Here is a 144,179-nt window from a genome sequence, read left to right as displayed (position 1 = left end):
TGGATGCTATGTGTCCAACCTATGAACGACTTACAGATGTAGATATAGTTCATAATGTTGCCCTTCAACCACCTAATGCCTCAGAAAATGTGTCTAACCCTGAGGATAGTGACGAAGAACCCTCGGAGCCACCGACCAAAGCTGCTGATGAGGTTCTAGGGTTAGAGATTGGTCTTAAGTGGCTAGAAAGCCAGGATGTGGATAGACTGCAAATACTACAGTTAAAATCCATAATTGACCTGGCAAAGAAGACGACTCACAGTAGCATGAAGCAACAAAATATAACAAGTTTTTTTTTTTTTTAATTAAAAAAAAATTTTTAAATGGTGCATCTTAAATAAGAGAGCATCTTGTACACCAAAAAAAGGTATTTACCATTTTATCAATGTCTTTAAAATGTGATTACTTTACCTTTTTTAGCTTCATTTTAACCTTTTTCTATAAGTAAAAACTCCCATCTCCAAAATGTTTTCAAACTATTTAATAGTTAACAGTTCATATTAATTAGCCAACTATGTTATACGTAGATTGTTAAGTGACAGCGGCCCATGCTCCTATTTACTAAAATACCAAAATCCTTTTTTACAATTTATAAGGATGTGTAGTTAAAAGTGTTTTCTGATATTTTATGTGAATTTTGCATTTTCCTAAGCATTACACGCAGACCAAACAATTGATGTATGATGAAACCTAACGCACATGGTTGTATTTAGTATTGTTTAGTACCTGTGTTGTTAATACACTGTATCTTTTAAGTAAGTTTATAAAATAATTGTTGTAATTAAAGAAAGGAGCTACAATTTAACCATTGTAGAACAGATTTATTTACTGCATGCACCATGTTAGTTCTAACAAAAATGATTTGCTGACTGTTAACGGAAATGCTCAAGGCCAAAGCAAGTTCAATGTAACGCAGTATGATTTCACCTATGACGCGGTAAGATTTTTTTGCTCCCAAGGACTGCGTTGTATCGGGGTAGAGGTGTATATATAAACAAGACACATTCTTTTCTGAAAGATTGGCCTTTTTAAGTCTCCTGCAATGCAGTTCTGATTATTGTACATTACGGATCAAGAAATAGAGAAAAAGAAAAAGCCAGCCATTATTAACACAGTATTTTCAGTTTTATAAAATGAAACATTTTCAATGTTAAGAATAAGTGGTCTGATTAAAGACTGTTCCAAGACATTATTTGACTTCCACATAAAAAACAGCTCTCATAATGTTCCTTCATTTTCTCCTACCATCACCAAAAGAACCAGTTAAAGCACTGAGAAATAGTGCTTTAACTGGATTTAGTTAATTTAATAGATATATTGTGCCTTCAGTCTGTGTGCAGATCTTCTAATGATGTCTATTGGACTTCTGTGTATAGGGTGAGGGCATAATTTATGTATAAAACTGCACTGATCAGAAAACTAATAATAATGGGCCAAAATGAATCACAGGAAATAGATGATAAAGGTTTTGAACAAATACTAATAGTGCCTCAGGAGATACTCAGACTAACTTTTTACTTTAGTACCTAGTATACTGCTATTTAATCACAAAAGCCTAAAATGTGTTTCTGCCTTAATGTAACAATAACTGGTCATCTAATTTATTAATCTAAAGTACAAGAATAATTTTTATAAAATGTGTTCTTTTCATTTCTTAGATGTCACCCTACCATCCAATTTGGCTCCAAACACAGAAACTTGTAGTGATCATGATATCAGTAGTTGTCTGGTTAGGAAGACTGCAAGCAAGCCTGAAACTCAAGTATTGAGTGGTCGAAGATTAATACCTTCTCACATCAACCAGATTTATGATGAGCTATATGTCATACATCAGAAACTGCAGGTAGGAACTGGAAATGACTTTAGAGTATTACTAGATAATTTTCCTCAGAAACTCAAGATTAGTGAATATTCAAAAACTTCTAACATATTAACGTATTAAGTCTGTCACACTCCACTTCCCGTCCTAACTTTCTTCCCCCAACAATTACATATTGGGTTTTTTTTTAAAGCTGCTCTCCGTATCATTCTACAGTATAATGTAAGCCACTGCATTGCAAGAGGCTGTAACAATTTGTCCGATGAGGCAGTGTTGTCTTGTGGATAGAGGAGGGGGTTTGAAATTATCAGATAAAAGACAGAGTATTACAATTACTAGTATTAACCAAAAATTTCAGATCTAGATGCCTAAAGTCAAGCTTCTAAACCCTGGTTATCTAAGTTGAAGTGGCCTGATTTTCAGAGGCCGAACAATCTGTCCCCGATGGGAGTCAGTTGGATCACTATGTTGAGGTGCTGAAAGTCTGCTTTCAGCATTGTGTCCCAGTACACTAAAGCGGTGCTTATACTCAGTGAACCATACATGCAATCTGTTATATACGTTTCCATAAAACTGAAAGTATCCCTGACAAAATGACTGTATTTCAATACAAGTTATAATAATTTCATTTTTTATAATTTTTTAAAATTGTCCATTTTTTCTGACACAGCAAGAAAATTCAGTACAGCAGGAGTATGCTCTGCAACTTCAGAAACGAGAACATTTTTTAGCTGAAAGAGAAGCATTGCTTTTCAGACATGAAGCTGCTTTGACTAAGATAAGAGGTGTTGAAGAGGAAGTTCATGCAAAATTTCAGATTATAAAGGAGGTACAATAACTTGTATTAGAATTATTTTCTTGGGCAAATATCGTTATCTGGGGCAAGCCATTTCACTGATTTCTTCAGGCCCTCAGTTTCATCACCTGTAAAATGGAGATAATCCTCAGTTTTGTAAAGAGCTTTGAGGTCCTCAGATGAAAGCTTGATATATAAGGGAAAGTAATATTGCTATGTATTTTGGTTATTAATAGTTGCTTTCTCAGAAAGATGAGTTTAACGGTCTGGTTCAGGGGTTGCCTTTGGTTGTGTACCAGTATTAAATTGTTTGTGGTGAAAAAAATTTCCCTGGAATCTAACCCCCTCATTTACATTAAGTCTTATGGGGAAATTGGATTCGCTTATCATCGTTTCACTTAAAGTCGCATTTTTCAGGAACGTAACTACAACATTAAGTGAGGAGTTCCTGTATTAGAGTTCTTTGAAGGGGTCAACAAACATGTGGACAAGGGGGATCCAGTGGATACAGTGTACTTAGATTTCCAGAAAGCCTTTGACAAGGTCCCTCACCAAAGGCTCTTACGTAAATTAAGTTGTCGCGGGATAAGAGGGAAGATCCTTTCATGGATTGAGAACTGGTTAAAAGACTGGGAACAAAGAGTAGGAATAAATGGTAAATTTTCAGAATGGAGAGGGGGTAACTAGTGGTGTTCCCCAAGGGTGAGTCCTAGGACCAATCCTGTTGAACTTATTCATAAATGATCTAGAGAAAGGGGTAAACAGTGAGGTGTCAAAGTTTGCAGATGACACTAAACTGCTCAAGATAGTTAAGACCAAAGCAGATTTTGAAGAACTTCAAAAAAATCTAAGTGATTGGGCAACAAAATGGCAAATGAAATTTAATGTGGATAAATGTAAAGTAATGCGCATTGGAAAAAATAACCCCAACTATACATACAATATGATGGGGCTAATTTAGCTGCAACTAATCAGGAGAAAGATCTTGGTGTCATCGTGGATAGTTCTCTGAAGAAGTCCACACAGTGTGCAGCGGCAGTCAAAAAAGCAAACAGGATGTTAGGAATCATTAAAAAGGGGATAGAGAATAAGACTGAGAATATCTTATTGCCCTTCTATAAATCCATGGTACACCCACATCTTGAATACTGCGTACAGATGTGGTCCCCTCATCTCAAAAAAGATATACTGGCATTAGAAAAGATACAGAAAAGGGCAACTAAAATGATTCGTGGTTTGGAACTGGTCCCATATGAGGAGAGATTAAAGAACCTAGGACCTTTCAGCTTGGAAAAGAGGAGACTAAGCGGGGATATGTTAGAGGTATATAAAACCATGAGTGGTGAGGAGAAAGTGAATAAGGTTATTTACTTGTTCCCATAATATAAGAACTAGGGGCCAGCAAATGAAATTAATGGGCAGCAGGTTTAAAACAAATAAAAGGAAGTTCTTCACAAAGCGCACAGTCAACCTGTCGAACTCCTTGCTTGAGGAGGTTGTGAAGGCTAGGACTATAGCAGGATTTAAAAGAGAACTGGATAAATTCATTGAGGTTAAGTCCTTTAATGGCTATTAGCCAGGATGGGTAAGGAATGGTATCCCTAGCCTCTGTTTGTAAGAGTGTGGAGCTGGATGGCAGGAGAAAGATCACTTGATCATTACCTGTTCTGTTGGCATTGGCCACTGTCGGTAGACAGGATACTGGATGGACCTTTGGTCTGATCCAGTATGGCCATTCTTATGTTCTTAAGTTCATGACTTTGAATTACATTTTTTGAGACTAGCTCTGTGCCATTTGATCGGTTGGAATTCTTTTTTTTTATACTGTCTCCAGGATGGAACTTCTGACGGTACATGCCAGAGCATTCCAGCTAAAGGCTTTTGGTGCTTGTGTTTGTTTTCTGTGCCTGTATGTCACATTCAGAGATTTCAGCTTTTTAGATGCTGTATAAGACATGTTTTTCAGCTTGGCTTTATTGGAGCATGAAAACAGGGCTAGAAAAATTTAGCAGACGCTTACTGAAATTTTACCAAACTCTTGACTGTTAGCTGAAGACTAGTACAAAAGATGGTAATTCTCAGATTAAGGCAAATTCTCTCTTCTTTCTCCTACCCATATTTGTCACAGCTGATGGGAAAGGAGAGACTTTTGGCATTTTTACCAGTGTTGTCTCTGTCCACTTTGGCACGTCATTTTAAGTATCAAACTTGGCTAGTAGGTATGTGAGAAATTTGAAGCCTCCCGAGGTCCTCTGGCTGCTGGGAAAAAAGGAGCATTCTCTCTCTGCTTCACTTTCATGCTCTACAGCCCCTTGGTTGTTGCAATGAGGTGTCTCTGCTACTCTACTCCTCAGCCTCCATTTTTGAGTTCTCTGCTTCAATGCATGTCTCTGCTGCTGCTCATAACTGTCAATCAGTAGTAGAGGGAAAATGACATGACCTCTCAGTTTCACTGCTACCCACTTTTCTAATTTATATCAAAATAGTAAAAGTATTGCATAAATTTGTAGCAATTCCAGTTCAGCTTCCCAAGTACAAGAAAAACTTCATTGCAGGCTGCTGAGATGCTTTATACCATTAGGAATATTTGCTGCACTGGAGGGGAAGATTTTGTTATCTTTGTGACTAAGGTCCATAGTATTTCCTTACAAATAATTAGTGTAAAAATCAGTTTCTCCTTTTTTTTCCCCCCTCCCATATTAACCTGTTTTTTCCACACATTTTATTTATGGAATTGATTCTTTGGACACATATGTAAATGAGATGATATGATACATACATTTTATAGTGAATTTAAAAAGGGATATGACCTCCTCAAAAACAGCCAGCAGGCCTGCTATTGCTCACAACCACATTGTAATGATTATTCTTTTTGGTGTACAGGATACTCTTGATTTTCAAAAGATCATGGGCACAAAGTACAGGCACACTTAGGCATGCAAAATTGCACACCTGACCCTTTAAAAATTAGACCCAGTGTTTTAACATAGTGATTGCAGAAGTTGTTTCTAGTTGGTATATCATTAATCATATTTTTCTATAGCAACACGAGGCAGAAGTTAAACAGCTGTCAGAAACCTTGAAAGAGAAGACTAAAGAAAGCAAGAGGCTCAAATCATCATTTGACACCTTGAAGGAAATGAATGACTCTTTAAAAAAGCAGGCAAGATCCATTTTCATACCTATTCAAGAAAAATTGTAAATATTAGAATCAATTTAAATTATTTTTGGAAAGTTGACTGATTGTATTTGCAGTCTTATTAAACAAGATTCATATAATTGAGCAGAAATGACTCTTGTTCCTTTCCTACAACTTGGTTTTTCTTTTAACTGGTTGGTGTCTTTTTTTTTTTTTTTTTTTTTATAATCTCAAATACGGTAAAGTTTGAATTACTTCTAAATAGCCAGCAATAAGTCACTCATAAGAAAAGAAACATTTCAATATCCTGCCAAGGAAATTGAGACTCTAGGGTAGATAGCCTTCTAAAATTCAGAATGCAGCCCTGATCTGGTTAATAGCATGGGCAAACCTTCGTGTATTCCATAATGTTATTGAATCTATCCTAGCAAGTGATTTGTGCTCCATGCTGCAGAGGAAGACTAAAACCCCCAAGCTCCCTGCCAGTCTGGCATGAGGGGACAATGCCTTCCAGACTCTACATATGGTGATCAGTTCAACTCTGAGCATGTGAGCAAGAACCAACCAGTCAAGCATCTGAAAGAGAATTCTCAGTTCCATTTCAGAGCACCAGTGTGAGTTTGTGTGTTGTGTATAGTTCTGTAGTTCTACATAATTGCTGCAGTCTGACTTTATTCTACCATGTAGATGCTTGTCCAGAGAGAGACAGCTCTACAAAAGTTAGTTATGTGGATAGTGCTTTCAAGCTGTAAAGATACCTATAATTGTCATTGTGAACTCATTAATATAATGCATAGAGCTATGCAGACAGGTAATTTCAAATTAATTGTATATGTCCTCTTCAGAAAAATCTCATTCTTGAAGGTATGGTTTCTGTATTTGGGTGAGCCCAGTGTTTGGCTAGCAAGTTGAATTCTCAATTCACAGGACATAGCTTATTATACATTACACTGAACAGTTAGCAAAGCTCTGACTACTGGCTCATTTTATAAAGAGGTAAATGATCTTCTTAGCTGTTGCTTTGCTCACATTAAGAGCAGATAAACTTGCACTTTAATAAATCTAGATGCCTATAACTAATGATTTTTGAACAACCTTTATATGAAGTAAAGAATGAGTTTAAACTTTTTTTGAGTCCACAAATATTTTAAACATATTTTCTGATTCTTTTAGTTAAGTGATGTAAGTGAGCAGAACAAGAAGATGGAAGTTCAAGCAAGAAAAGTACAAGCACGTTTAGAGAATTTACAAGTAAGACTAACAGTTTTTCCTTATTACTTCTTCCCTTGTAAGAAACAAGTCAAATGTAATTTATTTAATATATCCTGTTGCAGAGGAAGCATGAATTTTTAACAATACAGAAATCTAAAGATGTTTCTCAAGCAATGCAAGAAATTAAATCTGTGAAGCAGGAAAAAATGGCAACAACATCAAAAATTTGTAAGGTAAGGCATAAACAAGGAGGAAAGGAAACTTCTATTTTAATTAAAGGATATTAGATGTTGGAATATCTTTCTAGAACACCCACTTTTGCTATGTCTTCAGGAAACTAGTGACATCATTTACTCATGTCATGTATTTATGATATGAGTGAACTACTCAGTTATGCTGAGGAAAGGGGTTAAAGTGTTCAGGGCATAAGAATAGTGCAATTGGATTGCATTGGGGAAAATTTAGTGTGTTTAACTGGAAAAATAATTACATTTAAATTGTCACTAAAAAGAAGTGCACTTATTGTCATCCTGATCACCTTTCTTTTATGTTATATCTAATCCCCCCTCTTTTAATCTGTCCATCTTTTTAAATTGTATGTCTGTTTCTTCCACTATGTTTGGAAAGTTCTTAACACATTTTGATTACTGTCACAGTGTAAATAATATCTCTCTATGTACAGCTTTCTGTAATTAACTGAAAGGAAAAACGGGTAAATGATGTCAGATATAGGAAGATTAACTTGTAAGCCATAGGTAATTATGCTCTTAGTGCTTATAGTAGAAAAAGCCTCTAGTGAAGGAAAAAGTGAGTAAGTGCGGACATGTTTCATACATGATTGCAATATGATCACCTTCCTTCCTTCTGTCTTGAAACATTCTCTTTTTGTTTTTGTGAAATAATATTTCTTATCTCAGTGTTGTCCTATTTAATAGTGTGCCTTCTGTCTGTATTCTACCATTATATCCCTTCTGGTAATTATGAAATCTAGCAATAAAATTACTTGGAATATTGCTTGAAATATTATACACAACTTTCTCTTTCATTTAAGGGAACTAGATTTTTCTCTCTGAGGGCTGACCCTAGAAACTTCCTGAATGCATCTGCTTTTTTTCCTGACAAGCCTAAAATAATTTGTTCCACTTTGGGATTCTTAGTTAATGTATTGGAGAAGGCAAATTGGGGAATTGGGGGGTCCATTCTTCTGAAGTCTTGGTTTTAATTCTTTGAACTTATTCATTATTGGAATGAAAATTATTAAGTTGTAGTTAATGTGGTAAATTTTAATGGCAGTGGGCTACATACAAGAAAGTGACATGAATTGTTTAGTGCATCTAACATTTCCCACATAAAAATTACCACATGTTGACAATACCTGTGAATTATGCAGTTGTCTTTCACATTCTCCTCACATTCTTATGGCCAAAGTTGTAAAACGGACCCATTCTGTGCATGAAGATGTTTTTCTAGGACTTTATATAAATTTTGTACCTGTGTGTTTTCTGCCAACCAATAATCACCACAAATAACGGCCTAAACTCCTAATTTTTCTCAGGCATGGCACCATCCTACTCCAAATACATATAATAAAATGCTAAAACTGTTTTCATATTCTGACACATCTATCTGTTTTCTTTGAGAGGCTCTAATAATATACCATATGTTTTGGAAAAGCTTTATAATCTTATTTAATGTTATGGTTGTTACAGGTACCACTTAATTCACATGTTTATGAGCTTTTAAGTGTTCTTATGGACTGGATCTCAGATCAGTTCCTCAAAGTGAAAATAGAGGAAAAAGAAGGAGACAATCACAAACTAATGTACACCCACAAAAATTACACACAAGAAAAGTGTGCAAAGGTAAAGGGGTTTGGATTGTTTTTTTTAAACCTTGTGGCCAATGTATGCTAGTTTTATTTATATATATTTTGAACGCTATTCTCAAAACAAAAATAATTGTGAATAGTTAACAGTTGAGTATTCATTCAGACGATATTTAGTGGGTATTTTGACACATATAGCTCCAAAAATACAGGCAATTTAAAGAAAATTAGGGTACTAAGTTCCTGTCCCATTGTAAGCCATCTCTTACTCCTGATTACTTCTTTCAATGATACGATTTTCAGATTTCTCTCTTCATTCTTCCCTGCAATGTTGAACATAAGAATGAGCACACTGGGTCAGAGCAGTGGTCCATCTAGCCCAGTACCCTGTCTTCCGACAGTGTCCAATCCAGATGCGTCAGAGGGAATGCACAGAACAGGGCAATTGAGTAATTCCTCCCCTGTTGTCCACTCCCAGCTTTAGGGCAGCGGAGAGGCTTAGGACACCCAAAGCGTGGGGTTGCATCTCTGATCATCTTGGCTAATATCCATTGATGGACCTATTCTCCATGAACTTAATTAATTGTTTTTAAAACTCAGTTATAGTTTTGGTCTTCACAACATCCCCTGGCAATGAGTTCCACTGGGTGTTGTGTGAAGAAGTACTTTTCCTATTAACTTCATCGGGTGACCCCTGGTTGTTGGGTTACGTAAAGAGGTAAATAAAGCTTCCTTATTCATTTTATCCACACCATTCATGATTTTATAGACCTCCATCAAATGCCCCTTTAATAGTCTCTTTTCCAAGCTGGAAAAGTCCCGGGCTAGGTCTACACTACAGACTTATGTCAGTATAACAGCATCACTCAGGGGTGTGAAAAATCCACACCCCGGAGCAATGTAGTTATACTGACCTAACCACCCACGTAGACAGCGCTATGTCAATGGGAGACTTTCTCCCATCGACATAGCTACTACCTCTTGGGAGGTGGATTAACTACACCGACTGGAGATGCTACTATGCCAAAGGAAGAGCATCTTCACTACTGCAGTGCTGTATGTGAAGACAAGCCTCCAGTTTTTTTAATCTCTCCTCATATGTAAGCCATTCCATAGCCTAATCATTTTTGTTGTCCTTCTCTGCACCCTGTCCAAGTTCATTCCCTCATCCTTTTTTCTAAGCAGATTTGCATGCCTAATTTAAAATAATGTATTAATAAACAGGCAGTGGTGCTATAAGGAGAGTTTTGGAATGTATAGCTTTGAGATGTATGGCCACTGGGAAGCATTCATGGACAGAGGACTGTTCTCTCAGGATGGACTTCACCTAGGTAGGGAGGAAAATAGACTTCTAGGATGGAGGCTGGCACAACTGATTAAGAGAGCTTTTAACTAGGAATTTGGGGGAGATTGTTGGGAGATGTCTCGATAATCTCCATGCCGGATTTTAACATTGAGAGGGAATAAAACAAAGTAAGAAAGGATAGAGCCATCGGTAGGAGAATGGACATAAGGAGGAAGGGTAGTGTAGATACCAGTCTAATAGGTGATACTGGCGGTAGAATGTCTATGCCTAATCAGGTAAAGAATGTGAGCGAAGCCAAACAGGAAAAATTAAGATGTTTGTACATTAATGCGAGGAGCCTAGATAACAAAATGGAGGAACTAGAGCTATTGGTGCAGGAAGTGAAACCAGCTGTTATAGGGATAACAGAAACATGGTGGAATAGTAGTCATGACTGGAGTACAGGTATTGAAGGGTATGTGCTGTTTAGGAAAGACAGAAATAAAGGCAAAGGTGGTGGAGTAGCATTGTATATCAATGATGAGGTAGACTGTAAAGAAATAAGAACTGATGGAATGGATAAGACAGAGACTGTCTGAGCAAAAATCACATTGGGGGAAGAAAGCTACTAGAGCCTCTCCTGGGATAGTCATTGGGGTGTGCTATAGACCACCCGGATCTGATTTGGATATCTCTTTAATGCTTTTAATGAAGTAAATACTAATGGGAATTGTGTGATCATGGGGGACTTTAACTTCCCAGATATAGACTGGAGGACAAGTGCTAGTAGTAATAACAGGGCTCAGATTTTCCTGGATGCGATAGCTGATGTATTCCTTCACCAAGTAGTTGCTGAACCGACACGAGGGGATGCCATTTTAGATTTGGTTTTGGTGAAGTGAGGACCTCATAGAAATGATTGTAGGGGACAACCTTGGTTCGAGCGATCATGGGCTAATTCAGTTCAAACTAAATGGAAGGATAAAAGTAGATCTGTGACTAGGGTTTTTGATTTCAAAAGGGCTAACTTCAAAAAATTAAGGAAATTAGCTAGGGAAGTGGATCGGACTGAAGAATTTGTGGATCTAAAGGCGGAAGAGGCCTGGAATTACTTCAAGTCAAAGTTGCAGAAACCATCAGAAGTCTTCATCCCAAGAAAGGGGAAAAAACTCATAGGCAGGAGTTGTAGACCAACCTGGATGAGCAAGCATCTCAGAGAAGTGATTAAGAAAAAGCAGAAAGCCTATAAGGAGTGGAAGATGAAAGGGATCAGCAAGGAAAGCTACCTTATTGAGGTCAGAACATGTAGGGATAAAGTGAGAGAGGCCAAAAGCCATGTAGAGTTGGACCTTGCAAAGGGAATTCAAAACCATTAGTAAAAGGTTCTATAGCCATATAAATAAGAAGAAAACAAAGAAAGAAGTGGGACCGCTAAACACTGAGGATGGAGTGGAGGTTAAGGATAATTTAGGCATGGCCCAATATGGTAACAGTGTCTGCGCTGGTCGCCTTGCAGTGCCGTTGGTGCCACGTGTAGCGCGCGCATGACCTTAGCCCTCCAGTTCCTTCTCAACCGTTCTCAGCTGAAGATGGAGCAAAGGGGCAGTGTTAGTACTTCTCCCTAAAACCGTTAAGAAATAGCTTTTAGGTAAGTACTTAAATAAGTTGTTATAGAGATTGTTAGTGTAAAAAAATAAAAATAAAAAAAAAATTATTGTTAATTCATTAGACAGCCGCCTTAAGGGACAGTTACTAGTTAAAATGCTGGGGTCTCCAGGCCTCCAACGTGTGATGCCATGCCTGTTTCAGACAGACATTCTTTATGTGTATGCTGCCTGGGTGAGGGGCATATTCCCCAGAAATACTCCAATTGCAGCAACCTGAAACCCAGAGCCTGATGGGACAGGGACCTTTGGCTTAAAATGATCTTGATGGAGAAGACCCTTCAGCCTGAGGAGGACAAGCAAACAGCCTCTCCGGGAACTCCTCAAGATGGAAAAGGAGATCTACCCTCTGAAAAAACAAAAAAGAGGGCGCAAACATCTTCGCAGAGAGGTCCGCAAAAACAGAGGCGGTCTCCTGCAAGGTCACTACCCCCGATGCCATCTTACTCTCAGGTGAGCACCTATAATGCTCCAGGCACTTCCGGCACAGCCGAGGTCAGAGAGAGAGAAATGGAGTCGGCACTGACACAAACATGCCTCCTCCACGGCACCGAGTGTCTCAAGCACCATTCCTCCACTGACACTCAGTCGGCACCGGTAGACCCCACCAAGTTGGCACCAGCCAAACAACAACACCCCAGTCGGCACTGACTCCATCAACAAAAGGGAAAGCACCCACGGCACTAACTACTCAGAAATCAGCACCAACACAGTTTCTGCTGCACTAGAGAGACTTAGAAATCTCATTGGCACCACATTCACCAATACTCGGTGCCAAGGGCTCCCCCACAGGCTTCAGAGGAAATCACAGCCCACAAGACATGGCCTGGTACTCCAGTGATGAGGTGGAGGAGATGCAGGGACAATACCTCCTATCTCCACGTCACTCGTCACCTAAGGCCCACCAACCAATGTGGAGCCACATGGGTCCAACACACCATATGAACCAATCATGGTGCGGGCCCCCAAGGATGTACCCTTCTATGGCTTTCCCAATGCAATGGGCACATTGGGAACCCTGGAGCGCATATAGGGGTCAGCATTCTACACTGTCCACAGCGCATAGATGTGAACTGCGCTCTAACCCAGTGTCTCTCACACCACAACCCTCAGAGACACAGGAATGGGGAGAGGACACAGAGCCGGGCACAGACCATGACACATCTCCTGTGCACAATTCATCTTCCTCCTCAGATGAGGCGATTATGCCCCCACCGCCAACCTCAGTGGATGACTTTAAACAATTTCAAGAGCTGTTCAAGAGGTTGTGCAAAGCCAAGACATCCTGCTAAAGGAGGTAAAGACAAACAGCACAAGCTGGTACAAATACTGCAACCTGCATCTACCTCCAAGATTGCTCTTCCCATCAACGAGGTCCTCTTGGATCCTGCGGAGACAGTCTGGCAGACACCTGCTTCTATTCCGCCCACCTGCAAAAGAGCGGATAGACAATATTACGTACCATCCAAGGGGGAAGACTTTCTATTCGCGCACCTGCCTCCCAACTCCCTAGTTGTCAAGGCAGTAAATCACCATTACAGCCAGCCACAATTAAAGGTTACACCCCATGACAAAGAACACAAAAGACTTGACTTGTTCAGAGGCAAAGTATATTCCTCCAGCACCCTTTTGTTCCAAGTGGCCAATTATTCAGTGCTACTGGCCAGTTATGACTAGGACAACTATAGGAAACTTGCCCCGTTTACATCTGAGCTCCCAGAGGACAAACAGACACAATTTCAGGCTATTGTCACTGCGGGCCAGCTCATATCCAAAACAGTCCTTCAGGCAGCACTGGACACAGCAGACAGAACAACGGCCACAGTCGTAGTAATGTGCCAGGCCTCATGGTTTCAGGCCTCGGGGATACCTATAGAACTCCAGACAAAAGTAGAGGACTTACTTTTGACCAGGTACAACTCTTCTCTCAGAAGACAGACGAGGTGCTTCATTCAGTGAAGGACTCTCGGGCCAGGCTCTGCACTTTGGGGATTTACACCTCTCCCCCATCCACCAAATGCCCACAAAGAGAAGGAGATACTAACCATATCAGAGGCCTAGAGACTCCTCAAACAACAGACAACAACAACAGCAGCCACACGATAGCCAGCGTCAACTATCACGATGCTGGCAAACACCTCAATCTCAGGCACCGACTTCTCAGTCAGCACCTCCAAAACTGCAATTTTGAAAAGTTGGTGGAGGGTTTGAACAACCTCCCTCACGAAATAGCATTCATGCCCGACCCATCTCCAACTTTTGGCCATCGACTCCGGCCCTTTTACCACATCTGGGCCACCATAACATCAGACCAGTGCGTGTTAGTGTATCCCGAATTGATAACTTCTATCGCCTTTACCTCCTGCCCACCCACTTTCCCCATTCCTCTTCAGGGACCCTTCTCACAAGCATCTACTATGGACAAGAAGTCAATCATCTTCTACAACTGGGTGCTGTGGAACAAGCACCACTACAATTCAGAGGGAAGGGATTCTACTCTGATTACTTCCTGACCCAGAGGAAGAGTAGAGGATGGAGACCCTTCTGGATCTGCGGAAGCTCGACAAGTTCGTCAGATCCCAGAAGCTCAAGATGGTCACATTGGGTATGATACTCCCAGCGCTGCAACAGGGGGAGTAGTTTTCAGTCCTCGACCTCCACAATGCTTATTTGCAAATCACCCTTCATCCTGCTCACAGGAAATGTCTACGATTCACGGTAGGACGAGAACACTTCCAATACAGAGTACTTCCATTCAGCCTATCCGCAGCAGCAAGAGTCTTCTCCAAAACTCTAGCAGTGGAAGCGGCACATCTACGCAAATAGGGAATAATGATTTCCACTGAACTGGAGAATTTGTTTATCAAAGGCCCAACTCTACTAGACACAATTGATGCAGTCCAGTCCACTATCACGCTATTCCAGGAGCTGGGTCTACAAATAAACTAATGGAAATCAACCACAAATCCAGTCCAACAACTAGACGTTATCGGGGCACATCTCAGCGCCATAGAAGCCAAGGTGTCATTACCCCTTACCAGATTCACAAACCTCACAAACTTTATCTCAGAGATACAAGTCAGTCCTCAAGTTTGGGCTCGCACTGTCCTACAATTACTAGGACACATGGCAGCCACGACATTCGTGATACGATATGTAAGACTACATATGCAATGCCTACAAGGTTGGCTAAGTACGATATATATACCAAGCAAACACAACCTACACAAACAGATCACGGTTCCACCAAATGTCCTGAACTCATTACAATGGTGGACAAGGCCACAAAATGTCTATATGAGTATCCCTTTCCAATAGGAATCCCCAACAACAGTGATCACCACAGATGCCTCACTGATAGGTTGGGGTGCTCACGTGTGTTAACACACGATATAGGGCAAAGGGTCTCCAAGAGAGACTCAATTTCACATCAATTTGCTAGAGCTGCAGACATTTCCTACCTCATATATGGAAGAAATCCATTCGAATTATGACCAACCGTATCGCCTGCATGTTCTGCATCAACAGGCAAGGAGGAGCTCGCTCACATTCTTTATGCAGAGAAGCCATGAGACTTTGAAATTGGTGCATACAACACAACATACACATCACAGTGTGTTACCTGCCAGGCTGTCAGAATGCAACAACAGACACATTCAGCAGGTACTTCTCCCAGGATCACGAAAGGGAGATGAATGGAGAGGTCCTGAGTTCAATTTTCAAAGGATGGGGCATTCCCACTATCGATCTGTTTGCGTCCCTGATGAATCGCAAATGCATGATGTTCTGCCACACCCTAAATTCTTACCGAAAGTAACCTCAGCATTTAACGTGAACCAATCTCTTCACCCACCGACATTGTACCCTAAGCCTCATGGTACTCCAACAGAAGCCGCCCTACACACTCTAGACTTTAGAAGGGCGCTAGTGTTCTACCTTGAAAGAACCAAACCTTTTAGGAAATCTAGACTTTTCATCTCTACTACCGAGCTCTCGAAAGGAGATCCTGTATCCATTCAGAGATTATCCAAATGGTTTTCCACATGTACTCAAACATGCTACCATATCCGGAATATAGAACCACCGGAGCACATTAGAGCACATTCTGCTAGGTCGATTTCAACCTCAGTAGCATTTCACAATAACATTCCAATACTAGAGATCTGTAAGGCGGCCACTTGGGCCTCCATCCACACATTCACAAAGCACTATGCAGTCACACAGGACTCCAGGGCTGACGCCATAGTGCCTCACAGTATTTACCTCAATGACTCAAACGAACCCAAAGTCCCCTCAGAGGGACACTGCTCTACAGTCACCTAAAGTGGAGCACCAAGAGAGACACTACTCGAAGAAAAAGGAAAGGTTATTCACCTTGTGCAGCAACTGGAGTTCTTCGAGGTATGTGTCCCTGTGGGTGCTCCACTGCCCACCTTCCTCCCCTCTACTTTGGAGTTCGCAGTGAGGACTCTGCAGTAGAGAAGGAACTGGAGGGCTCGGGTAGTGCGCAGCACCAACAGCACCATGAGACACCTACTGCGCATGTGTGACCTGTGTGGACACTGCTACTATAAATCTCTGCTCGACGGCGCCAGGACACACCACCTACTAAAGTGGAGCACCCACAGGGGGACACATCTTGAAGAACTCCAGTTACTACACAACCTTTCCTTTTCTCGCATCTGATGTCAGTGAGGTTTCTTAAAGGACTCACTTGTGTATACTTTCGTATCTGAGTCAGATCTAACGAGTCCTCCCTTTGTGCCCAGGACATCTTGCTCATTATTCCACCTTTCTATGAAAGCCATATTTGTGGTGGCAGTCACATCTGCCACGAGAGTTTCTGATATAATAGGTGTTATTGGCGTAATATCCATTTTCACTAGTAATTCAATAGTAATTCACTATTTTAAACAAAGGTAAAATTGCTTTAGAAACACATTCAAAATTCATCTGAAAGTGATTACAGACATTTATCTGCACCAAACTATTCGTTTACCAGTATTTTTTCCAAAGCCTCAAGCCAACAGATGGGAGAGACTGCACTACCTTGATGTGCATAGGGCCATACGTTGCTACGTCCATAAAACCAAGTCATTTAGGATCTTAGCTAGACTCTTTGAGGCCTATGCAGAAAGAGTAAAAGGTCAAGCAGTCTTGACTCAGCCAGTGTCATATTGGATATCTTCATGCATAGGATCCTGTTATGATTTGGCAAATGTAACTGCTGAGTCTATAAGGGACTTTCAACAACCTTTCTAAACATATTGACTGTGGACCTCTGTAAGGTGGCTACATCTTTACATACTTTCACCAGACACTATGTCATCACTTCTCCAGACTCTGCCATCACTCATGTGTGATGTGGACTTTGAAAAATCTGTACGTCATTCTCTGTTTGCATAGTTCTGAAGTCTCACCATCTTCAGGGAAACTGCTTGTAAATCACCTACAGTGGAATGTATATGTGAACTATCACTTGAAGGAGAAAAAACGATTACTTTGTCTTCTGTAACTGTTCTTTGAAATGTGTTGTGCAGATATGCATTCCACGAGCTTTCCTTCTTTCCTTGTAATTTGGAAGTGTCATTGTTTTTCTGCTGCAAAGGAACTGAGAGGGAATCAGGGTGACTCTGCCTTTTATACACTCAGCTGCAGGTACAAAGACATCCAAGTACTGCTGGCAAAAGTCTTCGATTCAAGTGCATTGGGAGCACATGAACACCTACAGTGGAATGTATATGTGCACAGCGTATCTTAACAACATTTGCCATAGAGATCAGTAACCATTTTTTTCCTTTGGAGACACAGTTAAAGTGTCAGTGCATTTTACAAAGAGAAATCAAACAAACTACACAGAGAATTCATGGGGCATAAATCCTAACCCTGTGTGAAATTTCACATGGATTGGGCAGATACTTTTTGAGAAAAACAGGAATTTATGCCCCATTTTGAGTCCATTTTAGAAGTCAGCCCTTTTAAAAAATAATAATCTGTGTTACAAGCTAATTCCTATAATTATGTAATTTTTATGTACTTGCGGTGAGTGCTAAACGTATTCAATGCACTGAAGTATTTGCATATGCAATCCATTATCATCATGTTTTTTGTTTACTCAGTGACAGATGATGTATAAAACTATACCACTGTATATTTTTCCAGCTTTTACCTATCGTTGCTGAACAACTCCAGTGGATGCCATTTGTGAACCCTAAACTACATATGCCTGTAATTAAATTTATTTACTGGGCTATAAGGCAGCTGGACTGTGGGACACAGGTAAAACATATATTCTACTTTCAGATTAATTCTTTAATATTTCATGTTCAGAATGCTCATTCTCAGAAGATTCTCAGGTACTATGATGTAAGATAAATGGATGCTTTTCGATGTAGTAAGTATAGTTTTAAAAAAACCATCAGCCTTCACAACATTCAAATTCAAATAATTTGCTGCAGATACAGGGCAAAGGGAAAAAATTAAGATAGTAATTTAAAACTGTTCAGTTTTATATTATAGATCCATGCTTTATCTGTCGGGGGACTTACGTAGCCCCCTTTGTAATAATATCTGAGAACCTCTCAAACCTTGAATTTATCTTTACAACAATCTTCTCAGCTAGAGAAGGAAATCCCCATTTTATAAATGTTAAACAAAAGATGCTCCTAAGTGAAACCTTGTATTGTTTAATCCTGAAGTAAATATTTCCATCCAGTACGTAATGGAAGTTCTTACAGAACCATATTGTAGCAGCATAACTGGGGTCATATCTTAGGGTCCGATCCTGCAAAAATTTATGCACGGTCCTAACTTGTATACTCTGAGTAGTCCCTTTGATTGCAAAGCTAGGCACATGTCTAAATCTTCGCAGGACAGGGGCCTTAGATTCTAATAAATGATGCGGAAGTTATAAAGCAGATTGTTTTTACATGAGCATCTATATTTTTTTAAATTTGGATCACATTAAAGATGCATTACGCTAACAGTATGAAGAATATATTCTGCCCCAGAGTTTTGCCTTTCCAATTCAGTGACATGAATTCCAGTAATAAAATACTTTTTCCTTTGCTGGTGGACGCTTCTATAATATGTCAGTGTATTATGCATAAATTCTCCTTCTTTAATTTTACATAATTGTAATTACTTAATATATGTTTCTGTATTAAAGAAAATCAATATAGTGGGTCAGACCTAGAAAAAAAATGAATATGAACAGTTGTAAAGGCTACTGGGGTTTTAAGAGTGTCCTCTAGCAAAAGAGTAACATAGCATTATATATATGAGTGATCATTTCCTTAAAGTTTGGAGGCATTTTATTGCAACACTATACCATAGCTAAGTGGTTTAGTGTTTCCAATATCCATCCCACTTTTGGTTGGGATTTTCAAAGGCTTTTAAAAGAATTAGGTGTCCTACTGCTATTGAGTTTCAATGGGACTCGAGCATCTAATTGCCTTAGACAACTTTGAAAATCCCTTCCTTTAAGCTTAGCTTTAATTTTGAACATTTTCCATATAGGAATATATTTGATAGATGTGGATGAAAACAGAATTCGCTTGTCACTTTTAAATGTCATTGTGCTGAAACATTGGGTATAGAATGTCATCCCACAGCCAATTTTTTTCTTAAAATTTGTTTTCATTTATAATTTTACTTTTCACCAATAATGATCTTAAACTACATCACTCCTTTTGCATTCATTACCTAATTTACTTCAATCTCTCACGGACTGGTTCGTTACAGAAAATTGACATGTGAATGTCTGAATCTTGAAACTGAGGTCACTGACAATGTTCATAAAGAAATTAATCTCATATTCAGTGCTTCCTTCTCTAGTAATTTTATGTTGTCACTCAATGTGGGAGACTAAGTGCAGGTTGGTAGTTTAGTAATTTAATTTTTTTTAAAATTTAAATTGTATCCTTAAATTCTTTATGGGTACATTGCAAATATTGTATTCTATTAGATTTAACAGAACAGTAACTGCTTTTAGGTTGCTATCCCATAGTATCTAGGCAAAACAGGATAATGTAAAGGCTGATTCTGTTATAGTCTGGGTTTACTAGATTTATTTGTGTCTCAATGTTATTTTACCACTGGCTAAGTTTAATTGTAATATTTTTAATTTACTACCACCAGTTTATATAACATGCCTCAGTAGAATGTACAGTTCTATAAATATAGTACTTTAAAATGGACTTTGATTTTAGTTGTGTGATTACATTTACTACTCTTATAAAATGGATACAATGTTTACAACAGCATTCAACTATGACATCAACTATGAGGAGGCTCGGTGAAGACATATTCAAAGGCATAGTAACTAAGGGAAACCAACATGGCTCTTCTGAGCAGTCTGCTGAAAGTAAACCAAAGACAGCAGCTTTCTTTAAGAGTTCCATTTTACCTTTGAGATTTGTATCAACTTTAATTGTACTCAAAACAGTAACACAAGGTAAGTTCTTAAATGTTTTTATTGCATTTAGTAAACAGCCATTGTCTGGGCAAAAATCAAATACACAAAGTCCATCAAATGGATTGTATTATATCTGTGTCTGAAGTACTTTGTAGTTGTAAAGTGAGGAATATGTTCTTGAAGTTTTACTTCATTAAGAAACAAAGTATGCTGCAGCAAACAGAAAGCTTTCTAAAGTTATAATTTGTATTATATTAAGATGTTCAATGTAGATTATGATATAATTTGACATTGTCAAGGTGGATCCACAGCAAAAAGGGAAGGGGAAAATATACATGTTGGTGATTGTATATTTCACATGTTTAGCTATCCGAAAGGATAAAAATGATACAGGAATAAATGAAGTTTTATTCAAAGTCCAACAGTTGAATTTTGTTTTTTGAGTGATGTTATGGTTGCCTAGGTGTTTCAGATAGCTGGGGGTTTTTAGCTGAAATAAATAAGCAGCAGTTTTTCCACTGCTTTTTAAGAAGACCGCATGTTTCATGTTCAGGCTAGCAGTGTTGAAGCATCCTGTGGTAGTCATTTGCATGTCCTCTGAGTGCATGGTGAGCTGCATTGTCCTTGTTGCTGACCCATCTGTTAAGTAGGCATGGTAGTAATTTCGTAGGTTACTTCCCTAACTAGAGGACAAATGATAGTGAGATAGAATTGGGGCAGAAGATATGTTCTAAATTGGTGGGTCATTTTTAGCTGGGCTGAAATTGGGGCTGGTACACACCCGTACACAATGCAGCCCTTATCTTAGCTGTCTCCTATCTTGCTCTACCCCCATCCTCTGTCCACTGCTGCCAAAGGCCAGTCAGAACCATGCTGCCTGAGGCTGGGGCAGGTAAGCATCAGTTCTTCATGTGATCATCCACATATTCCACACTAAGTGACCTTGCATCACAACCCCGATCTGAGGGCATAAAGAGTATAGTGAATCCTTTCCAGTTTCTTGTCTCCCTGGTTGCAAGATGGAACCCTTGGCAATGTCTTCTTCTCTTGCACACTGTGAGAGTTAGCTTAGCTTAGTTTAGATTTTTTTAGTATTAGTGTTAGTGTCATTGTTTTCTTTTGTCTGTTGGCCTATTTAAAACAAGAATATATTGTATTTAGCATAGTCAGTCAGTTAGTTTCTGATAACCTAGCCATACACCGACATACAGGAGTACTAGGATCATGGCAGAAGTTAAATCACCAGGGTTTAAGACCAGTCTTTAATGTGACACTGCGATACCCATCAACGATGGTCACGCTCAATGCTCGATATGTCTTGGGAAAGGACACGTTCTGGAATATAGTTCCTTGTGTTGCTCTTTCTCCAAGCACACCCAGAGAGAGCAAGGGAGGTGACCCTGAAATTATTCCTGCTGGAGAAGTCGATGGAGGTCTCCTCAGTCTCAAGGAGATCTTCAGAGAATCCTCAATGTCAGTGTCAGTCCATCTCTGAGTTCAATGAGCTGTCTCTCGATTTTGATCTCCTGGGTGGCTTCCTTGTAGAGGCCTCCTTCATCTGCTGGTACATTAGCGTTGACATCTTTCATGTGCAGTAAGGAGCACCTCTGCAAAGATGAGCCTAGGTCAACTTTTCTGGCGCTTACCAAGAGGCATAAAAGTCACTATGACTTAAAATGGCCTGTGTCAGTGAAGGGTCATAAGAGCAAGAAGGCCCATTCCAATACCAAGTTCTAAGGCAGGTCACATGATACCATCTAAATCTAAGGGCAGAGCTGCCTATGGTATCTAATATGGTACAGAGCACCTTGATATCCAGTGCCTCTGCACTAACTACATCCTCAGAAGTAGCAGTTTTCCACTTCTTTGTATTGACTAACTCTACGGTACCTGATGCATTGGGCCCAGCTACCTTAGCACCAAAACAACACATAGTACTAAGCATGGTACTCAGTGGGCCCAGTATCCAAGTCAACTCTCCTGGAGAAACTAAGGAAGGTCAGTACATAGCTCCCTGATGTACAGTCACCATGCTTGGCCAGAGAGGTATCTCCTATACCAACATAATCTATATAGAGTTTATACCTGATAGGACTGCCTTTCTCCTAGAAGAGGCAAACCATTTTTTTCTCTTCTACTGCTGAGCACAGTAGAGAATCATCATCCGCTTACCTTTTATCTGCCCCCAGGATAGCTCAGTGAGATCCTGAGACAGATTCCAGGGAAGAATTTCAAGGGAGCTAGGAAGAGGTCAGGATCTCACAGGGGTTACCCACTTAGGTATCCCCCTCTGCACTAATCCATATTAATCCTGACCATACTGGATCACCCCCTTCAGATGTTCAACACTATTTCAGGAAACCTGCCTCCTCCACTGTGTCCACGGCTAGGTCTCCCTTTTGCAACTCTGTTGCTCCAACCACAGCTGCTGAAGAGACCAGAGGAGGAGAATGTAAAAACAAAAAAAAACATTCTCTAGAGGAACAGCATCAAGTTTGGGCTGAAATTTCCTCCTCTTCCCCCCATGAGACGATGATCCCACCTACACTGGCCTCTGTAGATGTATTCAGGGTTCTCCAAGATTTAGTAAAATGCATGACGATATTCCCCTTAAGGTTATGCTAGAGAAACAATACAAGTTGTTGGACATATTACGTTCTGCAACACCAGGGAGGTTAGCCATGGCAGTAATTGGTGTCCTGCTGGAGCCTGTCATTTCCATCTGTCGTTTGCCTGCTTCTGTCTTAGCCTGGTTCTGAGAAGAGACAGAAGACTTCAAGTCCCTGCAAAAGGACAGGAATTTTTTTACTCACATCCTGCACCTGGCTCTCTACTTGTGCAAGCTGTATACGGGAGAGGACAAAGCAGCAAAGTCCTCTGAAATCTGTCCTCACTGAAAAGGAACAAAAACATTTAATCTTTTTGGCTGGAAGGCCTACTCATTCACAAGTGCACATGAGGATAGCATATTACCGTGCACTGCTCTCAAGGTATCAGAGTAACAGCCGAGTTAGTCTGTATTCGCAAAAAGAAAAGGAGTACTTGTGGCACCTTAGAGACTAACCAATTTATTTGAGCATAAGCTTTTGTGAGCTACAGCTCACTTCATCAGATGCATACTGTGGAAAGTGTAGAAGATCTTCTTATACACACAAAGCATGAAAAAATACCTCCTCCCACCCCATTCTCCTGCTGGTAATAGCTTATCTAAAGTGATCACTCTCCTTACAATGTGTATGATAATCAAGGTGGGCCATTTCCAGCACAAATCCAGGGTTTAACAAGAACGTCTGAGGAGGGAGAGGAGGGGGTTGGAAAAAACAAGGGGAAATAGGTTACCTTGCATAATGACTTAGCCACTCCCAGTCTCTATTCAAGCCTAAGTTAATTGTATCCAATTTGCAAATGAATTCCAATTCAGCAGTCTCTCGCTGGAGTCTGGATTTGAAGTTTTTTTGTTGTAATATCGCAACTTTCATATATGTAATCGCGTGACCAGAGAGATTGAAGTGTTCTCCGACTGGTTTATGAATGTTATAATTCTTGACATCTGATTTGTGTCCATTTATTCTTTTACGTAGAGACTGTCCAGTTTGACCAATGTACATGGCACGGGGCATTGCTGGCACATGATTGCATATATCACATTGGTGGATGTGCAGGTGAACAAGCCTCTGATAGTGTGGCTAATGTTATTAGGCCCTGTGATGGTGTCCCCTGAATAGATATGTGGGCACAGTTGGCAACGGGCTTTGTTGCAAGGATAGGTTCCTGGGTTAGTGGTTCTGTTGTGTGGTATGTGGTTGCTGGTGAGTATTTGCTTCAGGTTGGGGGGCTGTCTATAGGCAAGGACTAGCCTGTCTCCCAAGATTTGTGAGAGTGTTGGGTCATCCTTCAGGATAGGTTGTAGATCCTTAATAATGTGTTGGAGGGGTTTTAGTTGGGGGCTGAAGGTGACGGCTAGTGGCGTTCTGTTATTTTCTTTGTTAGGCCTGTCCTGTAGTAGGTGACTTCTGGGTACTCTTCTGGCTCTATCAGTCTGTTTCTTCACTTCCGCAGGTGGGTATTGTAGTTGTAAGAATGCTTGATAGAGATCTTGTAGGTGTTTGTCTCTGTCTGAGGGGTTGGAGCAAATGCGGTTGTATCGCAGAGCATGGCTGTAGACAATGGATCATGTGGTGTGGTCAGGGTGAAAGCTGGAGGCATGTAGGTAGGAATAGCGGTCCGTAGGTTTCCAGTACAGGGTGGTGTTTATGTGACCATCGTTTATTAGCACTGTAGTGTCCAGGAAGTGGATCTCTTGTGTGGACTGGACCAGGCTGAGGTTGATGGTGGGATGGAAATCGTTGAAATCATGGTGGAATTCCTTAAGGGCTTCTTTTCCATGGGTCCAGATGATGAAGATGTCATCAATATAGCACAAGTAGAGTAGGGGCGTTAGGGGACGAGAGCTGAGGAAGCGTTGTTCTAAGTCAGCCATAAAAATGTTGGCATACTGTGGGGCCATGCGGGTACCCATAGCAGTGCCGCTGATTTGAAGGTATACATTGTCCCCAAATGTAAAATAGTTATGGGTAAGGACAAAGTCACAAAGTTCAGCCACCAGGTTAGCCGTGACATTATAGGGGATAGTGTTCTTGACGGCTTGTAGTCCATCTTTGTGTGGAATGTTGGTGTAGAGGGCTTCTACATCCATAGTGGCCAGGATGGTGTTATCAGGAAGATCACCGATGGATTGTAGTTTCCTCAGGAAGTCAGTGGTGTCTCGAAGGTAGCTGGGAGTGCTGGTAGCGTAGGGCCTGAGGAGGGAGTCTACATAGCCAGACAGTCCTGCTGTCAGGGTGCCAATGCCTGAGATGATAGGGCACCCAGGATTTCCAGGTTTATGGATCTTGGGTAGTAGATAGAATATCCCAGGTTGGGGTTCCAGGGGTGTGTCTGTGCAGATTTGATCTTGTGCTTTTTCAGGGAGTTTCCTGAGCAAATGCTGTAGTTTCTTTGGGTAACTCTCAGTGGGATCAGAGGGTAATGGCTTGTAGAAAGTGGTGTTGGAGAGCTGCCGAGCAGCCTCTTGTTCATATTCCGACCTCTTCATGATGACAACAGCACCTCCTTTGTCAGCCTTTTTGATTATGATGTCAGAGTTGTTTCTGAGGCTGTGGATGGCATTGTGTTCTGCACGGCTGAGGTTATGGGGCAAGTGATGCTGCTTTTCCACAATTTCAGCCCATGCACGTCGGTGGAAGCACTCTATGTAGAAGTCCAGTCTGCTTCTCGACCTTCAGGAGGAGTCCACCTAGAATCCTTCTTTTTGTAGTGTTGGTAGGGAGATCTCTGTGGATTAGTATGTTGTTCAGAGGTATGTTGGAAATATTCCTTGAGTCGGAGACGTCGAAAATAGGATTCTAGGTCACCACAGAACTGTATCATGTTCGTGGGGGTCGAGGGGCAGAAGGAGAGGCCCCGAGATAGGACAGCTGCTTCTGCTGGGCTAAGAGTATAGTTGGATAGGTTAACAATATTGCTGGGTGCGTTGAGGGAACCATTGCTGTGGCCCCTTGTGGCATGTAGTAGTTTAGAAAGTTTAGTGTCCTTTTTCTTTTGTAGAGAAGCAAAGCGTAGGAGAGTGGGGTGGGGGGAGGTATTTTTTCATGCTTTGTGTGTATAAAATATCTTCTACACTTTCCACAGTATGCATCCAATGAAGTGAGCTGTAGCTCACGAAAGCTTATGCTCAAATAAATTGGTTAGTCTCTAAGGTGCCACAAGTACTCCTTTTCTTTTTGCTCTCAAGGTAGGATTTCTTAAAATAGGACAAATCTAATTTTGTTGATAGGAGCACCAAGCAGAGCTTAAATCTTGTGTCAGAGGGCCAACTGACATCTTGGACAGCACTACAGACTGTTGAACATGTCTGATTGGTGCAAACAGTGGCCTCTGCACTACCCATGAGAATGTTGCCATGGCTTCCCAGTCATTCAGTATCTCTAGGAAGACAAGGTGACAATTTAGGACTCCCATTTTCAGGGAATCAACTTCTTCAGTAGGCAGACTGATGAAGCCATCCATACTTTAAAAGATTCCAGAACTATCCTGTGCTGCTTGGGATTTTGTGTCCCAACTCATAAAGGGAAGCAGCCATGATACCAAACCTGTTTCAGGCAGCACTACTTGACACAAGCCTATGGTCATCCAGCAAGATCTTCTGAGCCACTGAAGAAGAGTCAGAAACTTCACCAGAGGTGACCCTCTTTTGACCTTGGCTGCCTATAGTAAGGGGTTTCAAATGGGCAGCAGGTTTGACACCTTTGTCAGTAGTCCGCTTTGACTTCTACAGGATCTTTTCTGCTCTAGTCTTTCCCCCGCTGCCCCCAAACACCTTTGACATTACCTCAATCAGGAGGGTTCTTGAGATTGTGACCAATGCGTATCCCATTCACTTTCAGTCCCTATCAGGCGCTAGTTCCAGGCAGTCAAGACTGGCGGTTAAGACAGATGGTCGAAGTTGGATGCCAGGTCAAGGGCAATGGTAAAACCGGGGTCTAGGGACAGGCCATGGATCAGAGTCCATAGACAAGCCAAATCATTATTGTAGTTGGAGTCCAGATGCAGCCCAAGGATTGAAGTCTGGTTGTGAGTCCAGGGGTCATGAGGTGGATGCGGGGCTGGAGCAGGTTAGTAACAGAGCTGGAGTAAAGCCAGAGTAGGGCATGGACAAGGCTATGGCAAGGTTGGGACAGAAACTGGATCAAGGGCAGGCTGGAAGCTTAGGGAGTCTGCTATGCTGTGAGGCAGCAGGAGGTTTTGTGGTCAGGTCTGTGCAATAATACTACTAACTTGCAGCTCTGGTGGGGTCAGTGAAATACCTGTGCCTGGGGGGTCATCTGACCCAAGCCCTGCTCAGGGATAGGCTACTGCAGCATGCTTGAGGACTGAGTCACTGCAGGCTCTGTTGGAGGAATGAGTCATTGCAGCTGAGTTGCTGCAGCATGCCTGGTTTGGCATCAGGTTTGCCTTTCAGTCCTCTCTCCCATTTCCAATCCCTTTTCAGAGACCCTTCTCATGAGAGACAGCTGAAGCAGGAGGTGGAGTCCCTCTTACAACTTCTATTGCTCCTACATGTGTCCTTGGAGTTCAGGCACCAGGGCTTTTGCTCCCACTTCTTAATCCCAAAGAAGAAAGGGGGCTGGAGACCCCTCCTTGATGTTTGATGTCTCAACACTTCCATCCATTGTTTTAAGTTCAGAATGATAACCCTAGGTTCTTTAATCCCTTCATTAGATCCTGTGGACTGGTTTATGGCTGTTGACCCACAAGATGTCTATTTTCACATCTCCACTGGAAATACCTGAGATACCTGGTAGGAACGTCACACTACTGGTGCAGAGTCTCAGCTCTTTGGCTTTTGTACAGCTCCAGAGGTTTTCACCCAAGTAACTGTTGGTGGTGGAAACTCACCTAAAAACAAAAGGAATCCATGTATATTGTTACCTTTGATGTATGGCTAATGTGAGGAAGATCACCACAACAGGTGACCAACCCAGTACAGACAATCCTGAAACTCTTCATCTCGCTAGGTCTCAAGGTCAACAGAGACAAAATCCACACTGATTTCGAAGCAGAAAATAGAGTTATTAGGAATAGTGTTCAGACTCCAAAACAGCTCGAGCTTTCCGCAGAGAAAGTTTCAGGTAATATTGGACCTCCTCAGTCAACTTCAGGCCCACCCAAGAACGTGTCTCAGACTTCTAGGACACGTTGTCATGTGTGTTTATCGCACAATATGAGAGACTTCACCTTTGATCCATGCAAGGATGATGGAGATCAGTGTATCGACCCAGCAGACAGTGCATGTATCTGGCTTAGTGGATGAGGGAAGCAGTGGACCTGATTTTAGTAAGACTTTTGACACAATTCCACATGACATTCTTATAAGCAAACTAGAGAAATGTGGTCTAGCTGTAATTACTGTAAGGTTGGTGCACAACTGATTGAAAGACTATTCAGAGCAGCTATCAATGGTTTGCTATCAAACTGGGAGGACATATCAGTGGAGTTCTGCAGGGATCTCTCCTGGGTCCGGCACTAGTCAGAATTTCCATTAATAACTGGGATAATGAAGTGGAGCGTATAAAATATGTGAATAACACCATGCTGGAAGAGGTGGTAAGCACTTTGAAGCACAGGATTAGAAATTTAAAATTACCTTTAGAAATTGGAGTATTGGTCTGAAATCAACAGTAAAGTCAAGTATAAGGAAAAATCAAATGCACAAATACAAAATGGGCATGTTTAGTCTTGTGAAAAGAAGACTGAGTGGGACCTGATAAGTCTGCAGATATGTTAAGGACTGTTATAAAGAAGATGGTAATCAGTTGGTCTCCATGTCCACTGAAAGTAGGGCAAGAAATAATGCACTTAATCTGCAGCAAGGGAGATTTAGGTTGGATACTAGTAAAAGCTTTCTAACTATAGGGATAGTTAAGTACTGGACTAAGTTACCAGGGAAATTTGTGGAATCCTCATCACTGGAGGTGTTTAAGATCAGGTTAGACAAACACCTGTCAAGAATGGTCTAGGTCATGACTCAGCATAGGGGGTTAGACTAGATGACCTCTCCAGCACTACATTTCTATGAATCCATGATGATAGCAGACCTGCAAAAAGTCCTCTCCTTGTTAAACTTGTGTACAGACCACTTTAGGTGTGCAGCAGAGTTAGAGTTCCCTTTTCCATACCCCTGCCTGTAAAGATTGTGATAACAGATGCCCCTACTCGGGTAAAGAGCTCTTCTGAATCATTTGACTCTTTGGGTATGATGGTCCACGCGCGCGCGCACACACGTTTTAGAGCTCAGAGCCATCCACCTGGCATGTAAGCTTTCTGTCTACTCTTTGGGAACACTAGTTCAGGTGCTGACAAACTACACCACGGCAATGCACTATATCAATAGGCAAGGGGAGAAGTAAGGTCATCACTACTGTGTCAGAAGGCCATACATCTATAGGAGTGGTGCATTCTACATTGTCACACCAATAGTCCGACACCTTCCTGGTCTTCAGAACATCCTGAGAAATCATTTCAGGAGAGCCTTTTAAAAACTACAAGTGGTGTCTCAAACATACATTCGTATAGAACATTTTCTTCAAATGGGGGTTCCCAAATTTAGACCTGCTCACAGCAAACTACTACTAGTATCGGACTTTCTGCTCCAGGAGGTTCACAAGCTCAGCTCTCTAATAGATATCTTCCTCATCCTTTGGACAGTGTGTTTGATGTACATGTTTCTATTGTTCCTTATAGCGTCCTGAGGAAACTGAAGCAAAATGTCGGGCGCATGAGCATGGTAGCCCCAGCATGGGCATGGCAGTTCTGGTATTCAGATCTTGTAAACCTACCAGCATAGCTATCTTACCCATTCTGCCTGATACAGTCTCTCAAAACAGTGGTCAGCTCCTCTGTCTGATCCAAAATCTTTACACTTGACAGCGTGTATGTGGGTGGATGACCTCCACAGAGGTTCAGAATGTTCTACTCTGGAGAAGGGAACCTTCAATCAGACTGACTTATAGAGCTAAATGGAAGAGCTTTTATATCTCAGCACCCAATTTCTCCCTGATAGTACCAATTTAATCAGTACTGGGCTTTTTGCTAGCCCTGAAGCAATCTGGTTTTTCCATCAACATAAGAGTCTATCTGGCAGCAATATGTGAATTAAACTCCTATTCCCACCGAACAGTAATAAATTTCCTGAAGGGTCTCATTTTTTCTTCCAGTTCAGAAGCCCTCCTCCCTCTTGGAACCTAAGTATAGTATAAGCAGTGTTGATAGGTCCCCCTTTTAAGACCTTAACAGCTTGTTCCCTTTGCCACCTGTCCATGAAAATTCCTTTTCTGGTGGCCCATTTTGTCAGCTAGGAGAGTAGAAGAGATTCATGGCCCTCATGTCTGGTACCCTATATAAGCGTTTCAGAAGTACGGGGTTACCCTTAGACTTTCCCCTAAATTCCTGCCTAAGGTGGTGTCAGAATTCAGTTTATTTAGATAGAACAAAATCATCCAGGAGCATACCTAGGCTATTCATGACTTTTGTTTACAAGGTCAGGAGCCAACCTGTATCCACTCAGAGGTTATCCAAGTGGGTTTCTGACTGCACAAGAATTTGAGTTAGCTAGAAGAGATCTACCTAGCCACAGGAGAGCTTATTCCACTAGAGCTCTGGCAACTTAGGGCACAGCTCCAACGAACACTCGTAGCCAGCAAGAATCCAATCTCGTGGTCATGAGTTGCATGAGTGCCAAGAGTGGAATCTCTGTGGACCACATAGTTTGAAGAACCAATTCCTATAGTTAAGTAACTGTTCTTTCAAACGGCTGCCTCGTTAGCAGGGGGAGCAGCACCTCGCTTGAAAGAGAGCAGGAGGAGGAGCCATTGCCAAAGTCCTTTTCCTCTAACTGGGACGGGGGAAACCAGAGGAGTTGTCAGGCATGTATCATTAGGAGGAAGTATTAAGAGTGGTTGCTACCTTCCTGTAGCTGCTCTGGAGCACCACAATGCCCGCTATGACCAGGAAGAAGAAGCTGCTGCTCATGGAAGGGAGACTCCAGTCCGGGATCAACATAGTCCTCGCAACAGCCAAGGAAAGGATAATCTACCCCTGGCCAGAATACACACCCCAGGTTGTGATAACTGGGCCTACAAATTTACCCTGTTCAACCCACCTTAGTATGGTCCTTAAAGAAAGACTTCAGGAGAAAAATAGGCTATCAGAGGGAGCTTCACCATCATGGCTGCCACCCACACCATTTCCTGGGACCCCAGACCTTCTTTGTCCTAATCCTGAGAGATGTCCTGACCAGACTGGGCCAGAGAGCAGGACCCAGATGACATCACCACTTCTACTGGCTCTAGCTGAATCCCAAACACCATGGGATGTGAGACTTTGTGACCTCCCCATTCCCCATGCATCCTTTTCCTTCCCTACCTTATTTCTTATCTTTCTTATCCGTCTGCTTTTTCGTTCTCTCTACTAAGAGTCTGGTTTAGCCAGCCAAGGCTGTATTCATTACTACAGCTCTGTAAGCCTTTGACCAGAAAGATGTAGCTAAAAGCAATGCCCTAAACACCCCAATGTTGGTTTAAGTTGGTCTCGGAGTGGCTAATAAGACTGTGTGCTGTGCCTGTGTTTTTGCAACAGTGAGGTTGCAAGTGAGAGTCAACATCAGAGACAGAAGCTGAATTTCAATCTCTGCTGTTCTTTTCTCCCCACATTTTGCATGTGGCTTCTTTTGTTGTCTTTCGCTATGACAGCAACAACAACCGCTCTAGCCCATCTCAACTAACATACTTTCTTTTCCACAAAAAAGACAGTTATTACCATCTTTGATACCATCTAAGAGATTGTCAAATGAGGATTTTTCCTCCTAAAAATTCTCTTCAGCTAAAGGGAACAAGAGATGTTATAAAGAAAACCTTATTTAATATTTTACATTTAAAATGCTTTAATTGTTTTTCCTTCCTTTTCTGTATCTTTAATAAAATGTTAAAAGGATTTTTAATGATGTGTTTGCCATGGTACTAAGCAAGTTGAGATCTCTGTACACCAAGCCCCAAAGCTTGTTTAACACTGTTTGTTTAGTGTTGGACAATAACTGGGTTATGTTAACACTTTTGGCCCATATATTCCCTCTACATTAATACACCTTCCTTCCTCCTGCCCTCCCACACGAGGAGACCTGAGCCTCCCAGTGTATCCAGTATTGGGGCCAGAGAGAGAGACAGAGCACTTGAATCTGAGATGCCCAAGTCAGTGGATTTGAACTCCCCTAGGGGGGCATTTATCCCTAGATGGAGGGTATACCATGTTTCTGCTTTTGCCATCCCTTGCAGGTTTTCACCATTGGGCTAAATTAATTTACTGTTAAATTGCTAATTGATTAATTTTATCCTTGTTCTATTCCATCTGTGTGTTGAGGTGGTGTTCATCATTATCTGAGCATCTTGAGAAGATGATTAGTCGATAGAGCTTTAGAGAGTACTACCACCTAATCTTTGACTCCTGATTTTAAATGTGATTTTTTAAAAATAAAACCCATTCTTTGTTTTGTAGAATGTTTTCAAATTTTAGAACATCTTCTGTGGAGAATAGAGGGACAGGGGACTATGTATTTTGGAGAACTGGTAATGCACTATAGAGAATTGCACCTTTTGGCTGCCAGTGTAAATCAATCCCCAATGTCAACTTTTGTTCACCATCTACCCTCTGAGATCTATTGGGTGGCTATTCAGAGGCTTCCATGAAATATGTGAGTGATTTCAGGCCAGTTCCCAGTGGGCAGATAGATGTCCACATCACAAGACTACTACCGCTTTTATCATTGGCAGCCTAACCAGGGAGGCTAAGGATTAAATAACTCTGGAGACTGAACTGTGCTTTCGTACTTACAGATGTGGCCTCTCCAGACTAGGTAGGAAGCACATTAATGTGACATTATGTGGAAGTTTACGCTGTCACTGCTTGTGCTATATTTGTCTTATTAAAACTAAAATTCCTGATAAAAGTGTGTCTTAGGTTGGGTTTTTGAAGTTTTTAAAACAGATACAGGTTCTAATAATTGGGAGAATGTTATTCTAACCAATAGGCTAATGTAAAATATATTCTTAAAATGAGAATCACATTAGTTAGAAGTCCTTCCTGATAGTAATAAACAAACAACCCCCAAAATGAAAAATAGCCATGACCAATACTCATTAACCAAGTTAAACAGCTAAAACCCAATACTTACAATGGTAACACTTTTAACTTCTCATCATTGCTTTTTACTGTTACTTTATATGCCATGGTTAAGTATGATCTTCAATAATAAAAAGCACATTCATCAAATTACTGCATAAGAATTTTGATCATCCACTGAAAGTAAAGCACTGATTTTCTTCTATTCATAACGCAAGAGCTTCAGTAAGATTACTTTTTTCTTCTAAAGCAGTGTTTTTCAAAGTTTAGGTGGTGACCCAGTACTGGGTTGCAGCATGTAAGGCACTGGGTTGCTCTGGTCAGGACCGCCGACTGGGATGTTAAAAGTCCGGCAGTGCTGCCCAGCTAAGGTAAGCTAGTGCCTACCTGTTCCGACACCGCGTTGTGCCCTGGAAGCGGCCAGCAGCGGGTCCAGCTTCTAGGCGGGGGGCCACGGGACTCCGCGCATTGTCCCCGCACCGAGCATCAGCTCTGCACTCCGAGCTAGGGTGCCTGTAGGCGAGAGCCGCATAGAGCTGCTTGCGCTCCTCCGCCTAGGAGCCGGACCCGCTGCTGGCCACTGTTCTAAAGTGTTGTAAATCCAGGAGGTGGCACTATAACTAAACTTTTCGTATGATAGAATGGCTCCATTATATTTAATTATTTCATCCTGTAACTGAGTAGTGTGTTTTTAATTCCTAAATCAGAATTTGAAATAGGGAGATCTGAAATAAAGAAACTGTGGTTATTTAAGGTACTTGGATGAGTTTATTATTTAACCCTGAGTCTCAAGTCTCTGTATATTTTAATATACTGTAGAGTGGTAATCAGCATATAAACTACAAGATTAAACTTCTCCAAACAAATCCTTGTGAAAGTAAATGGGAATGGAGTAGTTGCAGTCTTTGTCTTTATCCAGTATTCTTCTCCTTCATCTCTAAGCACATTAGTAGATGTCTCCCAAATGTAGAGGAACACATAGTCTCAAGTTGGCAGGGTCTGTGATTTATTGATTATACCACGCTTCAAAGGAAAAAACCCTATAATGTATCTACAACCTTAATTTAGTGAGATACATAAACATGTGACTGACTTTAAGCAATTTGAAGTCGATGGACTACTTTATGTGTATTAAGTTACATATGCATAAGTACTATCCTGAATAAGGGCGCTAATAAGTATGAGAGAAGTTCAGGTTGTCCATTTAATTACTGCTGGAATAGAATACAATGTAAGCCAAAAAAAAATCACAATTGTCATTTCCGGACTATTTTTATCTTCAGCGTTCGTGTGTATTTTTAGGAAATTTGTGTAGTATGTCTTATATATTTTATATATCATACATGTAAAATCTGAAGAAAAGTAAATAGATTTGTACATAAGCAGGCTTTAAAGTTATCATAGCCTTGTCCTTCCCTTTCATAGTTTAATTTGTATAAAAAATTTAAGTTGGATCACGAAACTAATTACAATTTGTATTTATTGGCATTTATGTAGCACTTGCTGAGAAACTTTTGTCGGAGGAGAGGAAACAAAGCTGGGGAGATAGACTAACTCAAAATTCAAAACCAGTGCAACATGCTTCTGTGTTTTAAAGCCATAACGCAAACAGTGTTACACTGTTATATTGGAAATAATATGATATTGAGAATAAAATTGAATTTCTGCATTCATCATTCATGCAGTATAGAAATAGGCATTTCTTGTAATTGTAACCTGGATTATAAAGCTTTGAGTGCAGAAGAGGGTTCACTTCATCTCTTGAGAAAAATACTTTAATCTTTGAGTCATACTTTTTAAAAATGTGGGCTGCCCCCAACTTCCCTGTTCTCTACTTTAAACCAAGGCACAGTAAATCGTCAATTAGAAATACAGGAAATATTAAAATAAAGGTCTAAAAATTTAAATCTTAATATCTTGATCCATTTAATCTCTAATTTTATAGCTGTATAAGTAGTAGTTTCAAAGTAGCTATTTATACTGAGCTTTATAGATCAGTCATTAGAACTGTGATTATAAAGTTATTGTTTGCATTTTTATGTCTCTTTCAGCTGATTATCTGGCTCAGGCATTTGATTCCCTTTGCGTGGACTTGAAGACAGATGAAGGGAAGGCCTTGTTTTTGGAGTACCAATCTGTGCCTGTTATATTAAGTCACTTAAGAATATCCAGTAGAGGTCTGCTTTCCAATGCCATTGATGGTTTACTTCAAATGACAATGGAATCTGGTAAATTTGCTTAGTTTTAAACAATAAAAATATAGTATTATAAAATGAAAAACAAATGCAAATTAAACTTAATTCCCAAGTGAAAAAACAATACATACTTTCTTTCCGATGTAATATGTAGTAGCAAGTAGTACTTGTCTTTTTGTCGTATAAATACAGTAGTTATGCAGCTAGGGAACAGCTTCACGAGTTTGCTGTTTATCTCATTCTTTATGTATAAGTCGATACTTTTGGGCTGTCTTTTATTTCTTAAATATATGCAGCATATTGTCAGATCTGTTTTCTGATATCCCTGTTACATTTTGCAGCTCATTCTAAGGTTTTTCCATTGCTTCTGTAGGTGACGGGCACATTTCTAGTTTTTCTGAAGTCAGTCTATGGTAGAACAGACATTGGATGTAAGTCCTTCTGCCATCAGGTGGAGAGATGAAAATAGCCAGGCTCTTGTATGAACTCTCTATAATTTGAGTGAATAGCTGATGCTGCTCAGTTTTTCCATTTCTAATAAGTAAAAGTGACTTTTCTAGATGACCAGGTGACATTTTTTTGTTTTGTTTACTGTTACTGGATGACCTGGTGCTTTAAGGGGGGTGGGGCTCATCCTTACCTGTGCCACTTTTAAACTGCCTCCCCAAGTGATTGATGTTGAGGCTAGGGATCAGGTGATCTCCTGATGCTCAAATAAGAAGCACTGCTTCTCAGGGGATGGAGGCTACTCAGAGGATGAGAAACCTGCAGGAAGACTTCTGCGGGAGACCGAGGGTTAGAGAGGACCTGGGGAAGAGGCCTTCTGTGTCAGGCACATGTGGGACAAGGGCAGAACCTTTAAGTGAAAGAGGCTTTAGGAAGCACCAGACAGCAGGACCTGGGTTTTGGAAAAGAACTATTGAACAAGTGGCTAAGGCAATGTAGAGTTGGAGAAAGGCTGGTTTTAATTTAAGTTGACATTGAGCTGTGATATTATTTTAATAAAACAGACCCCAAGAAAGGGTGTTACTCAACAAACGAGAGCTTATGTGCAGTTATTGGTTGGTTCAGTAAGGGGAAACTGAGGCAGAGGATGGGTCAGATGCTGTATTGGGGGATCCCTGGTACATAAACCTGTTTGGTTTTTAAAAATTTCTGGGTTTTTGGACCAAGAGGGGAATGCCGCTGTGTTAGAAATATTGAAGATAGTCAGCTGGGCATTCTTACATACTTAACTATTTTGGTTCCTCCAAGAACTTAAATTTCAAACCAAACTCCCCATTGTATCTTTGTGCTGGTGGAAAAGGGACTGTTCGCTCTGCGTTAAAAAAGATACTCTTATAAATATTACTGGTGGAAGGCTGAAGAGCATCAAATAGCCTAATGAGATGAATGTCACATGTTTGCCTGATTTTAACTCTGCCCCTCTCTCTTCAACCCACCCACCCTTCTTCACGCACCCCTATGCTGCTAGTGTTGCAGTGTTATTTCTGAAGCTACGGTGTTTGCTGCACCAGTATAGCTTGCAACTAACGTTGATTCAGCAGACCTCGACATTGCTCGTAAAGAAAGACCACAAGCTCCACTCAGCGACAAAGGCTTGGCCAGGTTTATTGTCATCAAAGCACGGTACTAGTGCCCCTCATACCAAGCTACAGATTCACTAACATATGTATGTCTGTGACAAGGTATCGGCTCAATCAACATAATATTGTCTGCTAGGCCAATACAAAACTGCCCCTCCTATGACTTTTTTCCTTTTATACATTGGTACAAACAAGTTATTATTACACTCCACATGTTGTTAGCTACCATCCTTGTGCCTTGTACCTGATAGTTTGAAATCCTCATCCATTATCCTGTCATTCTCTCCTTATCTCACGAGGGATCTGTGTCTTCCTGTACCATCCTCTTAGGAATGTACTTACTTGATTAGCTGATACCTAGCCTTGCTATTCTGACAAGGCCTACTTTGGCTCACAGCCTTGGTCCATACTTTTAACCATGCCTAGGGCTCCAGCAAGGCCTACACCCTTTACTAAATTATTTTCCCCAACACTAATAGTTGTAGATGTTCGTTGAAGTAGTTGTTGTTATGTCGGGAGAGGATAGTTGGTTAAGGAGTTGTATTCAGAAAAGTGGTTAAAGATTATGACAGCTGGTAGTGTTTGTGGGAGAAGAGTTAAGGTTCTTCTCTGAGTGATTGCACATGACCATTCCAGTTCAGGTGTGTATATGCTCTGTGCACCAGAGCCGGAGATTTTCCCCTTAATGATACCTGTCATGGCAGTACGGGCACCCTCTGCTGTCTCGTGCTGTTGCATGATGGTATAAAGGACGGAGCCATCCTCAGCCTCCCTCAATTGCTTCTTACTGCTCGTGCCCGGTAGTCCGAGCATGTTGCTTTGTTCTGCAGGTGTTTCCCTTTCAGAAAATTCGTGTTTTCTTGTATGTAGTTAGTGTACTTGTCTATAGTTAGAATTTTGGAGTAAGTTTCATTTGTTATTTTACTTAATTTTTATTTAGAGTGTTGGTTTCTACCTGTTCTGAGAAAAGGATCTAGAGGTTATAGTGGATCACAAATTGAATCAGAGTCAACAATGTGATGCAGTTGGAAAAAAGGACAATATCAATCTGGGGTATATTAACACAAATGTAAGATGCAGGAGGTAACTGTCTCACTCTACTCAGCACTGGTGAGGCCTGAGTTGGAGTGCTGTGCCCAATTCTGGTCACCACCCTTTAGGACAGATATGAACAAATTGGAGAGTCCAGAGGAGAGCAACAAAAGTGGTAAAAGGTTTAGAAAACTGACCAATGAGGAAAGGTTAAAAAAACTGGGCATGTTTAGTCTTGAGAAAAGAAAACTGGGGGGAACTGATAAGTCTTCATATATGTATATATATATAAGGGCTGTTATAAAGAGGAGAGAGATTAATTGTTTTCCATGTCCACTGAAGGTAGGACAAGTAGTAACAGGGGCTTAATCTGCAGCAAGGGAGATTCAGGGTAGATATGAGGAAAAACTTTCTAACTATAAGGGTAGTTAAGCTCTGGAATGGGCTTCAAAGGGAGTGCCCGTCATTGGAGATTTTTAAGAACAGGTTAGACAAAACTCCTGTCAGCGATGTTCTAGGTTTACTTGGTCCTGCCTCAGAGCGGACGGCTGTATTTGAGGACTTCATGAGGTCCCTTCCAGTCCTATAGTTGTATGATTCTGTCCTATCTGGGGCTTGAAGTCCCTGCAGAATTGACAGTGTCCCCAACGTGATTCTCCTTGAGGACCTACCATGCTATATGTAAGACACATCCTGTACTAATTGAGCTTCAGACTTCATCTGGCTTACCTACCAGTAAGGTCCAATCCTTGGTGCCTTGCCTGGTGCTATCCAGATGCAAACTCAGTATGTTGTCCCTGGTATCAGTGTCTCCAGAGGCATGGCACCTTTCCATGATACCACACCTCCCTGGCCATCTGGCTCTTCTTTGGTGCCTGATGTAGGTTCCTATGGCCCTCGTTCCCAGAATAGAAGGCATCATTCACCTTCATCTTGAAGATTCCACTCCTGGTATCCAAAAGAGCTCCTGCGGTGGTCCAGGGACACACATCCTTGGGCTGATAGAGAGTGGGGTCCTACCAATGGCCGTATTGAAACAGCTGGGGTTCCTCCCCAACACCAGATCCTTCCCAGTTCCTCTATCCTCCAGATCCCCAAGCAGATGTCAGGATAGTTCACATGGGGAATTTCAAGGTTACCCGTGGTACCAATGCCAGTAGCAAGCAGGAACATTACATACCACAATCTCTATCTGGGGAGGTACAGAAAGCTCCTGTTCAACCTTCTTTGCACACCTCCTCCTCATTACCTGATTGATGAGGTTAGGGTGTCTCGGGAGTTGTCCTCTCTTCAGGATGACTACCAGGCCTACCAAGAGCTCCTTCTCAGGGCTGTGAACATTTCTACACTCATCCCTTGCCAGGTTCTCTGGTTGACTCGACAGTAAATGAAAGAGCATGTCAGGGATGGCCATCGTCTACCCTGAAGGATAAAGACGCAAAAAGACTCAACCTTTTGGTAAGATATATTCTATCGCTAGCCTGCAATTTCACATATCTGATCAACAAGCCTTGCTGGCCAGATATGATTTCTCTCTGTAGGGCAGTGTTCTCAAGTTCGTCGACAAGTTACCAGAGGATGCCAGGAAAGCATTCAGGGCCATCTTGGAAGAGGGCAAACTCGTGGGTAGGACCTCTCTCTCTCTCTCTTCCCCCCCACCCCAACCCCCCAAGATGCATTAGATGAGGAAGATTCAGCAACCAGAGCTGCAGTAATGTGCAGATGTTCATGGGTCAAGACTCGGGTCTTCCATGGGAGGTCCAGCAGACTATTCAGGATTTCCCCTGGGAAGGTTCAACCCTCTTCTCTCAGCAGACTGATGAAAACTTTCACAGTCTCAAAAGACTTGAAGGCTAGATTGAAAACATTGGGATTTTACACTCTATTCCCTAAACAGAAACAATTCTGCCCTCAGTTGTACCAATGATACTTGCATTTCATGCTTAGGCAGTCTGACCACTCTAGAAAAAAAGGGGGGAAACCGCTAACAAAGTTTGCTGGGTCCACCCTTTAAACTGGTGGCTACCTGCTCTCAACTCCATCGATTCAAGAAAGTAGCATTTTTGGTAGCCATTACCTCTGCAAGAAAGAGAAGCAGAATTATGAGCGTTGGTAGCTCATGCTCCCTACACAATCTTTTATAAGGACAAAGTACTTGCATCCGCTTCAAATTTTTTTGACTAAAGTAGTGTTGGAATTCCACCTCAATCAAGTGATATACTTAACTTTTTTCCTAAGCCCCATTCTCATAAGGAAAAAGAGAGACTTCATACTGTGGATGTTAGAAGAGCAGTAACTTTTTATTTGAACAGAACTAGATTGTTTAGGTCATCCTCCCAGCTTTTCATGGCAATTGCAGACAGGGTATAAAGCCTTCTTGTCTTGACTCAGAGAATCTGATCCTGGATTTCCTCCTAAATGTATCTGTGCTATGAAATTGCTAATGTAACCCCTATGGGTAAAGTAGTAGGGCACGCTACAAGGTCTTGAACAGCTTCCTTAAGCTTCTGCCTTAAGTACCTATAACAGGTATTTGTAGAGCAGCAATTTGGTTTTCGGTACATACTTTTACAACTTATGCTATACCTCAGCATTCCAGAGATGATGCCAAGTTCAGATGAGTAGTCCTTCAGTCACTCTTCAGGTAGATTAGAAAATCCACCTTGTCATAAATATAAAGGGAAGGGTAAACCCCTTTAAAATCCCTCCTGGCCAGAGGAAAAATCCTCTCACCTGTAAAGGGTTAAGAAGCTAAAGGTAACCTCGCTGGCACCTGACCAAAATGACCAATGAGGAGACAAGATACTTTCAAAAGCTGGGAGGAGGGAGAGAAACAAAGGGTCTGTGTGTCTGTTGGTATGCTGCTTTTGCCGGGGATAGAACAGGAATGGAGTCTTAGAACTTTTAGTAAGTAATCTAGCTATGTATGCATTAGATTATGATTTCTTTAAATGGCTGAGAAAAGAATTGTCCTGAATAGAATGACTATTTCTGTCTGTGTGTCTTTTTTGTAACTTAAGGTTTTGCCTAGAGGGATTCTCTATACTTTGAATCTAATTACCCTGTAAGGTATCTACCATCCTGATTTTACAGGGGTGATTCCTTTACCTCTATTTACTTCTATTTCTATTAAAAGTCTTCTTGTAAGAAAACTGAATGCTTTTTCATTGTTCTCAGATCCAAGGGTTTGGGTCTGTGGTCACCTATGCAAATTGGTGAGGATTTTTACCAAACCTTTCCCAGGAAGTGGGGTGCAAGGGTTGGGAGGATTTTTGGGGGAAAGACGTGTCCAAACTACGTTTCCCAGTAAACCCAGTTAGAGTTTGGTGGTGGCAGTGGATATTGCAAGGACAAAAGATAAAATTAATTTGTACCTTGGGGAAGTTTTAGCCTAAGCTGGTAAAAATAAGCTTAGGAGGTTTTCATGCAGGTCCCCACATCTGTACCCTAGAGTTCAGAGTGCGGGAGGAACCTTGACACACCTCCAGACTGCTTGTGAGTCACTTGAAGTGGAATGGACATGTGCAATCACTCAGAGAAGAAAAAACAGTTACTGACCTTCGAGATGTTGCAGTTGTCCATTTCACGACCCGCTCTCCTTCCCCTTTATAGAAGAATGATCCTGGTATTTTCTCATGGAGGCTGCCCTAATTCTTCAAAAGGGGCCTCATCAAAGACTTCTTCCAGAAGTACTTCCCCTGCTTTACCCCCATTGATGGATGCAGGAGTGCATTGTTGCCAGAGCCGCCTTTTGGGAGGCTAAGGGCTTCTGAGCTTTCTCGGCTTCAAAAGCATAAGAAGTCAGTATCAGGTTCGTGAGAGTCTCAAAAAAGACATTCTTCCTCAGAAAGCTCCTCCGTTACCAATAGTAAAGTGTGCTCTTCAGCTTACTGTTCTCAGATACTAGCTCATGCTGTGTCTCTTGACCTTGAGCTGCTGACTGGTGTCCTTTCAGGGGCCATCGAGACCAGCTCTTGCTCCAGCAGAGACATTGGGTCAGTCTTCTCTGATCTTGGTGGAACAACCATGTTTCTCTTTACTGACACACTAGAAGCTTATGCTGCAGCAGAGACCTTTTGTATCTCCCAATAACACGATTTGTCGCCTCTTGTTCAGGGCAAGGACTCTCATTTGGTACCACTGTGGGTACTACGTGTCTTAGCTGTGGTTCATTTCACAGTGGCTCCACCACTGTCCAACCCTATACCGCAGTTGACCTCTGCACCAGTGCTGTTGCTAATTTGTTGTACGGTACTAGCAGTCAGGAAGTCATCCATGCTTCCTTTGATACTTCGAACCCAGAACTGATCCAGATCCCAGTCTCCAAAGACAACCCCCAGTACCACACTGCTGTGGGCTTCAGACTACTCCAGGTCTTTCTTGGAGTCTAAAGATGGCTTGCTGATTACATGTTACAGACACAATGGGGCACGCTCTAGATCATGCTTTCAGTTCCACAAGTGATCTCAGACGGGGCAGAGCACAGAACTGGGAGACTTGGACCTGGCATTTGTGGGGTCCAGTACCATTCTGACCCCCTCAGTGGTCATATTTGATGCCATGAGGGACACGTCTAGCTTCCAGGTCACCTTCTCCGCCCCCTTGTAAAGCCACAAAAGCCAGGAGGGAAGTCTCTCCGACTGATACCAAGAGTCAGGTGATTGGGGTGGGGGTGGTACTGACCGACCTTGGAGATCGGCATCACTAAGGCTACCCCAGCAGTTGGTGGAACAGCACCCTGTCTCAGTACTGCAGGAACAGCCTTGGAAAGTCTCTCCAGTGCCCCCTCTTAATGCTTTGTCCTCATCCCTGGATGAGGCCCTGCTACTGGAGATGTCATCCCTGGTACTGGATGATTTCAAGGTATACCAAAAGCTCCTTAGATGGATGGCAGCTTCTCTTGAAAAGCAAGTTAAGCTTGTGGAAGAGAGCAGCCATAAGGTTATTGACATTCTCCACCTAGCTACAATAGGAAAGATAGCTTTGTTGATGGACATGGGTATCATGCAGCCTATTAAGACTCCATGGCAGACCCTCTCATCCATTCCACCAGTGGCCAAACTCATTGAATAGAAATACCAAGTTCTGTCTGGGGGAGGGTTGAACATTTTTATACATGTCCCATGATATGGTCAGAGGTAGGGGCTCTGTGAAAGAGAGAGGTCTCCAGGGACAGTCTAAAGCCACATCCAAAGGAAAACACGTAAAGAAACTGTATCTGTTTGGGGGGAAGAGTTTTTTCACACCAGGGTTACAACTTCACATAGCTAACTATCAGGTCTTACTGTCTAGATACAACTGTGTCAACTGGTGGTCAATCTCTTAGTGTACGGACAAACTTCTGGGGAGCTCTAGAGAGCAGTTCTGAGCCTTGGTTATAGACCACTAGTTGGTTGCTTGTTCAGCGCTGCAGACATCACTGGATGTGGCAGATTTGGCATGTCCTATGTTTTTGTCAAAGATGGTTTCTGATTTTGTTTATATATGACTTTTCTTGAATCCTGAGATTTTGATATTTTTCAAGAATATAAGGCTTGAAGAATTTAAGTATAAACATACCTGGTCTCTGTAAACAGATAAATATAAAGTTAAATTTTTTAGCATATAAACTTTGATAGTTTTTGAACATTTTTTCTACTTTAGGTCTCAATTCTGCAAATAATTGCATATATGCTTCACTTCACCTGTGTGAGTAGCCTCATTAGAGTCAATGAAATGTCTCGTGTAACTATTTGCAGGATGGGAACATAAAAGTTCAAATGGAGATATTCAGTCTGAAAGAATAAACTGTCAAGTTTGTAAATACCGTTAGAAACAATCACCAGTGTGTGGTGGTTTTTTAAGTTTATTTTTATTCTCATATTAGGCAGAACTTTTAAGATAAATAATTAGCAGAATTTTTAGAATTATTCTCCTTCATACCTTATAACACAATAAAAGAATGTCATGCAATTCTGCAATTGAACAAATCATACTCTAAAAGGAGGCCAATATATTTGCTGTGATTATTTTACTGAAAGCCATTCTGGATCGTTTATATGGTTTTGAATGGCATCTATGCATTCTTATAATTACATTTAGAGATACATTTGCAATGTGATGTGGCAGCATAAAACACCAGTTGAGTTTTGGGTTGAATATGTAAAGACATTTTGTCATAGAACTTGGGGAGGTTATAGGTCCTTTCTGTATGATTGTGGTTTGATTGCATTTGAAATACTGTGTTCCATTCTGGGCAGCTTATTACCTGTAAGGTATTGACACATTTGGAGGGAGTGAAGAAAAGAGCAACAAAAATGGATGGAGATTATAAAGATGGATTTACATCGAAGAATTAAAAAAGATAAACATATATACTTTGCGTATGCAGTGTTGTTGTTGCTGTGTCAGTCCCAGGATATTAGAGAGACTAGTTGGGTGATATAATATCTTTTATTGGACCAACTTCTTTTGGTCAGAAAGACTAGCTTTTGAGCTACATTGAGAAAGAGCTCTGTGTAGCTTGAAAGCTTGTTTGTCTCGTCAACAGAAGTTGGTCCAATAAAAAAAATTACCTCACCCACCTTGTCTGTCTAATATACCTTGCTTAGACGTCTATTTAGGGCATAACAGTCTACAAACATTGCAAATAAACACGCAGAAACATTTATTATGCTCATTATATTCTGACATAATTACAAGCAATAGGATGAAAATTAGAAAAGAGAAAAATTTAAGCCTTACCTGCTCTGTGGTGGTAGATGTACTGCACTATCTGCACTAGAGGTTTACACAAATAGTTTAGACTCTTACGTTGGCGTTGACCATCTTGCTGAAAATTAAAATCATGTTAGACACTGAGTGTGAGAACCCTTATGCAAGAGGTTGTAAACAAGTCTCCAACTGACCTTATTATAGAAAACTTTTTAAAAAATGCAAATAAAGAGAAGTAAGTATAAATACTGTGCTTTGTTTAAATATTATGCTTTGACATTTTAAAATAGCTTAAACTATAATTTCTAGGTGATTTTTTTTTTTCACATCATAGTGGTTGCTTACAATGGCAACTTCAGAAAAGGAAATTCTAAGTAGCTTGTCCAGATATTTCACTCAAAACATCCTCTTGCTTTATGAGTTTTCAAATGGCTGAACTTAACTAAATGGGTTTAGTTTTCCTTTAAGCGATAAACATGACAAGCAAATCTTTTCTTGTTATACCTTGTGATGAATTGGGTGTCAGATTTTGTGATGGCCATAAGAACATTGAAATTGCAGCTGGGGATTGAATGATGGAAGGATGATGCAGGAAAGAGAATTTAGTGTGTAACTTAAAATAAATAGATATAACCTAAAGAAATTTGTAGCTACCAAGATGTGTGTCTCTCATTGCCCTGATCATTTTGTTTCTTTCCCATTCTTCTACCTTTCATCTGTCTTTGGCTTTTTTGATTGTTTGCTCTATCATGCAGGAACTACCTTTCTCAGGTTTAGAAACCACCTAGCAAAGTTTGGGCACTAGAACAATAAAAATAATAATTAAGCAATACTACATCAGATACATTTTAAATACTGGTCCCAAACAACTGTTGTCATTCATCAATAAGATACAGGCACTTAACTTATCAAGTCGTTCCACTCTCTTTTATATATAAATATACTGCAGGTGACTGTATGCAAAAGGGAAACAATTTCATTTCCTCCTAAGTTCTTGCTGTTCCATAATCATAGTGAGGGACTTCTCCAAACAGTCAGTCATGTTGTTAGTCTGTCACTCACTCGTATTGCTGCCATCTCTTCTCCCTCCCGCTGGTGTGTATGTACATTAGCCACTGATGCTAGTAAAAGTTACATCTCCACGTGAAGTGGAGGCAAAACCCCCTACTGTTTAATTATTCAGCATGAGACTCTCACAAATATGCTTTCTGTCTTCTTTTTTGAAAATGACATATGCCTAAGTTTAGAAGGGAGATTTTTTTTTTTTTAAAGACAATAACAGCCTGTGAGGTTTTATGACTGGTGACTGATCACTTTCAGGGGAATCTGATGTAATAAGTCAACAATAATTAATTGCTTATTGTCCATTGCAGTGTACTTCTGAAACTGAACTACTAATGCAAGTTGGTACAGATTTCTAAGGATACCTGTGCAGGCTTGTACAGGATATTATAACTTGTACAAAATTCCTGATATGACAGATATAGATTTCGTAATCACCAAAAATTTACAAGAAAAATTAAATCTAATTACTACAACCACAGACCACCAAAATAGAATTTTTTCAAATATGTTTTAGAAGCACTTGTTCACTTCCGCAATTATTTTTCAGATAAATGTGCATTTAAATGTATTCCATTAACATGGGCTTTCTAACAATTTACAGTCGTATCCTTCCAGAAGTTACTAAGGGATTTTGTAAAATTAGTTTATTAAAAAAAAATCCTCTTAAAATACATAAACTATTTTTGATTGCTCTACTTCTAGCTAATTATATTCTGTGAAATTGAGCAGTTCTTTTCACTTCGATGGTTCTTACACTTTATTAAAGTAGCCAATCTTTTCTATAGTTTTTTTAACTTATGCCTTATATTCTGTGTTATAAACTTTATCAAAATATTAACTCTTTTTTTCTTTAAAATTAAATTTTATTTCCAAGGAATAACATAGGGAGGTCGTAAGAAGATGATTTCCCTGGCTTTATATCCTGTGAGCACAGAGCCAGTTAAGTAGGATACTTACGTGTGTCTGCAGAGGTGTGCTTCCTTGGTGTTTCAAATTGGGGATCAATTGCTTTTTGTTTGTAAGCAATTTGGGGCAAGGAATGTCTTTTTGCACAGCGCCTAGCACACTAGGGCCCTGATCCATAACTAGGGCTTTCTGGTGCTACAGCAATACTACTGCTACTAATAATAATAATAAAGTACTTAGAGGTGACTGCCCTTCTCCGCCCAGAATCCGATTATCTTCAAGTCAGTGAGGAGAGCTTGCCACCGTCATCTGCACAAAATGCCTTCAATCTGAATCCCTGAAGGCATACGTCATCTCATGAATGTCTTCATACTCACTTTATTTTCTGTTGTCTGAAGATATATATTTTTTTAACCAGACTTTGTCTATAAATTAGTTTGCGGATGCTAGTGGTCTTATTCATCTATATTTGATAATACTTACTGTGTTTTCACTAGCTTTCCTGTTGCACCTTCCTGTTACCTGTTCTTAGGAGTAACTCCCTTGGTAAACAAGGTATTCTTCAGCTTCCCGTTATTATAAAATGATTCACACCACTTCTTCATTGGTGTAACGTAGACTGGGAGGGCTGCTGTCCTTAATATAACTTGGAAATGTGTACTCATTTCTTGCGTCCCTGGGACACCATAAGAATTTCAATTGGTCGTTTCAATTGCTGCCTAATAACTAACACAATCTGTTACGCATTTTTGCTCAAGAGAAAATTTAGTACCTTTCTAGGTCAAAATTCCTAGAAGTGGCTTATGTGACAAGAGTAGTGGAACTGAAATTCTCTGGGAGATTAGTTCTTTCAGTATGCTAAGTGAGTTTCCCTTTCCTTTGCTCACTTTAAGCTCCTTGCAAATGTGTTAGTAGTGTACATCGATTGCACACATCTGTCTGAGAATTAGGCTACATCTCTAGTGTTGGGGCCCATCTTTATGAATTTAACAAGCTAGACTCACCTTAGCCAAGATCTTTACAGTGTTACTGGGATTTCTAGGATAGATGATCTTTCTTCCGAGATTTAATATTTTACCATATCTCTCTAACAACTGCAATGTCTCAACTAAATATTTTCTTGGCTAGATTAAGGACCTGTGGTGTAATTCTATATGTCAGGCCCATATTATATAGAGTGTTGTAGCTGTGTCGGTCCCACAGAGCTCCTTGCGTATCTTGAAAGCTTGTCGTTCTCAACAACAGAAGTTGGTGCAATATAAAATATTACTTAACCCACCTTGTCCCTCTAATCCCATATTACTAATTTTAAGAGTAGCACACACATGCATGAGCAGTCCTCAGGAATAGAGCTGGTTATGAATTTTTTGACAAAATATTTTTGTTGAAAAGTGCCCGTTAGTTACAATCAAAGTTTTTCATGGGAATGTAGCAGTTTCAACTGAACTTTCAACAGGAAGGGTTTATCAGATCCAGGATGACATTTCTGGTGAAAGAGAGACATGCTCTTCCCCCCTACCCCAGAATAGCTAATAGCTTGGTGTTTAGGGACTTGAACCTGGCTCTTCCATATCCCAGGTGAGTGCCATAACCAACAGGCTGTAGAGTCAATTTATCTGGCCAAACGAGTATTTAATTATTTATTCAAAGTGGAACACTTCTAACAGGAGAAACTGAGACCCCCAGAATAGCCAACCTTCTGGTGCTCAGGGTACTCACCTAGGATGTGGGAGATTCAGAGCTGGGATTTAGGTCTCCCACTTGAGATGAGAACGCTAACCACTAGGCTATTGTTTGTTCTGGGGTGCTCTTTCTCTGTTTTTTGCTGAAAATTCACATTTTTTGGTTTTGTCTCAGTGCTCAACAGGAAAAGTGTTTAAAATTGTGAACACCTTAGCAGGATGGAAAAAGAATTTCCTGCCTAGATCTACTCAGGGTCTTCTGTCTGCCTCAAATTACATGGCCCTGAGATCTTGATTTCAAATTTTTTTCACAATGATCCCTATTATCTCAAAAGTAAAGTACCTGTAGAAAGACTAGAGGTACACCTTGGGTATATGGTCGACATAGACAGTCACACTAAGGACAGAATCAGATGGATAGTGACACTGCTCAATACCTGACAGAAATGGTCTATAGCTATTCCTTTCTGGACACAGTTACCTTAGAAAATGAAAATTGTTTTCACATTGGAACCTAAGTTCCCTTTGTCAGATTGTATTGGGTGTTGAATTGTGTGCTGGAATGATACTTCCTTTCCTGAACTACTGTATATATTTTCCTCCAGGAGGGTTTCTTGTAGATCTTTATGAAACTGGCTTTCTGCTGTCTTGTTATGATGTCCGGTATAGTAAAGTCTTCAGACACTTCATAAGTGTATGTTCCAGAGCCCAAATTTCCTTTTTTTTAAAATTTGCCTTGTATTACAAACCATATTATCTCCAGAAAGTGGAATATACATTCTTGCCTCTGTTCATCTCCTGTTCAAAATTCCCCTCTAGTCCTCCCATCTCCTGTTGTGGATGGGAATTTTGGATGACTCCATGATTCTCCTGGGATGTGAACCTGCCTCATACAGTATTTTTTTTTCCCCCATGTCATTGGAGAATCTGAGAGTTTGTCTACTCTTTAGTAGAAATCCAGCCCTATTCTTCTGCTCCACATTTGCCTATTTTATTCTTCTGTTATGTCTAGTCACAAACCTAGATTGTGAGCTCTTTGAAGCAGGGGAACTTTGTACAATGTCTCAATCACTAGGGTCCTGATTCTTGACTGGGGACCCTAAGCACTACCATAACATAATAATGGTAACTTTTTAGAGAGAGAGATAATTACCCGCCTGTCATTTTGCTTCTCTGAAGATACCTTTGATTTCTACTCACTTTTTCACTGTCCTTTCAATTGTTGATTTTTTCTGATGATCTCATCCTATCATAAATATTCTTCGTAAATATATTACTCTTGCAATTTAGGAACTTCTCTGTGTCATGCTCATCACGGGAATTAAAAATAATGTCTGACCTAAAGGGGTGTCTTAAAGAGCCAAAATTCATTGACAGCTAAAGGACGTCAGCCTCTTTCACTGTAGGGAGACCCAAAGGTAGGAATCCAGTAAAATGATACTTTCAAAGCAGAAATACAAGAATTAATGCTTTCATCTACCTCTTTATGGGTCCTGTAAATGAGGAGGGTTTCTGTTAGCCTATGTTTTGTCAGTCTTCTATCATGAGTAACTCCATGGTCTGCCTTTGCTATTCCTGAGCATTCCCATCCAACAGCATGAAACTGACAGTCCTTGTTAGTATCACTACTGTCCACAGAGTAGCAGCATGAAACTGACAAATTGTTAAAACTGGCAAATAGTTAATTTCACTGGTTGCTGTTAAGTAAAGCTATAAGACGCAGGAAAAGGCACTGGAGTCATCTGTTTGCATACTCAGGAAGGCAACATTGCATTGCTTTGCATACAGGTTACGTTAGGAAGGGTATCTTCACAATCATATGGGCTAGAAACTATATATAAATGAAAGCTTAAACTCTGCAGAAATTGATGAGTTAGACCTTCATGCTGACAAGGGAAAGAGTCCCACTTGTCACTGCCAAGTAGCTTTTTTTCAGCCACTGTTCCAAATGGTGTTAGGTTGCTTGAGTTGTGCTTTCTGGGATTACAGTTTATACTGGGTTCAGTAAAGATCCTGAAATAAATTACAACCTTTTATTCACTCCCAGGCTATCTATTATGACTAATAAAAATATATATGTCCTTGGTGTTTTTAAACAAAAATGCATCCATCTTCACTAAATTGATAGCAGCTTGACATTTCATTTATAAAGTACTTTACTCAACACACATGCAAAGGAACTTTCAAAAGAAATATTCTTTCTTCTTTGAGTGCTTGCTCACATTGATTCCGTTCTAGGTTTGTGCAGCCCCACATGCACAGTTGTTGGAGACTTTTGCCTTGGCGGTATCCATAGAGTTGGGCGTGGCGCCCCCTTGAGTGCCACGCTCATACGTTGGTATATCAGGCACCGCTGGCCCTATGCCCTCTCAGTTCCTTCTTACCGCCCGGTGGTGGTTGGTTGGAGTGCCTCTTCCCCTTGCTTCTCGGTGGTCAGCGGTTTTCTCCTGCTCCCAAACCTTGTGTTCCAGCTGTAAATAATTTTGTTTGTAATAGATGAGTAAGTAGCTGTTAAGTCCTGTAGTTAGTCAGTTAGGGTCCTGGCGTGGACTTTCCCCTTAGCGGGGCATGCCCTGGTCTCCAGATTTAAAATCCTGCTATGACTGAAACAGGCCTATGCCTGTTAGTGACCCGCATGGTAGCTATTTGAAATGCCTTGGGGAATCCCACGATAAAGAGAAGTGTCGTATCTGTAAGAATTTTCGTCCCAGGACACAGAAAGAACGTGACATTCGCTTGAGGGCCCTCCTCATGGAGGCTGCTCTTCGTCCAGCCTCAGAGCCAGCCCAGCCCGATACAATGCCTAGCACTTCAGCCTCTGCGCAGCGCACCCCCAGCACCAGGCTCATCCTGGCACCGGTCCCCTTCTCCGGTGCCTAATAAGAAAGAGGGACCCAGCACTAAGCAAGCCGGATCAAGGGGCATTGGGCAAAGGACCCTGCTTGGGCCACCCGCCCACTCCGGAGCCGCAAGGAGGCTCACGTCCCCCCACCCTCCAAGTGATCTGCCGCCGACTCTGAGAAGTAGTAGGGGACCTAGGCTGATGGCACAGTCAACGCCCTCTCAGCTCCTGTCACCCAGAGAGCCAATGGACTCTCCCGCCGCAGTTGGCACCGCATGTGGCGATAGACCCGGCTAAGGCTCCCTAAAAGGGCAAGTCATCGGTCAAGGCCTCCCAGAAGGCAACTGAGGGCCACCGGTTTCCAGAACCAAGGCAGAGCCCTGTGTCACCGTGCCCTTGGTCTCCACGTCAGCCCAGGTCACCTGTTTGCCACTACAGGTCACTGGCACCACGTTCCCAGTCTCCGCCCTCATGCTGGGCTTCACCTAAAGGGAGGCACTAGTCATCTTACAGTCAGCACTGGTCATCTTCGTGCTGACAGTCACTGTCACCGAGACCTCGGGGATGCTCCCCAGCTCGGCACTGCTCCCCCTACTCCCGGCACCGGTCAGACCACTCCAGGTACCTGTCACTCACGGCGATGGTTAGCTGCCAGACCCAGGCCTTGACGGTCCTCCGGCACTGAGAGGGAGTTCAGCTCCTTGCCGAGACAGCATCATCGTGACTGGGCTCCGGAGGGTGCCTCTGCCATGGTGATGCCGACCTGGAAGCAGGGCCAGTGGCCAGCACAATGGCCTTATTGGAACACCCATGATGCCAGTGCCCCAGTCTCACCAGTCCTCAGTTGCAGCATCAGACAAGCCCCAGTCGTCACTGGGCTTGGTGCAGGATGTGTTGGCAGGCACTGTGGGGAAGGAGCAAGTGCCCACCCCAAGACACCCTTCCCCTGTGGGTGAAAATGCCCCAGGCCCTCCCTCCGGTGTTTCAGTCATCCTCCTCCTCTCCAGACAAGGCAGTGGCAGGGCCCTCCTGGGCTAGTCCACTGGATGACTTCAGGGAGCATCAAGCGCTGGGCCTCGAGGCAGAGGAAATGGTGGTACAATCGGACACATGGTTCTATGTGCTCTTCACGTCCACCTCAGCATGTGTCGCAGTCCCAGTGCATGAGGGGGTCCTAAACATTTCCAAAGCCATCTGGCAAACTCCATCCTCCATTCGCCCACTTCCAAGATTGCTGAAAAGAAGTATTTTGTCCCTGCCAAGGGGCTCGACTACTTATACACCTAGCCGCCCCCAGGTTCATTGGTCATGTAGGTGGCCAACAAAAAGAACAAACGGGCCCGCCAGTTCCACCTCCAAGAATAAGGAGGCCAAGAGACTGGACCTTTTAGGAAGGAAAATTTATTCCACGGCCATCTCCAATTCAGGATGGTGAACCACTAGGTTCTTTTGGGGCATTATAACTTTAACCTCTGGGACTCCCTCCTTAAGTTTAAGGACTCCATGCCCCAGGAGACAGCCCAAGAGTTTGGGGCTATGGTGGAGGAAGGAACCACGATGGCTCCCTCTTGATGGCCTGGGATGCAGCTGATTCGGCGGCCAGGGTGGTTACCTCCCTGAGTGGCCATGAGGCGCAGCTCCTGGCTTCAGACCGCCGGCCTATCCGAGGAGATGCAGTCCTCCATACAGGATCTCTCATTCGGTGGAGTCGGGCTGTTCTCTGAGCAGATGGATGCAAGGCTACATGGTCTAAAAGACATCTAGCCACCCTCCCTGGAGATGCATATGCCTCAGTCTGCGAGGAAGCCATTCTGGCAGGGACCTGCGAGGAGAAGGGACACTGGCTTTAGTTGCCACCACCCTTCATCCTCCCACTTGCCTGCGCAACCTGGCCCAGTGAAACCACAGAGGCCAGAAGTGCTCGTTTTGAGGGTGCACTCGAGCGACACACCAGACACCTCCCCGGATCTGCCCCACTTTTTCCTCAGCTGTCTCCATCCCTACCTTTCAGCCTGGTTGAGAGTCACCTCAGACCATTGGGTGCTAGAAATTGTGTCATTGGGCTACACCCTCCAGTTTCCGGACACCTCTTGCTCCCACCCACCCCTTCCCAGTCCCTCTTCAGGGACCCTTCTCACAAGCAACTCCTCGTTCAGGAGGTAAACAACTTCTTACAATGGGGGAGTGGAGGAGGTTCCTCAGGAAATGAGGGGGAAAGTTTTCTACTCCCGCTATTTCCTGATTCTGAAGGCAAAAGGGGGCCTACATCCCATTCTAGACCTGTGATGACTCAACAAGTACCTCAAAAAGTTGAAGTTTTGCATGATATCCCTGGCCTCCATCATTCCCTCCCTGGATCCAGGAGAGTGGTACGCCGCTCTCGACTTGAAAGACGCTTATTTCCATATCTCTATTTTCCAAGGACACAGCCTGTTCCTCTGTTTCATGGTGGGCCAGCACCATTTCCAGTTGATGGCGCTCCCCTTTGGCCTCTCCTCAGCCTCGCAGGTCTTTACAAAATGCATGGCCCCAGTAGCCGCTTACCTGAGACATCAGGGGGTCCAAGTCTATCCTTATCTCAAAGATTGGCTCATCAAGGGCAGATCGTGGGATCACATGCAGAGCAGCCTCGATTTGGTGTGGTCCACATGCTGTGACCTGAGCCTGTTAGTGAATGAGCAGAAGTCAACCCTCATACCAGTGCAACAGATGGAGTTTATTGGGGCAGTTCTAAATTGCACACATTCCTTCCAGAGTCCTATTTCCGAGCCATGTCGGATGTAATCTCCCATGTGAGGGGTCATCCACTCACCACCACTCACACTTGCCTAAGGCTGCTAGGCCACATGACTGCTTGTACTTATGTGGTCTGTCATGCCCGGCTCCATGTCCAGCCTCTGCAGGTGTGGTTGGCATCAGTCTACATCCCCAACAGGCATGATCCAGATCTGGTAGTCAAAGTGCCAGACCACATCCAGGCGTCACTGGCATGGTGGCTGGACCCTGCGTCGGTGTTGCGGGGAGTCCAGCCCTGGCCCTGATGCTGACTCTGGTGTCCGATGCCTCGGACCTAGGCTGGGGTGCCCACGTGGGCAAGCTCAGTGCATAAGCCGCTGCTTGGGGGTGGGGGGGTCAACCACTCCCTCCACATAAATGTCAGGGAGCTCAGGGCGGTCCACTTGGCCTACCAGGTTTTTCAGCCCCAGTTGCAAGGCAAAGTGGTTCAAGTCCTGACAGACCATGCTGCCACAATGTTTTATATCAACAAGCAGGGCAGAGCCAGTTGTCAGCCCTTTGCCGGGAAGCTCTCAGTCTGTGGGACTTCTCCATGCAGCATGCCATTCATCTCGTGGCAGCACACCTCCCTGGAACCAGAAATTTATTGGTGGATCACCTCAGCAGAACCTTCTCGTCTCGCCACGAGTGGTGATGTGGTCGATCAGATCTTCCGAAGGTGGGGGTTTCCCCAGGCGGACTTGTTTGCGACTCACCAGAACAGGAAGTGCCACCGGTTCTGCTCATTTCAGGAGGTCAACAGGGGCTCCCAGTCAGGCGCCTTTCTGCTTCTTTGGTTGGGGGCTCTGATGTACGCTTTCCTGCCAGTGCCATTGCTTCATAGAGTTCTCATGAAGATCAGGCAGGACAAGGCCAAGGTTATCCTGATAGCCCTGGCTTTGCCACGCCAGCTCTGGTTCAGCACGCTTATGGATCTATCGGTGGCAACCCCGATGCCACTGCCTCTCTGGCCAGATCTCGTATCGCAGAACCACGGCCGGCTGTGCACCCAAATCTAGCGGCACTGCACCTCACAGCTTGGTTGCTCCGTGGTTAACTGCCGAGGAATGGGAATGTTTGGCCCGAGTTCAACAGGTCCTACTCGGAAGTAGGAAGCCCTACTCAAGAGCAATCTATGTGGCCAAATGGAAATATTTTACATGCTGAGCCTCGACTCATGAGGTTAGGCCTCAGCAGGCGTTGCTGCAGCTGATCCTGGACTACCCTCTGCATCTCAAGCTCCAAGGTTTGTGCCTTTTCTCAATTAAGGTCCATCTGGCCTCTATATCGGCCTTTCACTCTCCATTCCAGGGCAGGTCCGTCTTCACGCATAGCATGACGGTCCGATTCTTGGCCTGGAGTGGCTCTACCCTCAAGTAAGAGGCCCTGTGCCCCCGTGGGACTTGAATTTGTTACTTTCCCGACTCATGAGGGCCCCCTTCAAGCCCTTGGTATCCTGTTCCCTTCTTCTGCATTCTTGGTAGCAATAACTTCTACCCGAAGGGTCTCTGAAATTAGGCCGCTTACATCGGAGCCACCCTATATGGTGTTCTTCAAGGACACGGTCCAATTGCGAGCACGTCCAGCTTTTGTGCCCAAGGTGGTTTCACTATTTATTTTACACAAGCCAGGACATATTTCTGCCAGTCTTTTGCCCAAAGCGTCATAAGTCAGAAGAGGAGCGTGGGCTGCACTCTCTGGATGTCAGGAGGGCGCAAGCCTTTTACATGGAGTGGACCAAGCCGTTTCGCAAGTCAATGCAGTTGTTCATTGTGGTGGCAGGTAGGATGAAAGTTCATCCGGTGTCTGCCCAGAGAATTTCTTCCTGAATCACAGCCTGCATCTGTTTCTGCTATGATCAGGCGAAGGTGCCTCCACTGGCGGTTGCAATCGCCTACTTGAGTAGAGCTCAAAGCCTCGGCAGCAGCCTTCCTGGCCCATGTGCTGATTTCTGACCTCTGCAGGGCTGCCATCTGGTCGTCTGTGCATATGTTCATGTCTCACTATGCGCTTACACAGCAAGCCCGAGATGACGCTGGCTTTGGTAGAGCGGTGTTGCAAGCCACACGTCTGTGAACTCTAAGCCCACCTCCAGGGATTCTGCTTGTGAGTCACCTAGAATGGAATCAACATGAGCAAGCACTCAAAGAAGGAAAAATGGTTACCTACCTTTTGTAACTTGTTCTTTGAGATGAGTTGCTCATGTCCATTCCATTACCCACCCTCCTGCCCCTCTGTCGGAGTTGCTGGCAAGAAGGAACTGAGAGGGCGTAGGGCCGGCGGTGCCTGATATACCAACTCAAGAGTTCAGCACTCAAGGAGTCGACCCTACAGATACCGCTAAGGCAAAAGTCTCCGACACCTGTGCGCACTTAGAATGGAATGGACATGAGCACCACATTTCAAAGAAGAACAGTTACAAAAGGTAGGTAACCATTTTTTCTTTACTTCATTGCCTTATGCTGTAGTTTGCATATCCTGCTAAGTTGCCTTATTAAGTAGGACTTACAAATGAGTTTAAAGAAATGAAAAAAAAAAAACTATGAAGCCTCTTTCTTCCCAAATCCGTGTCCTTTTGCTACATATGACTAACCCATGCTATCAGTTAGAAACTATAGTGTATAGGTAAGAAAGTCAAACATCATTTTATTAGCTTTCTGTATCCTTTCTATGAATCGTATTGAAATATCAGATTGCTTTGAAACAGTGAATAATTGTTGTCCTTTATTTCTTGAATTAAAAACTAAGGTTTCAGTATGTTTGTCTCATTAGATAAGCAGGATTTGTAGAAGCAGTTCTAGAATGTGAAATTTTCTTGATATTTTCTAATTGTTGCTGTTGCCTAACAGGGTGGATTGATTTAAATCACTTATTTTAATCATGGTTTAAATAATCAAGTAGGAAACCTTGATTTAAATAATTGGTTTTAGTCTGGTTTTGCATTTGTACTTTTTGGTTATTGTCCTAAAGAAAAGTTCTTTCTCATTGGCTGTTATAAACATTGGAACATGTTGGTTTGCAACCAAATATAGCCTTTACGCTCAATTTGGTACTTCATTTTGCTAACTGGAAGAATATACTGTATATGTACATATGTATTTAAACAATTATGTAGATTAACCTACATTTATTTGAATTTTTAGTTTTTACATTTTTTTATGTTAGAAATGGTGAATGGTAAACATTTGATATTTTTTTACCCAGGATTTGTGCCAAGCTGTGTTTGGATGGAAATTGGAATTAAAAGTGCACAAAAGCAACATTTTACATTTGTTTTTTAGTAGTTGCATAAAGTTACCTTTTATATGCAAGAATCATACGAAAGAAAACAAGTTTATCAGAGCATATTTTGCATTTCAAATTTATTAAGCAAAGGAATTATTACCTGGAGTTAGTGAATTGACAGATATTTGAAAATATTTAGGTGCTTAAGGGCTTGTGTTGTACAGTGGGTGGGTGGGGTGATTTCTAAAACACACTAACATGTTGCACATTAATTGATCCAGGTAGACCCTGCTGGTGCACTTTAACGTAGTGCTGTTAGAAACAGTACTATGTTAAAGCTCACTAGGGAACCTTTAGTGTGCATCAGCAGGGTCTACATTGACCAATCAATGCACAACACGTTAGTAGTGCACGTTAGAAGTCACACCTCTGCAGAGCACCTTACCCCAACATATAAACAAAGCCCTAAAAATGCAGAACAGAAACTGTAGTACTTACATTTGGAAAAATATAAATACCAATATTTGCTCCCTTGTAAAGACTGAAAAAAGAATATCTACTTAATCCTAGTACACAACATTGTGATATATTTATAAAGCTTGAGTTGACCTAAAAAGTTATTTACCCCAGTTATATAATTTAAAAAGAGGCACCCTTTATCTCATTGTAATTTGAGGAGGGCTTATTGATGCTGCTGTATTTTTATTATTTAAATTATTTTAATGGACTAAAGTAGGTTTTGGCCTTAATGTAAATTGACAAAATTTCAAATATAATTTGAAATCAGTTTATTTTAAAAAAGAAAAATATATTTAATTTAAATAAAAATTGATTTAAATAAAAACTAATCTGAGTTTTTTTTAATTTTTAAAAAACCATCTACCTTTGTGTGGGACAAATGCACATTCATGTTTATTTCACATGGGGGGGGCACTTAGCAATATGATGCATGTATTTGTATTTGCATTCTCTTTGCCCTGTCAGGCCAGAAAAATGAATTGTTCACCGTTGGTGTCCTTATTAGTTTTTTGAACTCTTAAACACAGAATTTGATGGTTTGTAATTATAAACTAATTTGTTAGGTTCGAAAATGTGGTGATAAAATGTGGACAGATTTCATTGTATGTATATATGAGCAGTAAAATTGTGGAGAAGAGAACAAAGGTGAATAGAAATGCATCATGAGTTGACGAAAAGCTTTAGGTATGCAGCATTAAGGGAGTTATATTAATATTTATATGGATCTTTTTTTTTTGCCCCCAGTTTTTATTGCACCTGTCTCGAAGCTGAGTACTACTAAACTAACATTTTGATAATGAAAGATTACCTAGTTTCACATTAGCTTCTATAAGTATTTCACTATCATCTGCTGACATGTACTTTTGCAGCTTCTTAAAGCAATACTCCTTGGTGAACCACCTTTGGCACTGCTTAGTGCTTCTGCCTGCTGATCACTTGATGTGCACAGCTGATACGTGAGTTTCAGATAGGTGTGTCAAAGATGCAGAATTATCACTTTAGTTAAAAGTAGCCCACCCTCCCTCCCTCCTGCCATTTTTTATTGTTGAGAAAAGCAAAATGCTTTTACTGTGTTTACTACCTTGTTTTATATCCAAGCGTTTATTGGTGATGTCAGCACAGCATCGTAGCTCAGGTTCTGTAGTTTCTGATTCTGCTAGTGTTTTATGTCAAAAGTGCAGTAGAAGCCAAAAAGTTATGTGGTTTGTCTTGTTACGTTGCAAGTATAAAGTGCACTTCATCTTTTATTAACTATAGTATTGGATTTTTTTGTCCAAATTAATTGATGAGAACATTACATTATTATTTTACAGGTTTTTTGCAGCCTTTCCTAGAAGCCTGTAGCAATGTGTCCTTTTTCCGTACTTGTTCTGTGTTGCTTCGAAATCCTAAACTCGATCTACTGATACTGGAAAAACTCAGCATTATACTGCAAAAGCTCTCCAGAATCAAGTAAATATTTTTTATTTTGTAGTCTTAGTTATCAAAAATTGCTTTTTTATATTTCTCCTCTTTCCAAAGTGGGTCTGCAGTTCTAGCAATATTGCAGATATTAGATCTAGCATGGGCAATGCTAGAATTTCTCTGCCATCAGTTCCATTAAAAGAACAGCTTTCACCATCTTATAAAATGGATCTTTCAAGTTTTCTTCTAAATCCAGGTTTTGTGCAGTTCAGCTTACATAAAATGTAAATCCTTATTGGGCCAGTATTTATGTTTATTTTATATTTGAATTATCTTGTATGCTTATCATCTCTGACTTCATTTTTTCTACTTGACCCCAAGTTTTGCTGAGTTACTTTGTAACATTGTTTTTCTGGGGTGAAATTTTCAAAAGGACCTATGTGACATAGGAATTTAGATCCTATATTCAAAAGTGATTTAGGCACTTAGAAGCTGTAAGAGTTAAGAGTTAAGCTTCTAAGTGCCCAGAAGTAATTTTTGAAAAGAGAATTTAGACTGTTAAATTTGACCCTTTCTAAGGATCTTTCTCTGTGCTTGTTGCTGTACAAATTTATTGCAACAGAAATTCTCACCTGCCTAATGATATCACATCTTGTACTGAATTATGCCAATGCATTACTTGATCTGATTACTTCTTTTCTAAAACAACAGAGTCCTAAATTAAAGTCTTTTATTCATATTAGGTACTGAACACTTTTTTTTCCAGAAAATTAGGGATATATAGATTAATTTTGATCTTCTTGAGGATAAAAAAAAAACCCTATAACTCTAGGTGGGGAAAACAAGATAAGTTTCTAAGTTGAAAGAAAAACAACAACAATATTTTTCATTGGAGATAAGTTAGAATTTAATGAATTGTGATTTTTCAAACAAAATTGCTTAAAATTTTGTAGATTAAAAAAAAAATTTCACATCCCTATCAGCTGTTGGATCTTCCAGTGTTGGATCAGTCTACAGTATTTTTAAATATAGTTTCTTTCTGTCTATATTTTCAGGGCTGTGTCTCTCCCCTTGCACTCCCCCCACCATTTGGTCTACTACCCAGTCCTTCTTTCACAGCTGTGAAAACTTGCTTCATCTATTCCTTAAAGTTTCCTCGGACTACATTTAAAAGCCATTTATCTGTGGGAAAGGATACTTCTGCATGGGATCATGTTTATTTTTATCACAACGCAGCAAAACCATAGCAGCTTAGAGAGACAGCCATTATTACTGACAATGTAAAGAATCACATTCATGGAATATAAAATACAACACACATTTTGGTTCCATAAAAAATGTCAGTCTCTCCAGAACAGTGATTTTGAAATTCTCTTCCCGTACTTGAAAGTAATCCAATGAATTTTTGTCACTGACTAATTTTATATGAACATCTTTTGCAGAAGTAATAAGAAGATGTTTGAATTGTTTACTATTCATCTAATGATTCAAGATCTGCAGAGGACAACACATCCAAATCATGCTTTTCTCTGTATTAACCTCAATTCAATTCTCTTTAATTTGGGTTTAGCAAAGAGCAACTCTCTTATCTCCAGTCTAAGCACAAGTCACTAATGAACTGTATTTTATTATGGTTTATGTTCTGTATAATTTGTACAAACAAGATTATATTTATTTATAAAAACTAGCAAAAGATAGTGCAAACTAGCTAACAAGAACATCAATAGCTCATTTACTACTACTTGGGTTAGAATTTGTCATATTACCCTCCCTTATAATCAGTGTATTCATTGAAAGAGAAGGTGGGAAATTGCACAATCTTCAAGAGGCCGCCTTCGTTTTTAAATTTTTAATTTAGCTGAAATACACTTCAGGGTTAGTGCTGTGCTGTTCTAGAAAACTGACCTGTTCAACACAACTGGCACCTGCTTGCTAGGCACACCACTAGTACCTGCTTTCCTCACAAAGTTGTGAAATATGAGTTAACCTTAAAAATTAAAAATCTTCAGTGTTTTACCAACATTTATTATTGTTTTTTTGTTTGTACAGGTGGCACATAACATGGAAACATTAGTCTTTTTGCAAATGTATTTCAGGAAAATGATTGTTTTAATTTACTGAAGTCAAATTTTGATGAAATTGAACTTGGTGTATATTAGGTGTATGTTGAATGAGAAACCTTCTCTGGTCTGCAATATCCAGTATTTGCAGGAATCGCTGTTCACTGTTTTCTCTTTTCTTATATGTATTTGCTGTACATTGCTGTGCTTTATTAACTCATGAAACTGGTTTTGTATTTTTTTATGGATTTTGATTGTAATATAATCTCTGAAAATATAAAGTATTTCTTAAAATTTTTGGAATAATACTACTTCAATTAAAAGCCATAATCTTTTAATAAAACGAATCCATTTCCTATTTTATTAATTTCCAAAAGGGCCTTAGTCCAGTCTCCTGCTTATGCACGCACTTTTCCATGCATACTTTTCAAACACTAACAGCCAATTAATTTTGTCATTTATATGCATAGGTATTGGTACTCAAAGTACATATGTACACAAAATGAGTCACTTGGCCCAACAAGTCTTTCATTTCTAATGTTTGTGTTTGATTATGCCATTCTGTGGAACTACATGATATATTCTTTGCAACTTCTTGTAATTATATAATTGAAGCTGTGATTATAATTTAAGAACCTGCTTTATAATAAGTCTGTGTTTGAATAACTCTGTGGCCAGTCCATGTGAAACTTCATACAAGATTAGTTTTAATGCCCTTTGAGTTTTCTGTGCAGTTTTTGTTTGGTTTCTTACTACAAAGTCTCTGAATTAGGGCTCTGACAGAAATATTTCTGTTGCAGTCTGACCTTTTGTTGACAATGTTTTTAAAGACATCATTCTACACGAAATATGGTAGACAGGAAATCATGAGTGTATCTATTGCAACATATAGTTTAAAAAAAGAGGGGGGGGGGACTTCAGATAACTTTTAGCTATTATTCATCATAGCTGAAAGTTTGTGCCAATGATTGCTGATGGATTAAATCTTTGAATAAAAACTTCTCCAGCAGCAGCTATACTTTTGTCAGATTTTATTTCACAACAGAGAAGGTTTTACGTGCTAGTGGCTAACAAATCTTCTCTGTTAGCAGCTGCATTTCTGCTCCTTATGGTCTGTTCCACCCTGCCCAACATAATCTACCCCTGCTTAAGCATTAAAAAATTAATAAAAGAAATTAATGTACAAAAAATTGATTTGTGAAGCTGTTACAGTTGCGCTACACACCTCATTATTACTTCTGCTCCGGTAGGGCTGTCGGCCTTCCATCACTCCATTTACTAAACTACTACTCCCTCCCAATACAAACAAGTACTGCACTAAACATCCAGAACTAATAGTATTGGTAGGGAATAGTTTCATAAAGAGGTGTGTGCAGAAGGGGGGAATGAGGGGGACTGAACTAAGGTTGCCATGCCTGGTCTATGGTTACAGTAATGTTAAGCAGATGTGCCTGTGGGTGGAGAAGAGGGCATATGCTACTAAGGGTATGTATACGTGCAGCTGCGAGTGTGCTTCCCATCATGGGTAGACGGTCGTGCTAGCTCTGCTAGAGGTAGTGCTCTGAAAATGGCAGTATAGCTGGGAGTAGCATGGGCCATGGCTCAGGCAAGGAGCAAGCTCGGGCTAGCTGCCTGAGCACATAGTCAGCTAGCTCCAAGAAGACTAAGGCTATATCTACACTTTGAGCTAGGGTAGTGATTTCTAGCTCAAGGAGACGTACCTGTGCTAACTCTGAATATTAAATCTATAGCCAGATCCTTAAGGGTCTTCCAGCTGATGAGCTCTACCGTATCTTTGTTTAGGTACCCTCCATGTTAATCTTTGTCCGGTTTTTATCAAAGGAAGAATTATCAACATTAGATGTGTTCTCAGCAACAAAGGAGGGAACTGTTTAAGTCTTATACTATCAGCTACATCTTCCTTTGGGATTCAGCCTCAACGTCAAGAACTAAACTAGTCCTATCCAATACCTTTCCTACCCCATTTGGAGACTGCCTGTCACAATTTGACCAACAATGGCAGTCTATAACATCAGACAGATGGATTCTAGAGATTATTCTCAGTGGCTCAGCTATCCAGTTCTAAGCCCTTCCTCCTTTGAAGCCTCCTACTCCTCCCCAGTCCTCTTCAGGGACCTATCTCATGAGGCCCTGTTGTGAACAGAGCTAAAGTATACAAAAGGTACCATAAGAGTACAGGGAAAAGGGTTTTTATTCAAGATGCTTCCTTTATCCAAAAATGAGTGAGGGCCTTCAACCCATTTTAGATCTCAGGAAGCTTAATGCATTTGACAGGAGGTATCAGTTCTTCATAATCCATCTTTTTATACACAACTGGTTCACAGCTCTCGATCATAAGAACAGGTCACACAAACGCCTTTCAGAGATGGTCTAGTTTACTTGGTCCTACTTAAGCACAGTGGACTAGACTAGATGAACTCTTGAGGTCCCTTCCAGCCCTACATTTGTATGAGTCTTGCTCTTGTCTAAAGACATTTCAGTCTGACCATCCCATCAGGAATATCAATGTTTTATAGTAGGAAGGGACCACTGCTAGTGCAAGGTATTCCCTTTGGCCTTTCCATTGCCCCAAGGGTTGTTACAAAGTGCCATTCCATAGTGGCTCTGTATATCAGGAAGCAAGGGATTCTTCTCTATCTTTACCTAGATAATTGGGTTGTCAAAGTATCTTAGAAAGAAGTTGGATGTAATGCAGATTTGTTTCCTTTTTGCCAATCTGAAATTGGGAGTAAATTGAGCGAAGTCACTTATAGGCCTGCTCAGAAGATCCCTTTCTTAGGAACTGCACTGGACACTGTTGTTGGCAGAGCTCTTTTCCCAGAAGAAGGTAATGCAAAGATAAAGTGAGATATAGCCCTGCTTCTACATTCTCTGGAGCAGAAAATTTCTTCTTCAAACGAATGGGGTCTCATAACGTCAACCATGTTTGTGACCCCTTATGCATGTCTTCGAATGAGAAGCTTACAATGTTGGTTGGCAAGCAGTTACAAACCACGCATGCATCAAAAGTTGATGGTCCCCTAGAATGTATCACTAATGTGGGCACAGGATTTGAGTGTCATGAAGGGGATTCCCTTCAGTTCTCGGACACTGTCAATATTAGTTACTTCGGACTCTTCTATTCTAGGCTGGGGGACTCATTTGAACACCATAGTGACACTAAAGTGATTGGTCCCCAGCAGAAAGGAAAATGCACATCACTATACTGGAATTGAGAACCATCCGATGGGTTTTTAAATCATTATTTTCTTAAATCAGTCCAGTCACAAGGTTGTTCAGGTAGCAACTGACAATACAATAGCAATGTACTATCTGAACAAACAAGAAGAGTGCATATTCCCCATAATTGTGCAGGGAAGCAATCCATCTTTAGGGATAATGTATAGAACAAGAAGTTTTACCCAGTGACCATTCATGTAGCTGGGGAAAGCAACAATATTGTGGATTACTTATGCAAAAAAAAAAAAAAATCACAGATACATACTGGGTAAGTGGTCCTTGAAGGATCCTGTGGCAAATTAAATCTTCAAATTGTGGGATTGTCCAACAATAGTCCTCTTTGCATTCAAATACAACATGAAGTATCGAAAAGCTTTATGCAAGTGCAGGAGGAGACGAGGAATCTATTTTGGATGCATTTCTAGTGGACTGGGGACAGGATCTCCTGTATGCATTTCCACCCATGCCTCTCATTCAGAGCATGTTAAAACAGAACAAAGCCAAAATGATTTTGATAATACCAGCTTGATCCAGGCAGCTGTGGTATCTGGACCTGATTCGTCTGTCCAAGGGGATATATGTCGACTTGACTTGTCACCACAGTAAGGGAAAGCATATCACCCAGATCCTCAGTTGCTTCATCTAACGGCACGGACAATAGGACTTTGAGACTCTTAGGCAGTCTTGTTCTTCAGAGGTACAAAATGTCTTGATTAATGCAGGGAACTGATCCACCTGTAGGTTTTGTGCATATGAATAGAAAGGGTTTTTATAATGGATAATCAGTGATAGAGATCCTTAATATCTAGTCTGTTTATTTAGAGTATTTGCTACATCGTAAAATTTCAGGTCTTGTTGTTATCTGGTAGGGTCCATCTCTCAGCGGTTTCAGCATACCATGGTCCTGGTAATAAATCTGTCAGTTCATTACATGGTTAAAAGATTTTTAAAATGGGATTAATTGATATTCACCAGTTGAGAATTTTGTACCATTTTGGGATTGAAATATAGTATTTACTCATGTGATGCAACTCCCTTTGAAACCTGTGGGGCACTACTAGTTAAGGTTCACCATCTACGCTGCACCACTCAGAGCATTCCAGAGGGTGAATATGCAGAGTCCATCCAGAAGAGCCCTAGTTATAGGTAAGTAACCTTTGTATTTAAAAAATAATACATATGGGGCTCTTTTTGTTTGCCTTCTAAGTTTTGAGTCCTTATGGTTCACATGTTCAAGCTTTTATTTGAAGTTGAGGACTAGCATCTTCCAAAAAATTTTTTTTTCCTTCTTCAGCTTTCAGAAGAGCACCAAGATTCACAAACTTGAGCTAAAATCATGAGACTTAGCAAAATTAGATCTATACTATGGACCAAATTTGTAGGTGATGTGCATGGTATTTTAAACTCTCACTTTGACCTAACTACTCTTCTCCCAATGTATTAAGGAATCTAAATTTGTGTAATGTACACAGAGAGGAGCCAGAAAAAAGTGTAAATTAAAGTAGGATAGATACGGCTTTAACTTGTTCATTCTCTTGGCTCCTCTTTTTATAAACAAACACCCATTTAGATTCCTTTACACATTGTTATAGTAGATGTAAGGCAAAAATTAATCTATTAATTTCAGAGGGCCTAACTTACACTACCTTACTCATCATCCATTTGGTCCACTGAATCAAGAACTAAAATGAAATTGGACATTGTCTAATTGGACTTGATGTAGTTCAGAGTCATAATGAGGTTCTTCCTTATTCTAATGAATCTCCATTAGCTTAATGCTAACCTGCTGAAGCCAATGTATTACAGGAAACAAACCTGTAGGTTCCTGTTACTGCTAAGTAAAATAAAATACTAAGCTAGCTCTATTGGCAACAAGTGGTTATGTCTTTCCCTCCTTTTTCATGTAGTTGTCCTACATTTTTAAAATAAAGTGCTGGTCCTTATGTGTATTCCACATGTGGTTATACGTATGTGCCATGAACCTGCGGCTGGAAATTCTAACAAGCAGCGTCCATTGGCCTGCATGTGCACAGTAGGTCTTGTGCTCCCTACCAAGGGCGCAAGCGTCAATGTGGGCTAATGTCTCTTCAGTTCCTTCTTACTGCTGCCTGGCTTGAGTCAGAATCCCTGGGTTCAGATTTCTCCAGCTTTTTTCTCTGGATAGAACTGTAAATAGATGTGTAAATAGTTTTTATATTTCATATGAGTATAGTTAGTATGGCTTGTTTCCCCCCCCACCCCCTATACTGGGGATTATGCCCAGAGTCCAACAATTGTGTGTTCTGCCCTTACTCCTTCTCCGTGAGCGACAATCACCAATGCTGCCTCCACTGCTTGGATCAGTCACATATGTCTGCGAAGTGCAGTGTTTCACTCATTTCCACTAAGAACTCATGAAGCTTGTGCACTTCAGCTAAGGAAGCACCTTACGTAGAAGGCTGAGGCCCCACTCTAATCTGGGACCGAGAGACCACCCTGTACATCAGCCTCAACATACAAGTGGTGCCTCTCCAAGCACAAACTTCGTAGCTGAGTTTGCAGCTCCTGAGCCCAAGGATTCTTCCTCAGAGCTTTGCATGCAAGTAGGGTGAGGTCTCATGCTTAAAGAGACAGATTCCAGTCCAGGACTGTTCACAAGAGATGAAATCTCTCCTCGAGACCATTGAGGTTGGGTGAATTTTTGCATGCAGATCCTAAAGGACAACAGCACCACTGAAACCCCCCAGACTGGAGGATAAAGTGTGCAAAAGGAAAGATCAGCCAGGTCTGTTGGTGACTCCAACTCTAAAACACAAGGACCGTCATCTACTGATTCCATCTAAGAGTGCAGATCCAGACTCGTCATCTGTACAACCTTGCTCGTCTACCTCCTGAGATGTGTCGGAACACTCTGGGCACAAGGATGTACGGTGACATATACCATACCGGTGACTATTTTCCTTCCTTATCCATAGCCTCCCATCCTCTCTGGTCTGGCCCGCCTAAGGGACATTACTACTCTGGAGAATGAAACTACTTCAGTGTCTCATCTCTGACCATCAGATAGAAGTGTCCCAGAACCAATGGTCCCACCATTGGAAAGGGAGCAGTTTTCAGACTTGGATGAGTCATAGTCTGACCTCTCTGCCACCTCCTCAGAGAGAGCTGAGCACTAACCAGTAGTAGGTCAAGGAGACCTAGATGTTACCCCCCCCCAATAGGACTTCAGGGTCTGCTGGTACCTGATGCCATGGGGTCACCCACAAACAGCTGACCCTTTTTTGGCCTTATTGGGGCCCAGGGGATCCCTATGGCAGATGACAAAGGCCTGTCCAGAAATTTAAACACATCTTCTTGGCACCAACCAGATCCATTGGAGTATGAGGAGGTGGATGTTGACTCAGATACCGATGGGAAAATCTCATCCTTGTCTTGGGACAAAGCAGTCACTCCTTCCTTTCTCTCCCCACTGGACAATCAGAGGCAGTACCAGGAGCGATTGTACATGATTGCTAGTAACCTCCAGGTAACACTGGAGGACATCCAGGACCCCCACCACTAGCTCTTAGATATTTTGCAACCTGTAGGCCCAAGTAAGGTAGTGCTTCCAGTTAATGAGGCCATCATGGAGCAGGCTAGCTTGGTCTAGCATACTCCAGTATCCTGTGTTCCCACACCTAAAAGAGTCAAGAGGTGCTATTATGTCTCCATCAAGGAAGCTGAATTTCTTTTCTCCCATCCTGCCCTGCAACACTCTGGTTGTACAGCAGCTACAGAAAGGGGTAGGTTGCAACATCAAAGGACTACCCAACTGACAAGGGCTCAAAGAGATTGGGGGGAAAGGTCATTTCATCTACAGGCCTGCAATTCCATATTGCTAACTATCAGGCTTTGTTCGTAAAAGATGATCTGAACAACTATTGTAAGGACAAGCTTCCCCTGAGGCCAATTTCAGTACTTCATAGAGGGAAAGTTAGTGGCAAGAACATGCCTTCAGATGAAAGTGGATGCAGCAAAAATGGCAACCAGAGGCCTGGCTACTGGTATGGTCATGAGGAGGGATTCCCGACTACAGTCTTGGGTTTCCCCAGGGAGGTCCAGAATACTGTACAGGACCTTCCCTTCAAAAAGTTGAATCTCTTCAATGAGAAAACAGATATTCCTAGACTCATTAAATTACTTGAGATTGACCCTATGCCTCCTGGGGATTTACACTCTGTCCCCAAGTAGAAAACACCAAAGACAAACCTATAGGCCAAGGCCACCCCCTCCTCAAGTGTTCTACTACCAGCGTCCAGCCAAACCTCCTCAGAAATGTCAGAGGGTACAGAGGCCTTGCCTTCTTTGCATCCTCTACCACCATGACCTCTACCCGTTCCCAGCCTCCTGCAAAGGGCTACTTTTGACATCTCAGTTGAGACACACCTATCACCATTAATGCCACCCACATCTTCTCCCATTATACTGGGGGGCCATCTCACACTTGTCACCCACAATTGGACTTGATCATGATAGACAGTTGGGTCTTGGAAATTGTCCATCAAAGGTATTCCAATGAGTTTCTTTCCCTTTTCCTTCACAAACCCTCTTCTCAGTCCCCCTTCAGGGTCAGCTCTTATGAGGGGATTCTTCATCAAGAAGTGGACTCCCTCCTACAACGAGGGGTGATAGAGCGCACGTTTCACCTCAGTATCAAGGAAGAGGGTTCTATTCCCCCTATTTCCTAGTCCCCAAAAAAGAGATCATGGAGATCCATTCTGGACATTTGGCAACTAAGCATCTTTATTTGAAAGTCGAAATTCAGCATGGTTACGTTAGTATCATTAATTCCCTCCCTAGAGGTGGGAATGTGGTTTGCAGCTTTTGACATGAAGAATGCGTACTTTCATGTAGACAATCATCCCTCCCACAGAAGATTCCCGCGGTTTGATGGGCCAAGAACATTTCCAGTTCAGTCTTTCACTTAGGGCTAGAAACAGCACCCAGAGTTTTTACAAAAAGTTGTCTCTGTGGTGGCAGCACAAGTGATGTGTCAGGGTTCGCGTTATCCATATCTGGATGAATGGGTAGGTTGCTCCTGCCAAGAGGTCAAATCAACAATGGAGCCTCTGTTCTGTCTTCTGCCAGCCATAGGTGTCTGCATAAACAAAGAAAAATCCAATTTATCACCCAAACAGAAGATAAACTTCATTAGAGCAACACTGGACTGTTGCACAACAGCTTTCCTTCCCAAGAAAGATTTCATTTCACAAGCAGCATGATAGTACAGATTACTTGCAGACCAAGAACTATGATCAGAATATGCCTCTCACTTTCAGACCATATAGCGTTTGGCAGGCTTCATCTATCATGTCCACAGGTCTGGCTCTGATCAATCTACTCAGCAGACAAAGATCACGTCAATTCAAGAGTGACTGTTCCTGCCAGTGTCATTGCCTCCCTCGCTTGGTGGTCAAGCCCAGAGAATATGAGTGGGCATTCCCTTCAAACACTCCCACCCCTAGTGCCACCATCATAACAGATGCTTCTTTTCTGGGGTGGGGTGCTCACCTGAACCACCACACTGCACAAGGTACCGGGACCCCCTGGGAGGCCATACTGCAAATCAGTATACTAGAACTGAGAGCAGTCTGCCTGGCTTGAAGAGTCTTTCTTGCATATATATTCACTCCCTAACCAAGTGATGTCAGACAACATCACCATGGTCTTTTATATAAACTGGGCCGAGCAAGATCTCTTCCCCTTTTCCTGGAAGCAGTCAGGCTTTGGAACTGGTGCATCAAAAACTGCATCGCTTTTTAAACCACATACCTCTCAGGTGCTCAGAGCTCGTTAGCAGACAATCTGAGCAGACACTTTTCTGCAGACCCACGAGTAGGAAATTCACAACTCATATGTGAGCGAAATATTCACTCAGTGGGATCTCTGTATCGCAAATTAACAGAAAACTTCCCCTGTACTGCTCCAAAGGAGCTATGGGCCACAGCTCCCAGGGCAATGCTCTCCTGTTATGTGCCTTTCCTTTCATTTCCTACTGGTTCTGAGGAATATCCACCATGACAGGCCCAGAGTCATTCTCCTAGCACGAAATTGGCCCAGGCAGTTTTGGTTCCCAGAGCTCCTGAAAATGTTAGTCCACCCCTCCCCCCAATTAGGATCTGCCACTTTCCAGACCACCTAACTCAGAAAGGGAGCAGAATCAGACACCCCAATCCAGACTTGCCCATCCAAACAACAGGCTGTGAGGAGGAGCATCAGAAATAAAACGTTCCTGTTCAGCACCAATTCAGGCTATCCTTAACCAAAGCAGGAAAGATTCAACTAGGACCTGCTACCTAGGTGCACGGAGGCATTTCTGTACTTGGGTGTAGCATAGTCAACCTTCCCCAGGCCCTACAGATATTACGGTCATTTTAGATTATCTACTGGTTCGAAAAAACTCAGGCCTTTCCATTAGTTTGCTGGAGGTCCATCTTGCAGTGATTAGTGCCTTCCTTCAATAGACAGACTTCTATTTTTGCCCACCCAACTACAATAAGATTCACTAGGGGTCAAGTCAGGACCTTTCCACCAGTGGTCAAACCTGCAACTCAGTGGGACCACAATCTCTTCCTGTCAGCACTCACCAGATCACTGTTTGAACCCTTGGCAACATGCTCTCTCTCCCACCAATCCATGAAAGTTGCATTTTTAGTAGCTATCACTTGGGTCAGGAGGTTGAGTGAATTGGGAGCCCTCATGGCAGACCCTCCTCATATGGTATTCACAGGGGAAAAGTATCCCTTTGCCTCAATCCTAAATTTCTCCAAGGTTATTTCTGAATTCCAGGTCAACCAAAGTATCCACTTACCTGTCCTTTTTCTGAAACCTTGTGCTTCTGCTCTGATGTTCTTCCTGCAAAGGACCAAACCCATCAGAAAATCACCAAGACTTTTTCTCTCGATTGTAGAAAGATCGCAAGGTCAAGTAATATCCCCTCAGAGAATCTTTAAGTGGGTTTCTAGATGCATCAAGTGCTAAAGGAGGAGGTATGTGTACTAACCTGACAGAGTCAGGGCACACTCCACGAGGCACAAGCCACCTCTACAGCATCCCTGTAGGACAGTCCAATGCTAGACGTATGCAGAGCGACCTGGAGCTCCATTCATGTTTGTTAGACATTATGCACTAGTTCAGGCCTCTGATGTGTATGCAGCAGCGCTAACTGCAGTACTGCAAGCATCTTTGCTGCCAGCTTCCTCGCACCCCTCTCCAGTCTGAGCACGGCTTGCCGATCACCCACATGTGGAATATACATAGGGACCAGCACTCAAAGGAAAAAATTGAGGTTACTGTAACTGGAAGTTCTTAGAGACGTGTGGTCCCTGTCTGATTTCCCCTACCTGCCCTCTGTCCACTCTGCTTTGGATCCTATTGGATTCATGGGAAGAAGGGGAATTGGAGAGGCATCAGCCAGCACTGCCTCTTACGCCCTCGGTCAGGAACATGATGTGCAAGCCAACCGACACTGCTTGCTAGAATTTCTAGACTCAGAGGCATGGTATGCATGCTTATCCACATGTGGAATACAAAGAGGGACCACACATCTTGAAGAACTTTCAGTTACAGTCAGTAACCTCCATTTAAAACAAAATAAAACAGCTTCAAAAAATTTACTCTTACATCATTCATGTATTTTATGTGTACTTTTCAAAGCAATCCTCTCAACTTTTTGTGTGCATTATATATATTATACACACAAGATTCATGAGCATACCCTATTGCAGTGAAAGCATGAATCAAGCAATTCAAGAACTTAAATCTATTCAGGAGGAAGAAATGGCTGCAAGTTAAAAAATGTATAAGCTTAGACATTCATATTGACTAGATTATATTTACAAGATGGAAAAATCCCTCCTATTTTAGTTAATAGACACTAGACATCTTGATGAGATTCTCCCTGAAAATCCACTTCTTCCCCTACATCTACAAGAAATTAGCTACATCTATGTATTTCATGTACAATTTTTAAAAGTGCTTACTTAAGAGCCAAATCACATTTTCAAAAGTCACTTTGGAGATGAAGTGTGACAGTTTAGAAATGTGTTTGAACATGAATTTCAGTTTGATTTTATGAATGTGTATGTTTATACCCTTGTGGTTGTCTTTTACTGTCTTCCTTCATGTGATGAGGCAGAGTGGCCTCCCACTGAGCCAGAGGGGGAGGAGCCAATCGCTAAACTAGGGTGGGCAAAGTCAGAGTGGTCTCACCCTCCCCTCTGGAAGTCAATGAGCGGGACAGGAAGTGTAAAGGTTGAACCCAGCAGCTCAGTTGATGGCAAGTGGCTGGAGGAGACAGACTCCTTCCACCTGCTCCGGGAGTTGGAGCCTGAGGAGAATCCTGGCCGCGCCAAAAATTGGCCAGAGTTGCTGCCATCACCAACAGACCTGTGCACGGAGGAGTGGCTGTGGCCACCGCCAGATACCTACCCCAAGAGTCAGAGGACTCTACAGAGTCAGGTACACCCTAAGGGGAAGATAGGAAGTGGCCCAGGGCAGCAGACTCCAGCACTGCCTCATATTGACTTACGAGGAGAGGCTGAGGGAACTGGGGATGTTTAGTCTTCAGAAGAGAAGAATGCGGGGGGATTTGATAGCTGCTTTCAACTACCTGAAAGGGGGTTCCAAAGAGGATGGATCTAGACTGTTCTCAGTGGTAGCAGATGACAGAACAAGGAGTAAAGGTCTCAAGTTGCAGTGGGGGAGATTTAGCTTGGATAGTAGGAAAAACTTTTTCACTATGAGGGTGGTGAAACACTGGGATGCGTTACCTAGGGAGGTGGTGGAATCTCCTTCCCTAGAAGTTTTTAAGGTCAGGCTTGACAAAGCCCTGGCTGGGATGATTTAGTCGGGGATCGGTCCGGCTTTGAGCAGGGGGTTGGACTAGATGACCTCCTGAGGTCCCTTCCAACCCTGATATTCTATGATCTCTTTGCTTGTGCTTTGTGCCCGATTTCCCCCACCCTGTGTCTTTTTTGTCTGTTTGGATTGTACCCGGTGTATGGTCCATGATGTGTCTTACTGTTTAGAAAAAGCCTTGTACATTTTTGATGTTTCCACAGTACAAATAGTGAATAGTAATACTGTGTGTGCATGCGTGCGTAAGTATATATACACATACATGTTTGTTAATGCATTGAGTGTGAGGAATTATAAATGAAGAAGCCAGGAAGTTCACAAGATAATGTTCAGCCAAGTTCACTCATCCGTGTTGTACATACACTGTATTTTTTGGTGTCCACTGATGAATTTAGGGCACAGTCCTGCTAAGTGTTACTCCTATGTGTTGTCACACTGAATGGAGCTATGCATACATGTAAGAGTAACTCTTTGCAAGTTTGAACTCAGAAATGGTAATATATACATTTAAATGGAAAAATAGAAGTAGAATAGGAATTGAAAATATCTTGCTCAATAATAGGAGCTGGAAATGCAAAGATATTGACAATAGTCAGTGTTTTTTAACTCCAAATGCTAGAAGGAGCAGGATGATATGTTTTGCTTGTGTCCAGCCTAGAGCTTTTTGAAAACACACTATAGAGGCTCACTGTGGACTAAGAGCATACTCAGTGGAGTTGGAACATTCAGAAAATTAAAAGCAAGCGCCCAGCAACTTCTACAGAGCATGTAGAAATGGTGATTTTTTTCCTACATCTTGTAACCAGGGTGGATAAAAATGATTTTTTTAAAAAATTGTTTTTTATTTAAATAAAATGATTTGAGGAAACAACCTTTCTAAGATAGTTTTAATTAAGATACACTATAGCTCAAAGATATCTCATCATGGAATAGGAATTAATATATTCATGTAATATTTAAGAAAAGTTTTGTAAATGAGTTCCAAAAGTTCATGGATTAGAGACCCAATTTTATGGTGTTTCAGGGGCTTCTGTATAGATTTAGGTTAATCTTTCTATGTACCAAATGAGACTCCATGCTCAGTCTAGAACATACCATCAGAGATGCTTAGTTTTGCCGTTCTCAAACTGTGGATTTGTGTCTCCAGAGATAACATGCTTGTTAACAGCAAAAATGTTTTTAAATAAATATATAGAGGTGAGAAATAAGTCCTCAACCCTATTGTCCCTCTGCAAATTTGTGTACACAGAGTCAATCCCTTACCTCTCTCTAAAAGTGCAAAGTTTCAAAAAGTTCAATGAATAGAAGATTGCTGAGGGCCGAATACATCTGGACAAGGAGAAGTAGTCTGGAGATAAATGTGAGAATTTAGGGACATATGCTTGTTTTGTTAAAATATTATATGTTTGCTGTTGAAGAAAAAATTCAGAATACTTAATGTTGTTCTTTTAGTTAAATAAAACAATTTAAATGTCTGTCTGGTGATGTTCTCTTCCTAATACAGCATGGCAAGAAAATCCTCAATTAATGATTAACCTGTTGAATTGGAGATAGTTCACCTTCCAATGACTTCACAAATATCTGCTTCAATTATGTTTGGTAAATGGAATAACCAAACAATCATTCGTTTTCTTATACAGCTGTAAAACTAATCTGAAAAGTTTTCAAAATAAATCACCGTTTAAAAATGTATAGTGTGTACCTTCTAAAAATGAAACCTACATCTGTCTCTGAGTTGTGAATCAATTTGATTTAAATCAAATCCACCCTGCTTGTAACTGTCAAAGCCAAAAAGTTTTTCAAGGGAATAATGAAAGACACTTCTCTGACCTACGTACTTTCCTGCTGCAAAGCCTCAAGTTTCTAGCAGACGACCCTGAGGCACTAGAGCAGTTCGAAAAATAATGTAGTATTTTTTTTTTTTTTAGCCATTGCTGATACTCTTTTTCACTAGCCTGGTTCTTGAAATACTGTTGTTGCTCAAGCTTTCCAAAACTTTAAATCTGAGACAGATAGTAAGCATGTAGCAAGCCCAAATGGGTAAGGCTTGTTAGCGTTTTAAGTATCTGAAACAGAGGTTTATAGAGGAAACTGTAAGATAGTCTTAACTGTTCACCTATAATACATAAATACATTTCAATATTTTATTCAGGGAGGACCAAAGTTCCACTAAAGATGGTTCACAATAACCAAGGCAGCATCTTCTCTGTTTAACAGGGAACATGGGTAAGAGAGCACAATATAAAAAATATGAGCAAGAAAGGAGAGATTCTATTAGTGTATGTAAATATACACTTCTCCAATAAAACTCTTATATTGCATTGTGATCAGGATCACCACTTGTCTGGTGCCTCCTCCGGGTCACTCTGGGGATTAGCTCATTAGGGCAATGCCCATTCCTGTGGTTGCATGCCATCGCTTTGTCTCTCTGATCTGTAGCCCCTCTCTCACTCCAGGAACTGTAGCATCCTCTTCCTGATGCAGCCCTCTGGCCAGGTCACTCAGTGTTCCTCCCTTTCAAGGTATATCAAAGTTTTTCCTTCAGCAATCCTAGCCCATATTCCCATTCACTGCCTCAGGTGCCACTCCTTCAGTGACTGGTAGGGGTACCCGGGCCTGCCATGTACGCTGGGTTCCAGTCCAGCAGTTCTGGGCTTTCCTCTCCCAGCCCTCACTGCTCCTTCCCTGGACTGCTTCCTACAACTCCTGGTTCCCCTCCATGCTCTGGGTGTACTAGCGCCAAACCCTCTTCCCAGTCAGTGACTGTAGCCTACATATCTCTGCAGCCTCCAAACACTCCTCTCTCCCACCAGTCTCTGTCAGCTTCCTGGCTTTATAAGCCCCACCTATTTCTGCACAGCTGAACCTGTTTGCAGTCAATTCTCTGCTTTGAGCAGGGGTTGGACTAGATGACCTCCTGAGGTCCCTTCCAACCCTGATATTCTATGATTCCCTGGCTCATCCTCCACCTGCAGCCTGTGAAGTTAATTGACCCACCTGGACATCTTAACTCCTTCCTGTCCTGTGTGGGGTGGACACGTCATCACATGCATATACTAGTTTCTGTAAGTAAATGCTGTAAATTGACAGGAGTAAATTGAGCATTGTATAGAATTATCCAGCATATGGAAGAAATTATAATTAATAAGAACAAAATATCTCAAAACAAAACTGTAAAACCTTGGGAATTTGGCTGGGGGGGAGGGTTGAGACAGTAATCTTAATTTTCTTTATAGAAGTTTCAAATTAAAAATATATTAAAAAAGAAAAGAAGAAAAACACGCTGCAGCCAAATTCAAGACAAATAGAGAATTATTTGAAGTATAATTATATTTGTTTGCAAAGCTATGTTGTTATTCCTTTTTATCTAGCTATGGATGCTATATTACTGAAAATGGAGTAAGATGCTGTTAAAATAACCATTTTGATTGTTTTTAAGTCTTTCACTCCCATTTTCAATTTTTGATCGGGGGGGGCAGGTAAAAAAGTATGATCAGTAAAGCTGGCTGAAACTTGGGATTTCTGGTTCGTAATTTCTGATTTCAAAATTTGGTTTTGGAGATTGTTGCTTTTCCGAACTGGAATGAAACCAGTTTTTAAAATGTCATGCAAACTGGAAATCGCCCCAAAATTAGTTTAGGAAACACTGACGCAAAACAAAATCTGCTCCCCAGGACCCACGGCTGTTAAATGAAATTCACATTCTTGTCAGTTTCACTGAGAAGCTGCCACAGTTCTGGAGGTCTGAGACTCTGGGACGGCCCCACCATGCGGACTGCACCAGATCCTGGAAATCTGTCCTAGGACTTCCCAGATCTGTGGCAGGGAGCGTGGAAGCCCTGAGAGCCCCAGCTTCCAGGCTCCCTTCCACAGAGCCAGGGTAGAGCCGAGGATCCTAGGACTTTCACACTCCTAGTTCCACAGCAGGGAGCCTAGAGCTGCAGACCCTGGAAGACCGAGGTTTATAGGCCTGGAGGCAGTCATCACGCACAGTTCCAAAGCTGAGAGGGAGGCAGGGAGGTAAAGTACGTTGGCTGGCTGGCTGTTCGGCTCAAAGAGGTGGGGAGGCAGAGCACTGGGGCTTTTTGGCCCTGGGGCTCCTGGAGTTGCAGGGCAGGCTGAGCACCTGGGCACTGTGCTCCTCTGTCTCCCAGAGCTATGAGGGAGGCAGCCCTCTCGGAAAGCTTTTGGCAGACAGTGAAACTGAGACAAGACTTCCAGGTGGACAAAATGGAAAAAAAATTCTTGTGAACAATTTTGGTTTTTGCAAAAAGGGCATTTTTTTAATAGGAAAATCATTCAGATAAATTTTCAAACAGCTTTAATTATCGTGCCCACATTACAGATGGGGTTACAGCAGCATGGATGTTGAGATACATCCCATGTCTGAGAGGAAACTAGCGTCAGGTCAGGAATAGATAGATGACACTAGGGTGCCTTCCTTGTTCTACCTTCAAGATACCCTGAAGCTTAAATCTCCATCCACTTCTAGCTGCTGGAGGGGAGAGGGAGCTTCCTCTCTCTGCTCGTTCCACATGTTGGGTGCTGTGAGGAAGCAGGAGAGTTTCTACCATTCTACCCTTCTCCCACATCACTCTGTCTGCGGCAGGAAGGGGTTGAAAAGAGGTGGCTGCAGCTCTAGCTTCCCTCCTCCTGTAGTTTGCTTTTGTTTGTCCTCTGTGAATAGCTCCACCACTAGCCTGCCTTTGCGGCACTTCATAGCTTTGCGAGCTGTCAGCATCTCTAGCATGAAGCTGGTAAGTTTCCTGTCTGTTGTGTGGCACCCACCAGATTTAGAAGCTGTGAACCTGACCACAATTGGATTAATTTCACTCTGCTGCTGTTTGGCAAAGCTGTGAGTGACTACAGAGGCCATGTCAGAAGAGGCATTGCATTTGGGCACTTGGAAAGTTTACTCACAACAAAGGCTAGAAACTGTTTAAAAAAAATTGTTACATTTTGCAGAACTTCATGTCTTACTACACCAGGCTCACCATGAAAAGCTTCCCACTTCCCATTAACAAGTAGGCAAATAGCTATTTCGTGCTTGAGCTACAAACTTTGTTTGATTCAAATATAAAGAAAGGAAGTGAACCTTTTAAAGAGATGTTACTGCTGTTTGGGATGTATGGGGGTTGTTGCTTTTTCAAAAACACAATGGATTCAGGGAAATGAATTGGTTAACAAGTCCTGGCCTGAACAATTGTACTGTATACCTACATAGTTGTAACCTTTGCCAGCCAATCAAATGTATCGCTTTCATAATGACATGTAATTCATAGTTACCTACCAACTTCACTGTATACGAGTCAGTTTTCTGTTTTTAAGTTTTAAATAAACAGATTTAACAATAAATTAAAGGGAAACGATTTTTAAGCAGATAAATTAAACTGAAAGCTAAAAGATATGCCTTTAGCAATATTTTTTCCTTAAGAGCTTTCATTCACAATAAGCATCAGTGTCTACTATGTATGGTTTAATTTATCACATCAAATTAAAAAAGAGCTGTGAGCAAAATTCATAATTTACAGCTGTGACATTGCATGCTTTAATTATAGGCTGAGAGGTTTTTTTCCATAGACCTGAAAGGCTTGGAGGATTGATAATCTGATACAGAGCCTTTTAGCTCTAGATAACCCATTCAAATCTGGCCCAGATTGGTAGCTTCTGAAACCTCAGTGGTTTATGTCAAATAATTTGATCTCGTATTTCTTGGTGGCCAGAAGTTGGGCTATGATAGTGCAGTAACTGTGGGAGCCATTATTTTCTCAGCAATAGTTTAATGCTCACACATTTCTATAACCTTCTAAAATTATTATTAAGAAAGGAGGGACATCAGTGTTGTCCTCTTCCCTTTCTGAAATGTATCATATGATCTTTAACTTCCACCTGGACAACTGCCATTGATGGGAAAGGGGTCTTCTCATGTGAAGTATGGTATCTCTAACAGTGCAGCCCAAGACAACTTGGTTTGGTACAGGTTTTCAATCCACAGTCTTCTGTCCGATTATAGGAGTATATTTCTTTTTATGAGACTGATGGTGTTCCACAGAGGAAGCATGGAGAGGAAATACTGTGCATGACTATGATTGTCTCATGACTCATAAAAGAGGTAACTTTGGACAAAGCTACTTATTGTTAGACTTGTAGCTCCCTTTGCTGAATGGATGCTCCTGAATTTTGCATTTAGCTTTGATGAGAAGTTCTGACCCCAGTTTCTGTGGGTCAAAATAATAATCAGGTGGGCATGGGAGCGAACCCATTACTTTAATGAACTATAGAAGGGATTCAAGGAATTATATGTAAGTTTTTCAAAGTCAGCTATAGTTGATTCATAAGAACATAAAAATGGCCATACGGGATCAAACCAAAGGTCCATAAAACCCAGTATCCTGTCTTCCAGCAGTGACTAATGCCTGGTGTCCCAGAGGGAATTAACAGAACAGGTAATCCTCAAGTGGTCCATCCCCTGTTGCCCGTTCCCAGCTTCTGGCAAACAGAGACTAGGGACACCATCCCTGCCCATCCTGGCTAATAGCTATTGATGAACCTAGTCTCCATGAATTTATCTAGTTCTTTTTTTGTACCCTGTTATAGTCTTGGCCTTCACAACATCTTCTGGCAAGGAGTTCCACAGATTGACTGTGCACTGTGTGACAAAACACACAGTGTTTGTTTTAAACCTGATGCATATTAATTTCATTTGGTGGCCCCTAGTTCTTGTTATGAGGAGTAAATAACACTTCCTTATTAGTTTCTCCACACCAGTCATGAATTAATAGACCTCTATCATATCCCCTTTAGTTGTCATTTTTCCATGCTGAAAAGTCCCAGTCTTATTAATCTCTCCTCATAGCGCAGCCGTTCCATACCCCTAATCATTTTTGTTGCCCTTTTCTGAACCTATTCCAATTCCAATATATCTTTTTTGAGATGGGGCAACATCTGCACGCAGTATTCAAGATGTGGGCGTACCATGGATTTATACAGAGGCAATATGATATTTTCTGTCATATTATCTATCCCTTTCTTAATGATTCCCAACATTCTGTTCACTTTTTTGACTGCCGCTGCACATTGAGTGGATATTTTTAGAGAACTATCCATAATGACTCCAAGATTGCTTTCTTGAGTGGGAATAGCTAATTTAGACCCCATCATTTTATATATATAGTTGGGATTATGTTTTCCAATGTGCATTATTTTGCATTTATCAACATTGGATTTCATGTGCCATTTTGTTGCTCAGTCATCCAGTTTTGAGAGATCCTTTTGTAGTTCTTTGCAGTCTGCCTGGGACTTAACTATCTTGAGTAGTTTTGTATCATCTGCAAATTTTGCCACCTCACTGTTTACCCCTTTTTCCAGAGCATTTATGAATATGTTGAATAGGACTGGGCCCAGTACAGGCCCTGGCAGGACACCACTATTTACCTCTCTCCATTCAGAAAACTGCCCATTTATTCCTACTCTTTTTTCCCTACCTTTTAACCAGTTACCAATCCATGAGAGGACCTTCCCTCTTATCCCATGACAGTTTACTTTGCTTAAGAGCCTTTGGTGAGGGACCTTGTCAAAGGCTTTCTGAAAATCTAAGCACACACTGGATCCCCCTTGTCCACATGCTTGTTGACCCCCTCAAGGGATTCTAGAAGATTGGTGAGGCATGATTTCCCTCTACAAAAACCATGTTGACTATTCTCCAACAAATTATGTTCATCTATGTGTCTGACAATTTTGTTCTTTACTATAGTTTCAACCAGTGTGCCTGATACTGAAGTCAGGCTTACCAGCCTGTAATTGCTGAGGGTCTCCTCTGGAGCCCTTTTTAAAAATTGGCGTCACATTAGCTATTCTCATTTGGTACAGAAGCGGATTTAAATGATAGGTTACAGACTACAGTTAGTAACCCTGCCATTTCACATGTGAGTTCCTTCAGAAATCTTGGGTGAATCCCATCTGGTTCTGGTGACTTATTACTGTGTACATTCTCAATTTGTTCCAAAACCTCCTCTAATGACACCTCAATCTGGGACAGTTACTCAGATTTGTCACCTAAAAAGAATGGCTCAGGTTTGAGAATCTTCCTCACATCCTCAGCTGTGAAGACCAATGCAAAGAATTTATTTTCTCCGCATTGGCCTTATCGTCCTTGAGTGCTCCTTTAGCATCTTGATCGTCCAGTGCCCCACTGGTTGTTTAGCAGGCTTCCTGCTTCTGATGTACTTAAAAAATTTTTGCTATTACTTTTTGAGTCTTTGGCTAGCTGTTCTTCAAATTCTTTTTTGGCCTTCCTAATTATGTTTTTACACTTCATTTGCCAGAGTTTGTGCTCCTTTCTATTTTCCTCAATGGGATTTAACTTCCACTTTGTAAAGAATGCCTTTTTGCCTCTCACTACTTCTTTTATTTTGTTGTTTAGCCACGGTGACTCTTTTTTGGTTGTCTTACTATATTTTTTAATTTGGGATATACATTTAAGTTGAGCTTCTATTATGGTGTCTTTAAAAAGTTTCCATGCCACTTGTGAGGATTTTACGTTTAGTGCTGTACCTTTTAATTTCTGTTTAACTAACCTCCTCATTTTCGTGTAGTTCCCCTTTCTGAAATTAAATGCTACAGTGTTGGGCCACTGTGGTGTTTTCCCCTCCATGGGGATGTTAAATTTAATTATATTATGGTCACTATTACCAAGCAGTCCAGCTATGTTCACTTCTTGGACCAGATCCTGTGCTCCACTTAGAACTAAATCAAGAATTGCCTCTCTTGTGGGTTCCAGGACTAGATGCAAGCTAGCTCCAAGATGCAGTCATTTAAGGTGTCAAGAAACTTTATCTCTGCATCCCATCCTGAGGTGACATGTACCCAGTCAATATGGCAGTAGTTGAAATCCCCCATTATTATTGAGTTTTTTATTTTAATAGCCTCTCTAATCTCCCGGAGCATTCACAGTCACTATCACCATCCTGGTCAGGTGGTCGGTAATATATCCCTACTACTATATTCTTATTATTCGAGCATGGAATTACTATCCTTAGCGATTCTGTGGTACAGCTTGGTTCATTTAAGATTTTTACTTCATTTGATTCTACGCTTTCTTTCACATATAGTGCCACTCCCCCACCAGCACCACCTGTGCTGTCCTTCCGATATATTTTGCACCCTGGTATTACTGTGTCCCATTGATTAGCCTCATTCCACCAACTTTCTGTGATGCCTCTTATATCAATATCCTCATTTAATATGAGGCAATCTAGTTCACCCATCTTATTATTTAGACTTTGGTATATATATATACCTGATTTCCAATTTAAAATGTAACTTAGAAGCCTAAGACCCACTGACTTTCAAAGAGACTTAGGACAAAAATTTGAAATGTGTCTAAGTAACTTAGGCTCCTAAGTCCCATTCTGAAAAGTGAGCTGGGCAGTTAGAAGCCGAAGTCTCATTCTTTTGAAACTGGGACAGGTGCTTAGTCACTTTGATGCTTTTAAAAATGTCACACAAACACCACCTTCAGCCCCAGGACATGGCAGCCTCAATGCACGAGTTTGGGACTACAGGGAAAAAGGGAGAGAGAGAACAGAAACAGGAATCTAAAATAAAAAAAACCATTAATTTACATTGTTTAAATACCATAAATACATTTTAAATATTGCTTTTAAAGGAATTATTTTTTTAAGACTATAGCTATACATAAACATGATCTTTTTCTAGATACCATTTAATTTTTAAGAACTAATTTTACTGCTCTTTCATCGTCTGTACAGGTATTTATTGTAGTTGTATTGCTTATATCTCAGTTCCATGACATTTGTTCTCAGTGGTACTCTTCTAGTAATTAATCTGTATATAGGGGCTTCATAGATAAACTAGCATCTGGCTAGAGTTCATTCACAGGGATGTGTGGGAGCCTTGATCCAGAGTGAGTTTAAAACACGGGCAGTATCACTGTCAATGTCTTGGGCAATTTGCCTCCCTAAAATATAAGTCAGAGAATGTATCTCATTCTGGGATTTGCACTAGAATCTGTCACTCATCCAAAGATAGAAATAACTTCTAAAAAAGTCTGATTGGAAAAATTAAAGTGTATCAGCTTTCCAGGATAGCCTCTGGTGCTCCCCTCCTCTCTATTTTGGAAAGGTGTTAGCTAACTAGCAGTGGATTGGTCGAGTATTTGGGATTGATTTTTGTCACCCGGTGGAAACAAAACTCTGCCTAAAATGTGGCTTAAAAAACTATTTATTTTTAAAACTTGGCTAAACGGAAGGTCTGGGGTCCCTGATTTTTTCAGACACACAAGTTAGATAATAAAAGTGTATTACTTCCTTTGTTTCCTCCCATGTGTGACTTCATGCTTTTTTTACACCATTCCCGATGTCTGGTACACAAAGTGTACACCAAAACCAAGATATAAAAAAAAAGGAGCCTCCCAAATGCCTCTCCTTTCCTACTTCAAATGGTTCATGTATGTTGTGTAGGCAGTCTGTTCTACAGGAATATAAAGTGCCTGCTAGCCCTTGAGTAATTTATTTAATTACAGATTTCTGGATCAATAATATTATGTTCAATATCTTAATGTTTTAGCATATATGTTTATTCATATGATACAATATAATAAGTTATATGTACAGCATTAAACAAAACTATTAGAAATTATGCCTTTAGGCAAGATATTCAGAAGTATTCTGTTTTATTCCTGTACATCTTTTGTGTAACACAATAAAAATTTCTCTGTATACTAAATAAAATAATGTTAAATAGTCTGTGTGCACATTGGCATCATTAATTTCAAGGGCCTAATGTTCCTCAAGGCTCAATAAACAAATGATCACTGTTTGTCTTTACGTAAGTACACAATGTGTTAATATTAAATGAAACAATAAATGTCAGACCAGTCCTACAGTTGTAGGACAACACTGTAGTTATATACTGGCATAAGAAAAATAGCAACTTTCCTTTTTATTAGAGATGGGCTCAAACTGCAAAATTCAGATCTTGCCTGAAATCCTGGCCCCACTGAAGTCAATTGGGGTTGTGTTATCTCATCTCTATTTTTTAAATGTGAAAGTATTTTTTTTAAGGAAGCAGCAAACTTCCTTTCAGGACAGAATTATAATCAAATTTGGCATTTGCAAACTAATTAAGGGAAGTATTTTTATAATTTCCATAGAACAGGTAGGAAAAGAAGATTTCAAAGAGAAACTAAACGGATAATTAAGTTATGTAGCTCCCAGACTACACGAAATAAGTACTGAAAAGATCAGCAAATTAGATGCTAAATAGTGATATTAAACATTCAGCACATAATTATAGCTCTGTCACAGAAAAGGTCTGTGTGCTCACTGGTGGAAAACTGGTTGTTAGTTTCAAGAATATGACTGATATTTTTATCACACCTTAGCTCAGTCATGCAATTTGTAATTAAAAAAGTATTGCTTTGTAAGTCATGGAATTTGTTTTAATTTAGTAATAACTCTCACTGAAATCTGTCACCACACCATTCTAGCAATGAACTGAACTTGTAGATTAACCAACTGGGTTGTTAACAGTTACTGGCTTCTAGCCTCTGCACTTGTAGGTTTAAAAAAGCCACTATCTCAAGAAAAATAGAGATTTGTTAACTTTTAAACAAATAAATTGATAGATTGCTGCTGTGGACAACCTCAAACTAAACCTTCCATGGTTTGTTTAACCCTGTGAACTGTGTTCATGTTCATATCAGATTTTTACAAGAGCACAGCTTTTCAAATACCACGCGATTCGCTACATTTTCTTCCTTTTCAAGTGTTTTATTAAATCTCCGTTTTTAGTTCTCGCTGGCTTCTGCAGGTGCAGAGTATGCACCATTTTCGTCTGGAATTCCTCTGTTTGGAATAGAACTTAAGACGCACAGACATCATGGCTTGTAATGCAAAATGGCTTGTAACGCAATAGACAAGTGTTTGTTTATAAATACAGAGAATAGACAAAATATTGTCCTTTTAATTTCAGAGCAATCACTGCCACCTTTCTCACCAGTATGTCTTGTCAGTTAACAGTTTGCGTTAACAGTTTGCATTTCCAATTTCTGAAATGTCTGCATGAACCAAGAATGCTCTAACACATTACATACAGTCATTTGAAGCACTCGGCTCATGTAGACTCCAGAAGTAACTTTTTTCATACAGTATAATTAGTTAATCTAAGCACTTTTTGATTCAACAAATCTGTAGTATGTATAAGGAATGAAATTGGTTACAATTACATGTGTTAGAGCTGGTAGAAATGTGCGTGCCTTATCTGTATTCCATGGTACTGTAGCTAACTGTAGATTTGAAATGCTTGACCAGAGCCCCAGGTGATAGAGCTATCCTCAGATAATAATTAAATGGGCTTTCTTCAAAGCCAGACAGGCTATTAGAAGATTGACCTGTACCTGTACTTGTAAACTTTGTGGAAAATGGATATTAGTGTCCACTTACTATCAGTAACTGTTTAACAAAAAGAAAAGGAGGACTTGTGGCACCTTAGAGACTAACCTGAGAGACGAATTGGTTAGTCTCTAAGGTGCCACAAGTCCTCCTTTTCGTTTTGCAAATACGGACTAACACGGCTGTTACTCTGAAACCTGTTTAACAAAAGCCATTCTATTCAATTACATATTTCATGTTGAGCTTCTCAGAAGAATTTTTGCCCTTGTTTATTTTGTGGGTGATAAATTCAGTTGCAAATCTTGCCTCACTTTATTCTTTGCGGTGAATGTGAGTAGTGTATGAGAAAAACCTCCGATTCTTTTAAGTCTCTGCCCTGTGCTCTTGAAGCATTGCTCTTGGGATCAATGTTCTTGCACATCCTTTGGAAATGATGCTCACATCAGGATGTAACCACTTGTTCAGGTGAAGGCATCACTTGCGCCCACTCCAAAATATCTGCACACAAAGATTCAACAGCATCTAACCGCTCAATTTGCACTAGTTTGGTTAGAAGTTCTGGGATACTGTAGCCGGCTGTGCTGATGCGGTCGAAGAGCTGCATGCCATCTGTCATACCACCTATTTCATCCCTTTTTAGTCCAAAGCTCTCAGCAAGGTGGCGCCATGTTTTCACAATAGCTTTTTCTGAGTTGTATGTTGAGCTGAGCATCCTGCTGGTCTTCTCCAGGCAATCAAATGGCAGCTCTGTGGGACTGAGACCTGTGAATTAAAAATTCCTAAGAGTCAGAAGTTCGATATACAGATTTTGATGACTACTAGAAATGTTCCCTTGTTCAGTACTATAACATTATTAGTATAAGCTTTAAATGTTAAATAATAGGTAGACCCAAAAAATCATGAGAGTAACACACTTTGCCTGGTACTCGTCTCTTTGGGGTTATTGACACATGAGTATTTTGACACAGATAGGCCTAAATGAATAGCCCCAAATGACAGTATCAAATTGGAAAAGTCTTGAAAGAGAGAAAAAACTGAAACAGGAGAGAGGATAAGAGAAGAATGCATGTGTGAATTTGGGTGGGAAATAACTAAGATAAGAACATAGAACATAAGAATGGCCATACTGGGTCAGACCAATGGTCCATCTAGCCCAGTATCCTCTCTTCTGACAGTGGCCAATGCCAGAGGCTTCAGAGGGAATAAACAGCACAGGTAATCATCAAGTGATCCATTCCCTGGTGCCCATTCCCAGATCCCAGCAAACAGAGACTTGGGACACGTCAGAGCATGGTTTTGCATCCCTGCCCATCCAGACTAATAGCCATTGATGGACTTATCCTCCATGAACTTATCCAGTTCTTTTCTGAACTCTGTTACAGTCTTGGCCTTTAGAACATCCTCTGGCAAAGAGTTCCACAGGTTGACTGTGCGTTTTGTGAAGAAATACTTTCTTTTGTTTGTTTTAAACCTGCTGCCTATTAATTTCGTTTAGTGACCCCTAGTTCTTGTGTTATGAGAAGGAGTAAATAACACTTCCTTATTTACTTTCTCCACACCAGTCATGATTTTATAAATCTCTGTCATATCCCCCCGAGCCATCTCTTTTCCAAGCTGAAAAATCCCAGTCTTGTTAATCTCTCCCCATATGGATTCTTAACTGAGTTGTGTATTGCCATACTACTTTATCCCTTTCTCAGCTAATCCTGAAGTAGCTGTCCCAGGGAATATATTGTAGATGTATCCCTAGTGAGCACTTCAACAGATGTAGCTAAGCATGTTTAGTGTAAGAGTTTCATTTTGGCTTTGCAAACTGGCCAGCAGCCACCAATTTTCTAGTGGTACAAAATTCAGTTATTTAATGGCACAGAGAATACTCTGCTGACAATAATCCTCTCCCACAGATGGCTCAGTGTTTGACTCTCCACTGACTCTGATTCTCTCTGTCTCTATAATTGGAAGGTGGTCTTGCAGGGATGAGATGAGCACAGGTGGTACCATGATGCCTACTACCTCCATGCATATAAGTTCCTGCAAGAGTTTTATTGTTGAAGTACCTCCATAGGAGATCTTGGTCAATATTAGCACTGATCATGGGGCTGAATGGATGCTCTTTGCTAGACAGTTTTCCCATAATACTAGATGTAGTACAGGAGATAGTATCAGCAACAAATAATTAAACATCAATTTGTGAACACCTAGAAGATAACAAGGTGATAAGTAACAGCATGGATTTGTCAAGAACAAATTGTGTCAAACCAACCTAATAGCTTTTTTAGACAGGGTAACAAGCCTGGTAGATGTGATATACCTTGACAGTAGTAAGGCTTTTGATACTGTCTTGCATTAGCTTCTCATAAACAAACTAGGGAAATGCAGCCTAGATGCAGCTACTATATGGTGGGTGCAGAACTGGTTGGAAAACCGATCCCAGAGAGTAGTTATCAGTGGTTCACAGTCAAGCTAGAGGGGCATATCAAGTGGGGACCCACAGCGATCGGTTCTGGGTCTGGTTCTGTTCAATATCTTCATCAATGATTTAGATAATGACATAGTACACTTATAAAGTTTGCGGACGATACTATGCTGGGAGGAATTGGAAGTGCTTTGCGGGATAGGATTATAATTCAAAATGATCTAGACAAACTGGAGAAATGGTCTGAAGTAAATAGGGTGAACTTCAATAAGGACAAATGCAAAGTACTCCATTTAGGAAGGAACAATCAGTTGCACATATACAAAATGGGAAATGACTGCATAGGAAAGAGTACTGCAGAGAGGGATCTGGGGGTCATAGTGGATCACAAGCTAAATATGAGACAGCAGTGTAACACTACAAAAAAAAAAAAAAAAAAGAGAACATCATTCTAAGATGTATTAGCAGGAGTGTTGTAATCAAGACATGAGAAGTAATTCTTCCGCTCTACTCCGTGCTGACAAGACCTCAGCTGGAATTACTGTGTCCAGTTCTGGGTGCCACATTTCAGGAAAGATGTGGACAAATTGGAGAAAGTCCAGATAAAAACAACAAAAATTATTAAAGATCTAGAAAACCTGACCTATGAGGGAAGATTGAAAAAATTGGATTTGTTTAGTCTGGAGAAGAGAAGCCTGAGGAGGGACATAACAGTTTTCAAGTATATAAATGTTGTTACAAGGAGGAGGGAGAAAAATTGTTCTCCTTTACCTCTGAGGCTAGGACAAGAAGCAATGGGATTAAATTACAGCAAGGGAGGTTTAGGTTGGACATCAGGAAAAATTGCCCAACTGTCAGGGTAATTAAGCACTGGAACTTGGGAGATTGTGGAATCTCCGTCATTCCTGAAAGGTGGTTAGACACACACTTATCAGAAATGGTCTAGTACATAGTCCTGCCATGAGTACAGGGGTCTGGACTAGATGACCTGTCGAGGTCTCTTCCAGTCCTACACTTCTATGATTCTGACTTTTGTATTTACGCTCTTTAATTGATTTGGAGACTGATAGCGTTTTTTCCATTTCAAGTTCAATACCAGTGCTGTGGTGGGACCTGGGTCGCACTGAGCCATAGAACACACAGAAAAAGAGAGAATTAAATAAGATTATGTACTCTTTGATGTAGTGAAATTAATTTATGTCCACTGTGCCTAGGTAACACAAATAATCAAGTGCTAAATCGAATTAAACCCTTAAAAACTGTCCAACTTGGAAACTATTGTTTTCAGGATGTGGTGGCAGAGTGGAGGATTTGAGGGAGCTGGGAGCTGAAATACAAATCTGATCCTTCCCAAATCTTAATTTTAAACTTATCAGAACATATTTTCATCAGTTTGTGTTCATCCAATTTACTTAAAATAAATAACTAATACAAATTATACAATTTATAATTAACCCCAAATTTGGATTTTCTCTTTGTAGACCATTTTTGACAGTTATGAAGACAAAAGGAAATACATTCCACAGCCAATAGTTAAGATCTAATTCTATACAGTCAGTTTGTATGTATTTTGTTCACACTCACCTTCGGCAACACCACATACATTGGCATACACATCAAGTATCTTTTTCCTTCGACTTTGAATCTAAAGGGAGCAGCAACAAAACGTATTTTAAAGACTAGTACCTCATTATTTCTTCAGTCATGTGAGGAGATAATTACTAGGCAAACAGACGCACCAGACACACGGTGCAACCTCTTGAGGTGCTCTCTAGAGGCTCCTCTTCCAAGACTCTGAACCCACTGCATTAGCACATAAAGCCGCCAAGGATCTCTTCTGAAGATTCATAGAAGAGTAGGATAAGTGTAAATGAGTTAAGAGTAAACATGTTTTTTGGTTTTCACTTTCCAGTGTTGGAGATCTCATTTTCTGTGTCCCAGTGTCATCTAATTTGGATTAATGAACTTTCTGCTTTAAGTGTTTTAGTATTTAATTTCCCTTTATAGACCCTGCCCAAGGGAGCGAGTAAACTAAATACTATAGCTGCATACCCCAAATTGTTAGGTCCACAAAATTGGACCAGCTGTGATGAATAACTTCTCCTAACACGCTGCAAGAGGGTTGTACTTTCAGGAGTTGTTGCTGGTTGGCATTAGGGATAGATTATGCCGATTGGAACATTTTCAATTAAATGTTTTTTTTTGCCAAAATATGCTTTTTTGTCAAAGCTGAAGCAAAACCATCTTGATTTAGACAAGAAGGGGGTCTGAGGTCCAGGGCTATCTGATCACTTCTGATGAGAGAGACATGAATTGACCTGACCTTTTCAATCTGAAACCAGATGTTTTAACACAGTTCTATTTTGCAAAAACGTTGAAAAGGTTTTGTTTTTATTCTAGTGCCAACTGAAAACAATTTTAAAACCTTGAAAGCTGTCAGAATACAGAATTGTTGTCTTCCAGCCAGCTCTAGCTAGGAGCAAGCTATTAGAAAATTTCTCTCTATCATGGGACTCAAGCACTTGTTTCACAAACTCACCAGTTGTCACAAATGTTTTTAGAAAACACCCTGAAAAAAGCCTGCTTGAGCTTCTGGGTTTCTGGGACGATCTTGTCTGGTTTGTTTTCACTGGCCTATAAAAGCCCAGGTACATCAATCAGTTGGATTTCCAGGCCTGTGGTTGTGGACCCCAATTGACTGCTGCTCACTTGACCGGTCATGTAGACACATTAGGTCTGCAGGTGTTTTGAACATAATGAGATGGGAATACAGCTATTAAATGGGGATTTTACATATTCTTGGTGTTATTTATTTCATAATAAAAACTTGCAAGTTTGGGGTTTTCTAAGTGCAGTAACTGTTGTGCATTTGGAGTAGCCACTTTATAAACATGTCAGGAGCTCTCATTGTTTTTCCTAAGGGGTTTTTAGAGTTCCTCTTAAAGCATCTCGGATCCCACATTTTCTCTCTCCATTGGCAGCCTCCCTTCTGTGCTGATTGTCTCTGGGGCAGAGAGAGACTAACTAAACCTCCCTCCCAAGTCCAGCGAGAGGGATGCCAGAGGCTGTCTTCTTTTCCAAAGGTGAGGTTGCTGATTCTGTACTGCGCCTAGCCCACAAGCAAGTGGCTACGTTTGTGTTTTGATCTTGGATCCTCTGTGTGGTAACTCATTGCAAAATATTTTTTTTTAAACAGGGAGGAGCAGTCCAGAGTAAGGCAAAGAGCCTGCCAAATCTAGCTTTGAAATTCTCAATATTTTTCTACCTTTCTCTCTAGCTGTCCTTAGCCTCACTCAACACCCACTGAGCTCTATGGTCTGTCTTATAAATACTATTTCATCTGCACCCCCCAAGTACTTTAGTGCTCTTCCAAGGCATGGAACCTGGTTTGGTCCTAAAATCTGAGGCATGGAAGCTGAGTGTCTCATCACAATCTGTATTTCCACCAAAGACCTTGTTTTATACCTGTTAAGAGGGTCTCAAGTCGTCATAACCATCTTTCAGGGGAGAGGTCTGGGATAAGGGATCTATGCTTTAGACAAGATTACAAGCCAAAGAAATACTTCTGAGGATGTATCTACTGTATATACAGTCTTCAGAGACTTTTCTTATGACATTGCCACTTGGTCTGAGAACCTGTGTACCAGACCTCAACCCAACGTGAAGTATAGCGAGACAATGGTGCTTACAGTCCATGATGAGTGTGCATTAGAAATACCTAAGGACAGATAACACAAACTCATACATGTCAAGAGTTCATGATAATTTTCAGCTGTTCATAACTTGCTAAAAGCATCTCCCTTGGGGCTGAAGCTTTCCATGTCCAGTCTTAGTGGAAAGATGAGCTATTTTGGAAAGTTTTGAGCTAAATCATTTCAGCCAGTTAAACTATGCAAGTGTGGAAAGATATTTTTCAAACTTTTTTTTTTTTTAAAGATTTTTTTTCAGTCTTGGAAAACCAAAAATGGTTGATATTACAAACTACTATCTTGGCCTGACTGACTTCATTGTGGATGGTATAGTATTTTGAAAGCTATGAAAGTATAAAACATATCCATATGAATATGTGCATTTTCTTTTTAAGTATGCTTTAATGTTAACATGGGTTAGAAAGTTTGGTATGTGCTGAAGCACCTTACACATGTCTTTATATGCCCTTAGCTGCCTTTAAATACACTGTGAGGAAGCCAGCCAGCAGGAAGGAATGTAGGCCACAAGTAGAGAAACCAAACAGTGAGATGGCGCAGGTACAGTTCTTTGGAATATTGGAGCCACCTTCCATGTGACTCTTGTATCTTTGAAAAATAAACAGGAAAACTACGTACAAAAATGAATATTAATGAAACATTAAGGTGTAGAAATGAGCATGTTGTGCTTAAGCACCCAAAAGTCAGGAAATTCAAAAGTTAAGGTTCCCACTATAACACTAGGCTAGCCCCATTGTTCATATGCTCATGTTCCTACAGCAACATTAACGCTGCTCTTCTGAATGCTGTACATTTTATGGTATAAATTTTAACAAAAAGTCAATAATACAGCAAGGCATGCATTTAAACAGAAAAACCAAGACTAAATTTTTCTTTCTTAATTTGCCTGTTTAAATGCATGCCTTGCTGTATTATTGATTTTTTTGGTTCAAATTTATAACCTAAATTGTACAGAGTTCCAGAGAGCAGAGTTAATATTGTTGTAGGAAACTTGCTTTTGAATTTCCTGACTTTTGGGTGCTTAATTTCTCAGCCCTTTACAGTGCATTTTATATGCACACACAGCATTTTTGGCATACTGAAGGAATACTATATGCTGTCTCTACAGAGGAGATTGTCAGACAATTTCTTATTACCATGCAAAACTTTCCTGTAGATTAGTCTGATCAGCATTATAATTCATTGTTTTATTGTGGTGATGATTTATGCATGTGTTTCTTAAAAAAACCTATCAAAATTCGTCTCCATTTTCAGCTTTGAAAAAAGCCTTACCCCAGTTGATTTGTTATTTGTAGAAGATTTGTCCCTGGTGAGATGAACTAAAGATAACAAGCACAGGTCTGGGGTCCCTTGTTTATCGACAGCAGCTTCTTCATCACTGTCCATGCTACGGCTTAGAAGTCGTTCATTCTCGGAAGATGCATCATTTTCACTGAAAAATTAAGGGTAAGGTTATAGCTATGCAGCCTCTGATAGTGAGTCCAATTCTGTCTTTTCTTCTATCTTAGAGTCAATGGAATAATATTTTTCTTTTAAAAATGTCGCTGCTGCGGGAGCATGTAATTAAAGCTTGACCCTGCTATCGAAGATGTATGTGCAACTGTCTCTATTTAAGTTACACAGTCATGAACACCTGCGTGAGAACAAGGAGGAGACCTTATAAAGGATTTAAAAAAAAATCTTTCTTTACTTGGGGCCAAATTCTAGCTCTTCCTGACTTTACCTACGTCTACACTTCGAGCTAGGGGTGTGATTCCAAGCTTGCATTCATGTACTTGTGCTAGTTGGATGGCAGCTAGCACGAATATAAAGAGTAGCCTAGCATAGCCCGGTAGTTCAGGCTGCCCATGTTGTTGTGGCTACACTACTCTTTATACTTTTCCCTCATTGACCTAGCAGGACTATGTGTTGGAAAGCTGGGAATCACACCCTTAGCTTTATAGTGTAGACGTAGTCTTTGTAGTGTGGTACAAAGCTCATTGTGTCATCTAGTGGGGCTCCGCAGCCAGGGAGAGCTCAGAGAATCCTAAAGGCAAATGGACCCGTAGCCGATTATTTCATAGAATCATTTAATTGTGTTATGAATTAACCACAGCAATAGATACGTAATCAATGTGTGATGAATAGATGTAGATAGAGTATAGGAATAAGTAGGATAGTATTATAAGGATATAAGGTTGACAAACATTTATGAGAGAACCGTGTGTGTTAGGTATGTAAGCAAAGTGAGGCTGTCATGCAAGCCCTACAAACTGAGGCTGGTGTGATTTTAGGTTAGCTGCATAAGGCCTTAGGCCTAAAAGAAGGGTTGACATAAGCAGGTGACCCAGGAATAATCCTGTACCAGTAATGTTACAAGATTACTGTAAAGAATGTGACAATGAGTGATGTTTGGGGAAATATGCTGCAATGTACCTGTCAGGACTGCAAGGCACCCAATTGTAACATCACAGAAAATTCTGCAGCAACTGCAGGTTGCCATGGGGCCTTGTTGATGTAAATGCTAATGCAAATATGGGGAACTAAGAGGCTAGCCTTTGAAAAGTGGGGCACCCCAAACTTTAGGGGGTTTGGAAGTCCTGATAAGGAAAAAGGGGTTGGAATTTTCATGCATATGTAGGAGGGTTATGCGTGTGAGTGTAACTCAGCATAAAAGGGGTTCATCAGCATGAACAGGGAGGAAGAATCAATCAAGAGGCCCTCCACAGATGACCACCTACTGAAAGAGCCACCCATCTTGGTGGTACCCTTGGAGATGTGAGTAGGAGAGCATTTATGCTGGATATCTTTTGGTATTGCTATATGTTCATTTATATACCTGTAACTGTGGGACTGATTATCTGTGTAGTAAGGTTTTTAGTACCAGGAAGCTTAAGAACTTGTGAATGCTGTTGTGGTCCCTGCTATCGTTCCTCATGTGCTCTGAGAGCCTCCAGACCAAATGACATTTTTAATGGTGGTTCTCACTCTGCTAATTCTAATACGGTAGCCCTTAGGGAGCACAAAAATTGGACCCAGGTTACTATGGTTTTAAGAGACCATTGGTCATATCAACCCATCAATAATATAAAGGCTACTGACCTGTGTGACTTTGTGCCATCTAGATGCTGAGCAATAAAGTTAGGGACAAAGTGCTTTTTTGGTGTGTGGGGCAGGAAATGTGTTCTCCCGTGCTGGCTGATAGGCAGCAGGGAAAAGATTAATGAAGAGCACGTACCTGAAAACCACATTCCTGGCACACACTACCAAAATGAAGCTGTCAGGAAAGATGACAGAGCCCTGTAGGGCTGAAGAAGGAGATGGGATGATCAGCCTCCCTCCCCCCCACTAGCATCTGCCATCCTATTTTAGAAATTAGAGATGGAAAATACGTATTAAGTCATCTAGTCTTTTCCCTGCTGCTGCAAGACTGTTAGCACATTTTCAACTCCCAGGTCTAGCTTTAAAAAACTCAAGCAATGGGGTTTCTGGCACTTCCTGTGGCAGACTGTTCCTCATTCCATTAGATCGCACCATCAGGAAGCTTTTAGCCTATTTTCCCCTTGTCTTAATTGCATCTCCTTTTTTTCTTGTATTCCCTTGTGCCAGGCTAAATAATTCCTTTGCCTCAAGTATCTGGAATGGTTATGTTCCTTTTCCACCTTAACCAAGCTAAAATAATGTTTATTTTTCACATACCTTTTAACAGTCTTAGCTGGAGTTGCTGTCAGTTTTTCAAACTCCTCTTTCTCTGAGAAAATCACAACATTTTCTGCAAATCAAAAAATAAAGACATTAATTGACAGAGAGTTTGCAAATGTGTGTTTTGCCTCACTAGCTTCATCAGCTGCCAGTCTTATTACAAACCTAAATCTCCCTGAATTCTTCTACACTTTTAATTTCTATCACAGGATTAAGTGCAATTTTGGTGGTACAGAAACCTTTTGCATATTCCTTTACTAAATGGAATTGGAGTTTAAACAATTAAAAAGGGGAATTGCACAGGAAGATGGATTAAGGGAGTTTAAGCCCTGTGTTATCTGGTGTGGAGAAAGTGGAAACCATAAAACAGCTCAAACCTTGTATGTCTTTCTTCTCTTCTTGCATATTCGCTTGGACTTCGACTGAATGGCTGGTGCAACAGGCTAGAATATAAAGAATGTAACTTATTACTAGTCATTCTCAGCAGTTGTCTGGAGATAGTATTTTGCAACTGGAATTTCTTATGCCGCACAATTACCTTGACCAGAAGGTTTCGTTTTCACAATGTAAAACATGATGATTAAGACAATGGCAATAGCCATTATGAATATAGTAGACATGGCAATTATAAGAGCAGTAGCCAGATGCCCTTGTCCTGAAAGATCTGCTGGAGACACAAAGAAATAGTTTATTGTACAGGAGCCATTACTGAAAACAAAAATGTTTATCAGTTTGAGGTCTGCACAAAACTTAATCCCTAGTTCATTTCTTTATTTACTTAAAACTTAATTAATTTATTTGAACTGGAGCTTTGCTGGATGAAACACTGCAGAAGTTAGCTCTTATGCTTCAAAAGCCAACCAATATACAGAATTTTACATAGCAGTGTAGTTTGTTCTACAATAGTTAATAATACTTACAACAAACACTAGATCGTGTAGTCCTGCAGAGATGAAGGAAGCTATAATGTCCTCTAATATTAAAAGTATTTATGTATGAAGAGGAAAATATACTATGCTTTTCCAATTACCTTGTGAAACTTTCAATGTTTCAATAAGAAGAAATATGAGCTACCAAAATTTGACCTCTTTTCATATTTCAGTTTTTTAGAATTATATATACAAACTATTTCATTAAATTTTGTTTATGCTTTACTTATTGCAAAAAGGAAATTTATGAAAATTAAATATGTGGATGAAATTCCTTTGGTAATTTTCTTTTCTGCCACTGTCATTCTGCTCCTGAGAGAATGAGGTTTGTCAATGTTACGAACAGGTGAAAATAGTATGCTGAAATTTATGTCGGCTGGAAATTATAACAGACTTATAGGCCCAGTTTTGTCCATGGTTGCACTCACAGCTGGCTTCAGTGGGGTCTTTGTGTGTGCACATCTGAAGATAGGATTTGGCTTTTTCTCAGACAGAAAATGGTGTTCCTCCGTATCATAACATATGGTATTGCAGTTAATTGTGTGTAACTGTGAACAGCTGCTAGCTCTCAACCCTGAGTGAAAGTTGGACGTTCTCTTAATTGTAAAATCAGTTATTTAGCTTTCCTTTATAGAACAATGAAACAAGTCAGTAAAACAACAAAATGTGTAATTTCTTTTCATAGACCTACACCACCAACACACAAAGAGGGTGTACAGCTGGTAATGTTCCATCAGTGTGAACATGTTTAAAATTCTTCTGTTGGAAGATTTATCAGAAGTGCAGGTGAAAACTCTAATATGTATAGTTTGATTTGTGTTGGTTTGTATGGATTATAAAACCTGTCTGATGCCATTTTTAGAGATGCTTCTCTGGGATGAAACCATTGTTTAAAAATAAATTATACAACTTTGATGTGATGGGGAGCCAAAAAAGGGATCTTAAAACAAGGAAAAATTCAGTCATCAGAATAGGAGCTGCTGTTGTCTAGACAATATATCTTTGGGAGCACCCACAAAGAAGGAATTACAGTAGTAAGATTTGAAAAAGGGAATAATTGATAAATGATTCTAATTGTTTCTTTTCAAAGCAATATACGGAAGAAAGTACAAGGCTGTTCTTGTTATGAAATCTGAGTATAAGGCCATTGACAAATATGTCATTCTAACACCCACTGTCTTTATGCTAAGGAGATAGGCTCAGTAAAATGAACTGTTAGGCTAGGTGCTTAACATAACAACCATCTAAAACCCACTAGCAACCAGCTTTAGTTGGATAATTTTATTAAATAATGTGATATCTGTAACTGGATATCATGTTAGCAGCCTGACAACTGACTGGAAGCATGAGGTAGGTCTGGACAGTGTCTGACCAACAATGAAAATATACATTATAGTTCCTAAAGAATAATACCCAATAGTAACATATACATTCAGAAGAGCATTGGTCCTACCACTAATCCCTCAGGCAAGGCACAGAGAAGCAGGCTGAGGTCTAAACTGACCCATGGCTGACTGCTTTCTTCAGTAGGATTCAAGCCAAAGCAGTAGCTGGCAGCTCAACAACAGATAGTAAGCACATCAGAAGAATACTATGATCAATACTACTGAATGCTGAAAAATGAAACAAAACTGAAAGGGAATTGAATTAGCAGAACTGAATAATGCATAATTCGCATTCACCAGATCATCCTCTGTGGTATGGTACACTCGATAGCCTGATCGGAATTTTCAAATAAGTCAAATTAACGTTTATATCAGAATATAAATAAGTTAATAAAACCAGGATGAAAATTAGGCATCAGCAAAGAATTTTTTAAGAACAAATGTCAAAGAGATTCATTATGCCTCAGATAAATAGTGCCATGAAAAGTAAATCCTCCCTCAGCAGTGAAGTGGGAGTGGGATCCAAAGAGACATGATCTTGCGCTCAAGCCAAAATTTTGTGTGTGTGATATCAGAGAGAAAAACTGAAAGCCAAAGACAGAGTCAATAATGATAATAAATAACTTAAAAGCTGACTTAATATATTTCTCTCAATGTCTGGAGCTCATTCATGAAATAAATTCATCATAGGGGTAACTACATCCGTCCTTACTCCAGAAAGAGCATCTGAATATTTTAACATATAGTCTCCATGCTTCAGAAGGAGTGTTTGATCATGTTGATGTCATTTTGCTTCAAGGGGTTTTTAATGTCCTCAAAAGAGAGGTAAGAAAAGGGAGAAGATCGAGCCACAATCCGCAAAAAAACTGTTATACTTGCTTTTCTAACACAGATTTCGCACATAGCATTGACAGAAGGTGAATTTAGAATCAGGTAGGTAACATCAGAGATGAAAATCAGAGGCAATAAGCTAGGATCTAAAAAGCCATGTAGAGTTATAGAAAATTATAAATACTTCAAAGAGTGTGGGAATCTGAATTAAAAATGAGACATAAAATGTCTGGAAACATGGCTTCCAACATCACAAAAACAGACACACAATGGTCAGCTTTGATAATTTTTTATTAGTTGTTTCCCCCCCCCCCACTATGTATACAGTGTTCTTATTTTCATGTATTTTTGAAAAACCAAAAATAATATTGTAGAACTGTTTGTTTAGTCCAAAAAGAGAATGGCCACATAGTTATGTTAAATTATTTTCACATTTCTGGCCAGGCTCTGCTGGGGCATAATAACATTTCCTTGTTGCTAGAAATAATGAGCTAAATTAATTGTCGGCATAAATCAGTACAACTCAGTTGAAGTCCATTTTAAGTCCATCTCCACTGAAGTAATAGTATTGATTAATCCAGGAATAAGAAATCATTGTAAATTATTATTATTTTTAGTGATTCTTCAAATGTGGGAAAATAGTGCAACGTAATTTTACAAGAGGTGTTTTCAGTTCAACAGTACATTATACCAGCTGATACTGTATTCTGAAGAAATAGCTGCTGAATAAACCTGGGGAAGCTTTTCTTACCTTTGTGTGCATGCTGAAAAGGCGAGAGCGTGTTTGTGCCAGAGGTACTTGGGAAAATGGCTGAAACACCAGAGGTCATGCCAGCACCTGCAATAGTAACAAAATTGCCATAAATTTCCCTGCTTACCTTGTGAAGTTTCAGCCATGTCTTGACCTAGTCGTAGTAAGCAGAGCACTCACTTAGTTTCACTGAATTTCCCATTCATTAAAAAATAATCCACGGAGCCACTTTTATTTTCCGTAATGTCAACAATCTGCAACATTTCTGGCATTTTGAAAAATGTATTTAATATATATTTTTGCATAGGACTTGGGGGAATTTTCAAACCCCCACTGACTGATTTATTAATCTGTATAAAGACAAAATGTTTTATGATATACACAGGGTCAGATTTGCTCAATAGGTTCCCCTCGTGTGAACTGGGAGCAGAATATCTGCCAAGAGTGAGTCAAAGTGACGCAAGTCACTCACAACCCCGCTCCATTATGGAGTCTGGAGCTAGCCAGTGCAACCCACAACGCAGAAAGGTCATCTAGGAGATTCATCAAATGAGTGCCTCTCTCAGGCAGCCTCCATCAGTGAGATTTCCATAGAGCCTTGATTAATATTTAAAGCTACATTTTTCCAGTGGAGACTCTAGGGAAGATGATAAACGATACTGCAGAATGCCTTCCTCTTGGTGAAACTGCATAGGGAGTATACATATTTTTTGCAGCCTGGCAGGACAACATGCTTCATATGATCCTGCCAGCTAGAATCCGTCATCTAGAAAAAACTGTAAATCACCATTGTTATAAGACAAATCCCTTACATCTATTGTAGAAAACAATTAGCAATGACAGAGAGAGATGGATAGGATAACTTAATAGGTTCTTTTCCCTGCCAGATTTCTATGGTTGATTTCAAAAAACCAATAGTAATTTTTTAAAATTCAGCTGTGATGCAATACAAGTGCTATGTTTTCAGAATGGAAAATCAGGTCAGAAACTGGCGCAAAATACCAATCCTGCAAGCTTCTTTTGACTCTAGGCAAAGACAGAAACAGTGGGAACTAAGCCGGAAGCTAGGAATACTCTGAGTATCTCACTGTAATAAGATTCCAAAACAGGAATTAGAAATTAAGGTTAGAAAAGACCATTCTTATCACTCCTGCAAGAACTTTTAAAGAAGTCTGCAAATGCAAACACTGAAAAGTTTTTGAACTATTCTAAGGTGCAATGTAGTCTTCGTCAAACAAAATGATAAAAATCACGAATTCTTCACATTTACCTTGTGTAGCAAAAGGCAAGTATTAGTGAGTTAATCCTTCTAAGACTAAAAGTACTGTACAGCTAGTCTGTGTTTGTGGGAGCATGGGGATAGTATAATCATCAAAGACCTAGTCTGGCAAATTCACACCACAACTGAAAAATGACTAATGCTATTCTGCTGTTCTGGGAAATGTGGTACGGAATTTCGGGGTCTTGGCCCATCACTTAAGGTTGACAGGAAATTAAGTTGTCTGGTAGGGTATGAAAAATGTCTCATGGCCTATGAAGAAGAGAAATATACATGATCTTTAAATAAACAAAAATGTTTTTTAGAAAATGCAAAAATATTACCCAATATAAAATGTGACTGTGTGTTTGGAATGATAAACACATACTCTTAACTTGGCACACAGAATACAGTGTAGATGACTTAAAAAGATTTTTTTCCTATAACAATGGCAAAACACCTTCCAAACCTCATTTGTTGGCATGGAAGGAAATAAATATTATTTATTACACTTTCCTTTTTTAAATTGAAACAGCATTTATTTCTATAGAATTTTAAATATATTGGTATGTTAACTCAGGCACTTTCAGTGCTATGTAGATAAAATAATTACATCTGTTTAATCTTTAAAATGTGTATATTGGAAGACAGCCCTTAGTTTGCAGAAAACTTAGCAGCCGGACTGATGACTAAGAACCCCGTTCTGTTCATGGTATTCTTGTGAATTACGATGAATAAATAATAGAACCAAGTCCAATAGTCCTTAATCAGTCCTTACTTAGGCAAAACTTTCATTGACTCAGTTTCCCATTTGTTTAAATAAGAGTTTTGCCTGAAAAAGGACTTTAGGGTTTGACTCATAGAAGTTACAGATGGAAAAGACCCACTAGGTCACCTAGAGAATCATAGAATCATAGAATATCAGGGTTGGAAGGGACCTCAGGAGGTCATCTAGTCCAACCCCCTGCTCAAAAGCAGGACCCATACCCAATTAAATCATCCCAGCCAGGGCTTTGTCAAGCCTGACCTTAAAAACTTCTAAGGAAGGAGATTCCACCACCTCCCTAGGCAACGCATTCCAGTGTTTCACCACCCTCCTAGTGAAAAAGTTTTTCCTAATATCCAACCTAAACCTCCCCCACTGCAACTTGAGACCATTAGTCCTTGTCCTGTCCTCTTCCACCACTGAGAATAGTCTAGAACCATCCTCTCTGGAACCCCCTTTCAGGTAGTTGAAAGCAGCTATCAAATCCCCCCTCATTCTTCTCTTCCGCAGACTAAACAATCCCAGTTCCCTCAGCCTCTCCTCATAAGTCACGTGTTCCAGACCCCTAATCATTTTTGTTGCCCTTCGCTGGACTCTCTCCAATTTCTCCACGTCCTTCTTGTAGTGTGGGGCCCAAAACTGGACACAGTACTCCAGATGAGGCCTCACCAATGTTGAATAGAGGGGGACGATCACATCCCTCGATCTGCTCGCTGAGAGAGACAAGCTTACACAGAGTTCTTCTTCAAGGTTGTCTCTCTCATCAACAGACATTGGTCCAATAAAAGATATTACCTCACCCACCTTGTCTGTCTGATATCCTGGGACCGACACAGCTACAACAACACTGCGTAGTAGGTGACCTAATCTATCTGCCTACCAGTGCAGGATTGGTCCCTTTATCTTGTAGTGCTCTATCAAATCTATCTAAATATCTCAGATGTGGCTCTTTCACCATGTTTCTTGGAAAACTATATTCCATAGTACGAAATAGCTCCCAAAAAGGAAGTCTTTATTTGCTATTTAGTCTATTTTTTTCTTTAATTCCCCCCTCCCCTAAATTTCTAAAGCTGCAGAATGAGCACCCATTTCTACTTTGACCTCTGGTCACTTCTCTGTGACAGATCCGGTCCAAAGAGAAGTTAGGTATAAGCCATTAAAACACCCTTTGCTGTTAGACCATTCAAAATATAAAAATGAAATTAGTTTCTATATGAAATGGAGATTAAGGATAAATAATCCCTGAATTTCTCTACCATTGTGCTAGTTCTTTGCACAGAACTGAATGTTACCTTCTGTGATCTTTATCTATTTATTTCTTCATCACAGTTTGATAGTGGGGTATTTAAATCAATGTTCAGCCTATGGAATGGGCTGAAAACAATTGTGATGCCATACAATTCTTCCAGGCTGCAACAAGTCAAAAATAGCTATTCTTACCCTGAAGTTCAAGTAACACAGGCAAATAATATGCTGCTTTGTCTGCTTTTAGATAATCCAACAAGCTCTAGCTCGTCCCTCTTTTTTTAGTTGAGTTCAAGCATGTATTAATTCAACTGTTTCTGTTTTGCTTGATCAGGCTTTCAGCCACTCTTATATTGTTAACAGTTTGTCATTCCTCCATGAACAGGAGGAACAGTCAGGGTGTAGAACACGACTGCCCAAATATAGGACCAAGAGATGCTATTAGAGAGAGCAATTTCTGTACTTCACACCATTACTTTCTTACTTCAAACTGAGAGATAGATATCCTACCCTGTTCTACAGCAGCATGTCAAGGAGTCTTCCATTCTCGTAGTCTGTTCTCAGGCTCAAAGTTCAGTACATGTAGGATCAGAATGATTGAACAAGAATTTTCCTATGATTACCTAGGAATGGGATCGATTGGGTTTTTTTGTAGTAAATGTCATCACGAACTCCACTCTGATGCTACAACAGAGTTGTCTTTCAAATATACTTATGTAAGTGTTAGTAATCACACCCATTTTAAGCCTGATATCAAATTTAATAATTTGGCAGATTTTATTATGAGCTAAGATTTTACTTTGGATGTGGTTTTGAAGAATATGCCAAATAATGCACCTGCATTGAAAGGTGAAGTGAAAACTGCCAGGTTTTGAAGGTCTTTTGTTAAATATGCTGCCAGCTTTTGTCAGCTTTCGATGGATAAAAGGGGGGGGGGGACCCTTATTAGCTTTCACTCTTTTCCCACCCAACAATACATCAAGACTATGAAAGTCTAGTTTGTATCCACAGACCACATTCCTAACGCTGGTTCCAACGCAGATGATGTCACTTACATTATCTCTCAAGATTTAGACATCGTTCAGGCAGAGAAATTCTAAGTGCACACAGCACCACATATGGAAATCACTCTATTCTGGCCATATTGTAGGGCAGTGTACTTTACATTCTTAGGCACCCGTGTGTAATACCATTGGAATGTAACAAAGACACCCGCTAGCAGTGCTATATCATTAAGGGTTTGTCAGCTTTTCCATTATAAACCTTGTTATTTAGGAAGATTATAATTTGGCCATCAAAGTTTTCTCTGGACTCAGACTCTGCCTTCAGCCTTATTTTTCAAAAATGTTTTAAAAATAATTTTGATTGTTTTAAGAGAATAATTGCATTTGTTTTCACATTTGAATGTGCTTTTGTAACTCAAAAGCAGCTTTCACTTTTAAATCACTGTGTAGCCAGCCATTTGTCCATAATGCAGATTAGGTGCTGCGTATTAAAGTAACTTTTTTGCTGTCTTTCCTTTTAAAGAACAGTTCTTCTGTGCGCAGCAGGACTATTACAATTGTTTGTACTTAGCAAGCCCAATTCACAATAAAGAACACTACTGCACTCGTTGGGTGGCAGGCACGGGGGGGAGGTTTGTGGACACGTTGCCCAGATAATACATATGGCTTTTCATAAAAGCTGGTGCAATGCGATGTACAAATGGAAAAACACATTTATTATTATTTTTCTTTGTTTAGTGAAGCGGTGGATACTGAAACGACCCGTATTAGGAGGAATATCCTGCATGGACTTTAAAAGTTATTACATGTATTTGAACTGAATGCAGTCTGGTTTTGGAAGTCCTCATGGATGTGCAGATTGAAAAGAAAAAAAGTTGGGCAATATTTAAAATGTATAATAAGGCACATTCTGAATATCGCCCCTAAAACACAAACTCGGTTGAACGTGAATAAAACATCAATGCCAGTGACCAGTCTTGAAGTTGTGGGTTTATCTGTTTGTTTTCCTTCTCTCTTGTGTCTCCCACCTCCCTTTCCTTCACTCCCCTTTCTGTGTTCTGCCTCTTTTATTCCCTCCCCATCTAATTCCTTCTTTTCCTGTATCTAGTGACCATCTCCATTAAATTCTCTCCTTTTCTCTGTGTCTCTCTCTCTCCTCATTGCTTTTTCTCAGATCTCCACACTATCCATTCATGCCATATATTTCTTCCTCCAGTTTTCTGTCTCCCTATTTGTTATCCTCTGCCTCCCTATTCCTACCTGCTTTTCTCCTACCTGTTGCCCTAATATTTTCTCCTGCTACTTCACTTTCCTTTCCTAAGTTCCACTCACCTGCTCTTCCCTTTTCATCATCATCTTGTCTCCCCTCCCTTCCAAAGATTTCCCCTCGTAATGCTAACCAAAATCTATGCCTCTAGAGGCCAGTCAAGAGGATCCATGCAATGTATGGGCTGGGCATGGCGGTACTCAGCAGCAAAGATCAGATGACCCCTTTTCTCCTCAGTGCAGCTATTTGGAGTGGTGGTGAGAGAATGGCAGCTCCTCCTTCTGCTGGCCAGTCCCAGGGGGCCCTACTACTGGGATAGAAGTGTCAGCAGCAGCAAAGCTGGCAGGACACCATGCTGGTGTGTAACTTCTTAGGTGTTCTTGAAGCACACTGCTCTAGGTGAACACCAACTAGGTTGTCACAGCTTTTTCACAGTATACTTCATACACAGTGTAAAAATCTGTGCCTTTACAGTACCTGGCAGTGTCACAGCAACTCTGTAAATAGTGTGTATTTAAAATTGTCTGTAAAACTCTGCCAGGGGAATGAATGGCAATGTATACTCATTAGAAACGTACTGCCTTCTGAACACCTCGTGCAGGGACTGTGAGGGGAGCAGAAGTAAGACAAAATGGAAAAAAAATAATGGTAACCCAGAATATGGGTTGGACTGAAATCTAGACTGGTGAAAGGCAACGAAGGTGTGAAATCTGTAACTGGCCCTGAGCAAGGCACCTTGAACCAAGACTACAAGTGTAAATCTAGTCCTAAGTATAGGACTAGCTATCTGGTAAACACAGGCCAGAATTTTCAAAGTGTGACTTCATATTTAGGCACCTATATGCATGGTCTTTTAGAGGTGCAATTCCTAAATGGGAGCTGCAGCATCTGTTGAAATCAGTCCATTTATTTAGGTGCCTAATATTAGCCTGTCAAATTTGGAAATGTTGCATAACCACACACTGAAATCACTAACTAAGAGGAAGAATCTCCCAGGCAATAGAATTTCACCTTAAATTGGAGAAGATTGCTGAATAGTAAAAATGGCATTTGTGAGGTGTGCAATAATGGTATCATTTCCAGAAATACAGCAAAAGAGATACTGGGGGCCCAACCTAGTGCTTATTGAAATCTGTGTAAGAACTCCCGTTGGCTTCAGCCGTCACGAGATCATGCCCACTGTGAAATAATTTAGCTCCCAAATTTGAGCCTTTTAAACCTGTAATAATTTGGCGATATACAGCCAAACTTTTACATTAGCTCTTGCCAAACTTGTAAGTAGCCACTGGTGTTAAGACACACAAAAGGATACTTTTTGTGCTGTTGTGTTCTCTCTGCTACCCCTTCAAGTAGCAACGTCATTTTTCTCTTGTGTCTTTGATTAGGTGGCTGTGATGGGGTGTCCTATCCTACACAAGCCCAGGAGGAGTGAAGGTGGCAAGCTGAGCCAATTAACTCCTTAGGCTGCATGTGGAGGAGGAGTCAGGGAGCAGGGGTTGATTAAATGAGGCTTAGCTGGGCAGGAAAAGGAAAGGCCTGTATAAAGCCCAGGAGCTGAGAGCGGAAAGGGGCTGCAGGGAGGAAATCTGCAGTTGCTCCCTGGGTGACGGGAGGTGTGTTGGTACTATAAAGGGTAGTCCACAGTTACTCCTTGGGAGGAGGGAGTTGGGAGGCTGGCAAACCCAAAGAGGAGGGAATCCAGGAAGGTAGGCAAAGGCTCAGGGGAAAGCACCAAGGAATAGGAGTGCAGACCTTGGCTGCTGACTGGAAGGACCCTGAGCTGGAACCTGGAGTAGAGGGTGCCTGGGGTCCCTTACCAGTCACTGGGGACATGGCACAGGCCAGGCCAAGGACAGTGTACTGCCTGGGATGATTTGTTCTGGAAAGATTTTGTGACACCCCCCCGGAAGGGGGAGCCATGTCAAGGGAGCAGGCCGGGTCATGAAAGGGACGCTGCAGTTCCTGGAGTGAGAGGGGTTCATAGGGTGACAGAAGAGACACCACCTGAGGAGGGCACAGCGTCTGGCAGAGCTAATCCCCAGGGCGGCTGGGAAGAGGCGCTATGAGCGGTGAGCACACCCTGTGACAGTGCTCTCTGGAGGGAGCGGAGGTGATGATTATTCTAGGCTATGTGGCCTTGGTTTGGCACTTCACTTGCATGTGTTGTATTTTGATTTTGGATTTTATAACTGTTGTAATTATTATGTGGCACCTATAATTTATAGGTTTCTGCTCTGTGAATTAAACTCTGTATGTGGAGTCTAACATCTCTTTTGCTGTGCAACACGAAGGGGATAAAAAGAGCTGAAATTCTACTATAATGGCTCCAAAAAATGTGAGATGGAGGAGAATGGACCCAAAATGACATTAATCTCCTAGTCTTGCTATGAGACCTTGGAAGCCCTTCTACGTGAGTGGCATGAAGTTGGGGTTCTACTGGTTTTGGGGCAGACTTGCAAGACTGAAAGGGGGCAAAGCTGTGGCAACTCCCTAGAATTTCCCACTGTCGCTCATGTGAAAAAAACCTGGCATCATGGTTTCTGAATGAGTTGTGAGACTAGGAGCTGGTGTTCCACAGGCAGCATGGAGAGGCAGGCCCTCTCAAAGGATGACACAAGATCTACATAGTTGGCCCAAAGTTTTCCCATAGATCCTCAGGCTTCAGGTGACTGAGCAGGCATTCTTTTTTGTTGGCCCTCGAATCCCTCCCTCTGAGGTTTTGTCTAGAATAAGAAATGAGGCTGAGGCTAATATACCCTGACGTAACCTCAAACTCTTGTCTTCATGTTGCCAAACCTCAAGGGAATGAGAGCTGGGCTACTCCACCTAGTGAACAACCTAGCATTTCCCTAGACATCTCTTCCATTCTGCGTGGTAAGAGGAATTGGGTGCTCTAAGGTCAAAGAAGTGAAGAAAATAAGTTTGTCAGTTCCAGCTAACAAGGCTATTCATTTGTAAGCATCACTGGACACAAGGAAGAAATGGGTGGGGCAAGGGAGCAATGTGGGGGGAGGGAATGATCAAATACAAAAGGACAGAACTGGCAAGGAAAGAAAATGGTGATATTACAAAGAACGGAGAGTTACAAATAATTTTTATATATTTTTTTTCTTTTTATATAGTATTACTAGTACTGTAAGGAGTTTTTCTGTGTTAAGTGTTTTAAGCATTTCAGCTAAAGGCCCAGAATTCAGGGTTTTTAAAACACAGCTATAAAAGTGATCTTCTGATTGGAACACGACATACAAAGCCCTCAGCCTTTTAATAAATTATTTTGTACTACATTAAAATTCTCATCTGTTTGGTTGTTTTAAGAAGTTCTAAGAATGCACCAACAACAAAAGGGATGTTTCCAGATGTTAGCCTCACTCTGATAATGAAAAAATTACTTTAGTATCTCTTTTAAAAAAATAAATTGTCAGACCATTAGTCCAGGTGTGTTAGGTTTAAAAACCTACATAGGTTGATTAATACCACTTCTTTCAGCATGTGAGCGGGGGAGGGGGAGAGATTAGAAGGAATGATTTTTTGACTGATCTGCTGTCATGGCTGCTTTAAAAAAATCCACATTTTTGGCACAATGCACCTGATTGTGCTATGAGTACTGCAAGTGGATGTATTTATTAGCTGCCCCTGGAATATTCTTTCTTATATGTGTGTCTCGGTTGCTTTGGGGTCAGAGTCTTGTTTCACAAAGGCCTTGTGGCCTCTGATCTAGTTAGTATCTGTAACACATAGCTGGGCAGATATCCCTCATAACCATAGCTGCAGTCTATGGGAGGGGGGAGGGATAGCTCAGTGGTTTGCACATTGGCCTGCTAAACCCAGGGTCATGAGCTCAATCCTTGAGAGGGCCATTTAGGGATTTGGGACAAAAATTGGGGATTGGTCCTACTTTGAGCAGGGAGTTGGACTAGATGACCTCCTGAGGTCCCTTCCAACCTTGAGATTCTATGACTTAATGAGATACTGGCCAATATTCTACAAACTGTAGCCATATAAGAAGCATGATTTAGTCAGCATCCTCATCCCCATTTCCACAGTATCTCTGTTTTCATCTAACACAGGCCACTAATTTCTCTGTATTTTACCAAGTCTCCTTTACACCTTTGTTATGTTTTGCCAGGTGTTCATTCACCTGGATATATCGAAACAGACATGCAACTAATTTGAAGGCAGCATCCATTGTAGGCCTTCTGTCTTCATAGGATTTGCAATGTTCTTAGTCAAAGAGCTGTATGTACTTGAATCCGATGCTTATCTGAGATCTGATCTGGGAGAGCGAAAGTGAGGTCACTTCCAGCACTTTCTTGACTGACATCCAGAGCTAATGCTCATTTTGGGAGTTTTGTAGTCCTTGTTCACCTACTACATCTCAGCCAACCTTCCTAGTGGGTTGTACTGCTCGCTAATCTCTCACAAGTAGGAATAAGGAGAGGCCACTTGAAGGAAGAGAGGTTACTTTTAAGTAGCTCTTCTATGAGAGTCACCTCTACATAGTCACACTCCCCAGCCACCTTCCCTGCTTCTTTGGAGTCTCAGGAAAAGAATTCTGACATTAGGGAAGGAACTGAAAGCTCTTGGGCACATTTCCCCTCATGTTATCCTCAGAATCCTCCATGAGGTTTGGAGGAGGGAGAAATGAGCAGCTCTAATATTTACTGCTGGCAAGAAGATTCTACAGTTTAACGCCGGGAGTCGCTAATCCCACAAGAGTGACTAGGCAGAGGTGGCGCCCTGGAAGAACAACACTGGTAAGTAACCTCTTTATTACATTACTGATTTATTATTTTATGTGAGGAAAAACATAGATAAAATGGGCTGCCAAACTTCTGAAAGTAAAATTTCTAAAAAGTCAATTGTTTTGGCTTTTTCCTCCCTCCCTCCCCTTTTTTTTTTTTGATCACTTCATTCTTCTACTTTCCCCAGTCCCTTCTTTCTCTATAGATCAGCAAGTCTTTTGTCCACTGATGTAAGTGCGTGTGTGCGTGTGTGTGTGTGTGTTTAAAAACTGAATCTGGAGGGAATTTTCCTACTGTTTGACATATGGCAGCTATTCTGACAACACAAACCTTTCTGAGAGGAAAAGATGGGAGACAGTTGAGAGGACAAAGGGAAATAAGTAAAAAGATTTAAAATATTCTGGCAATTCCATTTGCTGTAGAGTTTTTTACACTATCCTGTTTCTTTCTTCATGTAAACCATAGCCTTTTTTGATGTCCTAGAATCATAGAAATGTAGGGCTGGAAGAGACCTTGAGAAGTCATGAAGTCCAGCCCCCTGTGCTGAGGCAAGACCAAGTAAACCTAGACCATCACTGACCACTGTTCTTAAAAACCTCCCGTGATGGAGATTCCACAACATCCCTTCAAAGCCTATTCCAGAGCTTACCTACACTTATAGTTAGAAAGTTTTTCCTAATAGCTAACCTAAATCTCCCTTGCTGCAAATTAAGCCCATTACTACTACTTGTACCTTCAGTGGACATGGAGAACTATTGATCACAGTCCTCTTTATAGCAGCCCTTAAGTATTTGAAAACTGTTATCAGGTCTTCCCTCTCTCTCTCCTTTTCTCAAGACTAAACTTACCCAGGTTTTTTTTTAACCTTTCCTCTGAACTCAGGTTTTCTAAACAATTTATCATTTTTGTTGCTCCCCTCTGGACTCTCTCCAATTTGTCCACATCTTTCCTAAAGTGCGGTACCCAGAACTGGACACAGTACTTCTGCTGAGGCCTCCCCAGGGCCAAGTAGATAGAGACAGTTATGTCCCGTGTCTCATATACAGCTCTCCTGTTAATACACCCCAGATTGATACGATCATTTTTTCCAACGTCATCACATTGTTGACTCATATTCAATTTGCGATCGCCTCTAATCCCCTGATCCTTTTCAGCCGTACCACCACCTACCTGGTTATTCCCCATTTTGTAGTTGTGCATTTAATTTTTCTCTTTCCTAAGTGAATTACTTTGCACTTGTCTTTATTGAATTTCACCCTTTTAAACTCAGACCAGTTCTCCAGTTTGTTAGCTGAAGGGAGCGAGAAATGGAGGCACTATTTCTGTTGCTGGCACACAACATGAAACATCAGAGTACAGGAGCCAATCATAGCAGAAGTACCATAGTAGTAAATCAGAATGAAGACAGTGCATACTCATAGTACAGTACTGTAGTTCTGCAACTTGGACCCACAACCAATCAGAGCAGGAAGTTGTATTATTGGAAAGATTATACAATTAGGCATCAATAACTGTATAGTATCTTTGCATGCTGGCTGAGACCATTTGATTTCACTGTAATTTAGGATAAAGATGTTTTCTTTCTGATCATTTGCTGTTATTGGATTTTATGCTGCTTGACTCAGTGACTGAGCTCTTCAAGAGATCCCACAGGAAAGGGCTTTTACATTTTATTTGCAAATTATTATTTATTATAAAGCACCAATCTCACAACAGTATCTAGAATTCTGTACCTAATAAAACAAATTCTCTGGTGTTAATGCCTAGAGGGATCCGCCGCAAGCAACCTGGATTCAATTTTTTTTCCAGAAATTGTTAAATACTTTTCAATGTGTAGTCAAATGTTTGGTTTTACTGGAATTGATTGAAGTAGTGATGTGCACTCTGATTTAAATTGCTATTTTCTCCTACAGCCCATTTGATTTCTTAATAGATTAATGTGCTTGCCTAAACTATTCCCAAAGATAATGTGTATACTACCCATTTATTGGTGCCTTTGGCAAATTCAGAATGAATGTGGTCAAAAAGTCGTGTAATATACTTTTCTCAAAGAATTAGACGTGTTTATATTGTACCTGCCAAATACCCTATAAAAAACAGAAGTTGCCTTTTTGAAGTAGGCAATAGCCATAAGCCCCTCTCATGGCTCCTTGCCAGACATTCCATATCTTACATGTTTGGTATGATTCAGCCTCCAATTTACAAAACTCTTAAGCATGTGCTCACACCCATCACAATTCAGGATGTCATGTCTACTAGCTCAACCTGATCCCTTCTCCATGGTTTATGTAGGACAAATGTGAGCAGAAGATGGGAGTGCAGCTGCAGTGATTGGTGGTGGTAAGAGGAAATGGCCGTGCCTAGCAGTCACAAGTGTACAGTTCTTCGAAGTAACCCCACCTCTTGAAACAAAGGCCAAAAAGTATTGTAAACCTGCAACTTGTTCTGTTTGCTGTGTATCAGTGATCATCTGTTAGCTAATTGCCACAGAGACATCTGAACAGTTTGGTAGCTGTTTGACAATCCCAGCCCTTATATCATACAGATCCGATATCGCGATACTTGTGCGTTTGATGGACTTGTAAAAAATAGAAAGATGTATGAGCAGGCCTCATTCTTATCTGCTTGTAGGGGGGAAAAAAGCTCTCTGCCCACTCCCTTGGCTGCTGGCTGGGGCTCTCCTCTGTTCCTCCCCACATCTCCTCTTTCCTGGGTTAGCTGAGAGAAGCTCCACTCCCTTCACTCCCACCCACAGAGACTTTCTAATCCCATCACCTCCTTCTTCATCCCCCACAGAAAGAGGAGATCGGGCTCCCAGAAGCTTTAACTACAGTGGGGAGTTGTCGGTGACTATCTCTCTCTTCTTCCCATGAGCAGGGATGAATCAACCATTGGCCCAGTTCAACATGATGATTAGTAAGTGCCACTGGAGTACAGTCTCTCTCTTTTTGCAATTAACAAATGAGAGTTCAGCAGCTTCTTAAACAAGTTCAAATTCTATCGTCAGCCCTCCCACCTTGTGACTGAAAAAGAGCATGAAAAGGCAAGATGCTCTTTTACCTGGACCTAGAGGAAGATGTCCCATATTTTGGTTGTCTCACAGTGACCAGAGTGTGAGGCTGTGTGCTTTGAAGACAACTGCTGCTTTATAGCAAACTAATGAGATGATGGTTAGGGATATCTTTCTTTCTAGTTTTAACCTTAACCTTTAACCTAAAAATTAGTTGTTCTTGCCAGGAATGTGTAAACTTAGGAACAGGAGACAAGTAGTCTTGGCTTCCATCCCTTCCCTAGTTTCCTCCCACTGCTAGCAGGACTTCATCCTTCCTCCTGAGCCCACCCTTTCTGCTCTTATTAAATAAGACCTTTTCTCCTTCCTAGTTTGATCTCCAAAAGAGTCCCATCCTCATCCACTTTTCTTCAGCTGCCAGCCTTGCTCTCCCTGCTGAAACATCTTGCCAGCTGTATGTCATTCTTTCTCTCACCCCAGTCTTTTTTGGAGACCTCCCCCCCCCCGCTTCTTCCTTTCTTAATGGAGGGGCAGGGACCCAGCGTAGCAGAGAAGTGGTTAATTGGAACTTTCAAGTCATTAGAATTCCAGTGTTGCTTATCTCCCAGTACAGCAGCCTCAGAGAAACCTGGACACTAGCTAGTCCTTAAGACATTGAACGTCTAGAGAGCAGCCAGTTAAAGAAGGGTAATTGATCACATATGAGTATATTTGGAGATGGGAAAAACATCACATGACAGAATAATAGGACCTAAAATCAAAAGTTCTAATTTCCCTGAATTTCTTGTTTAATTTGCAGTGTGATCTTGCTGGAAGCAGATCTAGCTTTCCTGAGGGCTGACTCTGATTTTTGACTGGCATAGGCACCAGCACAATACTGAGCTGCATATGAAACTTCCAGCTGAATTCAAGTCAAAACTGAATGAAATACACAAAAACTAAGGAACACTTACATTCCTTGGTGTTAGGAGGTGCCAACAAGCATGAGTAGCAAACCATGCCATAGATGTTCCTGGGTCTGTTTTCCAACATGTAGTAACTGCAATAAAGGGTAAGACAAGGCAAAACAACATAAGTGCATCCATCACAGTTGAGTACAGTTGAGCAGAAAGCAATTACTCTAAGATAAAATCGCTTTTTAAAACTTTAGCAAGCGACCAGGGACTGCTAACAGGGAGTTTTGAGAGGGAGCTCTCCAGGTGAAGGAGGAACAAATACGGGACCCTTGGGGTAAGTGCTGTCTGTAGTGTGTGTTTGTGTTTGGGGGTTACTTGCTGTGTGCTGAGCTTGTGTTTGTCTGTCTGTTTGTTTTTGTTTGAAGGACCGTGTGCTATGGCCAGCAGTTGGAAGCTGTGAGCTTCTAAACAAGGTAGGAAATCTAGAAGCCTCTGTTCATTGGCTGAGCCTTAGTTGGGGGCGGGGCTATCAAGAAGAACAGGGCTTTATAAAGCAGTGAGCAAGTAACCAGGGACTGCTAACAGGGAGTTTGGAAGGGGAGTGGAAAGGGGCGAGGTACACTTGCCATTCTTTAAAACCTTTAAACTAAACTATAAACAAAACTTCTTGATTTAAACAAAACCCCTATCATTAACTTAGGTAGCTGTAGGAAAGTTTGCAGGCAGAAGCCCAGCAGCAGAGTGAGGGCTATCCTGTTTATTGCTCTCAGTGTAGCATGTATGATTACCTGCCCTGTGGGCGGGTGGCATATGTGTGCATCTGGTGCAAGGAGCTCCTGGCCCTCAGAGCCCGTGTACGGGCTTTGGAGGCCAGGGTGGCAGAACTGGAGGAGCTAAGGAAGTCAGAGATGAGGCTGATGAGGCTTTCTGGGACACTGTAGATTTGTCCCACCTCTGGTCTGACAGCACCTGCACTGTTAAGGAGGATGAAAGGCCCAGCGAAGGAGAACAGTTAACGGGAGCAGAGGGAAACATTCGCATAGTTGGGACCCTCCTTCCAGATGATGTTGGGGTATCCTCTCGCACTGAGGTTACCTCTCCAGGGGAGAGAACTCCAGTCAATAGGAAAAGGCAGGTGTTAGTAATGGGAGATTCGATCATTAGAAACATAGATAGCTGAGTCTGTGATGACCGGGAGAACCATATGATGACTTGCCTGCTTGGTGCGAAGGTTGCAGATCTCTCAAGGCATCTAGATAGACTTATGCATAGTGCAGGGGAGGAGCTGGTGGATGTGATACATGTAGGTACCAATGACATAGGGAAGGGTAGAAGAGACGTCCTGGAGGCCAAATTTAGGCTGCTAGGAAAGAGACTCAGGACCTCTACGGTGGCATTCTCAGAAATGCTTCCAGTGCCACGCGCAGGGCCAGGCAGGCAGGCAGAGATCCAGAGTCTCAATGTGTGGATGAGACGATGGTGTAGGGAGAAGGGGTTTAGATTTATTAGGAACTGGGGAAACTTTTGGGATGGGGGAGCCTATACAGGAAGGATGGGCTCCACCTAAACCAAAGTGGATCCAGACTGCTGGCACTTAACATTAAAAAGGTTGCAGAGCAGTTTTTAAACTCAGCCCTGGTCTACACTAGGACTCAGCCCTGGTCTACACTAGGACTTTAGGTCGAATTTAGCAGCGTTAAATCAATGTAAACCTTCATCCACACGATGAAGCCCTTTATTTCGACTTAAAGGGCCCTTAAAATCAATTTCCTTACTCCACCCCTGACAAGTGGATTAGCGCTTAAATCGGCCTTGCCGGGTCGAATTTGGGGTACTGTGGACACAATTCAACGGTATTGGCCTCCGGGAGCTATCCCAGAGTGCTCCATTGTGACCGCTCTGGACAGCACTCTCAACTCAGATGCACTGGCCAGGTAGACAGGAAAAGAACCACGAACTTTTGAATCTCATTTCCTGTTTGGCCAGCGTGGCAAGCTGCAGGTGACCATGCAGAGCTCATCAGAAGAGGTGACCATGCAGAGCTCATCAGCAGAGGTGACCATGATGGAGTCCCAGAATCGCAAAAGAGCTCCAGCATGGATTGAATGGGAGGTACGGGATCTGATCGCTGTATGGGGAGAGGAATCCGTGCTATCAGAACTCCGTTCCAGTTTTCGAAATGCCAAAATCTTTGTCAAAATCTCCCAGGGCATGAAGGACAGAGGCCATAACAGGGACCCGAAGCAGTGCCGCTTGAAACTTAAGGAGCTGAGGCAAGCCTACCAGAAAACCAGAGTGGCGAACGGCCGCTCCGGGTCAGAGCCCCAAACATGCCGCTTCTATGATGAGCTGCATGCCATTTTAGGGGGTTCAGCCACCACTACCACAGCCGTGTTGTTTGACTCCTTCAATGGAGATGGAGGCAACACGGAAACAGGTTTTGGGGACGAAGAAGAAGATGATGATGAGGTTGTAGATAGCTCACAGCAAGCAAGCGGAGAAACCGGTTTTCCCAACAGCCAGGAACTGTTTCTCACCCTGGACCTGGAGCCAGTACCCCCCGAACCCACCCAAGGCTGCCTCCTGGACCCGGCAGGCGGAGAAGGGACCTCTGGTGAGTGTACCTTTAAAAATACTATACATGGTTTAAAAGCAAGCATGTGAAAGGATTAATTTGCCCTGGCATTCGCGGCTCTCCTGGACGTACTCCCAAAGCCTTTGCAAAAGGTTTCTTGGGAGGGCAGCCTTATTGCGTCCCCCATGGTAGAACACTTTACCACTCCAGGCCAGTAACACGTACTCGGGAATCATTGTACAACAAAGCATTGCAGTGTATGTTTGCTGGCGTTCAAACAACATCCGTTCTTTATCTCTCTATGTTATCCTCAGGAGAGTGAGAGATCATTCATGGTCACCATGATGCTTAAAAATAGAAATAGAAGAAATAGGGTGCTTTTCTTCGGGGGACACTCAGAGGAGCCCATTCCTGCTGGGCTGTTTGCCTGTGGCTGAACAGAAATGTTCCCCGCTGTTAGCCACGGGGAGGGGGGAGGGTTGAGGGGGTGCCACGCGGTGGGGGGAGGCAAAATGCGACCTTGTAACGAAAGCACATGTGCTATGTATGTAATGTTAACAGCAAGGTTTACCCTGAAAGAGTGTAGCCACTGTTTTATAAAATGTGTCTTTTTAAATACCACTGTCTCTTTTTTTTCTCCACCAACTGCATGTGTTTCAATGATCACAGGATCTTCTCCTTCCCAGAGGCTAGTGAAGATTAGAAAGAAAAAAAAAACGCACTTGTGATGAAGTGTTCTCTGAGCTCATGCTGTCCTCCCACACTGAGAGCACAGACGAATGCGTGGAGGCAAATAATGTCAGAGTGCAGGAAAGCACAAAATGACCGGGAGGAGAGATGGCGGGCTGAAGAGAGTAAGTGGCGGGCTGAAGACAGGGCTGAAGCTCAAATGTGGCGGCAGCGTGATGAGAGGAGGCAGGATTCAATGCTGAGGCTGCTGGAGGACCAAACCAGTATGCTCCAGTGTATGGTTGAGCTGCAGCAAAGGCAGCTTGGGCACAGACTGCCACTACAGCCCCTGTGTAACCAACCGTCCTCCTCCCCCCCAAGTTCCATAGCCTCCACACCCAGACGCCCAAGAACACAGTGGGGGGGCCACCGGCCAACCAGCCACTTCGCCACAGAGGATTGCCCAAAAAAAAGAAGGCTGGCATTCAATAAATTTTAAAGTTGTAAACTTTTAAAGTGCTGTGTGGCATTTTCCTTCCCTCCTCCACCACCCCTCCTGGGCTACCTTGGTAGTCATCCCCCTATTTGTGTGATGAATGAATAAAGAATGCATGAATGTGAAGCAACAATGACTTTATTGCCTCTGCAAGCGGTGATCGAAGGGAGGAGGGGAGGTTGGTTAACTTACAGGGAAGTAGAGTGAACCAAGGGGCGGGGGGTTTCATCAAGGAGAAACAAACAGAACTTTCACACCGTAGCCTGGCCAGTCATGAAACTGGTTTCCAAAGCTTCTCTGATGCGTACCGCGCCATCCTGTGCTCTTCTAACCGCCCTGGTGTCTGGCTGTGTGTAACCAGCGGCCAGGCGATTTGCCTCAACCTCCCACCCCGCCATAAACGTCTCCCCCTTACTCTCACAGATATTGTGGAGTGCACAGCAAGCAGTAGTAACAGTGGGAATATTGGTTTTGCTGAGGTCTAAGCGAGTCAGTAAACTGCACCAGTGCGCCTTTAAACGTCCAAATGCACATTCTACCACCATTCTGCACTTGCTCAGCCTGTAGTTGAACAGCTCCTGACTACTGTCCAGGCTGTCTGTGTATGGCTTCATGAGCCATGGTATTAAGGGGTAGGCTGGGTCCCCAAGGAAAACTATAGGCATTTCAACATCCCCAACACTTATTTTCTGATCTGGGAATAAAGTCCCTTCCTGCAGCTTTTGAAACAGACCAGAGTTCCTGAAGATGCGAGCGTCATGTACCTTTCCCGGCCATCCCACGTTGATGTTGGTGAAACGTCCCTTGTGATCCACCAGTGCTTGCAGCACTATTGAAAAGTACCCCTTGCGGTTTATGTACTCGCTGGCTTGGTGCTCTGGTGCCAAGATAGGGATATGGGTTCCGTCTATGGCCCCACCACAGTTAGGGAATCCCATTGCAGCAAAGCCATCCACTATGACCTGCACATTTCCCAGGGTCACTACCCTTGATTTCAGCAGATCTTTGATTGCATGGGCTACTTGCATCACAGCAGCCCCTACAGTAGATTTGCCCACCCCAAATTGATTCCCAACTGACCGGTAACGGTCTGGTGTTGCAAGGCCACAGATAGTTCCACAGGGCTATCGCCACTCGCTTCTCAACTGTGAGGGCTCCTCTCATCTTGGTATTCATGCGCTTCAGGGCAGGGGAAAGCAAGTCACAAAGTTCCATGAAAGTGCCCTTACTCATGCGAAAGTTTCGCAGCCACTGGGAATCATCCCAGACCCGCAACACTATGCGGTCCCACCAGTCTGTGCTTGTTTCCCGAGCCCAGAATCGGCATTCCACAGCATGAACCTGCCCCATTAGTACCATGATGCATGCATTGGCAGGGCCCATGCTTTCAGAGAAATCTGTGTCCATGTCCTGATCACTCACGTGACCGCGCTGACGTCGCCTCCTCGCCCGGTATCGCTCTGCCAGGTTCTGGTGCTGCATATACTGCTGGATAATGCTGGATAATGTTTAATGTGCTCCTAATTGCCAAAGTGAGCTGAGCAGTCTCTATGCTTGCCTTGGTATGACGTCCACACAGAAAAAAGGCGCGGAATGATTGTCTGTCGTTGCTCTGACGGAGGGAGGGGTGACTGACAACATGGCTTACAGGGTTGGCTTACAGGGAATTAAAATCAACAAAGGGGGTGGCTTTACATCAATGAGTATTTCAGGCAGTACTTCACGGAGGGTTCCAATAAGAAATGGTGCACCTAAGTAATTGTTCTGATTGGAACAAGCAGGTTGGTCTGGCCTCTGACTGATACATGGCTAGATTTACCTCGCTGCACCTTCTCTGTGAGTGACTGCAGTGTGACCTAGAGGAATGAGTCCCCTAGATGGGAGAGGGGGGGAAGCAAATGAGTACAAAACAAATCTGGTCTATTTCTTGTTTTGATCCACTCCATCTATCTGTTACATCTTTGGCTGGCAGCAGACGGTGCAGAAGGACTGCAAGCCATCCACATCTCATGGCTGCTCGGCAGAAGACAGTGCAGTAGGACTGCTAGCCATCCTCATCTCTTGCCTGCCTGGCAGAAGATGGTACAGTAAGACTGCTAGCAATCCGTATCGCCTGCCTGCTCACCATAAGACGGTTCAATAGGACTGACTGCAGGACTAAAGAGAATGACCTGGTCAAGTCACTCCAAATTGAGTCCCTGAGCCCATATCTGCCCAGGTGCTCCTGGCCGACGTGGCCAGGAGCACCTCGGACATGATGATGATGGCTACCAGTCATACTGTACCGTCTGCTGCCACAAGGCAATGGGTTGATGCTGCTGTGTAGCAATGCAGTACCACGTCTGCCAGCACCCAGGAGACATACGGTGACGGTTACCTGAGCGGGCTCCATGCTTGCCGTGGTATGGCGTCTGCACAGGTAACTCAGGAAAAAAGGCGCAAAATGATTGTCTGCTCTTGCTTTCACAGAGGGAGGGAGGGAACAGGGGCCTGACGATGTGTACCCAGAACCACCCGCAACAATGTTTTAGCCCCATCAGGCATTGGGATCTCAACCCACAATTCCAATGGGCAGCGAAGACTGCGGGAACTGTGGGATAGCTACCCACCGTGCAACACTCCGGAAGTCGACTCTAGCCTCGGTACTGTGTAAGCACTCCGCCGAGTTAATGCACTTAGAGCATTTTCTGTGGGGACACACACACTCGACTATATAAAACCGATTTCTAAAAAAACGACTTCTATAAATTCGACCTAATTTCGTAGTGTAGACATACTCTAAGAGATGGGGGAAAGCCGACTGCTGCAGAGGAGCACATGGATCAGACAGAGACTTCTCTTAGAGGAGCGTCTATTGATAGAGATTCTCTAGGTTTTAGTCAGGAGGAGAGGATGGAAGAGGATAAAGTATGGGCCAGATCAGACGAGAAACATTCACATGAAGAATCTGACACATCAGAAAAGGGGAGACAAATAAACAGTGACAAGTTTTTAAAGTGCTTGTACACAAATGCTAGAAGTCTAAATAATAAGATGGGTGGACTAGAGTGCCTCGTGTTAAAGGAGGATATTGATATATTCGGCATCACAGAAACCTGTGGAGTGAGGATAATCAATGGGACACAATCATTCTGGGGTACAAAATATATCAGAAGGACAGAACAGGTCGGCGGGGGGGGGGGGGGAGAAGTGGCACTATATGTGAAAGAAAATGTAGAATCAAATGAAATAAAAATCTTAAATGAATCCACATGTTCCATAGAATCTCTATGGATAGTAATTCCATGCTCTAATAAGAATATAACAGTAGGGATCTATTATCGACCAACTGACCAGGACAGTGATAGTGACGATGAAATGCTAAGGGACATTAGAGAGGCTATCAAAATAAAAAAATCAATAATAATGGGGGATTTCAATTATCCCATATTGACTGGGTACATGTCACCTCAGGACAAAATGCAGAGACAAAATTTCTTGATACTTTAAATGACTGCTTCTTGGAGAAGCTGGTACAGGAACCCACAAGAGGAGAGGCAATTCTCGATTTAGTCCTGAGTGGAGCGCAGGATCTGGTCCAAGAGGTAACTATAACAGGACCGCTTGGAAATAGTGACCATAATATAACAACATTTAACATTCCTGTGGCGGGAAGAACACCTCAACAGCCCAACTCTGTGGCATTTAATTTTAGAAAGGGGAACTATGCAAAAATGAGGAGGTTAGTTAAACAGAAATTAAAAGGTACAGTGACTAGAGTGAAATCCCTGCAAGCTGCATGGACACTTTTCAAAGACACCATACTAGAGGCTCAACTTAAATGTATACCCCAAATTAAAAAACACAGTAAAAGAACTAAAAAAGAGCCTCCATGGCTTAACAACCATGTAAAAGAAGCAGTGAGAGATAAAAAGGCATCTTTTAAAAAGTGGAAGTCAAATCCTAGTGAGGTAAGTAGAAAGGAGCATAAACACTGCCAAATTAAATGTAAAAAATGTAATAACAAAAGCCAAAAAGGAGTTTGAAGAACAGCTAGCTAAAAACTCAAAAGGTAATAACAATGTTTTTTTAAGTACATCAGGAAGCCTGCTAAACAACCAGTAGGGTCCCTGGACGATCGAGATACAGAAGGAGCACTTAAAGACGATAAAGTCATTAAAGAGAAACTAAATGAATTCTTTGTTTCAGTCTTCACGGCTGAGGATGTTAGGGAGATTCCCAAATCTGAGCCGTCTTTTGTAGGTGACAAACCAGAGGAATTGTCACAGATTGAAGTGTCACTAGAGGAGGTTTTGGAATTAATTGAGGAACAAGTCACCGGGACCAGATGGCATTCACCCAAGAGTTCTGAAAGAACTCAAATGTGAAATTGCAGAACTATTAACTATGGTTTCAGGGTAACAGCCGTGTTAGTCTGTATTCGCAAAAAGAAAAGGAGTACTTGTGGCACCTTAGAGACTAACCAATTTATTTGAGCATAAGCTTTCGTGAGCTACAGCTCACTTCATCGGATGCATACTGTGGAAACAAGATCAAACCTGAAGACAGTCCAGGGCAAATAAAGACGGTGCATAGAAACCTTTTGCTCCCTGTGGGGGAACTGGTAAGCACCCCTTATGAGATGGGCCACGACAGGGCAGCCAGGCACAACAGAAGTGCTAGACCAAAGCCGCCATCCAACACAGACAGTGGGCCCCCTGCAGCTAACTTACTCCTATTCTGCATGTCTGAGAGTGAGTCTGAGGAGGAAGACACAACCCTGGTGTATCCTGGGATGGAGACAAGAATTCAGTCTCGATCAGCTGAACCAAATGAGAGTTCTCCCTCTTCCACCCTAAACCCCATGGCGGAATTATTTAGGCCCACTTCTGACACCCCTGTGCCACTGATGAGATCCCCGTGTGATGACACACACAGGTTATTGGACAGTGGAGACACACAGGTAGAGGATGTCCTGGGCACCTTAGACCCTCCCACGTTAGAACTAAGAGTGCAGGGTCCTACGCCAGTAGCCGAGGGACCCTCAAAGGAAGCCTCTCCATCCATCAATCAAGAGGATGTTCCCTCTACCTCGGCAACAGAGATTCTCAATAGACGAGACAGGGTGATAAGACCTGTAAAACTGTTAACTTATGATGCACCTGGGGTGACTAGTGAGGAGCCAATACATTTAGCACACAGGATTGTGGAAGCTAAAGTGGGCTTTCTGAGGCCCTTTGGAGGAAACTAATGAGTTGGTATAAAGGGAGTATGATTTGTCGGGACGCCAAATTCTCGGCTGGGGGGAGGATGTAAGCAGAGTCAGGATGAGCTCCACCCTGACATCTGGTGGTGAGGTGTGGCAAGTTGTGAAAAAGAACTTCAGGGGCTGATCTCATTTGCATAAGCACACCCACCCCGCCTAGAATGAGGCCATAACTGCCCAAATGGTCACTTTGGCTGTTGTGGGATCCCCAGTGTCTCTGTTATTGGGGTGGGAAGAATAAATTGTTATTACCCTGATTATGGGAACTGTGCTTGGAACTGTACTTGACCTTTTGTTATGATGGGGGGACTCACCATCAACTAAGTAGCACTCGCTAGGCAAGAGATATGGGATCCAAAACTCTGTGAATTGAGAGAGGCTTGAGACAGGTATTTGTACCTGGTGGTGTGGGCCCCTTTCTGAGGGCCTGAAACACCAATTGCACCTCTGTCTCTCTCCACTGTGGAATGTCAGAGCTAATTTTGGGTCTGTTAAGAGTCTTGCTACAGGTACTGTGCTGAATTCACTTTGGCCTTATGGTGCACCAGCACTAAGGCTCCCACTGCTATGAGCTGAAATCACTGAGAGCTGGAATCACTGAGCACTGTGTCAAGTAGCGGGGAGCCGGAAGAACTAGAGTGCAGTGGTGCTGTTCGTGGATAGGCTGGTGGAGTGTTTGTGAGATGGCGAGCTGAGCAGAGCTGTTCGTGAGACAGTGAGCTGTGCAGAGCGGAGCCGGTCATGAGACAGCTGAGCTGAGCGGAGCAGAGCAGAGCCCTGTGGGGCAGTCAGCTTCAGGACACATAAGGTGACCCTTACCTCTTTCCCCCCACACATAGGCACATTTTAGCCAGACTGGGGAGCAACACTCTGCAGATGAACTTTTGAACTCTGGGGCTGGACTTTTTGAACTTTGGGTGATTTGTGGATTGCTGGACTCAAGAGACGTTTGGGTTCTGGGACTCAAGAACCCGAGGGAAAGGATGTGGCCCAATTTGCTGGGGTGGGTCTTTGCTCATGGTTTGGTTAATGAACACTAGTTGTGGTGTTTCCCCAATTTAATGCTGATGTCGTTTACCTCATGTTATTAAAGATTCTCTGCTACACCGAGACTCTGTGCTTGCGAGAGGGGAAGTATTGCCTCTTTGAGGCGCCCAGGAGGTGTGTAAGATTTTCCCAGGTCACTGGGTGGGGGCTCGAGCCAGTTTTGCATTTGCTTTGATGAGAGGGAACCCCTGTGTACTGAACCCGGCCCTTGCTGCTATCAACTTGGCCTGGCAGAAGTATGCATCCGATGAAGTGAGCTGTAGCTCACAAAAGCTTATGCTCAAATAAATTGGTTAGTCTCTAAGGTGCCACAAGTACTCCTTTTCTTTTAACTATGGTTTGTAACCTGTCATTTAAATCAGCTTCTGTACCCAATGACTGGAAGATAGCTAATGTAACACCAATATTTAAAAAGGGCTCTAGAGCTGATCCTGGCAATTAAAGACCGGTAAGTCTAACGTCAGTACCAGGCAAATTAATTAAAAGAATAAAATCCATTAATAGCTATTAGCCAGAATGGGTAAGGAATGGTGTCCCTAGCCTCTGTCTGTCAGACAGTGGAGCTGGATGGCACGAGACAGATCACTTGATCATTACCTGTTAGGTTCACTCCCTCTGGGGCACCTGGCATTGGCCACTGTCGGTAGACAGGATACTGGGCTGGATGGACCTTTGGTCTGACCCAGTATGGCCATTCTTATGTTCTTTTATAACCATTTTGATGACAACATCATTTCTTACTGCCTGATTTGAGACAGCCTCTCTCATCTTCCCTTCCCCCATAAAGGCAGCTAATCCACCATTAACCATACATGACATGAAGCAGCAACAGTGCCTAAAACAACATTCTGCCTGCTGAGTTCTTGCTGCAGTTTACAGCATGCCCTGAAATGAGACTTTCTAAACAAGACAATATTTCTTTTCAAGTAGTAATTTTCCAGACAAGACCACCAGATGGATTTATTTAGACCTCGGTATACACAACATAAGAATAATCTCCTTAACTGAGGAGTAAAAAGCCAAATTTGAGCAGGCCACCCATCGTGACTAGAAAAACCATCATGATTGAGAGAAAGCCAGATTTGTTCTGATTTAACATAAGAATTATGGTCTGTATTAGGTCCCTCTTGGCAAAGAAAAGATTTTCATGTTTTAAACTTCCATTTTCCTCAAAGTTTGTGCCAAAACAGGGTAACTGGGCAGTATGTATGTAAGAATCTTATAGGTGAGCTGATGAGTAAACAGTCTTAATTTTTGTCAATAAATGACTTTCCTATGCTTTACATAACTATTTTTAATACATGGGTCTAATAACTACTACTGAACATACATGTTATGTCTCATTATGCATTTGTTCTGTATTTTTCATTGTGGTATCTCAGTACCCAATATATACTTGACCCGGCAAAACTTCTGAATTCTGCTTTATTCTGCACACACATGACTTTTTTCTGAAAACATTCACATTCAGAATTTATCGCTGAAACTATTAATCAAAATTCTAAAATAGCCTGTTATATTTTTGTTTGTTCTTTACGCTTCAAGAAATAACAGGTGCCTGTTATCTTGTAACTTAATCTATATTATTTCAACATACAGACACTGGTACACATACAACAGACAGCAGCTGTACACTCACGTTTCAGCTTTATAATAATAGCGGACAGAGGTACAAAACACCAAACAGTCCCAACAGTCATGGCAAATTTCCTTAAAACCTAAATAACTTGCCCAGTTTTAGCAGAACTAAGCTCTTGTATTTCTTTCAACCAAAACCTTCCCTGCCCACATGATAAAAATTAGCTAAAACCAATGCAAATAGTTAATACACGGCTACCTTGATGCAGGAACAAGTAGCCCAGAGCCCATGTCCAGTTACCAAGCCTGATCCTGATTATTTAGTGCAACAAACAGTACCAATGAAGATGTTCCTCTAGTCAGGGAAATTTAAACACACAAATTTGTTCAAACTTTTCTGAACCCTTTAGGCTCAGTAGAAATGCCCCAAATGATTCTAGCTACTGGACGGTCAGCCATGGAATGCCCATGGTTGGAGGACTTTCTGTGTCATTTAAATCCTTTGGCATTCATCTACCTAGAATGGTTTTAAAACCATCTTCTCAAACTGAGGGAAATACTCAGTAATGTAATTGCACAGGTTTGTCCATGTACTGGTGTGTTTGTGGGGGAAAAGGCACAAAAGACAGTAGTGACCTAGTGCAAAAGATCTCTTGTATCTCATTTATGCTCACTATCCCAGGAGGCATGTGTCTTGGCATGGGTATGATTTTCCCCATATGCAGGGAAGCATCTGCAGACGTGCACTGGGGAAGCCCATAATACACATGATAAAAGTTTTTAGCAATGGCTGCTGTTAAATATGTTCTCTTCATCACCTCCAGAGGCAGAGGGGGCCTCCAGATATATAATCCACTAGTTATTGCCACTTGGGTGGTGCACCTTCCCACACCTCTCACAAGAGTTGCTTTGGCTTTTAGAGCCATAGTACACACCTAATAGTATATATTGAGACCAGCTCAGGCCAGAGCCATAGGCCAATTCACTGGTGTGTTAATAGAGATCAAAGGAGCTGTTAATTGTATTGTTTTTGCCCATCTATATCGTGTTGTTTACTATTCTATTCTATTTACATTGCATGTACCTCTGTAATTACGTTAACATTATATATACCCCTGTAATTAGATAACCCTAGATGAAAGTGTGTGCTAGTTTGAGAATGTATTCAGGCATTCAGTTCATGAAAACTAGTAACATACCCTATTGTTTGCTATTACAAACATTTACATGGTAAATGCTCTTGCAACTAAATTACCCATCAAAGAAATCTTGTGAAATGCTAATCAAGAACGTTGAGTGCATTCCTCACTATCTGTCATCAAAGAGAAAACTCATGTGGTTAGAAAGACTGTCAGCTTATCTTTCATGAGAAGATATAAATATGGATTCAAAGAAAGATGTGTTATCTCTGGACTGTTTGGATTCTAACAGGGTAGATTAACTGAACAAGAAGGTGGAGATCCCCAGTTATTCTGGGTAGCCCTGAAGAGACTTTTGGGAAACTGGCAGATTACTACATTTCTACTATCATTTTGTACTTACAAACTTGGACTCACCTGTTATATTTTATCTGCTTTAAACTCTCAATAACTCTCATTCTTTTTTCTTAGCTGATAAACTTATAGTTAGTTTACTATAGAATTGGCTGCCAGCGTTGTCTTTGGTGTAAAATCTGGAGTATCAATTGATCTGGGGGTAAGCGACTGGTCCTTTGGGACTGGGATAAAACTGATATGGTGTGATTTTTGGTTATTGCAACCATTATCACCACGTTCAGTTTGTCTGGGTGGCAAGATAGGCTGGAGAGTTTAAGAGGACTGTCTGTGACTCCATGGTAAGACTGGTATAGTGATCCAGGAGTTCACATTTGTTGTTGGCTTGGTGGAATCTAATTATAGATTAGGGTATCTGCCCTGTTTTCTGGCAGTGTGCACTCACAGTGAGCTACTCCAGATAGTGTGACATATACAGTAAAAGCTTTGTTATCCAGCACATTGAGGGAATGGTGGGTGCCAGTTAATCAAAAATTCCAGTTAACCAGGAGTTAACAATGGAGGGAGGGGGTTTGGGGCAGGGGGTTGGGGCACAGGATGGGTTTCAGGGTGCCAGGTCCGGGCAGCACTCACCACGGGTGGCTCCCTGCAAGCAGCAACATGTCCCTGCTGCTCCTAGGCGGAAGTGCGGCCAGGTGGCTCTGTGTGCTGCCTCCGTCTGCAGGCACTGCCCCTGCAGCTCCCATTAGCCGTGGTTCCCAGCCAATGGGAGCTGCAGAGCCTGCGCTCAGGGCAAGGCAGGGGCAATGCCAACCAGACTTTTAATGGATATCGGAAATGCCGGTTTCTAGAGCTTTCCGGTTGGTAAAGTGCCAGATACCACAGGTTGTACTGTACATAGAAATAATTACCGGTCTCTTTTGTGCCCTGCCATCTAATATATAAAATAAGTGATTATAAGTACTGTTATACTGAGAGGTACTGGTGACTGCACAGATCACAAACCACTTTAAGATCGGGTGTGAGCACACCCTTCAATTACTGTAACTATTAAGAAAAAGTTAATCACAGCCCCCCACCAAAGGCAAAAGGGGTTTTGAACCTGTCCAGGAGTTTCGGACCCAGTGGGTAGAAGGGTTGTCATAAATATAAAGGGAAGGGTAAACCCCTTTAAAATCCCTCCTGGCCAGAGGAAAAATCCTCTCACTTGTAAAGGGTTAAGAAGCTAAAGGTAACCTCACTGGCACCTGACCTAAATGACCAATGAGGAGACAAGATACTTTCAAAAGCTGGGAGGAGGGAGAGAAACAAAGGGTCTGTGTCTGTCTATATGCTGGTCTTTGTCGGGGATAGACCAGGAATGGAGTCTTAGAACTTTTAGTAAGTAATCTAGCTAGGTATGTGTTAGATTATGATTTCTTTAAATGGCTGAGAAAAGAATTGTGCTGAATAGAATGACTATTTTGTAACTTAAGGTTTTGCCTAGAGGGATTCTCTATGTTTTGAATCTAATTACCCTGTAAGGTATCTACCATCCTGATTTTACAGGGGTGATTCCTTTACTTCTATCTACTTCTATTTCTATTAAAAGTCTTCTTGTAAGAAAACTGAATGCTTTTTCATTGTTCTCAGATCCAAGGGTTTGGGTCTGTGGTCACCTATGCAAATTGGTGAGGATTTTTACCAAACCTTTCCCAGGAAGTGGGGTGCAAGGGTTGGGAGGATTCTGGGGGGAAAGACGTGTCCAAACTGTGTTTCCCAGTAAACCCAGTTAGAGTTTGGTGGTGGCAGAGGATATTCCAAGGACAAATGATAAAATTAATTTGTACCTTGGGGAAGTTTTAACCTAAGCTGGTAAAAGTAAGCTTAGGAGGTTTTCATGCAGGTCCCCACATCTGTACCCTAGAGTTCAGAGTCGAGGAGGAACCTTGACAAGGGTTTTGCTGAGTACTGTTTGGTAAGGGCATGTGTGTATGAGGGAAGACACAAAATGAGAGCGACTCATGGCTAGATCAAGAAAGCCAAGCAGCAGCCTGCAAGTCTGGTGTGATCTTGGAGAAGCCCAGAAAGAGGTCTAGGTCAGCGGAGCTGGCTGAACAAAGCTTGGGCCTGTAAGCTAAGGCACTTCTCCTATTGGTTTTGGTCCCTCCTGTGTTTGGAGAAGCAGGAATTTGTACATTTCTTGTAAATAAACAAGATGGTGTCAAAGAAAATACCAGACTACATCACCAATTTCTATTCCCAAAGGGGACATCTTCAGGGCCTCAAACTTTGACTAGCTGCATTTGGGTAAAAAAAACCCCAGTAACACTCAGTTTATTGTATTATCTTGACATACCAAAGGGTATGTCTAAACTACAATAAAACACCCATGGTTGGCCTCTGTCAGTTGACTTGAGCTCATGGGGCTCAAGCTGTGGGGCTATAAAATGGCAGTGTAGCCATTCAGGATCAGGCTGGAGCCCAGGAGCTGGAACCCATGGAGTCCCGAACATCTACACTGCAATTTTATAGCCCCACAGCTGGAGCCCCACAAGCCATAGGACATAGGCCAGCTGTGGGTGTTTTATTGCAGTGTAGACATACCTAAGAGAGGGCACAAGCTAGTAGATACTGTTTTTAAAGTAGTTTTGAAAGAGATACTCATTCCTTTCTTTTTACACTTCCTGTATCCAGTCTACCTCTCCACCTTTGGAGTATTCGTTGGTGGATTGTTAGTGCTACATAATGATGCACTGTGAAACACATAATGAATAAGCAGGGAACTATTGCCAAACCACAAGTGAGAATGGCAGGCCAAAGATACTTATTGCTCCATAAAGATAAATATGGAATAGTCTAGATCCAGTGTCTTTTAGCCACAATGGTTTAGAAAAGATAAACAGCCTTTCATTCAGCTTATCAAATCAAGCTGAAGAAATATATCTTGGGTTTTCGCCATGACACAGCATGACAGGTTTACTTTTGTTCTCAAAAAGAAAAAAAATAGATTTGGGGAAGGTGCTAGAGGGCATGCAAGTGTTCATCTGTTGTTTGAAGAAAGCTCTCCAATTGCAAACCTTAATCCATTTCTGTCAACTTCAAACAGCAGAATTATTTTTTGTGTTACCTTACTGTGCACTAAGTATTTGGACAATGTTGGAAAGTATTTACTAATCAAATTATAGCACTAATTGTGGAAAAAGAGAGTGTGGGTCAAGAGCAAGAGAACTATTATGGATTTTGATGGTCTAACTCTTCCACTGTAATACTAATACAGTAACTCCTCGCTTAACGTTGCAGTTATGTTCTTGAAAAATGCAACTTTAAGCAGAACGATGTTAAGCGAATCCAATTTCCCCATAAGAATTAATGTAAATGGGGGCGGGGGTTAGGTTCCAGGGAAATTTTTTTCACCAGACAAAATACTATATTATTTTTATATACATATATATATATACACACACACACAGTATAAGTTTCAAACAAACAATTTAATACTGTACACATCGATGATGATTGTGAAGCTTGGTTGAGGTGGTGAAGTCAGAGGGTGGGATATTTCCCAGGGAATGCCTTACTGCTAAATGATGAACTAGCACTTGGCTGAGCCCTCAAGGATTAATACGTTGTTAATGTAGCCTCACACTCAAAAAGACAGCAGGAATGGAGGGAGGGGAGACAGCATGGCAGAGAGACACACACCGTGTGTGTGTGTGAGAGGGAGAGATGCACATTGCCCCTTTAAGTACACTGATACCACTCTAAGTAGATCAGCAAGTTGAGACAGCAGTTGCTGCCAGCAAGCTCCCCCCATCCTGAGCCCTGTCGTGTCCCTCCCCAACACCGCTCTGTGGAGATGGGGTAAGTGGGGGGGGGCAGGAGCAGAGGGGAGGGGGACACGCTGACATTAGCACCCCTCCCCCCCGCACCCTGCAGAGCAAGCAGAAGGCTCCCGGGAATCTCCGAAGGCAGAAGACAGGAGCAGCACATGGCAGTGGGAGAGGAACAACTGAACTGCTGGCAATTGATAGCCTGCTGGGCAGCTGCCACACAGGGAACTTAGGGGAGTGGGGAGTTGATGGGGGGGCTGCTGGTCCACCCTAGTTCCAAGCCCCCACCAGCTAGCTGAATAGGGCTGCTCTTCTGCAAGCAGTAGACAAAGCAGGCGGCTGCCAAACAATGTTATAAGGGAGCACTGCGCAACTTTAAACGAGCATGTTCCATAATTGATCAGCAACGTAACAACGAAACAATGTTAACCAGGATGACTTTAAGTGAGGAGTTACTGTACCTCATCTCCACAGAGCAGGGGGAGGGGGAGAACACGACAGGGCTCAGGACAGAGGGAGCTTGCTGGCAGCAGCTGCTCTCTCAACTTGCTGATCTACTTAAAAAGGCAATGTACTTAGAGTGGTGTCAGCACACTTAAAGGGGCAATCCTTAACTCTCTCTCTCACACACACACGGTGTGTGTCTGTCCCTCGTGCTCACTCTCTCACACACACACACGGTGTGTGTCTCTGTCTCTCTCTGTCATGCTCTGTCTCCTCCCTCCATTCTGCCTTGTAGAGTGTGAGGCTACATTAGCAACAATGTGTTAACCCTTGAGGGCTTAGCCGAGTGCTAGTTCATCATTTAGCAGTAAGGCTAAATATCTCACCCTCTGACTCCACCATCTCAACCAAGGTTCACAATCATCATTGCTGTGTACAGTATTAAATTGTTTGTTTAAAACTTATACTGTTTATGTGTGTGTGTGTGTGTGTGTGTATTGTGACAAAGTTCCTGCTCTACCTTGGTGGGTCTTGCGCTTATTGGCGGATTTGCTCGCCTTGGAGCTTCACGGCAGCCCTCAGCTTGGCCGTTTTTCTGAACCCACAGTCCAGGTCGACTCCTCCTGTGTCTGACCAGGAGTTGGGAGGATTTGGGAGTAACCCGGGCCCGCCCTCTACTCCAGGTTCCAGCCCATGGCCCTGTGGATTGCAGCTGTCTAGAGTGTCTCCTGGAACAGCTGTGCGACAGCTACAACTCCCTAGGCTACTTCCCCATGGCCTCCTCCCAACACCTTCTTTATCCTCACCATAGGACCTTCCTCCTGGTGTCTGATAATGCTTGTACACCTCAGTCCTCCAACAGTCCGCGTTCTCACTCTCAGCTCCTAGTACCTCTTGCTCCCAGCTCCTCACACACACACCACAAACTGAAGTGAGCTCCTTTTTAAAACCCAGGTGCCCTGATTAGCCTGCCTTAATTGATTCTAGCAGCTTCTTGATTGGCTGCAGGTGTTCTAATCAGCCTGTCTTAATTGTCTCCAGAAGGTTCCTGATTGTTCTGGAACCTTCCCTGTTACCTTACTCTGGGAAAAGGGACCTACTCAGCCTGCTCTCCTGCTGCTGCCCTCTGGCCTGGGCTTTCCTTGCTTTTTGCCCCTGCTTTCAGCTTCCCCCCCCCCCCGACCGGACCAGATGCTCTCCCCCCTTTCTTTTCCTTTTGTTGTTTTTTTCTTTTTCCGCTGTTGCTAGACTGCTGGCCGGCTGTTGGCCGGCTATTAGCCCCTCCTCCTCACCCGCCCTCGGACGCTGCTGCTGCTCCAGCTGAAACCACCCCCGAGAGAGGGGGGGCCTACCGGCCCGCTTCCCTGGGGGAGGAGTGGAAGGACCCAGCCCCCAGACCCAGCCGCTTGCTGTTTGTCTGTGGACCCGTCTCCGGTTGAGAGGAATCTTATCACTTGCTCCGGCATTTCTGGAATGCAAAAAAGAAAACCCAGAACAGACAGAGAAACAGCTGTCTACCAGAGGAACACTGCCCGGGGAACTTACAAATCTGTGGAGGGGGCCAAAGACTGAGTAACTTTCGAACTGTGCTCTTGTGTGGGGGGAGGCCTTGACTGTGTCGTGACTCTGTTTGTAGGGACACACATGGAGCTGCCCCCCGATCCATCTGTGTCCTCCCAACCCCCACACTACCATCTTCACAACTGCCTCCTCCACCGTCATTGCTGGCTGTTTAACATCTGCCTCTGGACTTAGCTGCTCGCCCTGATTCCACTGTGTGGGCCAGAAGCACCAGCCAACCAAACAGGACTCTCTGGACAAGAGTACGGTGGTTCATGTGCCCCCCCCCCGCCAAACTGCCCATCCCGCAGCCTGTCCCTTTTTACCTGACCCCAACTCCTGTTAACCACCTGCCACCGCCCCCACTGGGGCATCGGCAATGGAGGCCACCAGGGTGACCTCCGCCGCTGCCATGCCCACCGCCTCCCCAGACTCTAGGGGAGCCCCCCCAGCTGGCGGAAAAGGCCAGGGCAAGAAGAAGGGGAAGGGCCCCACTAAAACCACCAGGCCCTCTGTGGCAGGAGCCACACCCACCGCTGCGGCCCTGCCACCGACCACAGTGTCCCTCCCCGCTGCCCCCTTCACCAGCTCTGCGGGTGTCCCTCCCTCACCCCCCAGGACGTATGCCCGGGTGGCGGCAGCCCCCCCCGCCACCTCATCATCTCTCCCGCCCACCGCCTCCGCCACCATCAACAGCGGCCAGGGCCCCTTCCCCACCATGACAAGGAAGCACGATGTCCAATGCCTCCTGGTGCCCACCTCGCCCCATGTGGAGACTACGTGCATGCATTGGTGAGGGTGGTGGGGCCCTCGGCCATTGTGGTGGCCTCCAAAATGTATGGGAAGGTTGTCTTCTTCTTAGCATCGGAGGCTGCCGCCCAGGAGGCGGTGGAGAGGGGCCTGGCAGTGGGGGGGGTGTTTGTTCCCCTAGAGCCGCTAGAGGACCTGGGCGTCCGCCTGGTCCTGACCTCTGTCCCTCCTTTTCTCCCCAATGCTGCCCTGTTACCCGCCCTTTCCACCCTGGGGAAACCTGTTTCTGTCATCAGCCCTCTCCCGTTGGGCTGCAAGGACCCCACCCTCCATCACATCTTTTCCTTCCGCCGGCAAGTGCAGCTTCTACTGCCATCGGCGACACGTGATGGAGAGGCGCTCAAGGGGTCCTTCCTAGTTCCCCACCAGGGGGCCCATTACCGGGTGTATTTCTCCACGGGGGAAGCCTGGTGCTACCTCTGCTGGGCGTTAGGGCATGTCCGGAGGGACTGCCCCTTAGACCGGCAAGGAGGGGCATCTGGGATCCCTGAGACCCGGCATGACATCGGCCCCATCATTGCCGACGCCCCTGGCCGCCCGATACCCAAACCTGCCCATGGGGCACCTCCCCTACAACGCTCAGATGAGCGGGAGAACCCTGCCCTCGCTGCTGACAATCTGGCGGGGCCTATGGAGGAGGGTGTGGCAGAGATACCACCAGGCATGGGAGAGAGCCTACCCCAGGGAGAATCCTCCCTCCCTTATGCCGCCCCACCGTCCCCCCCACCCAAGTCCCTGAGACATCGCCTTTACCCCCTGACATGACCCCTGCTAACCAGCCCCCAGATGATGCCATGGAGGGCTGGGCCCTAGTCCAGGGGAAGCGAGGCAAGCGGAAGGCTCGAGCTCCACCTCATCTACCTGAGGCGGAGGCCCCCTGGAAGACCAGGAAGGGGGGCACCGATGCCGAACCTTCCGCTTTGCCCACAAGTGCGTCCCATCCACCGGTGTCAGCCGGGAAAGACGTGGTAGCACCGGAAGGGAGTGTCTCCCCTCCACGGGAGACCCTCCCCTCCGAGACCCTCGAGGAAGCCCCTTCTGTCCTGACACTACCCGAAGGCCCCGTGAACCCTGAGGCAACTGTCGTGGCGGGTGCCAGCGGGGAGAACCCCCAGGCGACGGAAAGTGTCCTCTCCTCCATGTTCGAGGAGATCGAGGCCCTAGATCTGACCCCGGTTGCCCAGGGGGAGGATGACCTTTTGCCAGCAAACCTCGATTTGGGCGACCTCACTCCACCCCTTTTTTCCCCATGCTCCCTCCCCCTAACTGCTGCTTCTGCTCCCACCTCCGAGGAGCCCCTGGACTCCTCCATCGACCCAGCCGCTGATGGCACCCCCCGACAACCACCGAGCCTGCTCAGGTGACAGCCGGCAGCATGCAGCCGGGACACGAGTCGCCAGGGCACCCCCCCATTGGTGCGGAGCAATCGATTTCCTTCCCGGGCAGGGGCCCAACAGAAGATAATCCACCTCCTGATGCTGTGGCTGCTAAATCCACCATAGAGCCCGCGCCCGGTATCACTGAGAGCTCCCTCCCCACCCTCTTAATCCTCGAGTCTGATTGGGAGACACCACCATCCGGCTGCTTGCCTCCCGAAACCCAGAACCTCACCTCTGCCCCTGCCCCTACCCCTATCCAATTTACCTCCTGCAATGTTATTGCCGCCACCGGGGCTGTCTCCTTCCCTTTCCCAACTGATAACCCCCAGGGAGCGGCCTTTGTGTTCTCCTGTCCCAACCCATTAGGAGCTGCTATCTTCCCTCCACCACCCCTTATCGCCTCAGAGCTTGAGGCGGGTTTAGAAGCTCCAGCCCATCAGGCACCCCGTCGGGGGTCCGCACCCTGCTTGTCTGTTTTAGTGGACCATGGGGCTGCACCAAGGGCTCCCGCTTCTTCTATGCCCTGGAGAAAATGAGGGGGGCTAAGAAACACGTCACCTGCCTCCTGGCAGAAGATGGCACCCCCCTCACGGAACTGGCGGAGATGTGTGGGAGGGCCCGAGCCTTCTACGCAAAACTTTTCTCCCCGGATCCGACCGACCCTAGTGCTTGCAGAGTGCTTTGGGAGGAGCTCCTTACGGTCAGCGTGAGCGACCAAGACCGGCTAGAATTGCCTCTCACCCTGGCCGAGTTCGTGAAGCCCTCCGTCGTATGCCCACTAATAAGTCTCCAGGCATGGACGGGCTGACCGTGGAGTTCTACCGCGTGTTTTGGGATATCCTCGGCCCAGACCTAGTCACTGTCTGGGCAGAGTCTCTGCAAAGCGGGGTCCTCCCTCTTTTGTGCAGGCAAGCTATGCTCGCCTTATTGCTGAAGAAGGGGGACCTCCGCGATTTACGAAATTGGCATCCCGTCTCGCTCCTCAGCACAGACTACAAAATCGTAGCAAAAGCAATCTCGCTGTGGCTAGGGTCTGTGCTGGCAGACATGATCCACCCAGACCAGACCTACACTGTCCTGGACCGCAGTATCTTTGATAACCTATTTATCGTTTGGGACCTTTTGGAACTCGGGCGTAGAGACGGTCTGTCATTCACCCTCCTGTCCCTAGATCAGGAGAAGGCATTCGATAGGGTGGACCACGGGTACCTCCTGAGCACTCTGCAGGCATTTGGCTTCAGACCCCAGTTTGTGGGTTTTCTCCAGGTGCTGTACACTTCCGCAGAGTGTCTGGTTAAGCTTAACTGGACCCTGACCGAACCGGTCAGCTTCGGGCGAGGAGTACAGCAGGGGTGCCCCCTCTCAGGCCAACTGTACGCTCTGGTGATCGAACCCTTCCTCTGTCTCCTCCGCAGGAGGTTGACAGGGTTGGTGCTGCGGGAGCCGGAGCTGCGGCTGGTCCTGTCAGCGTACGCTGATGACGTGTTCCTTGTGATCCAGGACCCCAGCGACTTGGCACAGGTGGAGGCTTGCCAGGCCATTTATTCGGCAGCCTCCTCCGCCTGGGTCAACTGGGTCAAGAGCTCTGGCTTGGCGGTAGGAGACTGGCGGCAGGCGAGCTCCCTCCCACCCGTGCTTCAGACTATCCGTTGGAGCGCGGGTCCGCTGCTCTACCTTGGCATTTACCTTTCTGCCATGCATCCCTCTCTGCTGGAAAACTGGGAAAATTTAGAGGGTGGGGTGATAGAGCGGCTCCGGAAATGGACGGAACTACTCCGATGTCTCTCCCTCCGAGGGAGAGCGCTGGTGCTTAATCAACTAGTCCTGTCCACGCTCTGGTACCGGCACAACACCCGGGTCCCGGCCCCGGGTTTCCTGACCAACCTCCGGACATCGATTCTGGGGTTCTTTTGGTTAGGAAGCACTGGGCCCCTGTAGGGGTTCTTCATCTACCCCTGAAGGAAGGAGGACAGGGCCTGAAGTGTCTACACACTCAGGTCCATGTCTTCAGTCTCCAGGCCCTACAGAGGCTCCTCTATGGTGCAGGCAGTTCAGCATGGAGCACACTGGCGAACGCCATCCTGCGCCACATCCGAGGGCTCCGATATGACCGGCAGCTCTTTTATCTTCATCTGGGAGGTCTTCCGTGAGACCTCTTGGGGCTGCCGGTCTTCTACAAGGACCTCTTCCAGACTTGGAAACTGTTTTTAACGACCAGATCCGTGGCGGCCACCGAGAGGGTAGATCTCCTCGTGGAGCTCCTGCTACACAACCCCCAGCTCCATGTGCAAGCGGCGGAGTCCTGCTCGGTGCGCCAGAGCTTGATCCTGCCAGAAGTCACGAGAGTAGGAGACCTCCTGGACTATGACCGGGGAGACTGGTTGGATCCCCTGACGCTTGCCTGGCGCATGGGGCTCTCCAGACCTCGCACCCCCCGGCGCGTACTTCAGGAGGTGAAGGCCGCTTTGCCGTCCGCTGCTCGAGCTTACCTCGACTGGGTCCTGCTCGAGGGCACGCCCCGCCCACCCTCTACCCCAGGCCCGCCGGACCTTTTAATTGGACCCCTGCCCCTCAGACCTAATCGACCCCCTCACCCCCTCATGAACTGCAGCAGGTATGCTTCGAAACCGCTCCAAGGAAACATCTATACACGCTTGTGCTCCACACCCTTCATGCCCTCACCCTAGTGTCCCGCTCCGACACAAAATGGCAAGACCTTCTGCCACCTTTGGAGGGTGAGCAGCCCCGGTGGGCCAGCCTATATTCCACCTTGGTTCCGAGGCCCATCGGGGACATTAGTTGGCGGCTCCTTCATGGAGCTGTGAGCATGGGCACGTACTTGGCGCAGTTCACCCCCGTCCCAGATACTTGTCCCTTTTGTGGTGTGAGAGAAACCCTGGCGCACGTATATTTGGAGTGCGCCAGGTTGCAGCCCCTGTTCCAGCTCCTCACAAATCTCCTATTATGTTTTTGGTTGCATTTTTCCCCTCACCTTTTTATTTATGCACTCCCCATCTGTGGCCTCACAAAGTCACGGGATCTCCTAGTTAACCTCCTCCTGGCCCTGCTAAAATGACCATCTATAAAACCAGAGAGAGGAGGTTGGCCGATGGAGTTTCCTGTGACTGTGGGGCCGTTTTCCGATCCTCGGTCCGTTCACGTATCCGGGCGGAGTTCCTCTGGGCAGCGTCCACTGACTCCCTTGATGCTTTTGAGGAGCGGTGGGCGCTCTGCTCGGTTCTCTGCTTGGTGTCCCCATCCGGGTCCCTTTGTCTGACCTTTGATTGGGGGGAGAGAGTAAGGGACCCCAGCCCCAGCCATTGCTGCTGCGGACACCATCACCACCACCACCTCCTTTCATACGTGGGTGCATGTGCCCCCCCCCCCCGGATTGTCCACCCCACAGCCTGCCCCTCTTGTTGGGTGCTTTCAGAGGAGGGAATTGTTGGTGACACTCGGGCGTGGCGCCAGGTAACTCGAAGGGGTGGAAGACCACGAGAGTTGATGAAGCCCCCTCGCTCTGGGCCATCAGGTAACTTTGAAGGGTGGAAGACCACAAGAATCGAGGAAGCCCCCCGCTCTGGGCCCAGGCAAGCTTGAACACTTCCCTCCCCTCAAGCTAATGAGAAAACAATTGTGATTGGTTGCTGTGTTACACATTGCATATGCTGCTGTTTTTACTTTGTAAGTGCGTTATGCAATAAAAACATCTTTTGCTTAAAAAAAAAATTACTCTCCTATAGCCATCTGGCCCGACCCTGTCACAATATATATATATATATATAAATACAGTCTTTTGTCTGGTGAAAAAAATTTCCCTGGAACCTAACCCCCCCCCCCCATTTACATTAATTCTGATAGAGAAATTGGATTCGCTTAACGTCGTTTCGCTTAAAGTAGCATTTTTCAGGAACATAACTACAATGTTAAGTGAGGAGTTACTGTACTGCAAAGACAGAGATAAAGCTATATAATTCTCTCTTGTCTTATTTGAGGCAAGTGGTGTGCGGGCTCACTGTAGTGGCAGGCAGAGCTCTACTATATAGAATAGAGTTTTGTCTAATTGTGGACTGAGGGCCACTGATTCCATGAGGTATTTCTGCTAAAGCACTGATGGCAAGATATATCCCTAGGTCAAGATCACAGAATTTGGCCCATCATCTTGGTAGCTATATGTATTACATTTCTTAACTGCCATTCTACTCTGCAAATTGAGGCTCTGCCCCTTGAGAATTACTCCCTGTGTAAAAGAGCCTTTGCCTGGCAGGGAGCTACCCACACGCCATCTCACCTCACTGTCCCCATTCAGAAGATAGGTGTGAGGAGGCATGGCAAGATGCTCCAAATAATCTGGTCTGGCAGAGCAGCCCTGAGTTATAACAGCTTTCCACAGCTACTTAGGAGCAGCCTGTGGGGCTTCTCTAAGAAATGGGGCCCGAGCCTGTAAAAATAGCACAGTGGGGGTTCCGTGTTTATTTTCTCTCAGTAATTTCATATCCAATCACCTCAGTTTACAAGTAAGAAGATATTTTTCTAACTGCCAGCCCTCCAAAATCACTGAGGGATGTGAAAGTCAAATGAGTCCCTTCTTTCTCATGCATCAGCCATTTAGCAATAGAATCCTCTTATCCAAATTCTGTTTTCACTCCCACCTGTGCAAACACAGTATCTTCCAATCATGCCCTGAGTGACAGCTGTGCAGCCTCATTGTTTACAGATTGACCCCCAGTTATACCTGTGCAACTCCATTAGTCTTCCGTGAGGTTGCGCAGGTGTGACTGAGGCCATTATTTAACCTTCATACTTTTCCTTACAGTTGGTGATGTATGAGGAGACAGCGAGGCGAGATTTCTTTCAAATCACCAGGTGAGTTTGCTTGGCTGGCAGCTAGATAAACCCTTCTTTTTACCTGTAAACTGAGGAAAATTTCATATAGAATCATTGATGCAATAAACTCAGGATCTAACTGATTGTCACATGGGGTTGAGAAAGAATTTCCCCCCACGTCAGATTGGGGGGAGACCTTGGTTTTTTTCCACATTTCTCTGTCACATGGGGTGCAGGTTGCTTGCTGGTATTAACTGGCATTATGGTTTGCTGGCATTATCTCACTTACTCAATTTACTGCCATTGCAGGGGCCCTGAGCATTGGTGCACCTCGATCCCTCCTATTCTCTGCCAGGGGCACACAATAGCTTAGTCTCCTGTAGGCTTTAAAACTTTGGTCTAATTTTGGTTGTTGGGTTTAATGTGTGAGTACTGGGTGGTGGCCTGTGATATACAGGAGGTCAGTCAGATTAGATGCTTTGGTGGTTCCTGCTGGCCTTAGCTCACATTACTTAAAACGGTTGAATCAGTAAATGGGTCACTGAGGTTTCATAGAGTCATGGAGTCTATCTTGTACCTTCAATCCCTGCACACAACTCCCATTGATGTCAGTGGGAGTCACACATATAGACCAAAGGTGACCAAATAGTGAATTTTTCTTGTACAATATTTACTTAAATAAAGCCAACTAAAATAAAGTTCTAAAAAATTGCATGCATATGTATGCAGACATTAAAAGATAATAGAGTAGAGTCTCAGAGTTATGAACACCAGAGTTACAAACTGACCAGTCAACCACACACCTCATTTGTAACCAGAAGTACACAATCAGGCAGCAGCAGAGATTAAAAAAAAAAGAAATTAAACATAGTATAGTACTGTGTTAAATGTAAGCTACTATAAAAATAAAGGGAAAGCAGCATTTTTCTTCTGCATCATAAAGTTTCAAAGTTGTATTAAGCCAATGTGCAGTTGTTAACTTCTGAAAGAACCACCATAATGTTCTGTTCAGAGTTATGAACATTTCAGAGTTAGGAGCAACCTCCTTCCGTGAGGTGTTCATAACTCTGAGGTTCTACTGTATATCTAAGAGTACATCTCTAATATATTTGATTTGGTGATTGTTCTATCACTTTTATTTCCCTCTTCCCTTCAGAATTATGCTATCTGTTCTCAGTAGAGCTCAAAATGGTAATAAAAAGGTATCCCTAATACATGGCATCTGTTCTATCTTCATTTCAAACCAATATGACATTCTCTATGAATTCCTTGTTTTTTATCCCTTCTAGTACTGCATTCCCATAATAAGTGACTGGTATCAGCCACAGAATATTATTATTTTTAATCTTGAGAGGGTGTTAATAATAGGTAATATGGCTTTAGTAGCCCTTGAGGATACATCTACAATGCAAAAAAGAAAACCAAAACCCAGAAGTAGTGAGTCTCAGAGCCTGAGGCTCATGCTATGGGGATAAAAATAGCAGTGTAGACATTAACACTTGGGCTGGATCCCTGGGTTTGAAACCTTGCATGAAGGTGGCTTCAGAGCCTGGGCTCCAGCCTGAGTGGGAATGTCTACACTGGAATTTTTTAGCCCTATAGTGCAAGCCCAAGTCAGTTAACCCAGGCTCTAAGACTTGCTGCCTTTGATTTTTTTTTTTTTTTGGCAGGGTGGACATACCTTAGACAGCTGTACTACAGAACTACTAAATACTGTATATTGCCACTCTTGACAGCTGGTCTTTTTCAGAGGAGTCTCATTCTCTGTTTTTAAGGGGGAAACATCCTTCAATCTATTGCATTTCAATGGGATTAAAGGCATACTCCTTTAATCTACTACTACAACTACTCAAAAGCTTTCAAACACTGACATCTATTATTTTTACCAATACCATAAATTATGACTAATTGACATAGTACTTATAACCAGGTGGGGAGGAACTAGGAGGAGGTCAGAGGTATCAATGTGGAAAAGACATTCGGGGCACTTTGAAGGACACGTCTGTAAAGATTCATGGTTATATCCTTACCCAGGGAGACAAGGCCCACATTCTGCATCATTCTCTGTATCACCAGGTGTCATGACAGTGGCTCGAAAAAATCCCTCACAATCTTTGTGACGCCTGCATATCTGGTAACCTCCTTTAGAAAACTTTTCAGACGGGCAAGGAACGCAGCCATAGTCTTCATCTTTGGTGCCATAGCCACAAGTCTATAACAACAGACAGACACTGTATGATAGAACTGCACTTGGTGCTACCATGTAGGAAAAGAGACTGCTCTAGTCTGGCCCCATGGCTTTGTAGTGCTATGGAATACCAAATAGGAGAGCCAAGTTTGTGGTGCAGTCTCTTGGTATCTGTACTGATAAGGCTGAAGAATGATGAAGCGATAGCATGATGTGATTTTTTAGGAAGGGAAAGGGGAGAGACTGTTTTGTTTTTCTCAAAAGCGACCCCCTTTAGCTATTTATATTATATTCCTGACAGACTCAGAAGTGAGTTTCATTCACTCCTCAACTGGAAAAATGATGACGATACATTAGGGCAGGGGGCAAAATCCGGACCGCCAAACACTTTTGAACAGACCCCAAAATCTTTTTATTTACTTATTATGATTGGGTTTTCTTTATTATTTTATCTGGAGACTAGATCACGACTATACCTTGACCAAGAAATTTGAACCTTGCCAAAAACAATTAACTACATTAGGGCATTGAGGATTAGGGATTAAAGCATGTGTGTGAAGCATTATTGTCCCAGCAGGAATATTAGAGATCTTTTCATTGGTGGGGAGGGAAGAGGCTCAGAGTGCTTCTCTTATGGCAATGTTTGCATGATACTCAGTAACCCCCTAACTCTGATTTCCCAGATGAGCATTCAGTTTAGATTAAATAAAACATCACTGGTGTTCTGAACTAAAACCAACTGGTTATTACAAACATATTTATTCAGGATTAGCAACTGTGCAAAATTTACAATTGGAAATTTAGCCTATTAAAAAGGTTTCAGTAATTTATTTTTAAAGTGCAAATTATCTGCTATAAATTAAATGGCTATTTGGGAACTGTAATTTAAAATGTTGCAGAGGTTTCCAAGTTCCTTTAATGCCAAAGTATTTTAGCAGGAAAGCAAAATTAAATTCTCTGTGGGCGGAGGAGGTCAGCAAGCACTCCACGCTATTCATCACATAAAATCTCCAGTGTTAATGTCAGGTTTTTAAATTGCTGATTAGCTGAAATACTGGAACCAAGATGAGCCTACTGGCAAAATTGTGTGTGTGTGTGTGTATAATTTTTTTACATAAGAACTGTTTTAAAGTATTACTTTTAAGAAACTATTTCTGGGCTGTAGTTTACAGAAGCATAAAAGAGTAAGACCTCAATCCAACAAAGCATTTAAGCACATTAGTCATACAGGCTTAAAGTTAAGCATGTGCTCAAATGCTTCCTGGATTGGGTCTGAGTTTCTTTCCTTTCTCTCTCCAATACAAATATAATAAAATCATGTTAGAAATCATGTCTATCTTTAAAAAATGAATAATACTTTTTAAAGAACCAAGAATCCTTTGCACTTGTACAGCACCTTTTATCCAAGGATTTCAGGTGGCACTTTCAGCAGACTGCTGAGCATCCTATATTTGGTATGATCAGTAGTAGATATCTGAGATCCATAACCACTTCTGTTTAGCAGTGCACAGAGACACTAAGCTGCATTTTCATAACTTATACCCAATGTAAAAACAATCCATTATGAACAACATATTTAGTTTTTGTAGGCCATTTTTTCCTATTTCAGCCTCGGGTGTGACATTTCACAGTAAGAGTGAGACTGAACTTACCATATAAGGCTCTTCTCCTGGCTTGCACTGGGGACAATCATGGCACATTCCAGTGGTCTGGTTATAGTATTCATTTTCACCGCAGTTAGAATACTCAGCATTAGCAGAGTAAACCAGCGACACCTGTCACAAAGGTTAAACATTTAAAATATTTAATTTAATCAACCAGTTTTCCCATTACAGACATGTTATCCTTGCCAAACAGCTAGGGTTTGGAAGGTGGATGGATTGACTTTTAGTGCAAAACATCCTAATGCTACTGCCTGGAATTGAAGATAGAATGAATTATGGGTGTTTTAAAACACACATTCCAGCAAAATGGGTGGTGCCCTAAAACTCCAGGGTTGAATTCAGTTGACTAGGATGTGAGCACTGAGATCCCAACTCAGTGAAGCATTTAAGCACATGCTTACGTCCTGTTGAAGTCAATGGGACTAAAGCAGGGGACTAAAGTTAAGCACATGCTTTTTGCTTTGATGAACAGGAATGAGCTGCTAAATTGAGGCAGGAACCTGCCATTTCAATTGTTTGTAGAAGTGCTATGTTAATTTACTGAAGTTAAAAACAAACACCCCCCCCCCCCACACACACCACACACACATAAATGACAGCTATCTTTGCAAGGTGGTTATACCTTAGGCAATTAAATACCTACCACCAGAAAAGGGAACACATGAGTCCATTTATGTTCACCCAGAGGAGCCATATTTTCTTGATACTTTATCTGAAAAGATAAAGATATGATCAGTCATTATAACATATACATTCATAAATATTCTTAATGTTTTTCTCTTTGGGTTTGTATTTTGTCTTCTTCCCTACTGCTCCCCCTTTTTACTCTTCAAAGTTAAAGCTGCTTCATTCACAAGTTGGGAGTTGGTTTTGAGAGCGGTTGTGAAGATGATCAGTTCTAGTCTGCTGTCAAAGTATGAACATTTTATAATTAAAACCAAGCAATGCCTGAAGTTATATAAAGCTCAAAAGAGACACACCCATGAAAAAAATCTAAATATTACTTTAAAAGTAAAGCCCTTTACTCTTCTTGAGAGTGGACTGTCATTATGTAACCTATATGCTTTGTACCGCAGCGTTAGACTTTGTTTCTCCTGGGGAG

At 42.4% G+C, this 144,179-nt stretch overlaps 2 protein-coding genes across 2 annotated transcripts in view; one reads left to right on the top strand and one right to left on the bottom strand.

Moving 5' to 3' along the window:
* CCDC138 (coiled-coil domain containing 138) overlaps positions 1-61,955 on the top strand; it is a 73,906-nt gene extending 11,951 nt beyond the window's left edge. Inside the window, 11 exon segments of the mRNA XM_077814135.1 lie at positions 1,659-1,843; positions 2,490-2,648; positions 5,659-5,778; positions 6,928-7,005; positions 7,089-7,199; positions 8,676-8,828; positions 17,903-18,019; positions 20,003-20,195; positions 34,940-35,116; positions 58,722-58,860; positions 60,255-61,955. Coding sequence (XP_077670261.1) covers positions 1,659-1,843; positions 2,490-2,648; positions 5,659-5,778; positions 6,928-7,005; positions 7,089-7,199; positions 8,676-8,828; positions 17,903-18,019; positions 20,003-20,195; positions 34,940-35,116; positions 58,722-58,860; positions 60,255-60,426 — 1,604 coding nt within the window. The 3' untranslated portion in view covers positions 60,427-61,955.
* Positions 61,956-85,844: 23,889 nt separating this feature from the next.
* Positions 85,845-143,771, bottom strand: EDAR (ectodysplasin A receptor). Its single transcript, XM_077807085.1, has 11 exons — positions 143,721-143,771; positions 143,066-143,188; positions 141,256-141,437; positions 113,348-113,433; positions 99,103-99,189; positions 95,745-95,870; positions 95,584-95,649; positions 95,204-95,276; positions 92,798-92,957; positions 89,403-89,463; positions 85,845-86,164 (listed from the first exon to the last, which is right to left on the bottom strand). The coding sequence occupies exons 1-11, from the start codon at positions 143,769-143,771 to the stop codon at positions 85,845-85,847; spliced, it is 1,335 nt and encodes a 444-aa protein (XP_077663211.1).
* Between the last annotated feature and the right edge of the window lie 408 nt (positions 143,772-144,179).

The sequence above is a fragment of the Eretmochelys imbricata genome, chromosome 1, assembly GCF_965152235.1.
Source record: "Eretmochelys imbricata isolate rEreImb1 chromosome 1, rEreImb1.hap1, whole genome shotgun sequence".
NCBI lineage: Eukaryota > Metazoa > Chordata > Testudines > Cheloniidae > Eretmochelys > Eretmochelys imbricata.
Note: the sequence above shows the minus strand (reverse complement) of the source record. Positions and strands in the feature narration are given on the sequence as shown.

What these genes read in the sequence shown, in the direction of transcription:
- EDAR (XM_077807085.1), bottom strand. Translation starts at nt 143,771, where the DNA reads ATGGCTCCTCTGGGTGAACATAAATGGACTCATGTGTTCCCTTTTCTG. An exon ending in AGAGAAGAAAGACATACAAG is followed by an intron (nt 95,277 to 95,583) that starts GTTTGAGCTGTT and finishes TTTGATTTGCAG; the next exon opens with AAAATGTTGTGATTTTCTCA. An exon ending in CCAGCTAAGACTGTTAAAAG is followed by an intron (nt 92,958 to 95,203) that starts GTATGTGAAAAA and finishes TTAATTTTTCAG; the next exon opens with TGAAAATGATGCATCTTCCG.